This window comes from Pongo abelii, chromosome 13 (genome assembly GCF_028885655.2).
Source record: "Pongo abelii isolate AG06213 chromosome 13, NHGRI_mPonAbe1-v2.0_pri, whole genome shotgun sequence".
Classification (NCBI taxonomy): Eukaryota; Metazoa; Chordata; class Mammalia; order Primates; family Hominidae; genus Pongo; species Pongo abelii.
This window is the reverse complement of record NC_071998.2, coordinates 53,789,045-53,933,223: the sequence shown is the minus strand read 5'-3', so window position 1 is coordinate 53,933,223 and position 144,179 is coordinate 53,789,045. Positions and strand designations below refer to the sequence as shown.

Here is a 144,179-nt window from a genome sequence, read left to right as displayed (position 1 = left end):
GGATCCTCCTAGCCTTTACTCAAGCCGCATGGTAAGCTCTTATTGATTTTTCAACACACATCCTAAAAGGTCCTTCATGGTCAAGTGTCCCTCAACCTCCTAGGGAACTGGAAGCTCCCCCTCTGGACTTCCAAATGTCACAGACTTGTCTCTATTGTGACACATACCACTCCAATGACTATGTGTTTACATGTTGTTATAGACGGAATTATGTCTCCCCTAAATCTGTCTGTTGGAACCTAACCCCCAGGGTGACTATATTTGGAAATAGGGCTTTAAAGGAGGTAACTAAGATTAAACGAGGTCATAAGGGGAGGGCACTAATCCAATAAGCCTGGTGTCTTTATAAGAGGAGGAGGAGACATCAGGGTTGCCTGCTTACAGAGGAAAGGCCATGTGAGAACAAAGTGAGAAGGCAACTAGACAGGCCAGGAAGAAGGGCCTCACCAGAAACCAACTCTGCTAGTGCCTTGGTCTTGTACTTCTAGCCTCCAGAACTATAAGAAAATAAATTATGTGGCTTAAGCCCCCCTAGTGTGTGGTATTGTGTTATGGCAGCCTGAGCTGACTAATACACATGTCCATCTGCCCACCTGCCCCATGCCCACACTCTGTGAGCACCTAGTGAAATCAGTTGCTCTCTGTGTCTCCACTACCTAGCACATATCTGATGCTTAAAGGATCCACAGATAGTTGCCTGAATGAATGGTTAGATGGACAGATGGATGAAGAGATGGATAGACGGAGAGACAAGCTCCCTGGATTCTACTAGATTCCAGCCATGGAATTTTAAAAGGCCTAACTTATTTTGTTAAAAAATACCAATCTAGCAAAAGCCTACTTTCTTTGAGACAGTATTCATGACCAGGCTTACCTTTTAAAAATTGTTCTTTAAGTTATTTAAACAAACTATGGTACACCCATAAGATAACAGAAAAAGAGAAAACAACCCAAATGTTCACCAACTTATGAATGGATAAATAAAACATGGCCCATCCATAAAATGGAATTGTATTCAGCGATAAAAAAGAATGAAGTACTAAACATGCTATAGTGTGGATGATCCTTGAAAACACTAAGCTAAATGAAAGAAGCCAGTCAGAAAAGACTGCATATTGTATGACTGCATTTGTACGAAATGTCCAGTGTAGAAAACTCAAAAGAGACAGGAGGTGAGTTGGTGTTGCCAGAGGCTCAGGTGGAGGGGTGTGGGGTAGCAACAGAAGTGACTGCTAATAGGTATGAAGTTTCTTTTATGCGGTGATGGGTATGTTCTAAAATTGATTATTAAAGAAAAAATATTAATTTTTTAAAAGGTTGGGCATTGTGGCTCATGCCTGTAATCCCAACACCTTGAGAGGCTAAGGAGGGGAGGATTACTTGAGGCTAGGAGTTCATGACAAGCCTGGACCAACATGGTGAGACCCCTTATATATATATATATATATAAAAATATAAATATATACATATATGTGTGTGTATATATATATAAATATATATAAAAATATATATAAATATATTAAAAAATATATAAATATATATATATAAATAAATATATATATATATAAATATATATATATATTTTTTGGAAACAGAGTCTCGCTGTGTTGCCCAGGCTGGAGTGCAGTGGCACGATCTTGGCTCAATGCAACCTCCGCCTCCTGGGCTTAAGCCATTCTCCTGCCTCAGCTTCCCAACAGGTGCCCGCCACCATACCCAACTAATTTTATTTTGTATTGTTAGTAGAGACGGGGGTGTCACCATGTTGACCAGGCTGATCTCAAACCCCTGACCTCAAATGATCCACCTTCCTCGGCCTCCCAAAGTGCTGAGATTACAGGTGTGAGCCACCACGCCTGGCCAAAAAAATATTTTAAAAAGAAAAAAGAAAAAAATTTTTAAAAGAAAAAATATATTAATTTAAAATTGATGAAGGCCAGGTGCAGTAGCTCACGCCTGTAATCCCAGAACTTTGAGAAGCCGAGGTGGGTGGATCGCTTGAGGTAGGAAGTTCGAGACCAGCCCGGCTAACATGGTGAAACCCCATCTCTAATAAAAATACAAAAATTAGCTGGGTATGCTGGCTCACGGCTGTAATCCCAGCTACTCAGGAGGCTGAGGCAGGAGAATCACTTGAACGTGGGAGGCGGAAGTTGCAGTGAGCTGAGATCGTGCCACTGCACTCCAGCCTAGGCAACAGAGCGAGACTCCATCTCAAAAAAAAAAAAAAAAAAAAGTGATTTTGGTGATGTCTGCTCAACTCTGTGAATATATTAAAGTCCACTGAGTTTTATACTTTAAATGGATACATTATATGGTACGTTAATTATATCTCAATAAAGCTATTAGAAAAAAATGAAATGGGGCACTCCATATGCAAACAGTATTGTTAAAGGTATAAAACAGTATATACAGCATGCTATAATTTGTGTTTTAAGAAACACATACACAAAGAGAAGCATAGGTAAACATTTGATTGTATAAGCATAAAATATCTTGGAAGAATCTTATCATGAAATATCCTTTTATATTTTTGGAATTGCCTATTATAAATTAAATGTTTTACCATTCCAAAAAAAAAAAAAATCTCCGCTCTGCCATCAGTATCATTCTAATTATGCATGCCTATGTGCCACAGGTGTACATAATAATGTTTTGTTAGAAATATAGAATCCAGGGACTGACAGAAGTCTTGAAGATTATCTACTACATTCATCTCCCCCATCATATAGATGAGAATAAATGAGATTCATAAGGGTTGGCCGCCTAGTCTAGGGTTATGTCTCCTTTTTTTTTTTTTTGAGACAGGGTCTCACTCTGTCACTGTGAGTACTGTGGTGCTATCACAGCCCACTGCAGCCTCGAACTCCTGGGTTCAAGCAATCCTCTCGCCTCAGCCTCTCAGAGAGCTGAGACTTCAGGCACGTGCCACCACATCCAGCTAATGTTTTTATTTTTTGTAGAGGCGGGTTCTCACCATGTTACCCAGGCTAGTCTCAATCTCCTGGGCTCAAATGACCCTCCCGCCTTGGCCTCCCAAAGTGTTGAGATTACAGGCATAAGCCACCACACCTAGCCATGTTATGTCTCTGAGAAGCACTATGCTACAGTGCAGTTTCTCAGACTAAGCAATCACACATCAACCTCACGATTTCTACCATAGTTGAACTATTATTCACTATATAGTTTTTCTTTACTATATAGTTCTTTACTATATAGTTTTCTTTAAAGTGACTTAGCTTTAAAAATAAATAGCTATAATTTTCATGAAATACAGCTTTGATGTGCTAGATTTGTGTGTTTCAATTCTGCTTTGAAATAAAAAGTTTTTGTCTATCTGAAATGTCTATCTCATGAATCTCATTGTCTAATTCATGTCTATCTCATGAATCTCAATGTGGGAAATACTGCATAGAGAAAAGAGTATTTAACGTAGAGAAATCTACGTTTTCACCCTAATCCCCCAATAAATACTGTTTACTATCAAGCAAGTTCTCCTGAACTCAGTCTCCTCATCTCTAAAAGAGAGGCCTGACTCTGGGAGGCCGAGGCGGTTGGATCACCTGAGGTCAGGAGTTCGAGACCAGCCTGGAATATGGCAAAACCATCTCTATTGAAAATAAATTAGCCAGCCACAGTGGTGCAACCCTGTAGTCCCAGCTACCTGAGTTGGGAGGCTGAAGCAGGAGAATTGCTTGAACCCAGGAGTCGGAGGTCGCAGTAAGCCAAGATCGTGCCACTGCACTCCAGCCTGGGCAACAGAATGGGACTCTGTCTCAAAAAAATAAAATACAATAAAAGAGAGGACTGGACTAAATGTGTTAAGGTCAGATTCAAGTTCCCTGACTCCAAGTTTCAGTGATGACCTACAGTTATTCCAGCTTTGCTACTGTCAATGAGTTGCCTAAAGTTTCCAGTGTCCTTATCATATCTCCTGGCATGATTTTAAACCTTAGCTATAAAATACAGCCATGGGTTATAAAAATAGAGCACCCTCATGAAACAATGACTGGAAAGTAAATTGGCACAATCCTTCTGTTGTATTATTTGATAGTACCATATTTGTAGAAATTCCATACTAGGAATTTATTTGAAGGAAATAAGCAAAGATTTGCCAAATGTTTATGTGCAGGGATAGTCATAACAGTATTTATTACAACAAACAATGGTTAACAACATATATGTCCAATAAAAATGTTTAATAACTATACAACTTTGATAAAATTAAACATCTTTTTTTTTTGAGACAGAGTTCCGCTCTTTTCACCTATGCTGGAGTGCAACGGCACCATCTCGGCTCACTGCAACCTGCGCCTCCTAGGTTCAACTGATTCTCCTGCCTCAGCCTCCCAAGTAGTTGGGATTACAAGCGCCCACCACCATGCCTGGCTAATTTTTGTATTTTTAGTAGAGACAGGGTTTTGCCATGTTGGCCAGGCTGGTCTCAAACTCCTGACCTCTGGTGATTCACCCACCTCAGCCTCCCACAGTGCTGGGATTACAGGTGTGAGCCACCCCGCCCAGCTTAAACATCATTTTTAAGACTGCTTAATGATGTGTGAACATGCTCACTATAAATGAGAATAAAAAAGTAACCTATCATTTAGAATATGACAATTTGTTTTTAGAATATAACCATTTTGCAAATACAAATGCAACAGAAATGAAAAAGAAAAAAAAAGAATAAAAGAAAATGTACCCAAGGGTTAACTATAATCATCTCTGTGTGGCAAGGCAGAATTATGAGGGATCTTAATTTACCTTTTTTACATTTGCATGAAATAGATATAGTTTCCTTCTTTTATAATAAATATGTTTTACTTTTTTTTTTTTTTTTTTTTTCGAGACAGGGTATCACTCTGTCACCCAGCTTGGAGTGCAGTAGCACAATCTCGGCTCACGACAACCTCTGCATCCCGGGCTCAAGTGATACTCCCACCTCAGCCTCCTGAGAAGCTGGGACCACAGGCACGAGCCACCATGCCCAGCTAATTTTTTGTATTTTTGGTAGAGACGGGGGTTTCGTCATGTTGCCTAGGCTGGTCTTGAATTCCTGACCTCAAGTGACCTGCCCGACTCAGCCCCCAAAGTGCTAGGATTACAGGCATGAGCCATTGCGCCAGGCCTACTCTCCTAGACTTTGGTTAACCTGACCCCAACCAGTAGCAGTATCTGGGACTGTTTAATGTTACCTAACTACTTCAATATGTTACATTAACAACACTTAGCAAGCAAGTCAAACAACCTTTGTTCTTTCTTTCTTTTTTTTTTTTGAGATGGGGTCTTGCTCACCCTGGAGTGCAGCGTTGCAATCTCGGCTCACAGCAACCTCCGCCTCCCAGGTTCAAGCGATTCTCTCTCCTCAGCCTCCCGAGTAGCTAGGACCACAGGTGCCCGCCACTGCGCCCCGCTAATTGTTTTTGAATTTTTTTATAGAGACGGAGTTTCACCATGTAGCCCAGGCTGGTCTAGAACTGCTGAGCTCAAGTGATCCGCCCGCCTTGACCTCCCAAAGTGCTGGGATTACAGGTGTGAACTGGTTAAATAAATCATACTAGATTCAGAAAATACACACCTACAAAAACAGAATGAAATGGATTTGTCCGTTTTCATGTGAAATATATCCCAGACACAAAGTGAAACCACACTAGTGCAGAGTATATACACATAGTATGATCACATATTACATACAAGAAAAGATACACGTTGGCCGGGCACGGTGGCTCACACCTGTAATCCCAGCACTTTGGAAGGCCAAGCCGGGTGGATCACGAGGTCAGGAGATGGAGACCAGCCTGGCTAACACAGTGAAACCCCATCTCTACTAAAAATACAAAAAATTAGCCCGGCGTGGTGGCATGCGCCTGTAGTCCCAGCTACTAGGGAGGCTGAGACACGAGAATTGCTTGAACCCAGGAGGCAGACAGAGCAAGACTCCGTCTCAAAAATCAAACCAAAAAGAAAAAAAGAAAAAAGATACACGTATCTGAGCTTAAAAAGTAAACCTTTCTAGAAGGAAACTCTGTTCCCCTCCGAAGAATGGGACTGAGGTAGGGAACCAAAGAGGGCGTTGTTTTTTATGCTATGCACGTCTATCCTGCTTGCTATCCTTACAAAAAAAAAAAAAAAGGAAAAAAAAAAAGAAAGAAAAAGGCCTTGTGTAAGCATTATTTCTATGTAAATGGGTTTCAAAATGAGTTTCAAAACGGGTTCTATCTTGAAAAGTAAGGTCAACATTTTTTGAGAAAAAAACTCCTGCTATTGGCTTTTCAAAAACAACCTTCTTAAGAGAGAATTTACATACCACAAATTCATCCATTGTATAGTGTAGATTGTTAACTGGCTTTCGTGCTGAGCTGTAAGAATTTATTTGGCATGAGAAACAAAATATTTTATATAACCATGCACAAGAATAGCCTTCGTGTCCACGAAATCTAAGGATATCAAAATGAGATAATTTTATGACTGCAACAAGGGTAAATAATACTTGGCATTCGGAATATGGGGGAAAGGTCAGAACTACAAGATCTCATAGAGCTTAACCACGCCAAAAAAGAAAGAAAAAGGAAAGAAAGAAAGAGAGAGAGAAAGAGAAAGAAAGAAAGAAAGAAAAACAAAACAAAACAACAGAACGAGCAAACTCTAGCAGGGCTAATGCCAGTCTTCTAAATTCACCAGCACGTTGAATAAGGTGCAGCTCAGCTCGATGGACCCCCAAGAGTGGCTGCCACTGGGAAGACTTGGGCCTCTGAAACAAAGCCCGGTGGTTTCCCTTCATCTCTGAACTTCGAGCTTGACCTAACTTTCCAGTCCCTTCCCCCACCGCCACCCCAGAACCCGCCCGAAGCGGCACACAGAGGCCGGAGGTTTCGGGGCGCAGTCGCTCAGCAGCCCGAGGTCTCTGTCCCGGGCGGCGGGAGGGAAATGCCGCGCTCGCAGCCAGGGACCCGCGTGCCCAGCTTCGGCCCCTCGCCCGCAAAGTCCGACCCGGGTGACAGCGCACGGCCGGCCCTGGGCCCAGAGCTCCCACCTGTGCCCCGCAGCATGTTGTCCCGGAGCAGGTCCCCGCTGGAGAGGTGCTTCAGCTCGAAGTGTGTAGTGATGCGCGACGACACGGTGCCCTTGCCCGAGCCCGGGGCCCCCATGATCACCGCTCGCAGCAGCCGCGCGGACGCCCCCATGGCCGCAGACTGAGGCCAGCACCGCGCGGGCACCAGGGCTTTGGCCTGGGCTGCGCGCTCATCCGCTCCGCAGCCTGCGCCGGCCGGCTGGCAGCGCCGCTAGCAGGCGGCTACTGCGGTTCCCAGGCGTTCCCGGAAGTGAGCCGACAGCCACTGGGGCCGCCCAAACAGCGCCGGACCCCGCTGTTGCGCCCGCCTCTCGGCGACCCCGGCGCACCCCCCGCCCCCGACCCAGCGCCTGGCCCCGCCCAGCCGCGCAAGCCGCGCCCCCTCTGCGCTCGCTCGGCCGCGCAGCTCCCACCTGAGCGTCTCCGCGGCCCCTCACCACCGGCCGCTGGGCCCGGATCCCTTCGGCGCCCCTCTGCACCCACCCCCACGCGCCCTCCACTCAGCTCAGATCTACCTCCGCGCCTCTCCGCGATCCCGGAACTCCGCGCCCTGTCCGGCCCATTCCCAGCCGGATAGACCGCGCTCCCCTCTGTCCGACCTTGGCAACACCTGCGCGCCCCCTCCTCACCTCTAGTCGCCCCTCGGAGCCGCTTGGTTTCGGAATCCACCGGCATCCATCCCTCCAACAACCCTTTCGTAGCCCTCGCCCCTAGTCCACAGCAGGCGCTGCCCTACCCAGTCCTTGCGGGACACACCGCGCCCCTTTTCGTGCTCCCTTGACAACCCTTGTCCCCGCTCCACCTGGCGCCCACTCGAATCCCCCCCTCCCCTCTACTCCCCTGGACCGCCAGACCCCCTGCTTCTGCACCCACTCCCGCCTTCGCCCTTCCCTCCTTCCTCCTCTCTGCTGCCGAGCGCCCTCTCTTCCCACTCCCTCTCTGTGTAGAATCACAGGGAGTGACCTTGAGCCGAGAGGGCCTACCTCATTTTACAGGAGAGGAAATCCAGCTTCCATTGAGTGAGATTCTTTTATAAATAACATAAGAGAGTGTGTGAAACTGTGGAGTTGTAGATAGGCGGTCGGAAAAGCTTTGAAGAGATGGCATGTGTGCTGAGTGCTTAATTAGAATATGGAAGAGAGAGGCATGGGCCCTTCCTATGTCCAGTTTTAGGGCCTTTCCCTAAAACTGGAGGTTTGGCATGTTTCAAGAATGGAAACAGAGGACAAACATTCGAGTGAGTATCATTTTGCCTGTAAAATGGGCATAGAGGATTAGAATGGAGGAGTTAAAATAATGTAGTACTTGGTGCAATGCCAGCTACAGGGTCAATGTTCAATAATGGTTGTTCATTTATTATCATTGCTTTGTGCTGGGACACTATGCTAAGGCAGAAAGAAGGCTCTGAAAATAAAACACAGTTACCATTCTCCTTGGAGGTCCAGAACTGATTTCAAAGAAGATAGAAATGACCTCATGGCGAGACAGTGAGTGAATCTTAGCTGAGTGAATGGATGGGGGATTTCAATAGATAGACAGCCTGGTACTTAAAAAAGACATTAGCCTTTATACTTTCTGATGTGGAAAAGAAAGAAAGAAAACACATAGCTTGTACATTTTTTTTTCTTTGAGACAGAGTTTTGCTCTTATTGCCCAGGCTGGAGTGCAATCGGCTCAACGGCAACCACCGCCTCCCGGGTTCAAGTGATTCTCCTGCCTCAGCCTCCCGAGTAGCTGGGATTACAGGCACGCGCTACCGCACCCGGCTAATTTTATATTTTTAGTAGAGACAGGGTTTCTTCATGTTGGTTAGGCTGGTCTGAAACTCCCGACCTCAGGTAATCCACCTGCCTTGGCCTTCCAAAGTGCTGGGATTACACATGTGAGCCACCGCGCCTGGCCTCGTTTTGTTTGTTTGAGACAGGGTCTTGTTTTGTCGCCCAGGCTGAAGTGCTGTGCTGCGATCTCAGCTCACTGCAACCTCTACTTCCCAGGTTCAAGTGATTCTTATACCTCAGCTTCCCGAGTAGCTGGAATTACAGGCACCCGCCACCATGCCCAGCTAATTTTTATATTTTTCATAGAGATGGGGTTTCACCATGTTGGCCAGGCTGATCTCAAACTCCTGACCTCAAATGATCTGCCCACCTTGACCTCTCCAAGTGCTGGGATTACAGGCTTGAGCCACCCCACTGTGCCCAGCAGGGCTCATACGTACTCATTACTAAGCAAGAAAGAATGAAAATAAATGAATTAAACATTGAATTCATGTAATTGGGAAAAGGACATCAAAATAACCCATGGAAAGCAGAGGAAGGGATGAAGTAAACAACGTAAATGAAAGGATGAGAAAACTTAAACAGAACTAACTAAAGAATGAGCAAGTCTGGACAAGTACAACTTATGCAATACTAGAAAATCTGAAGGTGTGGAGAAAGTACTTCTAATCTCCAAAGCTGGGAACATAGGAGGTTCCAGCTCCAAAAGAAACCGGAAAGAAAATCCTGGGGAAATTTGGTTTAGAAAAAAAAATGTTCAAACAAAAATAGCTGAGGAATCATCCTGTCATTGCGGGGGTGAAAAGTTGAGTGTCGTGGTCACATTAACAGGCCCACAAAACACCAATCAACTTTGGCTTTGCAAAAGGTTGTTGATTACAAATGAGTAACTGCCAGTCTGTGAAATCTCCTGGCCACTGTGCCTAGCATAGTCTTTTCGCCATTCACAGGCCTTCGTATGGATCTGTTCCTCACTGCCTACCTTGTTCCAACTGAAAAACACTGAGGTCAAATTCATTCCAATTCTAATTTAATGACCAAGTGTTTATACAGATTAGTTTGAAGCAAATAAAGCCCAGATGAGTGCTTTGCACATAGTAGGCACTCAATAGGTTTTTGTTGATTAAATACTAAGAATTACTGTTTTGTCACTTTTGTTTGTTTGTTTTTGAGACGGAGTCTCTCTGTCACCCAGGCTGGTGCAGTGGCGAGATCTTGGCTCACTGCAACCTCCGCCTCCTGGATTCAAGAGATTCTCTTGCTTCAGCCTCCCAAGTAACTGGGACTACAGGCCTGCACCACCATGCCCAGCTAATTTTTGTATTTTTAGTAGCGGTTTTGCCATTTTGGCCAGGCTGGTCTCGAACTCCTGACATCAAATGATCCTCCTGCTTTGGCCTCCCAAAGTTCTGGGATTACAGGCGTGAGCCACCATGCCCGGCCTTTGTCACATTGAAGACTGAAATGTTTAAGGGCTCTACAATATACAACTGAGGGGGAAATGATAGGTATGTGTCATGGGTTGAATTGCATTCCCCCAGGAGATATATTGAAGTCCTAATCCCCAGTACCTCAGAACATGACCTTACTTGCACATAGGGTCTTTGCAGACATAATTAGTTAAGATGAGGTCATAGTGGAAGATGGTCAGCTCTTAATCCAATATGACCTGAAAATATAGCGGGAGAATGCCACGTGACGATGGAAGCAGATATTGGGCTTATACAGCTACAAGCCAAGAAACACCAAAGATTGCTGGGGATACTAGAAGCCAAGAGAAATACACAAAGCTGATTCTCCCCTAGGATCCTTGGGAGAGAATAACCCTGCCCTTACCTTGGCTATGAATTGTAGTCACTAGAACTGTGAGAGAATAACTTTCTATTGTTTCAAGCCCCCTAGTTTGTGGTAATTTGTTACTGTAGCCCTAGGGAACTAACACAGCTTGTTTCCAAGAAACTTGTATATGTGTTTGTATGTTGCTTCATACTATGTGTTACCTAGGTGAGAACAAAAGAATAGGAGGGTTCATGTTTGAGAAATAATTACTAGGATTGTAGTGATTGTAGTGAGACAAAGAGAAGGAAGGTGCATCAGTTATCCACTACTATAAAAATCCACTCCAGGCCAGGTGTGGTGGCTCACACCTGTAATCCCAGCACTTTGGGAGGCCAAGACAGGAGGATCACTAGAGTCCAGGAGTTTGAGACCAGCCTAGGCAACATAGTGACACCCCTTCTCTACAAAAAAAAACAAAAAAAGAACATTAGCCAGTGTGGTGGTGTGCACCTGTGGTCCCAACTATTTGGGAAGCTGAGGTGGGAGGATTGTTTGAGCCTGGAAGGTTGAGGCTGTAGTGAGCTGTGATCACACCACTGTACTCCAGCCTGGGCAACAGAGCAAGACCCTGTCTCAATAAATAAATAAATATCCTGGCCGGATGTGTTGGCTCACACCTGTAATCCCAGCACTTTGGGAAGCCAAGATGAGCGGATCACTTAAGGTCAGGAATTTGAGACCAGCCTGGCCAACATGGTGAAACCCCCGTCTCTACTGAAAATACAAAAATTAGCTGGGCGGGATGGCATGTGCCTGTAGTCCCAGCTACTCGGGAAGCTGAGGCATGAGAATCACTTGAACACTTAAACCCGGGAGGCAGAGGCTGCAGTGAGCCAAGATCACGCCATTGTACTGCAGCCTGGGTGACAGAGTGAGACTCTGTCTCAATAAATAAATAAATAAACAAACAAAAATTAGCTAGGCGTGCTGGTGCACACCTGTAATCCCAACTACTCAAGAAGCTGTGGCAGGAAAATCGCTTGAACCCGGGAAATGGAGGTTGCAGTGAGCCGAGACTGCACCATTGCACTCCAGCCTGGGCAACAGAGTGAGACTCTGTCTCGAAAATAAATAAATAAATAAATAAATAAATAAATAAATAAATAAAATATCTGGGGGAAGAATGTTCTAGAGAGAAAAAGAACAAACGCAAAGGCCCTGAGGGAGGAGTGTGCTTGAGTTTCCAAAGAAGCCATTCTGCCTGGAACAGAGAGAGCAAGAAATGAAAGTTATTCCACAAGAAAGCTCAGGGAGGTAGTGAGGGTCCAGACCTTACAGGGTCTAACAAACCACTGTGGCAAATGGTATTGTCCGAAGACGGCCACGACGCCCACTCACAGTCCATGAGCTTATCTTCGACACTTCTCCCATCAAGAGGTGAGGTCCCTGTCCCCTCCACCTTTAACTGAATAGGCTTCTGTGACTGTTTTGACCAATTGAGCATGGTGGAAGTGATATTATGTGACTTCCAAGGCTAAGTCATAAAAGACAAAGCAGGTTCTGATTTGTTCACCAGGACACTCATTTTGGAAGCCTATAGCTGCCACATGGGGAATCTGACTGCCCCGAGGCCAACAGGCTGTAAGGAAGTCCAGATTAGCCCACATGGAGAAACCACTTAGGGATGTCCTGAGATGACATGGAGAGAGTAGTGCTTTATTCCCTGGGTGTCCCAGCTCTAGCCATCTAACTGCACTTGCGTGAGACACCTCAAACCAAAACTATCCAGCTGAGCCCTTCCTAAGTTCCTGAACCACAGAAGCCATGGGAGAAAATAAAGTGATCATGGTGGTTTTAAGTAATAATGCAAGTGAGAGAGGATGATGACTTGGGCTTGCATGGTATAGGTGATGAGAGCTAGTTGGATTCTGAATACAAATATTCGTTTCCTAGAAATAATCTCAAACTTATAGAAAAGTTGCAAATACAGTACAAAGATTCTTTTTTTCTGAGCCATTTGAGATGCCCCATCATTCTTGAATACTTTCATGTATGTTTCCTACAATGACATTTTTGCATAACCACAATATAACTTTTAAAATAAGAAAAAAATCACATGACTAACATTTAATCAGACCTTATTCAGTTTTCCCCAAATGTTCCACTAATGTTCTTTATAACAGAAGTTATGAAATCATACAGTAAATTTTAGTTGTGTGATTTTCAAAATCACACATTGCATTCAGTTTCCATGTCTTTATTCTCTTTCAGTTCTCTTTCAATCTGGAGTAATTCCTTAGTCTTTCCTGCACTTTTGTGACCTTCACACTCTTTGTTCATTGTTTTGTTTTCTTTTTAACTTCCCATACTATGCCAATGTAATGACCTTGACACTCTTGAAGATTATGGGAAGGTTATGTTGTAGAACACCCTCTCTTTGAATTTATCTGATGTTTTCTCATGATTCTATTCAGCTTATTCATCTTTGGTAGAGAATATTACAGAAATAGTGCTGTGATTTTGTTATGTTCTATCAGATGGCATATGATTTTAATGTGTTGCATTATTGATGATGCTAACTTTGATCACCTAGTTAAGGTGGTGTCTGCAGGATCTCTCCACTATGAAACTACTCTTTTTCCATTTGTAATTAACAAGTATTCTAGGCCCGGCATGGTGGCTCACGCCTGTAATCCCAGCACTTTGGGAGGCTGAGGAGGGAGGATTGCTTGAGCTCAGGAGTTTAAGACCAGCTGGGCAACAATTCAAAAAAAATTAGCTGGGCATGGTGGCCCAGCCTATATTCTTAGCCTCTCAGGGAGTGGGTTGAGCGGGGTGCTGAGGTGGGAAGATCGCTTGAGCCCAGGAGGTGGAGGCTGCAGGGAGCTATGATCGTACCACTGCATTAGAGCCTGGGCAACAGAGTGAGACCCTGTCTTTAAAAAAAAAAAAAAAAGAAAAGTATTCTGTGAGAGGGTAGTTGAAGTTCAGACTTTGTAAATACCTTATCTTTCATCAAACTTTTAATTTACTCACTATCTTACATTTATTTATATGGTTTCTTATTTTATTAAATTGGTTGTAAGCCATTGTCATTATTATTTATTTTGATGTTCAAATCACTTAAGATTTGGCTAATGGAATCTCCTTCATGTTAGCTAGCATCTGTGTCCTTTTGGTATGTCCCCATTACTCTTTGTGCACTTCTTTACTTTCTGGCATAAGAAGGTCCAGGTTCATCTTGGACTTCCTAGACCCAGCAACACATTGAAATGGCTGAGATCAACCATTTCTCCAAGAATCCCTGGTTTCCTTTAGTGGAATATGGAATTTAGAAACTCAGGTCGGTGCATTCAGTGTGCTCATTACTATTAATGTGTTGCTGCTTTAAGGCCCTCTGAGAGGACAGAGCTAAGGAATATGTAAATATGTTTGTATTCATTTAGACACACGTTTACATCTACATTTATTTCTATGTTTATCTATGTATTATTGAAGCCATGAGTTTACACCGATACCTTCATTTCTGATCTGATATTCTAGGATTTATTTTCATTTTTTCCCTTCCATCCTTCACTACAATCCTAGTCTTGTCTTCTCCTCATACATTGAAGCCACCAATTTTTATTTTATTTTATTTTATTTTTTTAGAGACAGAGTCTTACTCTGTCACCCAGGCCGGAGAGCAGTGGCATGATCATACCTCACTGCAGCCTCAACCTCCTGGGCTCAATTGATCCTACTGCTTCAGCCTCCCAAGTAGCTGGAACTACAGGCACATGCCATCACTGCAAACTAATTTTTATTTATTTATTTATTTTTAATTTTTTTTAGTAGAGACAAAGTCTTGCTATGTTGGCCAGGTTGGTCTCAAATACCTGGGCTCAAGGCATCCTCCCACCTCAGCCTCTAAAATATTGGGATTACAGGTGTGAACCACTACATTCAGTCTTCATTTATTGTTATCTGCCTAACACACAGTAATACATTGCTTCTGGATTTTGAGTTAGTGTCTCTAACAGACTCTCATGTCCTTCATGTATCCACATTTATGATCCGTCACCCCGTGTATACCCAACCTTCCATCACCACTGCCTACCCTTTCTCCATGCAGATGTCCTCCTCACCCCACTTGGGTTACAGAATTCCATGCTGATCACTCACGCCCGATATATGGATGCTCTTATCTGGCTGGGGCTCTGACATTCTATGCTGGACCAGACCACCCCCTCCAAAGACATCCTTCTCACCACTTCTGGGCTCTGACATCACAGGCCAGGCTGCTTATGACTATGAGCATTCTACTCACTCTGTGCAGACTCCAAAACCCTGAGCCACACCGTACTGCCCTCTACATGGAGACATCTTCCTCACTCCACTCAGACTCTGGCACTTGTGCTGGGCAGCTCTCCTCTGCAGGTGCCCTCTTCTTGCATATATTTTAAATGTAGACCCAACATGAGTCCCTGGTGGATTCTGTGCTGCTATAACAAAATATTGAGACTGGATAATTTATAATGAAGAAGAAACATATTGGCTCACAGTTCTGGAGGCTGAGAAGTCCAAGATCAGGTGCTAGCATCTGGCGGGAGAGAGAGAGAGAGGGAGAGAGAGACAGACAAAGAGACCATGCCCGAAAGCCCCTTTATTAAGGCACTAAACCCACTCAGGAGGGTGGAGCCCCATGGCCCAAATACTTCCCAAAGATCCCACCTCCCAACACTGTCTCAATGGCATAAATTTCAACGTTAAGTTTTGATGGGGACAGATGTTCAAACCCATGGCAGCACATGAATAAAACAGAATAGAAAAGCCAAAAATTTAAAAAAATAAGAAAACCCAAAAAAAACTTAATGGCATCTGGAAGTCTAATAAGTGGTAAAGATGCCATCTCAAATCAACAGAGAAAAAGAAGACCTTCTTAATAAATAGTCCTATGATAAATGGGTAGCCAGTGGAAGAAGATACAATCTGTCTTAGTCTGTTTTCCGTTGCTATAACAGAATACCTCAGACTGAGTAATTTATAAAGAAAATAAGTTTATTTAGCTCGTAATTCTGGGGGCTGGGAAGTCCAAGAGCAGGGTGCCAGCATCTGGTAAGGGCCTTCCTACTACATCATAATATGACAGAGTGCATCACATGGCAAGAGAGCAAGAGCATGTCAACCTCTCAGGTCTCTGTTCTTCTTATAAAGCCACCAGTCCCATTATGGAGGCCCTACCCTGATGACTTTATCTAATCCTAATTATCTCCCAAAGGCCCCACATCCAAATGCCACCAATCTATAAATTTGGGAGTTACATTTCCAACACATGAAATTAGGAGGACATGTTCAAACAAGAGCACCATCATATCTGTTTTTCCACTTAAGATAAATTCCAATGGATCAAATATCTAATTTTTTGAAAGAAGTAAAACTATATAAATAGCAGAAGAAAATATGATGAAATTTTTCTATAATCAAGAAATTGGAAAAACTTTTCTAACTCTAACTCAAAATCCAGATGCAATAAAGGAAAAGACCAAAATTTGAAGTATACAAAACAACAACAACATTTTTGCATAGCAGAAGACATCATAAGCAAAATTAAAAGATAAATGACAAACTGGGAATATGATTTCCAATTTATGTCATAGACAATGGGTTAATGTCCAGTAATGTGTTCTTCCCGGGAGTGGGGGTCAGGAGGATGTTATCACATTTGCCAATTTCCATAGAGTAAATACTCCCACCATAGCCAGTGTTAACTTGCCAATGTAATATCAGCTGCACTAATGCTACATCAGCAGGACTGCAAAATTCCTAAAAATTTAACAGTCAGCACTTGCAAGCTGGCACTAGCCAGCTTTAGCACACTGCTTTAAATATTCCTAATATATGATGGGCTTCTAAAGATGGAGAAGGGAAGGAAGCCCATCCTATGGAAGATAGGCAAGAGATACAAACACTTTGCAGTTCACACACACACACAAAATGAAAATAAAGGACCTTTAAATATATGAAAATGTTGAATCGTACTACCCATAAAATAAATGCAAATTTAAACTAAAGTGAGATACCATTTTTCAACTATCAGATTGGGAAAAAATCTCAAAGTTTGACAATATAATGTGTTTACAAGGCGGTGAGGAAAGAGGCATTCATATTTTGCTGGTGGGAATGCAAAAAATGGTACCATCCATGCGGAGGGTGTCAGCCTTAAGAATGAAACTGAGGTAAAATTAGTATAAATCAAAAGTTTATTTGGGCCAAATTTGAGTACTTTAATTTTGGAAATATATGTTCAAGTTACCCTGAAATATATGCTCCAATTAGCAGCAGTTACAAGTGGGTTTCCAAAGGAAAAAATGGGGTGGTTCCTAAATTGAACATGAGCTATTGGTTGGCTATACATTGTTCTTTATATCACTAATCCCAAGAACATGAATAAAATGGGTGAAGGCCACATAGTGCAATTTATGATAGCATTTTAGGTAATTTATCAGCTAGTCTGGAAACTACAAGGAAGGAAAGAAAAAACTAAATGCCTTTAAGCAGGCTGGGTGCAGTGGCTCATGCCTGTAATCCCAGCACTTTGGGAGTCTGAGGCGGGTGGATCACTTGAAGCCAGGACTTTGAGACCAGCCTGGCCAACAAGGTGAAACCCCATCTCTACTAAAAAATACAAAAATTAGCCAGGTGTGGTGGTATGCACCTGTAATTACAGCTCCTTGGGAGTCTGAGGCACAAGAATTGCTTAAACCCAGAAGGCAGAGATTACAGTGAGCTGAGATGTCGTCACTGCACTCCAATCTGTGTGACAGAGCAAGACTCTGCATCAAAAAAAAAAAAAAAAAGAGAGAGAGGGAAGGAAAGAAAGAGAAAGAAAGAAAGAAAAGAAAAGAAAAGAAAAGAAATTGCCTTTAAGCAGCTGCCCTGGTGAGGGAGAGGATGACACCTGGGAAGGGGGGCAGGCTGTGATTGAATACTCATTCTTTTTTTTTTTTTTTTTTTCTTTTCAAGACAGTCTCACTGTGTCACCCAGTCTGGAGTGCATAGGTGCGATCTTGGCTCAGTGTAACCTCCGCCGCCCGAGTTCAAGCGATTCTCCTACCCCAGCCTCCAGAGTAGCTAGGATTACAGGCACCTGCCACCACGCCCAGCTAATTTTTGTATTTTTAGTGAAGAAGGGGTTTCACCATGTTGGCCAGGCTAGTATTGAACTCCTGACCTCAGGTGATCCACCTGCCTTGGCCTCCCAAAGGGCTGGGATTACAGGCATGAGCCACCATGCCCAGCCTGAAGACTCATTGTCATGTCTCTCTGGTCCTAATAAATTTTACATACGTCACATTCTTCAGACTGCTCTGAGATACTTTTCTTTTTCAAGGGAAATTTGGCAATATCTAGCAAAATTTTATATACCATTTATCAATTCATCCATCTATCTCAAAAATACAAAAAGACATATGCATAAGATTATTCAGTGAGCACTACTTTTAATAGTAAGAGACTAGAAACATCCCCAAAGTTCATTCAGCACAGAATGATTGAATAAACTGAGATTCATTAACATAGTAAAATACTATGCACTTGTAGAACCCATAAGAAGTTTCTGTGGCATGATTGCCAGTGAAAAAATAGGGTGGCCGAAAATAAAGGTAATATCCTACCATTTAACTAAACGGAGAAGAGGTTTTGAATAGATCCTTATACTTACATTTTTTAAAACAGAAGAACAAGCCAGGCAAGGTGGCTCATGCCTGTAATTCCAGCATTTTGGGAGACTGAGGTAGGTGGATCACCTGAGCTCACAAGTTGGAGACCAGCCTGGGTGGCATGGTGAAACCCCGTCTCTACCAAAAATACAAAAATTAGCTGGGCGTGGTGCTGTGCATCTGTAGTCCCAGCTACTCAAGAGGGTGAAGTGGGAGGATGGTTTGAGCCCAGGAGGCAGAGAAATAGAAAAATAAAATGAAAATGAACAACAAAAAACCCTGACTACCAGGCTGGGCGTGGTGGCTCACGCCTGTAATCCCAGCACTTTGGGAGGCCAAGGCAGGCGGATCACCTGAGAGATTAAGACCAGCTTGACCAACATTGAGAAACCCCGTCTCTACTAAAAACACAAAAGTAGCTGGGCATGGTGGCACATGCCTGTAATCCCAGCTACTCAGGAGGCTGAGGCAGGAGAATAGCTTGAACCCAGGAGTTGGAGGTTGCAGTGAGCAGAGATCGCACCATTGCACTCCAGCCTGGGCAACAAGAGCAAAACTCCACTCAAAAAACAAAACAAAACAAACAAAAAAACCCTGATTACCTCTAGGAGGAGAAGGGAATAGAGAGCTGAGGCACAGGGATGGAGGCCATGTGTCTCTGAAGATTTCACTTTGTTAATTGTGCAACAAGGTTTCCTTCCTTCCTTCCTTCCTTCCTTCCTTCCTTCCTTCCTCTCTCTCTCTTTCTTTCTTTATTTCTCTTTCTTTCTTTCCTTTCTTTCTTTCTTTCTCTCTCTCTCTTTCTCTCTTTTTCTCTTTTTCTCTTTCTCTTTCTTTCCCTTCCTCCCTCCCTTCCTTTTTTTTTCTTTTTTTCTTTTTGAGACAGGGTCTCGCTCTGTCATCCAGGCTGGAGTGTGGTAGTGCAATCTTGGCTCACTGCAACCTCCACTTCCTGGGCTCAAGTGATCCCCCCACCTCAGCTTCCCGAGTAGCTGGGACTACAGGTACGCACCATCATGCCCGGCTAATTTTTGTATATTTTGTAGAGAAGGAGTCTCGCTATGTTGCTTAGGCTGGTCCCAAACTCCTGAGCTCAAGCAATCCACCCGCCTTGGCCTCCCAAAGTGCTGCGATTACAGGTATGAGCCACCTCGTCCAGCCCATTTTCTAAAACATTTAAAAAAGCAACTCCTGAAAGTCAAAGGCAAAATAAACAAATGAAACTGGTTGTGTAATGACCGGTTCTATTTTTATAAATTGTGACTGCTCTCTGATTAGCTCATAGAAATCTAAGTACAGGTAGTGGCTTCCTTTGGAATGGAGGTCACCCATGTTCTGAAGTTTTTTCTCTTGGAATTTTCTACAAATCTCACATATCTATTTTTGGCATTCCTGACAGATGTCAGATACTATAACCTTGGCCATAGAGCATACTTCCTTGGTTAGTTTCTCTTAGCCTGAGGCATTGCTTGTCCTCTGATACAAAACATCCCCCACCATAGCACTGACTTCCCTCCAGAAATGAGACATCATGTTATCCTAGTAATGCCCCTTTAATTCACAGGCTGTGGCCCATACAGGGCATTTCTATCCCAGATCCCACGTATAATGTGTTAACAGAAAGAAAACAAGCTGTAAAATGTTTTAAAGAGGTTTAATCTGAACCAATATGAGTGACCATGGGCCCCTGGAAACACAGCCGCAAAGCAGTCCTGAGGAAGTGAGCCCAAGGTAGTCAGTGACAGTTTGGTTTTAGACATTTCAAGGAGACAGGGATTACAGGCAAAGACAAACCAATACATGGAAGATATATATTGGTTTGGCCCGAAAAGTTGAGATATCTTGAAGCAGGAGCTTACAGGTCGTAGGCAGACTCAGATATTCTTTAATTTGCAATTGGGCTGAGTACAGTGGCTCATGCTTATAATCCCAGTACTTTGGGAGGCCAAAGCAGGAGGATGGCTTGAGCCCAGGAGTTCAAGACCAGCCTGGGCAATCTAGTGAGACTCCATCTCTACAAAAAATTAAAAAATTAGATTAGTGTGGTGACATGTGCCTGTAGTCCCAGCTACTCAGGAGGCTGAAATGGGAGGATCACTTGAACCTAGGAGGTCAAGGCTGCAGTGATCACACCACTGCACTCTAGCCTAGGTAAGAAGTGACCCGTCTCAAAAAAAAAAAAAGAAAAAGAAAAATTGGAATTGGTTAAAGGAGTAAAGGTTTGTCTGAAAATTTGAAGTCCACAGAAAGGAACATTTAAGTCAAGATAAGAAAGTCTGGGTCAGAGTGACCTGCAGGGGTTTGTGACTTAACCCTTGTCAGGCATAGCCTCAGGTCCTGTTTATAATTTGGTATCTTATTTTCACAAAGAGTCCCTCTTGTTAAGTCTCATGATCTCTATTTTAACATGAATGCTGCGCATTTGTTGTGTCTAAACTGTGAAAGCGAGGGAGTATAATGAGGCGCGCCTGACCTCCCACCCTGTCATGGCCAGGGACTCAGTTTTTCAGATTTCTCTTGGCCAAGAAAGGGTCCAGTCCGTCAGTTGGGGAGCTTAGGATTTTATTTTTAGTTTACAAAGGTAATAATTTACTCCCATGAGGGTAATCATCCTCCTTGAAATTCAAGAGTTTCCTGGATCACAGGGTCTGCAGTTACACACAGCTGAGTTTGACTTTCACAGGCTGAGTGACCTTGAGCAAAATCATTAACCTCTTTTAGCTTCACCAGCCTGCCTTTATGAAACAGGGGAAGGACAATACCTACCCTATGGGGTTGTTGCAAGATTTAAATAATATTATATATGTGTCAAAGGACAAAATTACAGCAAATTTAAAGATCTCAGCTGGTTTTATTTGTGATTCCAGAGTCGGACAACACTTCATTCTGTAAAACAGAATAAGTGTTCCTAGGAGCTGAGAAGGGGCTGAATTACAGACAGGGAAAGGTGAAGAAAGCAGAGGCAAAAAACGGTGTGTATCAGGCATTGCAAAGCTGCTTTCCTATGAGGTGGAGACAGAACAATAGAAAAATAACTGATTAGCCAACATCAGGTTACTGCAGGCTACTTCTTTTAGGTAGGAATTAAAGCAGAAGGCACTTCATTATCCTGCCAATTGAAGATTGGCCTATTTGGAAAATTGGCTATTATCTCTTTCTTCGGATTTCTAGGAAGGTCAGATAACAATTTAGTTTGGGTTTGGTGACATGGATATGGAACTTCTTTTTAGTCTGGTCTGCTGGAGCCTAGTGCAGAAACTTAGTCTAAAACAATGACCTCTTATAATTTTTATTTGGCATATGTAAAATGCTAGGTATATACTGGTTGCTCCCTCTCTTGTTTTTGCTCTGCTTATCTTTTCTTCTCTCCTTTCTTCCCACCTTCTTTTCAATGTAGTAACAAGTGTTATTTTAAAAAAAAAAGCAAAGGATAATGTAAATCTGCAGACAAAAAAAAATCAGTGTCTCTTTTCAGTCAATATTTGCAACTTCCACCTCATTAAATATTCTCTCACAGCAGAATAAGGTGGCAAAGAAATGAAGTGCAAATTAGCCTAAGGTAGCTGAGTCCTCATCCTGGTTTCATCACTAATTAGCTCAACAGACCCCGGCAAGCACTTGACCTTTCTGATCCACACTTGTCTCAACAGCACAATGAAGATCATGCCTGTCTCAGAGGGAAAGTGCGGCTCCTGTTGTTGGCATGCCCTATCATTATGTAAATGGAGGGCCTTGTCTACAAATAATCTCTTCAGGAAAATTGTGTAATTTGACATTGAAATTATCCTTCTCTTTACCTCTCTCCCCCATCTTTGGCTCCAGGTTTTAAAGACTGCTATTAAAAGACAAATACGTTAGCACATTAAGATATTGTCACCTAGCAATAACTTTTTAAAAGTTAATTAATCAAATTAGTCACAGCGGACAGCAGAGCCACTATGCTTTGGGCACAGGGAGGTTGGGATTTGGATGGGATGGGAAAGGAATCCAGAATAATCTGGCTCTTGGCTCATGATACTCTCAAAGAAAACTCCTGTACAGAAAGTCGGGGAAGGAGCCTCCAGACAAACCCTGCCCTCTTTGCAGTTTTGCTTCAGGCTTGTAATTCACTTTACCTGAGAATGGCATGGAATTTGTGGATAAGCAGGTGAAAAACCATTCTTATCAATTGTGGAGGGAAAAGAAAAGGTTTTGTTTGTTTGTTTTAAGACAGTCTTGCTCTGTCACCCCGGTCAGTGCAAACATGGCTCACTGCAGCCTCATCCTCCTGGGCTCAAGTGATCCTCTCACCTCAGTCTCTCCAGTACCTGGGACCACAGGTGCATGATACCACACCCAGCTAATTTCTAATTTTGTAGCGGTGGGGTCTTGACATGTTGCCCAGGCTGGTCTCAAACTCCTGAGCTCAAACAATCGGCCTGCCTCAGCCTCCCAAAGTGTTGGGATTACAGGCTCAACCCACTGATAAAAGATAAATTTTTTATCTGAGAAATATGAACCCCTTTACATTATCAGGCCCAGAGAGGCATTGGGATGTAACTGCAGTCACATCTCACTCCTCGAGCTGAATAACGATCTCTTGAAGTCTCTTGCTATGCAGACTCTAGACTAACTGATGCCAATTAGCCATAAAATGCCATACACCCTATAGTTCAACAGTCTAGCCAATCACTAATCAGTGTTATTTCTGTAAACCAATGAGAAATCCTAATGATCAACTTTGTAATTGCCCCCTCTCCTGATTCGTCTTATATTCTTTAAAAATTTGAGGCTCTCTTTTTGTTCTTGGGAGCACTCTCCAAGGCAACTTGAAAGTGTGTCCCAGGCTGCAGTTCTCACCTTGACCCCAATAAACTCTCTATATTAATTTTGCCTCAGCTTCTTCCTTTTAGGTCCACACAAGCGTTAATTGGCAGGCAAAAAAAACAAAAAAAAAAAAAGAGAAAAGAAAAAGAAAAGTAATTAACTCTGTTAGAAGCTAGGCTGGGCGCGGTGGCTCACGCCTGTAATCCCAGCACTTTGGGAGGCCGAGGCAGGTGGATCACCTGAGGTTGGAGTTCGAGACGAGCCTGGCCAACATGGTAAAACCCCATCTCTACTAAAAAATACAAAAAATAGCTGGGCGTGGTGGTAGACAGCTGTAATCCCAGCTACTCGGGACGCTGAGGAAGGAGAATCACTCGAACCCAGGAGGTGGAGGTTGTAGTGAGCCGAGATCGTGCCATTGCACTCCAGCCTGGGCGACAAGAGCGAAACTCAAAAAAAAAAAAATCAAAAAAAAAATCATCTGGCCTAAATATCTCGGCTGGAGTCTCCTGCAGAAAAGACCCACTGTGACTAATGGAGTCTCGAAGTGGGGATAGAAGGTCGTGGTTGAGAATTCTAAGCTGCTGTGAAGATGCCAGGCCCAGTTTTATGACTTCCCTCCTGGTTCTATGCCACCCTCCCCCTCAAGGTCCCCTCCCTGAGATGCCTGAGGCCCGGACCCCACCCGGGATGAAGGCTGCCGCCAGCGTGTGTGTGTTGCAGTTCCTGCGCCGCACAGAAGGGGGCGCCATTCCTGCATTATTTCTCCCGACCTAACTCCAGTAATGCAGCTCCTAGTTGTAGGGCCTATCTTATATTCGTTTTACACTGTTTATTTTTTTTTCTTTTTTCTTTTTTCTTTTCTTTTTTTTTTTTGAGACGGAGTCTCTGTCACCCAGGCTGGAGTGCAGTGGCGCGATGTCGGCTCACTGCCTTAGCCTCCCAAGTAGCTGGGATTACAGGTGCGTGCCCTGGCTAACTTTTGTGTTTTTAGTAGGGACGGGGTTTCAACATGTTGACCAGGCTGGTCTCGAAGTCCTGACCTCAAGTGATCCACTCGCCACCACCTCCCAAAGTGGTGGGATTACGGGCATGAGCCACCACGCCTGGCACATTTTACAGTTTTGAGAGCACTGTCTCATTTCATCCTTTAGACCAACCAAGCAATGATTAAGGGCAGGCCCAATTATCCCTGTTCTACAGATAGAAAACTGAGAGACAGCCAGCTTAAGCGACAGTGTCAGACAATTCGGTAATTCGTTTGGTTCCTAACCAGTGTTTTTCCCACTCTGCTGTCCAGCATAAAACAGGGATGTCAAGTTCAACTGGGAAATGAACACAGATCCCAGAACTCCCTGACAAAAGGAGAGAAGACACACTCCCTTATCCACGCCACACGATAGATGGCCTTGGGTACGCTGCTACTTTCTGGAGGTTTGGAAATCAAGTCTGCTCCTAGGTTCCAAACACAATTAAATTTAGCTTTGTTGGGTCATTCTGTGGTCAGGCTGTAAGTTCAGCTTGGTCAAGGGGAAGGAAGGGAATAAGCAGAAGCTGTGGGTTGGGCACCTGTCCTTTTGCCTGCTCAGTGCCTCTCTTCTTGTGGACATAAAGACACCCATGTAACCCTTCATGGCTACAAGCTGGAAAAACTCTAAAATGATTGCTCTTTCAAAATTTTTTAATTGACAAATAAAAATTGTATATATTTATGGTGTCCCACATGATATTTGATATACGTCCACATTGTGGAATGGCAAAATCAATCTAATTAACATATACATTACCTCACATTTCTTTTTTTGTGTGGTGAGAACACTTAAAATCCACTCTCAGCAATTTTCTAGTATACAATACATTGTTACTAAGTACAGTCTCCATGGATCTCTTGAACTTCTTCCTCCTGTGACACAAGCCACCACGCCTGGCCTCCTCTTTCCCTTTGTGTCTCTTGTTTTTTCTTTTTTTGAGACACGGTCTCACCCTGTTGCCCAGGCTGGAGTGCAATGGTGCGATCTCAGCTCACTGCAACCTCCACCTCCCAGGTTCAAGCGATTCTCCTGCCTCAGCCTCCCAAGTAGCTGGGATTAGGGGTGAGCCACCATGCCCAGCCTCCCTTTTGTGTCTCTTTTACTCTTCCTTGACCCACTGCCCCCAACCCTGTCCCTCCCTCTGTGTGCTCTTAGAAAATGACATCTGATTACCCAAGCCGGATGTCCTGCACCCTCAGCATTGCTGCCAAGAGAGATCTTCCAAAAATGCATATCTTCTCAAGTCATTCTCCTGCTTAAAAGTTTCTGCATTCCCTGGATCTTTGAGGAGAAAGATGGCTTGGTATTCCAGGCCATTCGTTTCCCTTTTTTTTTTTTTTTTTAAGACAGAGTCTTGCTCTGTCTCCCAGGCTGGAGTGCAGTGGCGCTATCTTGGCTCACTGCAACCTCTGCCTCCCGGATTCAAGCAATTCTCCTGCCTCAGCCTCCTGAGTAGCTGGGATTCCAGGTGCCCGCCACCACACCTGGCTAATTTTTGTATTTTTAGTAGAGACAGGGTTTCGCCATGTTGGCCAGGCTGGTCTTGAAACTCCTGACCTCAAGGAAATCCTCCTGCCTTGGCCTCCCAAAGTGCTGGGATTACAGATGTGAGCCACTGTCTCTGGCCCCAGGCCCTTCATTTTCTGACACTGCCACATTCTCCTTCCTTCCAGCCTCCCACACTGCTCTCAGGGCCCATGGAGTTTCATGCCCTCTTAACTTCAATATTTTATGCCCTATGTCTAATTCCCCTGCTCCCCTTCTTCATCTCACCAACTTTTATTTATCTAGAGTTTTACCTTCTGGAAAGCCTTCTCTATTCTTTTCCTTAGTCTGATTAGGCATCCCTTCTGTGTGTCCCTAGCAGACCCTGTTCATACTTTGTGGCATTTGCCAGATTACATTGCAATAACAATTCCAGACTGCAAATTCCAGTCTGCTTCTCCATCTTTAGTTCCTCTCAACATGTGATTTGTGAACTCCTTGTTTCAGAATCACCTGAGGAGTTTAAACACAAGCTCCTGGGACATACCCCAGACCCACCAACTCCGAATCTTTGCAGGGCAGAGCCTAGGAGTCTGCATTTTAAAACTTTCTCAGTCATGGGCGATGGCTCATGCCTGTAATCCCAGCACTTTGGGAGGCCGATACGGGCAGATTGCTTGAGCCCAGTGGTTCAACACCAGTATGTGTAACATGATGAAACCCTGTCTCTACAAAACAAAAACAAAACAAAAATTAGCCAGGCATAGTGGCTCCTGCCTGTGGTCCCAGCTACCTGGGAGGCTGAGGCAGGAGGATTACCTGAGCCCACGAGGTCAAGGCTGCAGTGAACCGAGATTGCACCACTGCACTCCAGCCTGAGTGACTGAGCAAGGTCAAGGCACCACACTAGACATGAAGTGGTCATATTTTCTTAGACCTTTAGCATCTACCATAAGCACACAGAGAATGGACTCTGAATGAAAGGGTCTAGAGCTTGAAAGGGAACTGAAATTTAAAAATAAAAAGTGTGAAATGATGGCCGGGCACGATGGCTCACGCTTGTAATCTCAGCATTTTGGGAGGCTGAGGCGGGCGGATCATGAGGTCAGGAGATCGAGACCACCCTGGGTAACACGGTGAAACCCCGTTTCTACTATAAATACAAAAAATTAGCTGGGCGTAGTGGCACGCACCTGTAGTCCCAGATACTCAGGAGGCTGAGGCAGGAGAATAGCTTGAACCCGGGAGGCGGTGGTTGCACTGAGCCGAGATCGTGCCACTGCACTCCAGCCTAGGCGACAGAGCAAGACTCCATCTCAAAAAAAAAAAAAAAAAAAAAAGTGTGAAATGAGCAGCATAACGTTGGAATGACAGGTGAATATTTCCTGCTAAGATTCCAGTTGCCATCAGGCGGCGCTGTGTCAACAACAAATGCATTTACCTGAAGAGAGGAGGAAGAAGTTTGGTTGATTTACTGGAATTCAAGCCTCAAATACTGCATAATTGAATTTATTTTTTCTTACTTAGTTTGTCTGCAATTATCCCACTTGTAAGAATACATTGATTTTTTTTTCTCACCTGGCCCAGAACAAAGCTGAGTAAATTGATTTCTTAAGGCATGAAGCCTTAGACAAGAAAAGCCGTGGAAGGAGGCTGGTGGCAGCAGAGAGCTGGGCAGGTCATGAAGCACAGGGGGAGGAAATTAGCAATTAGCCTTATTTCCATCTTCAGTGAGGAAAAGCTGCTCCCCACCAGCACTGCCTGTAGTGAAATTACCCAAGCGTTCAAATGAATATGTCATTTCAGCGAGGGTGGAGCCATCCTGCAATTTCTGTTAGTCATCCAGTTTCCTTTACGGGTTGTTAAATGCCTACGTGAGTAACCTTTGAATGTTGTTTCTCTCACAAACCAAAGTCTGAAAGCCCGAGTCTTTTTTCTGAGCTGAGTACTTTATTCTTCTGGGGTGTGGGAATTGAGGCACAGCAAAAGCCTGGGGCCCCACAGACAACTCTTTCTCCTCCTCCTCCCTCCCCCTCCGCGCAGGGCATCCCCGTGCACAGAACTGATAGAGCTGGCCTGGCTACTGGGCAGACTATCAGGCCAGGCCAGAGCTGGAGGCTGAGCTGGTTTCCTCTGGGCAGGACAGAGCTTTCAGCCAGAGACCTCCTAGGAGGAAGGCAGGGGGAGGGTTTGCAGCCTTCCCTACTCTGGGCAAACAGAGGAATGTGGTGGACAGGAAAAAGGGGGAGGAGGCAGGACCTCTACTCTCAGCATAGACCCAGTCTCACTGAAGAGGCGCTCTTTAAAGGCATCACATAATTTAAGAACAGTGCATGGTAGAAATAACTCTTAATTTCTGAATGACCAAGTATAAATGAAATGGAAGTGCTTAAAAGTAATGAGAGAAGCTACAGATCCTTTTTTCCTTCCTTGAAAAATCAGGTGCAAAAGTCATCAGGTACAGGGTCAAGCAAGATAGGCAGCTATGAGTGGGGTGGAGGTGAGCTGTGGTGGCCAGAACCTGACCAGAATCAGAAAGCATACATTCAGGGGCAAGTCCAGGCCACAGTGTCAGAACCCAAGTGCGGTGAGGGGTGTCCCGGCAGAGAGGCAGTCTGCCACAGGGTGTTGGAGTCCCAGTGGGGAGAGAAAGGTATCTCCAAGGACGTGTATGTAAATGTATAATGTTAAGGATAATGGGAGCAAAGTTTCTCGCTGTTGGAGAAGACAGTTAACAAATCATTCCTGTAACCCCACTACATTAAGAGGCTGAGGCAGAAGGATTGTTTGAGGCCAGGAGTTTGAGACCAGCCTGGTCAACATAGCGAGATCCTGTTTCTACAGAAACTAAGAAAACATTAGCCAGGTGTGGTGGCATGCACCTGTATGCAATCTCAAGGAAAGAGGCTGAGGTGTGAGGATCACTTGAGCCCAGGAGATTGAGGCTGTACTACAGCCTGGGCAACTGAGCAAGACCCCATCTCAAAAAAATAAATTATGGACAGAAAACTAGAATGAAATCTGTGTTGGGTTGGAATGAGAAGTATTGGTATGAAGTCATGGTTTTCAATAAACAAACTAATAAGATCCATATTTTATTACGTATGTAGAGAAATATAAGGGTAAATGCATGTATGATTTTGTGTATGTGTGTACACACATCCTTATATTCCCTACTTCTGTGCCCTGAGAGGGCCTGAGATCAATGATACCCAATACTGGTTTCTATTTATTTTATTTTTTAAAAATAGAGATGGAGTCAGGCTGGGCATGGTGGCTCATGCCTGTAATCCCCGCACTTTGGGAGGCCAAGGTGGGCAGATCACAAGGTCAGGAGTTCGAGACCAGCCTGGCCAACATGGTGAAACCCTGTCTCTACTAAAAATACAAAAAATTAGCTGGCAGTGCTGGTGCGTGCCTGTAATCCCAGCTACTCGGGAGGCTGAAGCGGGAGAATAACTTGATCCCAGGAGGTGGAAGTTGCGGTGAGTGGAGATCAGGCCATTGCACTCCAGCCTGGGCGACAGAGCAAGAGTCTGTCTCAAAAAAAAAAAAAAAAAAAAAAAAATAGATGGAGTCTTGTTATGTTGGCCAAGCTGGTCTTGAACTCCTGGTGTCAAGCAGTCCTCCCATCTCAGCCTCCCAAAGTGCTGGGATTACAGACATAAGCCACTGTGCCCGGTCCCAAGTCTGTTTTCTCTTTCTGTTTTTGCTTTTTTTTTTTTTTTTTTTGAGACGGAGTCTCACTTTGTTGCCAGGCTGGAGTACAGTGGTACCATCTCAGCTCACTGAAAGCTCCGCCTCCTGGGTTCAAGCGATTCTCCTGCCTTAGCCTCCTGAGTAGCTGGGACTGCAGGCACGCACCACCATGCCCAGCTAATTTTTGTAATTTTAGTAGAGACAGGGTTTTACCATGTTGGCCAGATGGTCTAGATCTCTTGACTTCGTGATCCGCCCTCCTCGGCCTCCCAAAGTGCTAGGATTACAGGCATGAGCCACCGCGCCCAGCCATGGTTTCTGTTTTTGTGTGTGTGTGTGGTTTTATTTTTTTGTTTTTGAGACAGAGTCTCACTTTGTCACCCAGGCTGGAATGCAATGGTGTGATCTTGGCTCACTGCAAACTCCACCTCCCGGGTTCAAGCGATTCTCCTGCCTTAGCCTCCCGAGTAGCTGGGATTACAAGTGCCCACCACCACGCCCAGCTAATTTTTGTATTTTTAGTGGAGACGGTGTTTCACCATGTTGGCCAAGCTGGTCTCAAACTCCTGACCTCAGGTGTTCCACCTGCCTCGGCTTCCCAAAGTGCTGGGATTACAGGCATGAGCCACCATCCCTGGCCCCAATCGTGCTTTCTAAATATCATTCTTCACTTACAGGAACCAAGACCCCTTAAGAGAAATGGTTGATTCTAGGAGTTAATAAATGAAAAGTAAAAGATGAGTCTGGAATAGCTTCTGGTGTCAGAAAGTAAGAAAGTGCTCGAAGAAGGACACTGAAACCAGCCTGAAATTTCCTGCTGGCCAAATCTGAGACAATCTGAACATCAAACTTAATAATGATAGTAATATAACCCATTGATAGTAATATACCCATTGAATAATTTATAATTCATGAGTCCCTATTGATATAAAGTGATATAAAGATTAATTTTGAAGAGGAATGGAAAATTTACATATTCTCAAAGCTCTTCCTTACAAAACATCTATTTGTTACAAAGGAAAAAAGAGTAACTTTACAGCCAAGAAGCACAGTAGATGCCACCTTAATGAAATGATCAAAGTTAACATCATTAGTAATAGGACATATTGAAGTGTGGATCCAATGAGAAGAACACATGACCTCTTTTGTATTGCTGTCAAAGATACATAACCTGAATTTAATCGTTAGAAAACATGAGACAGACCCAAGCTGAGAGATATATTATAAAACAATTAGTCTGTAACTGCAAAAGAGTCAAGAAAGTCACAAGAGTCAAGAAAAAAACTGAGGAAGGTTTCTCAGTTGAAGGAGACTAAAAGAACTATGACAAATAAATGTAACGCATGATTCTGAACTGCACTCATTTGCTATAAAGACACTACTGGGACAGTTAGTGAAACTTGAATGAGTTTGAGAATTATACTGTAACAATGCATCAGTGTTAATTTCCTGATTTCGGTAGGAAGAGTGTCCTTGTTTATAAGAAAATGCTAAAGTATTTAGGGGCCACGGACACCATGTTGGCAACTTATTCTCAAAGAGATGAGGAGAAAAAAGTCTTTTGTTCTATGGTTTCAAATTTTCTATAAATCGGACATTGTTTGGAATAAAAATACACTGTTGAGAAAATAAAGAGAAAGAAAGTGTAGGCCATTAGTTGGTTGAGAATTGAAGAAGCATGGAGAGGTGAGACTTGAGTTTGTCGGAAAGAAGCAGAAGCATTTCTGGTGTGTGGGGAGCACCCTGGGAAGAAGCCCCAAAAGAGGAAGAAGAATGGCAGGAACTGGGAGGAAAGTTACCCCTGCTCACCTGGCACAAATGGCTTGTGTTAGAAAGAGGGTAACCATGTAATTTATCATGCAAACGGATGCACTTTTGATAATGAAAGAGAGCACTACTAATAATTACATTTGGTCTTTGGTGTGACCTCTTAAGAAAAAACAAAAAATATATAAAGAGAAAAATAAAATAAATAAAACTACTTTTAAAAATTACATTTTGACATGAGCACAGCATGACTATTTGGAGAACTGCCCTTAGCAAACTGGGATGTGTGACTCCAGCTAGAATCAACAAGAGATCAGGTCATTTAGGGGAAATGGAACCAAATTGTAGAAGTTTGAAAATGGTCTTGCCTTCTCATCAGTAGTGAATAAATACATAAATAAAATAAAATAAAATAAAAATGGTCAAACCCCATGAGCTTTTGTATGTTCTCCTCTTTACTTGACCTCACAGTGGCATTTGGTACAATCATTTTCAATGTACTCTTTTCTTGTCTTCAGTGACCCCATATTCTAGTTTTCCTCTCCTTACCCCAGCATTTCTCAGTTTGCTTCACCTATCTATATCCATCTTCCCCTATTCCATCTCAGATGGTTTAGTTCTCCAGGGATCCATTCTGGACCCTCTTCTCTTTTGTCTCTATAATCTTTACCTGTTGGTTTAAAAAAATTATTTATTTATTTTTATATTATGTTTACTGGTTTGATTTTTTTAAAATAGAGAACTAGCTCTAATGGTTTGTTTAATTAATTAACTAATTAATTTATAGAGAACAGGTTTCACAATCTTGCTCAGGCTTGTCTTGACTTTTGAGCTCAAGCAATCCCCCTGTCTCGGCCTCCCACAGTGCTGGGATTATAGGTGTGAGCCACCACACTTGACCCTACTACCCTTTGATTTAATTTTCTGTGCTGATTCCCAAATATGTGTCTCCAGCCTCTCTCTCATCTGACCTCCTAGCTCCAACATTTTACTGCCTACTTAACAGTGACATGTGGAGGACTCATAGGTTTCTCAAAGTTAACATATCAAAACTAGAGCTAGTGAGTTATTGGGGTGGTTGGGGTAGGGCATTGCCCACTATCTAATCCCTCTGCGGTTCTGCAGTGGGTCTAATGTATTTCACTGTTAGACTCTTTCCTCTTGGGCCCTAACATACTCGCATCTCAGTTAGAGGGTGTTGAGGTAGTTAGTCTGCATCCTCATGTATGATGGTTAATTTTATGTGTCACCTTGACTGGGCAACAGGGTGCCCAGATATTTGGTCAAATATTATCCTGAATGTTTTGGAGAGGGTGTTTTTGGATGAGGTTAACATTTACATTGGGTATACTGAATAAAACAGATTGCTCATTCTAACATGGGTGGGTCTCATCCAGTCAGTTGAAGGCATGAATAGAACCAAAGGCTGACCTTCTCCCAAGTAAGGGGATTCCTTTTTCTGACTACCTTCAAACTAGAACATTAGCTTTTTCCTGCCTTTGACTCAAACTGAAGCATTAGTTCTTCCTGGCAAGTGAGCCTGCCAGCCTTTGAACAGGCACTACACCATCAGCTCTCCTGGTTCTCAGGTCTTAGGACTCAGACTGGAATTAAACCATTTGCTCTTCTGGATCTCCAGCTTATTGACTCAGCCTCCAGATATCGGGACTTGCCAGCCTCCATAACTGCACGAGCCAATTTCTTATGATATATCTCATATATATATACACACACACACACACACACATATATATATATACTATATAAATAATAATAAATATATGTATTATAATCACTCACACACACACACATCCTGTTGGTTCTTTTTCTGGAGGACCCTGACTGATACACTCAGGTCCCTGGTCATGGCAGGGAGCATGGTCTTGTCAGAGTCTTGCTGGGGACACACAGGTCACTGATGAAGGCTGATTCTCTTTCTCAGTACAGGAGACCTGCTCTGGACGGCGCTGGTCAGGCAGAGGATAGTCAAGTCCCAGATCATGCCAGGAATCATTTTACACTTGGCAATAACTCTTTGATATCCACAGAATTGGCCCATGAGGTTGGGGTGACTCAGAGGAGGTCAAGAAGTAAGCTGTCCTAGTGATGATTGAGGTAAGGAGTCCAAAGGCCAAAGTGTTCATCTTGGGTGGAGTTGGAAGTGTGGTTGCAACATGAGTGGTGTTGGGTCTTGGTGACCTGCTCCAGGTCAGAGTAGCAGTCAAGAGCATTCTCCCAGGTACCTCCTGTGAGCAGCTTGGTTGTCCTCATGATGAAGGGTCAGCCCATAGCTACCTCTGCATGGTGTCAGTGGCTAGGGTGGAAAGCACAAAGTAGGAGCACCTCAGGTGGCAGATGTTTCTGTCTTTGTCCAATGTCCTCAGCCCCAACCCAAGAGAAAGGGCTGCTCTGGGCCTGAGGGAGTCGTCTCTGTAAGCAGGGGAGCTGAGCTATCTCTCCTAGCTGCAGACACCTCTGATGTTCTCTGGCTGGACTGAGCACTTGGCCTCAGAGAAGGAGTTTTGCCTGATCTGGGCAGCCTGAGTAATAATGGCAGCAATGCAGGGAGTAATCTCTCTGTCCAGAAAGTTGAGGGCCTCGCCATGGTGACTGAGGTGAGAGTAGCCAGCCTGGGACAGGTTCTAGGGGCCACACAACACGTCACAGTCAGGGAGGCAGATCTGCTTCAGCTTGTCCAGGGAGGGCCACCTAGGGGGGTGGGAGGAAAGCCATCCAGCCAGAAGCCCTATTCCCATGGGCAGGCCCTGGCCAACAACACTAGACAGGACAGGGTGCCAGGACTCAGCCTCAAGATGACTGTGGACCAGAGAGGGGCTGACTTTGTCTCTCTCTGCTCCTAGCAGGGAGAGCACCTCCTCCAGATGTGAGTCAGACCTACCTCTTCCTGTTCGACAGAGTATTGAATGGAGAGGTGTACGGCAATGCTTCCTTTTGGATGAAATTGCTTCCAAGGGACTTCTTAGAATCCCACCCTTAGAACCATGGAAAATGAGGGCTCTCCTCTTTCTATTCCACAGACAGTCATAAGAGAGGGTGGCCCTGCTAAACTAGGGAGTCTTCAGGAGAAATTCCCTTCTCTCTGTCCCTCCTGCCCAATAATCTGGGGAGGTATTTTGGTCACACCTCTTTCTGCTCTGGAGGATTGGAACTTCCTGTAAAGTAGCAGAAGACAAATTCAATAAGCCAAGGTCAAAGCTGCTCTAAACGGAGTCTCCAGCTAGGATGAGGATCAACCACTGGCTGCTCAGAGGGTTGGGTTCTGTTTGGGAGAGCTGGGTTTAAGGGGAGGGACCGCAGGAACATGCTTCCTTGTGGCTGCTACTATTGTTGTGATGCCAGAGCTGGTTCTGCTCCTTATGTGGTTGGTTACGTTCAAAAATGGAGCCCTTGATTTTATTTTATTTTTTTATTTTTTTGAGATGGAGTCTCACTCTGTTGCCCAGGCTGGAGTGCAATGGCACAATCTTGGCTCACTGCAACGTCTGCCTCCAACCTCTGCCTCCAGCTGAGGCAGGAGAATCACTGAGGTCCGGATTCAAGCGATTCTCCTGCCTCAGCCTCCCAAGTAGCTGGGTCTACAGGCGTGCACCACCACACCTGGCTAATTTTTGTATCTTTAGTAGAGACAGGGTTTCACCATGTTGGCCAGGCTGGTCTCAAACTCCTAACCTCAGGTGATCCACCCACCTTGGCCTCCCAAAGTGCTGGGATTACAGGCATAAGCCACTGCACCCTGTGCAGCCCTTGATTATAATTCCACAATCCCCTCTTCTATTACATTTCTTATCTTGTAACTAGCACCACCATCTACCCAATTGTTCAAACCAGAAAGCTGGACATGATCTTTGATTCAGCTTTTTTCCTTACTACCCTCTTGCATCAGATCCATGAGCCAGTCCTATCACCTCTACTTCTTAACTACATCTCTAACATGACCATTGCCTTCCTCTCCATTGCCATCACCATGATCCAGGCCATTGTCATCTGCTGCTCAGACACAGACAATGGCAGCGTTCTTTTTATTGCTCTCCCCATGTCCTCTTTCAACTCCCTCCAATCTGCACCTCACACAGCAGCCAGAGTAGACAGACTGTCTCTGTGATTCTTGGGCACAGCGCTCTGTTGATGTCCTTCAGAACACTTGTCACAAGTTAAATATTTATTTTGTTGTTTTGTTGTTGTTGTTCAATTTTTTAATCTGTCTCCCCCACTAGATTGTAGCACCACAAGGCAGGGAATCTTGTCTGTTAAGGTCACCATTGTATCCTTCCTGCCCAGCACAACGCCTGGCACAGAGTAGTTAAATCAATAGTTTTTGGCAAATGGCATTAGGCCAAAGAGTTTTGATTTGAGTAAGTAAGCAATTTGGAGCTAACACACATTGTAAAGAAAAAAAGGACTGAAAACATGAGGATGCTTTAGGAAGAATAATGAAGGCAGCTGGATGGAGATTAATTCTGGTTCTCCTTTATTAATAGCTTCCCAGTTGATAGGGCCTAAGGCTGTGGCATGAAATTTCAAAGGGAGGGCTGGAATCCCATAGAGGGTTTAAAGGAAGAATCAACAGAATTGCTATCTTCTTTGGCCGGGTACAGCGGCTCACACCTGTAATCCCAGCACTTTGGGAGGCCGAGGCGGGTGGATCACTTGAGGTCAGGAGTTTGAGACCATCCTGGCTAACTCGATGAAACCCCGTCTCTACTAAAAAAAAAAAAAAAAAAAAAAAAACAAAAAATTAGCTGTGCATAGTGGCGTGCACCTGTAGTCCCAGCTACTCAGGAGGCTGAGGAAAGAGAATGGCGTGAACCCAGGAGGCGGAGCTTGCAGTGAACCGAGATCATGCCACTGCACTCCAGCCTGGGCGACAGAGCAAGACTCCATCTCAAAAAAAAAAATTAGGCATGGTGTCGCACGCCTGTAGCCCCAGCTACTCAGGAGGCTGAGGCAAGAGAATCCCTTGAACCTGGGAGACAGAAGTTGCAGTGAGCCGAGATTGCACCATTGCACTCCAGCCTGGGTGACAGAACGAGACTCTGTCCCCCTCCCAAAAAAAGAATTGCTATCTTCTTTAATATGACTTATTTGTTTATTTATTTATTTAGAGACAAGGTCTTACTCTGCCACCCAGGCTGGAGTGCAATGGCACAATCATAACTTACTACTACCTCCAACTCCTGGGCTCAAGTTATCCTCCTGTCTCAGTCTCTCAAGTTACTGGGACTACAGGTGCACACTGCCATTTCCTGCTAATTTGTATTTTTTTTTTTAGAGATGGGGTCTTGCTATGTTGCCCAGGCTGGTCTCCACTCCTGGCTTCAAGTGATCCTCCTGCCTTGGCCTCCCAAAGTGCTGGGATTACAGGTATAAGCCACCACACCAGGCCCTTGAATATGTTGATAAGAAGAGAGAGAGATGCATTGATGTTTTGAGTCTGGTGGACCAGAAAAATAGCATTACCTATCTCTTCCAAAAAATGGCATGAATGGGAAGAACCTCAAATTTGAGTGGAAGATGAACTCAGTTTTTAAACATGTTGAGTTTGAAATGGCCATAAATATTTTCTATGGGCTGCTGAAAAAAGCCTAGCTGGAAACCTTTTTTGACATTTTGGTCAGTGATGAAACAATCATGGAGTTTATTATTCTTGATTTCCTTGTTTGTAAGGTCAAGAAATTAACATAGATTCTACAATTCTAGCAGGAAGAAAGAGTTAAATTTCTAAGAATTCTAAATTCTGTTCAACAGAATTTAAGAACACAACCAAAGTAATTTTCAACCTAGTTTAAAAAATTTTTATTTTTAGAAATGGGGCCCCACAGTGTTGCCCAGGCTGGAGTGTAGTGGCTACTCACAGGTATGACCATAATGCATTACAGCATTGAATTCCTGGGCTCAAGCAACCCTACTGCCTCTGCCTCCTGAGTAGCTGGTACTATAGGTTTGTGCCACTGCACCTGGCTCCATTATTATTATTTTTTTTACATCAAACATGACCATTAATAAGTATACCATTATCTATTGGATAATACAAAGAATTTATTGTAAGAGCATTTGCCCTGATTTAATTTCTACTTTTGTATATTTTTCTGTGTTTTCTAAACTTTCTATGATAATGTAGTATTTTTATAAATCAGGAAAAAATAGGACACTTTTTTTAAGAAAAAGAAAAGACTCACTGTGTCAATTTCTGAATATCTTTGGGTTAAGCTTTTGCCTTACATACACTAAACATATGTAAGCACCGAAGCTACAAAATGTTCCCAGAAATCCCTGGAAATTTCCCTCTAAGAAGTACACACATGTTGATATTTCCTGGAATTCATTGCAGCTGGTTTCCCTTTTCTGGTTTCAGACTGCTTTGGTCCCAAAACTAATTTGGCTAGAATTAGACAATAAGCCCATTGTTCCAATACTTCTCCCTGAAGGGAAAATTCAGGGAATTTTCCTTTTTTTAATTATTACAGTTCCAGACCTAAATATTAGCCATTCTTCTTGATGTGGCTTTGATTTCTTAGACAACTGTCACAGGAAAGGTGTTTTTTATGGGTTTGCTTTACTGTGCTAGGGCTTCTATTTTACCAGCAACCAGTTTGGGATGTGGTGGAGTTGGGGGCAGGACAAGGAGGGGGAGTAGAGAACAGCGCATGCCAAACGCAGAGAATTTTTTTTTTTTTTTTTTTTTTTTGAGACAGAGTCTCACTCTGTCGCCCAGGCTGGAGTGCAGTGGCACAATCTCGGGCTCACTGCAACCTCCACCTCCCAGGTCCAAGCGATTCTCCTGCCTCAGCTTCCTGAGTAGCTGGGGTTACAGGCACCTGCCACCACGCCCGGCTAATTTTTTTGTATTAGTAGAGGCGGGGTTTCACCGTGTTAGCCAGGATGGTCTCGATCTCCTGACCTCATGATCCACCTGCCTCGGCCTCCCAAAGTGCTGAGATTACAGGCATGAGCCACCGCGATCGGCCTTGCAGAGTCTTTTTGTATTGTATTGAAGAATGGTCTGCCAGACTTACAGGTGGACCCCAGGTCAATGACTGGGAAAGACAATGGTCTGGAATGACATTGAGGAATAGTGTACAAAACCGGGTATATTTCACTGGGATGAGAAGGTGGCATATTAGGGCTTTATAGCATGAGGGGTTAAGTTTGCTCCCATAACCAATGCATTGCAGTATGAGGAAGAAAGAAGTCAACTTGCCATGCAAAAAAGCATGTTTAAACAGAGTTATCAGGAAATGGAGCACACTGCCTCATGTGGCATAAGCTGTCAATCCATGGGGGTTTACAATAAGACCCTAGAAGACCATGCTCTGGTTATGGTGTATAGGGGAGCTGTGTGTTGGATAGAGTATTGGGCTTGGTCATCTCCAAGATCCCTCAAGCCGTGAAAACCTATGATTCCATGAATAATTAACAACTTAATTGACCTGTAAGCTAATATTAATTCCATAGATCATACATGTCTTTCTCTCAGTTACAGAGTAATCGTTTAGTACCTCTGTGCTGTTTCAAAGATAATACCTTTCCAATGTCTTCAATTGCATCAAAACCTGGGGTCTCCATAATATACATCCAAATTAAAGACTCTTTGCTTTATTAGTCAAGATAGGCTGTTATGTTACACTAACAAGCAGCCACCAAATTTCAGTAGCTTGAAACCACCTCGGTTCATTTCTCACTCTGGCCGCTTGTCCTTGGGGAGTTGGTTGTTGCAACATAGTGGTTCCTACTCCAAGACCCAGGCTGATGGAGCAGCTACTGGAAAAATACTGGTTGCCATGACAAAAGAAAAGAGGAGCTTCAGCATGAAAGTGACACAAGTAACTTCTGCTCACATTTCATTGGCCAAAGCAAAACACATAGTCACACCTAAAATCGGATAGGCAACATAGTGCATAGGCCTTATTTTAATGGGCAAATAAAAATATTTATATTGTAAATAGCATATAATTTATAATTTTTAAAAATTTAGATGTGAGCCGGGTGCAGTGGCTCACATCTGTAATCCCAGAACTTTGGGAGGCCGAGGTGGGCAGATCACTTGAGGTTAGGAGTTTGAAACCAGCCTAGCCAACATGGTGACACCCCATCTCTACTAAAAATACAAAAAAATTAGCCAAGCATGGTGGCAGGTGCCTGTAATCCCAGCTACTTGAGAGGCTGAGGCAGGAGAATTACTTAAACCTAGAAGGTGGAGGTTGCAGTGTGCCAAGATCACGCCACTACCCTCTAGCCTGGGCAACAGAGCGACACTGTCTCAAATAAAAAAAAAAAAAAAGAGAAAAACTTAGATGTGAGTAGAACTTTATTTATTTATTTATTTATTTATTTTATTATTATTATACTTTTAAGTTTTAAGGTACATGTGCACAACGTGCAGGTTTGTTACATATGTATACATGTGCCATGTTGGTGTGCTGCACCCATTAACTCGTCATTTAGCATTAGGTATATCTCCTAATGCTATCCCTCCCTGCTCTGTGGCACATATACACCATGGAATACTATGCAGCCATAAAAAATGATGAGTTCATGTCCTTTGTAGGGACGTGGATGAAGCTGGAAACTATCATTCTCAGCAAACTATCGCAAGGACAAAAAACCAAACACTGCATGTTCTCACTCATAGGTGGGAATTGAACAATGAGAACACATGGACACAGGAAGGGGAACATCACACACTGGGGACTGCTGTGAGTAGAACTTTTGAAATGCTTCATGGGGCTTGAAAATGATTTGGTCTTTGTCCTCTTAAGTTGTTTCAGTATTACTGCACTTAGAGGACAAAAGTCCCCAGAGGAAGATGTAGTCCTAACTCAATGTAAGGAAAAGGCATACTTCTGAGATGGACACTAACAAGAATCCATGTATCATGGACTGGGTTGTGTTTCTAATACAGAGATTTGCAACAGGTATAGATTCCAGATGTGTGGAAATATTAAAGGTCTTCTCTTTGGGGTGGCGAGGCACAGTCTTGGGATGGTCAGACTCTTAAGCCTGCTCTTTGGTGATAAGCATCCTCACCCTTCTACTCGAGAGCGCTTACAAATATTATTATATTATCTGTGTGGTTGAGAAGCACTGGCCAGAGCAATGGTTTCTATATTCTTCAGACTGATGCTGATCTGTGAATAAGTCTTCACCAGCCTAGAGAAAAATGATAAAAATGTGAACATGTAGCGAGGTTTGCATAAATCTAAATGTATTCAATTCAAAGGGCTATATTGTATTTTGAAATTATGTCCCTTTTTTGAGAGAAAAAGTTTTTGGTCAATGAAAAATACACAGGTATCTCGTTTATCACCTGTCAGACTGGCAAACATATGAACGTTAAACAATATACTTTTTTAGTGAGATTGTGGAAAAAGAGGTAATTTCCTACGTTGCAGGTGAGAATGCAAAATGATTTGACTTGTATTGTGATGGTTTATTTTATGTGTCAGCTTGACTGGGTTAATGGATGCCCAGATAACATTATTGGCCAGGCATGGTGCCTCATGTCTGTAATCCCAGCACTTTGGGATGCTGAGGCAGGCGGATTGCTTGTGCTCAGGAGCTTGAGACCAGCCTGGACAACATGGTGAAACCTCGTCTCTACAAAAAATACAAAAAAAAAATTATTAATAGCTGGGTATAGTGACACAGGCCTGTAGTCCCAGGTACTTGGGAGACTGAGGTGGGAGAATTGCTTGATCCCAGGAGGTCGAGGCAGCAGTGAGCCAAGGTTGTGCCACTGCACTCCAGCATGGGCAACACAGCAAGACCCTGTCTCAACAACAGCAGCATTATTTATGAGTGTGTCTTTGAGAATGTTTCCAGAAGAGACTAACGTTGGAATTAGTAGACTAAGTAAAGAACACCTCCCTCACCAATGTGGGTGGGCCTCATCCAATGTGCTGAGGACCCAAATAGAACAAAAAGTTACAGGAAAGACAAATTTGATCTTTCACTCCTTGAGCTAGGATAACCATCTTCTCCTGCCCTTGGACCTTGGAGCCTCCGGCTGTCAAACCTTCAGACTTGGACTAAATTACACCATTGGCTTTTCTGGGAATCTAGCTTGCAGATAGCTTATGGTGGAGGAAGGCATCTAACAAGGAAAGGAATGACCTACCTGAATTCAAAGCTCCCAGGCATGCCATGCCAAGCACATGTTTAAAGTTTAAAAAAATCTAAGAAGACATCCTTCTTGTCTCTCACCAGCAGTGCAGTTGTTCAGTCCTCTGAACAGACATTTAATTTACCATGAGGTGGGGTATAGTGGCTCATGCCTGTAATCTCAGCTACTCGGGAGGCTAAGGCAGGAGGACTGCTTGAGGCCAGGAGTTTGAGACCAGCCTGGGCGATATAACAAGATTCATCTTCAAAAAATATAACAAGAATTAGCTATGCATGATGGCATGTGCCTGTAATACAAGCTACTTGGGATCACTTGAGCCCAGGAGTTTGAGGCTGCAGTGAGCTATCATTATGCCACTGCGCTCCAGCCTGGGTGACAGAGCAAGACCCCAGCTCTAAATAAATAAATAGAGCAGTGGTCTTGCTATATCTAGTCTCCCTAGGCAGCAGAGAACAGAAAGGCACTAATAAAATATGCTCGGGACAAAATTTAATCTTATATACTTTATATAAGATTACAGATAATAACTTTTATTATCAGTATAGCTATCAATATGATACTCTTATTTTGAACATAACTTTGTCTTTTGAACATTATTTTGAATTTTATTTTGAACATTCTTTGTCTTTATTTTGAACTCTTTCTTTTGAACTTTCTTTTTTCTTTTTTGAACTTTCTTTTGATCTTTCTTTCTTTGAACATTTTTTCTTTCTTTATTTTGAATTTTCTTTCCTTCTTTTTTTATTTGCCTCAGACTCCCAGGTGGATTACAGGCACCTCCCACCATGCCCGGATAATTTTTGTATTTTTTGTAGAGACAGGGTTTCGCTATGTTGGCCAGGTGGGTCTCGAACTCCTGACCTCAGGTGATCTACCCACCTCGGCCTCCCAAAATGTTGGGAATACAGGTGTGAGCCACCACTCCTGGCCTGGCTTTCTTTAAATAAAGAAATATACCTTAAGCCCAGAGGGTACACAGAAGAGTCTTCAAATCCGAAACAAGAAAAGAAAAACACATAACTTTTGATCAGGCGTGGTGGCTCACTCCTGTAATCCCAGCACTTTGGGAGGCCGAGGTGGGCGGATTACTTGAGGTCAGGAGTTCGAGACTAGCCTTGCCAACATGGAGAAACCCCATCTCTACAAAAACAAAAACAAAAACAAAAATTAGCCAGGCATGGTGGCACATTGCTATAATCCCAACTACTCTGGAGGCTGAGGCAGAAGAATTGCTTGAACCTGGGAAGGTGGAGGTTGCAGTGAGCTGAGATTGCACTGCTATACTCTAGCCTGAGTGACGGAGTGAGACTCTGCCTCAAAAAAAAATGAAAAAAAAAAAAAAAGGAAAGAAAAAGACATACCTTGCAAATCACCATGAACATATGTGACAATGACGGTAGGACTTTTATTCCTAAGGTTGCCAGCTGTGTGGAGGAACTAAAACAATTTCAAACATATGAATGTTAAACAATATACTTTTTTAGTGAGATTGTGGAAAAAGAGGTAATTTCCTATGTTGTAGGTGAGAATACAAAATGATTTGACCCGTATTGTGATGGTTTATTTTTTGTGTCAGCTTGACTGGGTTAATGGATGCTCAGATAACATTATTGGCCACGCATGGTGGCTCATGCCTATAATCCCAGCACTTTGGGAGGCTGAGGCAGGCAGACTGCTTGAGCTCAGGAGTTTGAGACCAGCCTGGACAACATGGAGAAACCTCGTCTCTACAAAAAATACAAAAAAAAAATTATTAATAGCTGGGCATAGCGACACACGCCTGTAGTCCCAGGTACTCGGGAGGCTGAGGTGGGAGAATTGCTTGATCCTTTCTTGAAAAGGTAATCCTTTCTCCTTTCTTGAAAATAGGAACCTCTTGATGTAAAGTGTATCTAGCATTTGTTCTTTCTTTTTTCCATTATTGTCATGATAAAATATGTAACTTAATGCCACATATGTATAAGCCAAATCCAGGATTTCTGTGGCAGTATCAAATGCAGCAACTTTTAAATACGGAAAGCAACCCCATGGTAATGATTTACATCATTTAAGTTTCGTTTACTTATTCAATAAATATTTATGTAGCATTTCTTATATTCCAGTATTAGGCTAGGTATTGCTTTTATTTTATTTTTTAACCTTCAAATCACATTTTTTTTTTATGGAGATAAAATTCACACAACAGGCTAAGTGCGGTGGCTCATGCCTGTAATCCCAGCACTTTGGGAGGCCGAGATGGGTGGATCGCTTGAGGTCAGGAGTTTGAGACCAGCCTAGCCAACATGGCAAAAACCCATCTCTGCTAAAAAAAACCATAAAAATTAGCCAGGCGTGGCGGTGTGTGCCTACAATCCCAGCTACTCAGCAGGGTGAGACAGCAGAATCACTTGAACCCGGGAGGCGGAGGTTGGAGTAAGCCAAGATCCCCCTGCTGTGCTCCAGCTTGGGTGACAAAAGTGAGACTCCATCTCAAAAAAAAAAAAAAATCACACAACATATAATTCACAGTTTTAAACACTTCAAAGTATACAATGGAGTGGAGTTTGTTTTGTTTTTTTCCTAATCTTCAGATGCTGGGATTTTGTTTTTGTTTTTGTTTTTGTATGGTCACAATATTGTGCAACAAGGATTACTTTCTTAATTCCAGAACATTTTTGTTACTCCAAAATGAAACTGCTCCCAATTTCCTCTACACCCATCCCCTGGAATCTTTATAGATTTGCCTATTCTATATAGTTCATATAAATGCAATCATTCAACATGTGGCCTTTTGTGTCTGGCTTCTTTCAATTAGTATAATGTTTTCAAGGTCCATCTGTATTGTAGGTATATTAATACTTTATTGTTTTTTATGACTGATTTCATATATGTATATATTACATTTTATTTATCCATTCTTTAGTTTATGGGTGTTTGGGTTGTTTCTGCTTTTTGAATGTTATGAATAAGGCTGCTATGAACATTATTGTGCAAGATTTTTTGGGAACGTATGTTTTTTTAAGCTTCTTGGTATATACCTTAGGAGCAGAATTGCTGGGTCATTTAAAAATTCTATTTTTTACCTTTTAAGAACTGCCATATTGTTTCCAGAGGGGCTACACCATTTTAGATTTCCTCCAACAATGTATAAAGGTTCCAATTTCTCCATATCTTCACCAATGCTTGTTGTTGTTGTTTTTTCTTTCTTTTTTTGAGATGGAGTATCTCTCTGTCATCCAGGCTAGAATGCAGTGGCAGAATCTCAGCTTACTGAAATCTCCGCCTTCCAGGTTCAAGCAATTCTCCTGTCTCAGACCCCCAAGTAGCTGGGTCTATAGGCATGCACTACTACACCTGGCTAATTTTTGTATTTTTAGTGGAGACAAGGTTTCACCATGTTGACTAGGCTTGTCTTGAACTCCTGACCTCAGGTGATCCATTCCAGGATGATCTCAAACTCCTGAGCTCAGGTGATCCAGCCTCCTAAAGTGCTGGGTTTACAGTGTGAGCCTCCGTGCCTGGCCTTGTTGTTGTTTCTTAAGGTGGGTAGGAGGAGGTGGACCAAGATGGCTGAATAGAAGGCTCTACCAATCTTCTCCCTCCCCGACAAGGACACCAATTTAACAACTATCTACACAAAAGAAGCACCCTAGTAAGAACCAAAAATCAGGTGAGCACTCCCTGGATTTGGTTTTAACTTTATATCGCTGAAAGAGGCACTCAGGAGGGTAACAAAGACAGTCTTGAATTGCTTGATGTCACCTCTCCCCCATCCCCTGGCAGCAGCTGCCTGGAGCAGAGAATCTGTGCATTTGGGAGAGGGAGAGCACAGCACTGTGAGACATTAAATTGAATTCAGTGGTGTCCCGTCATCGCAGAAAACCAAACTAGGCTGAACTCAGCTGACGTCTACTCATGGTGGGAGCAAGAGGGGAACTGTCCTTCTGAGTGGTTGGAATGCAAGTTCCAGCAAGCCTCTCACCATGGGCTAAAGTGCTCTAGGGTTCTACGTAAACCTGATAGGCAGTCTAGACCACAAGGACTGCAACTCCTAGGCAATGCCTAGGGCTGAACTGGGCTCAGAGCCAGTGGACTGGAGTGCTTGTGACCTACTGAGACACCAGCCAGGATGGCTAAGGGACTGATTGTGCCACCCCTCCCCCAACCCCAGGGTGCACAGCTCACAGCTCCAAGACACCCCTTCCTTCTACTTAAGGAGAGGAGACAGAAGAGTAAAGAAGACTTTGTCTTGCACCTTGGATACCAGCCCAGCTATAGGAGAGTAGGGCAACAGTCAGAGTTTTGAGTCCCCTTGGAATTTGATATTTCTAGACATATCCTGGGTCAGAAGAGAACCTACTGCCTTGAAGGGTAGGACCCGGTTTTGGCAGGACTCATCGTATGCTAACTAAAGAGCCCTTGGGCCCTGATAACCAGCGGCAATACTTAGGTAGTACACCATGGGCCTTGGGTGAAACTTTGAGACTTGTTGGTTTCAGGTGAGACTCAGCACATTCCCAGCTGTAGTAGCTATGGGAAGAAACTCCTTCTGCTTGAGAAAAGTAAAGGGGGTTTTTTAATGTACATATTCTTCTTCTTCTTTTCCTTCTTCATCTTCCTCTTTTTTTTTTTTTTTTTTGGTGGGGCCACCCCAAAGGGCAGACAGGTTTTTTGAGCAGCAGCTGGAAATCAGTGGTTGGACTTGGCCACATGCTCTAGCTCATCCTTCTTGATGACATAGGAGTTGAAGGAGCCCCTGGTGGCATTGATGAGCTCATCTTCCAGGCACTCAGCAATGGTCTTGATGTTCTGGAAGGAAGCCTCACAAGTGCCTCTGCACAGCAGCCAGATGGCCTGATTCATGCCATGCAGTGGGTACACATCCACAGCCTTTCATCTCATGGTCTTGGCTCACCCAATGCATGTGGAGTCCTCCCAGGGACCACTGTTGATGATGGCATTCACCAAGACTCGAAGAGTGTTCTCATTCGTGAGCAGGTGGATGATCTCAAAGGCATGCTTGACAATGTGCATGGTCATGGGTTTCTTGCCATTATTGTGGCCATGCATCATCATGGAGTTAGTGAGGTGCTCCAAGATGGGGCACTGTGTTTTGTGGAAATGCTTGGTGGCATACTACCCTGTACTGCGAAGCAGGTACCTGGCATACTTCTCCTTCACTGCAATGTAATCCTTCAGGGAAATGTCATTGATCTGCACATCATCAGTGCTCCACCTCCCAAAGAGCTGGATGTTGGGGGTTTCTGCCATCTCTGGTGCTGCTGTCTCCCACTTGGTCATCCTAAGGGCACAGCCTGAGCATCTCTGTTGCATGGCATGGACCACATGCCACCCTGGCACATACGGGAAGAGCTTTTTAATATACTTCTAATTCACCAAGCACAAAAGGGGACTTTTTCTTACACCTTAGGTACCAGCTCAGTCACAGGGGGGTTATAGCACCAAACTAGCTCTTGAGTTCCCTGATTCCATGACTGGTCTCTTAGAGGGCATTTCTAGGTCTGTCCTGGGCCATAGGGGAGCCCAATGGCCCTGAAGGGTGAGTCCCAGGCCAGGCAGGATCCACCACAAGCTGACTGAAGAGCCCTTGGGCCCTAAGGGAACATGGGTGGTAGCCTGGCAGTACTCCCATGGGCTTGTGGTAGCCACAGGGTGAGGCTGCTCTGCCTGTGGAAAGTAGAGGGAAGAGTGGGAAGCAGTGCATCTTGAGGTTTGAGTGCCAGCTCAGCCACAGTACAATAGAACACCAGGTAGACTGCTAAGGTATTTAATTCTAGTCCCTGGTCCTGGGATGACAACAATGGACCCACCTGGGGCCTGGGGGAACTTACCACCTTGAAGTGAAGGACATAGCCTGGTTGGCTTCACCACCTGCTGACTATAGAGGCCCAAACCCTTGAATGAACATAGGTAGTAGACAGGTAGTGGTTACAGCATGTCTTGGGTAAGACCAGTCTTCAGGTCTGAACCAGCACAGTACCCGTGGTGGTGGCCACAGGGGTGCTTGCATCACTACACCCTCAACTCCAGGTGGCTCAGTACAGAGACTCCACTAGTTTGGGAGAAAGTCAGGGAAGAGAACAAGATTCTCAGCCTGGTAATCCAAAGAATTCTTCCAGATCTTATCCAAATCATCAAAGTGGTACCTCTACAAGTCTGCAAGAACCACAGCATTACTGAGCTTGAGATGCCTTCTAATTCAGAGATGGCTTAGATCACAACCCCCAAGTCCTTTTGATTTTTTTTTTTTGAGACAGAGTCTCGCCTGTCGCCCAGGCTGGAGTGCAATGGTATGATCTCAGCTCACTACAACCTCTGCTTCCTGGGTTCAAGTGATTGAATTCAGTCTCCGGAGTAGCTGGGATTACAAGCATGTGCCACCATGCCCAGCTAATTTTTGTATTTTTAGTAGAGACAAAGTTTCGCCATGTTAGCCAGGCTGGTCTCAAACTCCTGACCTCAGGTGATCCACCCGCCTAGGTCTCCCAAAGTGCTGGGATTACAGGCATGAGCCACCACGCCCAGCCCCAAGTCCTCTTGAATACCTGGTAAGCCTTCCAAAGAAAGACAAGTACAAACAACCCCAGACTGTGAAGACTACACTAAATACTTAACTCCTCAATGTCCAGACACAGACGAACATCCACTAGCAACAAGACCATCCAAGAAAACATGACCTCACTAAGTGAGCTAAATAAGTCACCAGGGGCCAATCCTGGAGAAACAGGATTCCTTTTCAGACAGAGACTTCCAAAATAGCTGTTTTGAGGAAACACAAATAAATTCAAAATAACACAGAGAAGGAATTCAGAATTCTATCAGATGAATTTTAAAAAGAGATCAAAATAATTAAAAAGTATCAAGCAGAAATTCTGGAGTTGACACACTGTAGAATGCATCAGAGTCTTTTTTGTTTGTTTGTTTGGGAGACAGAGCCTTACTCTGTCGCCCAGGCTGGAGTGTAGTGGCTGTGATCTCAGCTCACTGCAACCTCTACCTCCTGGGTTCAAGTGATTCTCCCGCCTCAGCCTCCTGAGTAGCTGGGATTGCAGGCACGTGCCACTACACCTGGCTAATTTTTGTATTTTTGGTAGAGATGGGGTTTCACTGTGTTGGCCAGGGTGGTCTCGAACTCCTGACCTCAGGTGATCCACCCACCTCGGCCTCCCAAAGTCCTGGGACTACAGGTGTGAGCCACTGTGCCCGGCCACATCAGAGTCTTTTAATAGCAGAATAGATCAAGCAGAAAAAAGAATTAGTGAGCTTGAAGACAGGCTATTTGAAAATACAAAGAGGAGACAAAAGAAAAAAGAATAAAAAACAATGAGGCATGTCTACAGGATCTAGGAAATAGCCTCAACAGGGAAAATCTAAGAGTTATTGGCCTTAAAGAGGAGACAGAGAAAGAGATAGGGGTAGAAAGTTTATTCAAAGGGATAATAACAGATAACTTCCCAAACCTACAGAAAGATATCAGTATCGAAGTACAAGAAGGTTATAGAACATCCAGCAGATTTAACCGAAAGAAGACTACCTCAAGGCATTTTATCACACTCCCAAAGGTCAAAGATAAAGAAAGGATCCTAAAAGCAGCAAGAGAAAATAAACAAATAACAAAGAATGGAGCTCCAATACATCTGGTAACAGACTTTTCAATGGAAACTTTACAGGCCAGGAGAGAATGGTATGACATATTTAAAGTGCTGAAGGAAAAAAACTTTCACCCTAGAAGAGTATATATCCAGTGAAAATATTCTTCAAACATGAAAAGGCAATAAAGACTTTCCAAGGAAAACAAAAGCTAAAGATTATATCAACACCAGACCTGTCCTACAGAAATGCTAAAGGGAGTTCTTCAATCTGAAAGAAAGAATGTTAATGACCAAGAAGAAATTATCTGAAGGTACAAAACTCACTAGTAATAGTAAGCACACAGAAAACCACCGATTATAATGCTGTAACTGTGGTGTGTAAACTACTTTTAAGTAGAAAGAACGAATGATGAATGAATCAAAAATTGTAACTATAGCAACTTTTCAAGACATAGACAGCACAATAAAATATAAATAGAAAAAACAAAAAGGTGAAAAACGCAGAGATGAAGTTAAAGTATAGAATTCTTATTAGGTTTTTTTGCTGGTTTATGCAAAGTGTTAAGTTGTAATCAGCTTAAAATAATGGGTTATAAGACAGTATTTGAAAGCCTCATAGTAACCTCTAATCAAAAAACATACAACAAATACGCAAAAAATAAAAAGCAAGAAATTAAATAATACCACCAGAGGAAATCACCTTCACTAAAATGAAGACAGGAAAGAAGGAAAGAAGGAGGAGAAGACCACAAAACAACCAGAAAACAAATAACAAAATGGCAGGAGTAAGTCTACTTATCAATCATAACATTGAATGTAAATGGACTAAACTCTCCAATCAAAAGACATAGATTGGCTGAATGTATTTTTAAGAAAAGACCCAAGGATGTATTGACTATAAGAAACACACTTCCAGTCATAAAAAAGAATGCATTCATGTCCTTTGCAGGGACATGGATGAAGCTGGAAACCATCATTCTCAGGAAACTAACACAGGAACAGAAAACCAAATACTGCATGTTCTCACTCATAAGGGGGAGTTGAACAATGAGAACACATGGACACAGGCAGGGGAACATAACACACTGGGGCCTGTCTCGGGGTGGGGGGCAAGGGGAGGGAGAGCATTAGGACAAATATGGAAAGCATGTGGGGCTTAAAACCCAAATGATGGGTTGATGGATGCAGCGAACCACCACAGCACATGTATACCTATGTAACAAACCTGCACGTTCTGCACATGTATCCCAGAACTTAAAGTTTAATTTAAAAAAAAAAGAAACACACGTCACCTATAAAGACATACATGGACTGAAAATAAAGAGATGGAAAGAAGATATTCCATGCCAATGGAAACCAAAAAAAGAGCAGGAATAGCTATACTTATATCAGACAAAATAATTTCTAAACAAAAACCATAAAAAGAGACACAGAAGGTCACTATATAATGATAAAGGGGTGAATTCAGTAAAAGGGTATAAAAATTGTAAATATATATGCACCCAACACTGGAACACTCATTTATATATATTTATGTAAAATAACATATATAGCTAATAATATATATCTTTATAATATATAATGGTATATATTTTTATGATTATATATATATATCTAATAATATAAAATATTATTAGAGCTAGAGAGATAGACCCTGATATCGTTTGGCTGTTTTCCCCAGCCAAATCTCATTTTGAATTGTAGTTCCCATAATCCCCATGTTTCATGGGGGGGACCCAGTGAGAGGTAATTGAATCATGGTGGGGGCAGGGGATTCCTGTGCTGTTCTTGTGACAGTGAATAAGTCTCACGAGATCTGATGGTTTTATAAAGGGCAGTTCCCCTGCACATGCTCTCTTGCCTGCTACCATGTAAGACATGCCTTTGCTCCTCCTTCACCTTCCTCCATGATCGTGTAAGGCCTCCTCAGCCACATGGAACTGTGAGTCCATTAAAGCTCTTTTTCTTTATTTTTATTTTTTTGAGATGGAGTCTTGCTCTGTCACCCAGGCTGGAGTGCAGTGGTGCAATCTTAGCTTACTGCAACCTGCACCTCCCGGGTTCAAGCGAGTCTCATGCCGCAGCCTCCTGAGTAGCTGGGATTATAGGTGCGCACCACCGTGCCTGGCCAATTTTTGTAGTTTTAGTAGAGACGGGGTTTTTCTGTGTTGGCCAGGCTGGTCTCGAACTCCTGACCTCGTGATCCACCTGCCTTGGACTCCCAAAGTGCTAGGATTACAGGCGTGAGCCACCGCACCTGGCTAGCCTCTTTTTCTTTATAAAGTATCCAATCTCAGGTATGTCTTTATTAGCAGCATGAGAACAGACTAATATAGTAAGAGGTCCAATACAATAAAAGCTGGAGACTTACCCCACTTTCAGCATTGGACAGCTCTTCCAGACATAGAATCAACAAAAAAACATCAAACTGCACTATAGACCCAATGGATGTAATTGGTATTTACACAGTATTTCATACAGTATCTACAGAATATACATTCTTTTCCTCAGCCAATAGACCATTCTCAAAGATAGACCATTTGTTAGGTTACAAAACAAGTCTTAAAACATTCTGAAAAAAACTGATTTAACATCAAGCATTTTCTCTGACCACAATGCCATATAACTAGAAATCAATAATGAGGAATTTTTGAAACACATGGAAATAAAACAGTATGCTTCTGAATGACCAGTGGGTCAGTGAGGAAGTTAAGAAATAGAAAATTTTCTTGAAACAAATGAAAATAGACATGCAACATACCAAAACCTATGGGATACAGCAAACCCAGTACTAAGAGGGAAATTTATAGCTATAAGTGCCTACATCAAAAAAGAAAAAATATTTCAAAGAAACAACCTAATGATGCATATTAAAGAACTAGAAAAGAAAGAGCAAACCAAACCCAAAATTAGTAGAAAAAAAGAAATAATAACGATCAGAGCAGAAATAAATGAATTTGAAATGAAGAAAAAAAACAAAAGATCAAGAAAACAAAAAGTTGGTGTTTTGAAAACATAAACAAAATTGACAAACCTTCATCTAGGCTAACTAAAAAAGAGAGAGAAGACACAAATAAATAAAATTAGAGATGAAAAAAGAGACATTACTACTGACACTGCAGAAATTCAAAGCATCATTAGTGGCTATGATGAGTGAATATATACCAACAAATTGAAAAATCTAAAAGAAAGGGATAAATTCCTGGACACATACACCCTACCAAAATTGAACTATGAAGAAATGCAAAACCTGAACAAATCAATAAGAAGTAGTGATATAGAAGTAATAAAAAGTCTCCCAGCACAGTAAAGCCCAGAACCTGATGGTTTCACTGCTGAACAAATCAATAACAAGTAATGATATAGAAGTAATAAACACTCTCCCAGCAAAGTAAAGCCCAGGACCTGATGGTTTCGCTGCTGAATTCTACCAAACATTTAAAGAAGAACTAATACCAATTCTACTTACACTATTCCAAAAAATAGAGAAGCAGGGAATACTCCCAAACTCATTCTACGAGATCAGTACTACCCTGATACCAAAACCAGACAAAGACACATCAAATAAAGCAAACTTCAGGCCAATGTTTCTGATGAATACCGATGCAAAAATTCTCAATGAAACTGAATTTAACAACACATTAAAAAGATCATTCATCATGACCAAGTGTGATTCATCCCAGGGATGCAAGGGTGGTTCAACATATGCAAATTAATTAATGTAATACATCATAGCAAGAGAACGAAGGACAAAAATGATGAAATGATCATTTCAATTGGTGCTGAAAAAGCATTTGATAAAATCCAGTATCGCTTCCTCATAAAAGCCCTAACAAAACTGAGTATAGAAAGACATTCCTCAATATAATAAAAGCCACATATGATATACCCACAGCTAATATCATACTGAATGGGGAAAAACTGAAAGCCTTTCATCTTTTTTTCTTTTTTTGAGACACAGTCTTGCTCTGTCACCTAGGCTGGAGTACAGTGGCGCGATCTCAGCTCGCTGCAACCTCTGCCTCCAAGGTGCAAACAATTCTCATGTCTCAGCCTCACCAGTAGCTGGGATTACAGGTGCATGCCACCACATCCAAATGGAGTTTCACCATGTTGGCCAGGCTGGTCTCAAACTCCTAGCCTTAGGTGACCTGCCCGCCTTGGCCTCCCAAAGTGCTAGGATTACAAGTGTGAGCCACCACACTGGCCACCTTTCCTCTTAGATCAGAACATGACAAGGATTCCCACTTCCACCACTCTTATTCAACATAGTACTGGAAGTTTGCAGCTAGAGCAATTGGACAAGCGAAAGAAATAAAGGGGATTCAAATAGGAAATGAAGAAATGTAATTACCCTTGGGTGTGGGTGGCTCATGCCTGTAATCTCAGAACTTTGGGAGGCCGAGGCAGGCAGATTGCTTTGAGACAAGCATGGGCAACATAGTGAAATATCATCTTTACAAAAAATTAAAAAATTAGCTGAGCGTGATGGAGCATGCCTGTACATGCCTGTAGTCCCAGCTACCAGGGAGGCTGAAGTGGGAGGATCACTTGAGCCTGGGACGTTGAGGCTTCAGTGAGCCATGATCATGCCACTGCATTCCAGCCTGGGTGACAGAGTGAGTGTCTCAAAAAAAAAAAAAAGGCGGGGGGAAAGAGAAAAGAAAGAAAAGAAGGAAGGAAGGAAGGGAGGGAGGGGAAAGAAAGAAGAAAAAATTGTCCTTGTTTTTAGATGATATAATTTTATATTTAGAAAAACCCAAAGTCCACCAAATAAATATTAGAACTAATAAACAAATTCAGTAAATTTGCAGGATACAAAATTAACATATAAAAATCAGTAGCATTTCTCTATGCCAACAATGAACAATCCAAAAAAGAAATCAAGAAAGTGATCCCATTTACAATAGCTAAAAAAAAAAACCTAGAAATGAACTTAAGAAGTGAAAGATCTCTACAATGATAGCAATAAAATATTGATGTAAGATTTTGAAGAGGCCACAAAAAATAGTAAGATATTTTATGTTCACGGGTTGGAAGAATCAATATTGGTAAAATATCCATACTACCCAAAGCAATCTCTATTAAAATACCAATAATATTCTTCACAGATATAGAAAAAAAATCCTAAAATTTATATAAAACCACAAAAGACCCAGAATAGCCAAAGCTATCCTAAACAAAAAGAACAAAACTGGAGGAATCACATTACCTGATTTCAAATTATACTACAATTAGCTGGATGTGTTGGTGCATGCTTGTAATCTCAGCTACTCAGAAGGCTGAAACATGAGAATCGCTTGAACGTAGGAGGTGGAGGTTGCAGTGAGCTGAGATCATGCCACTGCACTCCAGCCTGGGTGACAGAGTAAGATTCTGTCTCAAAAAAAAAAAAAAAAAAAAGAAAGAAAATTTGAAAAAAAAAATAATACTATAGTAACCAAAATGGCATGGTACTTGCATAAAAACAGACAAAATGGACCAGTGGAACAGAATAGAGAACCCAAAAACAAATCTATAACCCTACAGTGAACTCATTTTCAATAAAGGTGCCAATAACATACACTGGGGAGAAAACAATCTCTTCAATAAATGGTGCTGGGAAACCTGGATATCCATATGCAGAAGAGTAAAACTAGACCGCTTTCTCTAGCCATGTACAAAAACCAAATCAAAATGGATTAAAAACTTAAATCTAAGACCTCAAACTATGAAATGGCTACAGAAAATATTGGGGAAAATCTCTAGGATGTTAGTTGGGCAAAAATATCTTGATTAATAACCCACAAGCACAGGCAACCAAAGCAAAAATGGGATCATATCAAGTTAAAAAGCTTCTGCACAGCAAAGGAAACAATCAACAAACTGAAGAGACAACCGAAAGAGTGAGATAAAATATTTGCAAACTACTCATTTTGAGATATCATCTCATCCCAGTTAAAATGGCTTATATTCAGAAGACAGGCAATAACAAATGCTGGTGAGGATGTGGAGAAAACGGAACCCTTGTATACTGTTGGTGGGAATGTAAATTCGTGTAACCACTATGGAGAACAGTTTGGAGGTGCCTCAAAAAACTAAAAATAGAGCTACCATATGATCCAGCAATCCCACTGCTGCATGTATACCCAAAAGAAAGGAAATCAGCATATCAAAGAAATATCTGCACTCCCATGTTTGTTGCAGCACTCTTCACAATAGCTAAAATTTGAAAACAATCAGTGTCCATCAACAGATGAATGGATAAAGAAAATGTGATACATATACACAATATAGTATTATTCAGCCATAAAAAAGAATGAAATCCTGTCATTTGCAACAACATGGATGAAACTGGAGATCATTATGTTAAGTGAAATAAGCCAGGCACAGAAAGACGAACATCACATGTTCTCACCTATTTGTGGGATCTAATAATCAAAACAATTTAACTCATGGAAATAGAAAGTAGAAGGATGGTTACTAGAGACTGGAAAACATAGAGGGGGTGGGGACGATGGGGGGCAGGTGGGGATAATAAACGTGTACAAAAATTAGAAAGAATAAGATCTACTATTTGATAGCACAACAAGGTGACTGTAGTCAACAATAATTTAATTTTACATTTTAAAATAACTAAAACAGTATAATTGTTTTGTTTGTATAATAACACAAAGAATAAAATGCATGAGGGGATGAGTACCCTATCCTTCAGGATGTGATTATTACACATTGCATGCCTGTATCAAAACTTCTCCTGTACCTCATATATACATGTACTATCTACCTACAAAAATTAAAAATTAAAAAAATTATATGGAACCACAAAAGACCCAGAATAGCCAAACCTGTCCTAAGCGAAAAGAACAAAACTGGAGGAATCACATTACCTGACTTCAAATTATACTACAGAGCTAGAGTAAACAAAATGGCATGGTACTGGCATAAAAACAGACACATAGATCAGTAGAACAGAGCAGACAACCCAGAGATAAGTCCACACATCTACGGTAAACTCATTTTCGACAAAGTTGCCAAGAGCATACACTGGGGAAAGGACAGTCTCTTCAATAAATGATGCTGAGAAAACTGGATATCCACATGCAAAAGAATGAAACTAGATCTCTTATCTCTTGCCATTTACAAAAATCAAAGAAAAATGGATTAAAGGCTGGGAGTGGTGGCTCACACTTGTGAGGCCAAGGTGGCCAGTCGCTTGAGCTTAGGAGTTTGAGACCAGCCTGGGTAACATGGCAAAAACCCATCTCTATAAAAAATACAAAAATTAGCTGAGCATAGTGGTGCATACCTGTAGATCCAGCTAATGGGGAGGCTGAGGTTGGAGGATTGCTAGAACTCAGGAAGTTGAGGCTGCAGTGAGTCATGAGCATGCCACTCCACTCCACTTTATGACACACTGTTGTCTACATAAGGCTAGCTACATCCCTTAATCTTATTTAAACTCCCACCGCTTTCAGACACTATCGTACCCCGCCCCCCTTCCCCCCGCGGACCCCCATGCATTCTGGAACTCATGGTTTGGTGAGTGTTGTCCAGGAATGGCTACAAACCCACATTACTATGATACTGGACTTCTACTTGTGTAGTCATTTGTTAGTTAACTGTAAATTTTGGACGGTTTTTGAGTAAAGAAGTGAAATAATCCAACGTTTGGGAAGATTTTCTTGTGCAGGATTGGAGGAGGACGGGAAACAGGGAAAAAGCATTGCGTGTGTGCGTGTGTGTGAAGTTATTACAACTATCTATCTTGAAGCATGCGAGGTAGGAGGGCCTGAATAGCCATGAAACGCAGTGACGATAAACGAAGGGACTCGTGAGAAAGGGGCAAAGAGGTGTCTCAATAAAATAAGCAACGGCCTGCTGTGGGAGGATTCGGGTCTCAGTATAGGCTGCCACTGTCAGCTTTGCAATATTCCTCGAGCCTTTTTCCATGAGTAAGACAGGATGGCTCTACCTTGCAGGGTTACAGCATGGAGCTGGGGGACTGCGCCGGCAGTGCGCTGAGCAGCATCCCTGCGACAGGGTGAGTGCGCCAACCCTTGTTTTCTCTCTTAGTAAGAAAGAGGAGGAGTAGATAATAGCATCTTCACCCCAGTAGTTGCCGTAAGTAGTAATGCTAAGAATCCGGCACGTCGTAGGCATCAATCTCAGTCCGCCATCTGCCCTTCCTACCACGCCAGGAGGTACCCAGAGGAGACTGCCCCGACTGGCAACTGCCGTGCCGGGGTTCCCTAGCCATCCTCACGCGTTCCCTCCAGCCGCGCGCTGTTGCCAGGGCCCGGGCACCGCCCAGCTCCACTACGGACCAATGGCAGCGCGGCTTGGGCACCGCCCAGCTTCAGCGCGAGCCAATGGAGGCGCGGCGCGGGCACCACCCTGATCTGGCGCGGGCCAATAGCGGCGTGGCCCGGCGCGGGAGCCGCCCCGGTCGGGCGGGGAGGCGGGGAGGTGGCCACTGGCTCCGCCCCACTCCCCTCTGACCCGGTGTCTAGTCTCTCCGTCTTCCTGTTCCAAACCACGTGGACGCGTCTGGGCTGCGGGAGGCAGCCCGAGCCGCCGCCGTCGGTGTCGCCGCCACCACCACCGCCGGAGTCACCAGTCCCGCGTCTGTCCAAAGTCGCTGCTCTCGGGCTGCTCACGTCTCTTCGGAGAGCGCGCACATGGCGACTCAGGCGCACTCCCTCAGCTACGCAGGGTGCAACTTCTTGCGCCAACGTCTGGTTCTGTCTACCCTGAGCGGGCGCCCCGTCAAAATCCGAAAGATTCGGGCCAGAGACGACAACCCGGGCCTCCGAGGTAACTTGGTGTGGGCGGCGCGCGGCGTGGGCGCGGGGGCTGAGGGGAGACTGAGCTGATGCCCTGGGGGCCCGCGCGGTGTTTCTTGGGGGACTCGGCGTCCGGCGAGCGCGTCGGGGAGGGCAGGTGTCGCGTGGCTTCCAAAGCCGAAGGCGCACGCACGGTGGGGGAGGCGGGGTCGGGGCCAGAGGGGAGCGCTCAGCTGCAAGCTGCGCCCGGCGTCTCCGGGGCGCTGGTAGTAAACAGCTGCACGTTTTCTAGCTTTACGTGTAGCAGCAAATCCCTGGCGTCGCCCCTTCGCTTCCCTTCAGTCCCTCTTGCCCTCGCCATAAACCTCTCAAAGGAGAAAAACAGTTTGTTGGACCGAAATATGGTGAATGAGCCGGGGGAGAGACATTGGGAGAGAAAAGTACCTCGGGTTGGTTCTCTGCCCTGTCTCAAAGCAGGTCTCAGAAGCAGCTGCCCCCTTGGACACCGGCTGTTTCTGTCGCCATGATTTCCCGGCGGCCCTCACACTTGTCCTTGGGTGTGGATAAAGAAATTTTTAAAATTCTGTGTTTGTTTTCAGCCGTGACTGTGATTGATGTGCGCAGGACAAGAGCTTTGAGATAGATTTTTAACAGGCATGGGCCTAATTGCCTTGACTTTAGAAAAGGGGTTGGTGACAAGCGCTAAACTGCAGGCTTCCAAGCTCACTTCTTGCTCTACAATGGTAGGTTAAAAAAAAATAGGCCCATTTAAACCCACATCTCATTAAATGGCGCCGGTTTTCAACTGGCCTTGGTTTACACCTGGGCCCCTGGAATGAGATACATGCATTTAAAAGTTTCTGACTGGTGGTTATCCCAAGTTGGGCGAGTCAGTAGTCAGGTGAAAAAGGAAAAAACCTGTGGTAAATTGAAAAAGAATGTTTGTGGTTGGTCCTGGAAGCTTCCTGGGCGGTGCTGATGTGTTTCATTTTGCACTGGCTCTTGTTTTATCTGTCTGAATGCATTTTTTGGATAGTTAGATCTCTGCCTCTCTTGCGTGGTAATTGGTTGCACATAAAGGGCAGAAGATGCCATGCTATTGACGGAGATAGGTTAGGAAGGGAAGAAGCAGAATATCCCAGGTACAGTGGTGAGAAACCTAGTGATGGTAGGAAAAACTTGTGTTGGTGGTTCCTGTCCTCTCTCTACTGCTCAAAAACACTGAGAAAGTTAAGGAGAGACCACAAATGGTTTATGCCGCGACTTTCCGTCAACAACTGTTCCACTTAGTTTGACCCTTGGGCAAAGTGTTTGCTTGATTGCTGTGTGGCATTCTCAGCCAGCTCTCCATCCACTTTACCCTCAGGTTAGCTCAGAGAACTTGCCACTAGCTGGATATGGTAAGAAGATGGGCTTCTACTTTGTATAAAAGTAGGCATAACTTTTTTTTTTTTTCAGAGAAATGTAAGTATAGCCTGGAAACCTGGGTTCTCTAAAATGAATCTAGTTCTATTTAGAGTTTTTCTCTTGACAGGTGGCCTCCAATTTAATATTTAATGTTCCAAAGTATGCTTCTCCTTCTCCCCCTCCACTGTATGTGAGTATCTCTTCAAAGCATCTCACACATATGAGCTCCCATTTCTTCCAAGAACAGGGCTTGGCCACTTGGCACTTTCTTGAAAGGGTGTCAGACGCTGATACCTGAGGGAGGTAGAACTGGTTGGCAGGTGTGCTGGTATTTTATGGGGAGCATTACTGTAGAGCATTATTTGCCTTACCCTGTTCATATACCAGGGGAAGAAAGAGACTCCTAATTATTTGTACATCCTTGTGCTGGCTTCAAGGCCTCAGAAACTTTGTAGATGTTTGTTTGCTTAATTTCTTTCTTTTTTTTTTTTTTTTTGAGACAGTGTCTTACTCTGTCTCCCAGGCTGGAGTGCCGTGGTGCGATCTCAGCTCACTGCAACCTCCGCCTCCAGGGTTCATGCAATTCTCCTGCCTCAGCCTCCTGTGTAGCTGGGATTACAGATGCCTGCCACCATGCCCAGCTAAGTTTTAGTAGAGTATTTTTAGTAGAGATGGGGTTTCACCATGTTGGCCAGGCTGGTATCAAACTGCTGACCTCAGGTGATCCGCCTGCCTTGGCCTCCCAAAGTGCTGGGAGTACAGGTGTGAGCCACTGCGCCCAGCCTGTCTGCTTAATTTCTTACAGAGGGAACGGAGAGATAGATATGCATTTGCAGATGTACATGTATATGTGTATATGTATACATGTACCTGTAAGTGTATACACATATACATACACACATAAATAGATGTAGTCCCTGACACATGATTTCTGGTCATAGTCAAGGGAGTCCTTGGTAGCTTGATTGAAGATGTAGCCGGAAGGCTATGTTGCCTGTCATCTGTCCCTTTCTGCCTTTTCCTGGCTCAGATTCTCAGAGTTGGAAAAAACTCAGAGCATATCCAATAAAATCTTCAGCTCTAATGCAAGAATCACATCTCTTAAAGGTACTTGCTTAAACATCCTGCATGGTGTGGACTTTGGAGGGTAGGGGTAGTATGGGAGGCTTTCGGCCTCAGGAACATTTATTTAGAAAGTGTTTATTGAGCCCCATTATGTGCAAGGCTTTGTATGGTGGTGGGTGTAATATATATGAGAAGCTGGTTGCCCTGCTCTCGTGGAGCTTGTCATCTAAGTAGGATGTTACTAAGTTTGAGTAACTTGAAGTAGGAAGGATTGAGTATTGTACAGGGGCTCAGTGGAGTTCAGAGCAGACACTTCCCTGAAAGTTATGAAGGAAGGCAGGTTTTCTGGATCTGATCTGAACAGACAGGATTGAAATAGTGGCTGCAGAAATCATTGTTTGCAAAATAAACAGTTCTTTTTTTAAAGAAATTTTATTTTAGAATCGGGGGTACATGTGCATGTTTGTTGCATGGATATATTGCCTACTGGTGGGGATTGGGCTTCTAGTGTACCCATTATCCAAATAGTGAACGTTGTACCCGATAGGTAATTTTTCAACCTCCCTCAATCTTCCTCCTTTTCGAGTCCCCAGGGTTTGTTATTTCCATGTTTATGTCCATGTGTATCCATTGTTCAGCTCCCGCTTATAAGTAAGAACATGCAGTATTTGATTTTCTGTTTCTGAATTAGTTCTCTTAGGATAATGGCCTCTAGCTCCATGTTGCTGCAAAGGACATTATTTCATTCTTTTTTTTTTTTTTTTTTTTTTTTTTATTGAGACAGAGTCTCACTCTGTCATGAGTGCAGTGGTGTGATCATGGCTCACTGTAGCCTCAACCTCTTGGGCTCAGGTGATCCTCTCATGTTAGCTTCCTGAGTAGCTGGGACTACAGATGTGTACCACAGCATCTAGTTGAGTTTTACAATTTTTTTCATAGAGATGGGGTCTTGTCTATGTTGCTGAGGCTGGTCTTGAACTTCTGGACTCAAGCAGTCCACCTCCCTCAGCCTCCCAAAGCGCTGGGATTACAGGCATGAATCACCATGCCCAGCCTGATTTCATTCTTTCTTATGGCTGTGTAGTATTCCATAGTGTATGTATACCACATTTTCTTTATCAAGTCAACCATTGGTGGACACTTAGGTTAATTCCATCACTTTGGTATTGTGAATAGTGCTGCAATAAACATACAAGTACAGGTGTCTTTTTTGTATAATGATGTCTTTTCCTCTGGGTAGATACCCAGTAGTGGATGCTGGGTCATATGGTAGTTCTATTTTTAGTTCTTTGAGAAATCTCCCTATGAAAGAAACAGTTTTTAAGTCAAAAAGTTTTTTATTTTCTTTCTTTTACTGAGGTAAAATCCTTAATTTGTCCTGGTCATAATACTTGGCAATTAAGAGCTTGGGGTCAGTATTGGACCTTGGTTTGTGTATGAGTTCTGCCTTTCGCTATTAGCTCTTGGTCCTTGGGCAAATTCTTTTAACTATTCTCTTCTGAGCCTCAACTTTTTCACCTGTAAAGTGGGGCCAATACTACTGACCTCACAGGGTTATTGTGAGGACTAAATGAAATAATACTTCAGAGTGTACTGAACAGTGCCTGGCACATAGGAAGAATAAATGTTAGCTCATTTTATTATTATGTAGCTTGAACCCACTGGGTATAAGTCTGCTCCCTGGCATGCCAAATCCATTCTTGCTTCTATATGGAAATTTTTCAGATATTTGAAGAGAATTATGCCTTCTGTAGAGTTCTTCTCTTAGGTGGTTGTTTCCATGTATTTGTATATGTAAAGCACAGTAGTTTTCAACCAGGGGCACTTTTGTTCAGTGGGGACATCTGGGAGCATTTGGAGACATTTTTGGTTGTCACAGCTTGGCAGAGGGGAATGCTACTGGCCTCTAGTGGTTAGAATCCAAGGATGCTGCTAAATATCCTACAGGACAGCCTCCTACAACAAAGAATTATTCCATTCAAAATGTCAGTAGTGCTGATGTAGAAAAACCCTGGCCTACTTGACAGTAGTAATTAAACCTTTTCTTTTCCCTGTATCCCTAATGATTAGGAATAGCAGCATGTGACCCAAGAAGACTACACAAGGATTTAGAAACAAATGAGACACAGGTCAAACTCTGTGACTTCAGGCAAATCATTGAATCTCTTAAAACTGTCCCCTTCCATTGCAAAGGGGTTGTAAATACTGAAAAGAATCTGAACCCCAAAGAAGGATGGTCCCGGGCTGGTGATTATAATTGTCCAGCCACATGTATAATTTATGCTTCAGTTTTGAGGAACATGAACAATTAAGTTTATCTCATTGTACTCTTCCTTTCGTTGAAGAGGAAGTAAATATTTTTTCTTGTTGCTGCTGTTTTACTCAAGGTAAAAAAGCCAACCCGTAGTTAGGTAAGATAGTTGGTGAAGACAAACGTGTACTGAGGGACAGAGCTGAAAAGAGAATGTGGCCAGCTCCTGCCTGAAGGACCTGTTCTCTCTCATTTCACAGCGTGATGGACCTGGGTGTTCCTCATCAGTATTATAAAGCAGCTGTCCAAAGTGCCTCTATCTCTGGATTTCATGAGGACTGTGTCCTGCAGGGTTCAGTTTAACAGTCTCTGTATAATGTGAGGTCTAAATGGAAGAGAATCCCACCAGAATAATTGTTTAAAGTTGGAATAGCAGAAATAATGGACTTGAACAAGATCAGTGATATAGAAGTTAGAAGACAGGACTGCTACTACCCAGGATCCTGAGCAGGTCACGTAACTAAGCCTTAGTGTCTTCCCCTGTGAAATTGAGAGGAGTTACTTGGTCCCATGGGGGAGTGCTGCATATGGCTTAAGCAGATAAGATTCTGAAAAAGAAGAGCTAAGTGGAGTTTTAATCAAAAGGGTCCTTTAAAATGTGCTGAGGAAGCATGCCACAAAGAGGTCCTTTGAAAGGTAAAACATGTTTTGGTAAACCAGTGCATTGTTTTGGGAATAAATCTGGCTGTTCCTAACTTGGATCTTTTAAAAGGAGGATGTGCCTATATTTTATTTCAGCCTGGTTTGGGACCCAGAATTCTTCATGGACAACTGGTTTTGGGGCGTGACAGGTAACTGTACTACTAACTGTAGATTGAATATGTCCTGTTAATAAGGAACATACCCTTTTGTGCCTCTGATGAGAAAGTATGCTTCCAAGTGATGATTTTTGGCTGCCCAAAATAAGACTTCTTTTTTTTTTTTAAAGACAAATGCCAAGAATCCTAATGACCAGTTTTCAGATACAGTGTTGTTTGGAAGCTGTTGTATAAATGCCTTCCCTTTTCTTTTCTTTTCTTTTCTTTTCCTCTCTCTCTCCCCTTCCCTCCCTCCCTCTCTTCCTTCTCCCCTCTCTCCCTCCCCCATCCCTCTCCCCCTCCTTCTCTCCCTCCCTCCCTCCCTCCCCTTCCTCTCCTTCCTCTTTTTCTCCCTTCCTCCCTTCCTTCCTCTCTTTCTCTTTTTTTCTTTTTCTTAGAGATGGGATCTCACTATGTTGATCAGACTGATCTCAAACTGCTGGCATCCAGTGAGCCTTCTGCCTCCCTGTCCCAAAGTGCTGAGATTACAGGCAAGAGCCACAGTGCCTGGCTGTAAGTGCTACTTCAGATGGAACTATCTACCATCTTTTTTTTAAAAACCAAACTTTTTATTTTGAGATAATTGTAGATTCACATGCAGTTGTAATAAATAATGCAGAAAGAACCTGTCTGTACTTTATCCAGTTTCCCCCAATGGTGATATATGGAAAAACTATAGTACAATGTTAGAACTAGGATATTGACATTGATACAGTGAGATACAGAACATTTCTATCACTCCAAGGATTCTTCATGTTTGTTGCTCTTTTGTAGCCACACTCAGTTTCCTCCTTCCCCCACTTCTTCCTTAACCCTTGTCAATCTCTAATCTGTTCTTTAATTTCTTTAATTTTGTCATTTGAAGACTGCTTCATAAATTGAATCATATAGTATGTAACCTTTGGATTGGCTTTTTTCTGTTTTCTTAAATTTTATATTATAAATTAAAAAAATTTTTAAAAAGAAAAAACTTGAAGGGCCTTGAATGAGTCCTGTATTTTTATTTTTTGTCACTACCTCCCTGGGTTGGGAGTGGGTAATTTGCATGCTTGCTGCCTTCCTTGGATGTGGTAGCCATTTCTCAGACTCTCACTCTGGAATCAAACCCTGATTCCCTGTTACCCATGGTCACCGTGGTAGGCATGGTGACTATCATCAAAAGTTGATGTGGCAGACGTTCAAATGGGTTGTTGCTGCCACATGGGGGTGTGTGATTAGCCTGAGGTTATCTAGAGTCAGTATAAGGACTGACTTTTTTTCAGTCAGCATGATTCTCTGGAGATTTATCTTAGATGTTTTTATCAAGTTTGTTCCCTTTTGTTGCTGAGTAGTATTTCATGGTATGAAAATATCACACGTCTTTTTATTTACCTGTTGAAAAACATCTGGGTTGTTTCCAGTTTTTGGCTATCTTGAATAAGGCTGCTATAAAAATTTGTGGACAGGTTTTTCTTTTTTTTATTTTTTATTTTTATGGTGTCTAGCTCTGTTGCCCAGGCTGGAGTGCAGTGGCACGATCTTGGCTCACTGCACCCTCCCATTTCTGGGTTCAGGCAATTCTCCCACCTCAGCCTCCCGAGTAGCTGGGATTACAGGCACCCACCACCATGCCCGGCTAATTTTTGTGTTTTTAGTAGAGACGGGGTTTCGGCATGTTGGCCAGGCTGGTCTCGAACTCCTGACCTCAGGTGATCCACCCACCTCAGCCTCCCAAACTGCTGGGATTACAGGTGTGCACCACCATGCCCAGCCAGGTTTTTTTATTTTTTTATGTGAACATAGTCTTCCTTTCTCTGGAATAAATGCCCAGGAGTGCTCTTGCAGGGTTGTATGGTAGTTGCATGTTTAGTTTTCTAAGATACTGGTGCCCTGTTTTCCAGTGCGGATGTATTTTTTTTTTTTTTTTTTTTTTTTGAGATGGAATCTCGCTCTGACTTCCAGGCTGGAATGCAGTGATGTGATCTTGGCTCACTGCAACCTCCGCCTCCCAGGTTCAAGTGATTCTCCTGCCTCAGCCTCCTGAGCAGCTGTGATTACGGGTGTGCACCACCACACCCGGCTAATTTTTTATATTTTTGGTAGAGACGGGGTTTCACTGTATTGGCCAGGCTGGTCTCAAACTCCTGACTTCAAGTGATCCTCCTGGCTCGGCCTCCTAGAGTGCTGGGATTACAGGCGTGAGCCACCACACTGGCCTGGATGTACCATTTTATATTCCTGTCTGTAGTGTATGAGGGATTCAGTTTCTCTGCATCTTTACTAGCATTTGGTGTTGTCACTGCTTTTATTCTGATAGGTATGTAGTGATGCCCCAGGGTGGTCTTAATTTGCGTATTACAAATGACTAATGATGTCTTCAGTGAAACATCTTTCCAAGTCTTTTGTCCATTTCTAATAGGATTGTTTGTATTAACTGTTTGTTTTGTTTTGTTTTTTTGAGATAGGGTCTTGCTTTTTCATCCAGGCTTGAGTACAGTGACACGATCATGGCTCACTTCTGCCTCAGCTTCCTGGGTGTAAGCAATTCTTTCATCTTAGCCTCCCAAGTAGCTGGGACTACAGGCACATACCATCATGCCTGGCTAATTTTTTAATTTTTTGTAGAGATGGAGTCTCGCTGTGTTGTCCAGGCTGGTGTTGAATTTGTGGCCTCAAGCCATCTTTCTGCCTTGCCTTTCCAAAGTGTAATTCCTAAGGTTATTACAGGTGTGAACCACTGTGCCTGGCCTCTGCTGTTGCTTTTGAGACTACTTTATATATGCTAGTCTTTTGGCAGATTTGTAGTTTGTTAATATTTTCTCCCACTGTGCAGCTTGTCTTTTTATTATCTTAATATGGTTTGCAGAGGAAAATATTTTAATTTTAATGATGTAGAATTTATGACTTTTTTCTTTTGTGGCAGTGCTTTTAGTGTTAAGTCTAAGAACTCTTTGCCTAGCTTTAGGTCTGAGACTTGGGTTGCGATTCTTTTTTTTTTTTTTGCCTATGGAAAGCCAGTTGCCCAAGCATCATTTGTTGAAACGGCATCTTTTTTCCATTTAATTGCTTTTGTGGCTTTGTACAAAATCAGTTCAGCATTTTTGTGTGGATCTCTTTCTGGGTTCTCCGTTCTGTTCCATTGATTTATATGTCTGTCTCTTGCCAATACCACACAGTCTTTTTTTTTTTTTTGAGATCTCGCTCTGTTGCCGCTGGAGTGTGGTGGTGCAATCTTGGCTCGCTGCCACCTCCGCCTCCCAGGTTCAAGTGATTCTCCTGTCTCAGTCTCCGGAGCATCTGGGATTATAGGCGTGCGCCACCATACCTGGCTATTTTTTTTTTTTTTTTGTATTTTTGTAGAGGCGGGGTTTCACCATGTTGGCCAGGCTGGTTTCGAACTTCTGAGCCCAAGTAATCCACCTGCCTTGGGCTCTCAAAGTGCTGGGATTACAGGTGTGAGCCACAGCTCCTGGCCAGTATATCACACAGTCTTGATTACTTACTGTAGCCATATAATGAGTCTTGAAGTTGGTTAGACTGATTCATCCCAGTTTGTTTTTCAAAATCATTTTAGTTTTTCCAGTTCCTTTGCCTTTCAATATAAAACTTTAGAATAGTCTTGTCTAATATACGAAAAAGCTTTCCAATATTTTGACAAGAATTATATTACACCCATATGTCCATTTGGGGATAATTGTTGTCTTTATTATGTTGAGGTTTTAATCCGTGAACATGATCTGTCTCTCTACTTACTTAAATCTGTTTCTTTTCCCCAGATGAAATATTATAGATTTATTTAAAACATAATTCTCATCTTGAGATGAGAAATGTTCATTTGTTTACAAAATGTTCATTTTTCAATGTTTACAAAATGTTCATTTTTTTTACTTTGTTTTACAAATATACCGGAAGTAGTTTACTTAAATTTTTATTACATATTTATTAAGGCAGGTAACTACATAGAAAAATATTTTGTTCTGTCTTAAGCATACTTGGGAATAAACCATTTGACAAATTATTGCACATCTGAAACCACAGTGCATAACAAACTACAAAAAATGGTAAGTTTTGTTTTGTTTTGTTTTTTTAAGACAGGGTCTTGCTCTGTCGCACAGGCTGGGGTGCAGAGGTGCGACCTTAGCCCACTGCAACCTTGAATTCCTGGGCTCAAGCAATCCTCTTGCCTCAGCCTCTTGAGTAGTTGGGACTACAGGTGTGTACCACCACACTTGGGTAATTTTTTTCTTTTTCTTTTTCCTTTTTCCTTTTTTTTTTTTTTTTTTTTTTTTAGAGGCAGGGTTCACTGTTTTGTCCAGGCTGGTCTAGGAACTCCTGGGCTCAAGCAGTTCTCCTGTCTTGGCCTCCCAAAGTGACAGAATTATAGGTGTTGAGCCACTGCATCTGACCAAAATGTTAAAGACATAAACAAGGCTTATTTATCTTACTTAGGTCATAAATGTAGATCAGAAGACAAAAGTAGATTTTCCTTGTCAAAGTATGCAGCAGTTTCAGAACTTTGGCTTCCTTGTTTAGTGCTTTTAGAACCAAGACTCACCAAGCACCATTATTTAGGATATTAACACACGTTTTTTTGTATCTGAATTTCTTCTTCTAACATCATAATAATGATTTTTAGAAGGCAAAGAGCATGCAAGGTGATCTTCATGCTTATATCGTATTAAAACACAATTCAAGGGAATTCTAGTTTTCCCTCCCTTCAACTTAGGGATTTCATTTATACCCTTATATCCACAACTTCCAGTCACCTGCTTGGTGTTTTCTAAGTCCAGGAATATTCAAGTGGGATTTAGAATTGGAGTGATAGTAGATCCAATCACAGATCCCACCTGTTCTTTGTTTTTTATATTTTGGATTCCTAATTTTTCTTGATTATTCACTCACAAGTTGACTCAGTTCAGCACTTGACCATGATTGTAGTGCTTCCCAGGTGGACTCCTCTTCTCACTGGGGAGACAGTGTGAAAGGTGAAAAAAAAGCTGCTGAATTCTCTTCTGGTGGTGTGGGTCATATCCACTGTTTGTGATTTAAAAGTGCTTCATGTGGAAGGCAAGGCAGTCTGACCTGGAAAATGCAGGGTTGCACTTCTGGCACTGGAACGGGCTGTTCCTTCTGTGTTGGCAATAGTGCCTGGTCAGTTCATCTGAGAGGACAGATTTCCACTCATGGCCATCTCAGGCCCAGTGGTAAGGTTTCTCATCTGTGTAGGTTTGCAGGTGTTTCTTGAGGCGAGAGCTGTCTGTGTAGGTTTTGCCGCTGCCTATGTAATCCCAAGTGTGGGTAGTGATCTTTTTTGGCTGTGCTCCTCCAGGATGCAGGAACAGGGTGCCATGAGCTCTTGGTAATGGAGCAGCGAGACCTGCAGCTACATCTGGTCGGGCAGGAAGAGTGGGAAGTTGGGCTGGGTGGCACAGAAGCCCAGGGGAGCAGCAGCACAGGGTGACAGTCCCTGCTGCTCAGCAGTTCCTTGGGACCCAGGGTCGGAATAGTCTTGGTAAAGGAGCTGCTATCTGGGGGGAAGTCGCCTTTCGGCATTGCTGAAAGCGGGGCCTGTGCCCAAGTGGTCCTCTATGGGCCAGACGTTGGGGGCCTGCGGCTGTAGGGTGCCCCCACTGCTGGGTGGGTGCCGGCACAGCTGCCTTTGCTAACACTGAGGACCAAGGAGCTACCGAACTCGTTCCCGGGGGCGCTCCTTGACGCTGTACACATGGAACTTGCCTGTCAGCCTGCCGGCTGCGGTGGAGCTTACACGGGTTAAATTCTGGGCACGGGAGCCCTGCCATGCAGTCACCCACGGGTCTCACGCTGTTGAAGTCCTCCAGGTTGAAGGGAGCTGTGGGAGGGGCCCAAACTCCCGGCTGTAGAGGAGGCCTTGGCTGGTGTTGCCCGGTCCCACACCCAGATGCCCCTGGCCTGCATGGCTAGTCAAAGCGGCTGGTGGCCGGTGCGCTGGTGGGGTGCTGCTCGGTGGGGAGGATGATTGGCTAACGCCAGCGAGGACACAGTGGCGGCCACTGACTCCTGCCGGGACAGCGAATTGGAAGGGATGAAGTCCTGGTCCGTGAGGTCATGGAACTCCTCCCATGGAATGTGGGATTGCTACCACTGAAAGCTACGCCAACTCAGCCGCTCTCCCAAGTCTGTCATCAGGTCATGGGGTGGCTGGGAAGCACCAGGGGAAGTCGCTTTATGTGGAGAGCACCTCTGACTGCCGGACAGTGTCTTCTGCTTCCCGTTAGGTGGAATGCAACATGGAGAGAGACTGGAACAGTGGGTCACTGACAGCCATGTCAGACTTGCTAGGTGGCTGCCTCATTAATGTGGGGCCTTGAAGGCCCTCGGGAGCCCGAAGCAGCAGGGGTATCTCAAAGCCAATGAAGAGGGGATAGAAAGATTAGAAATGAAGCCTCCAGCCTGGGCAACGTGGCAAGACCCCTTCTCTACAAAAAACAAACAAAACAATAAGCAAAACAAAACAAAACAAATAAGCAAACAAACAAACCCAAAAACCTTGCCGGTGAGGTGGCCTGCACCTGTAGTCCCAGCTACTTGAGGAGGCTGAGGCAGGAGGATCACTTGAGCCTAGGAGTTCCAGGTTACAGTGAGCCGTGATCATGCTTCTGCATTCTAGCCTGGGTCTTCCAGCCTGTCTCTAAAAAGAAGAAGAAGAAGAAAAAAAAAAGCCAAAACCAAAAAACCCCAAATTTCCAGAGATCCTTCTTTGGATCAAATATTAATTGGAGACAGCTTTAAAAAAAAGTTTTATATACAAAAGTTTTTAGAAAAGTAAATTCTTATAGAAATAGACAGTCAGCAGGGTAAGTAGGTCAAGTGGCCAGGCTGTACTCTGTTTGACTCATCAGTTCCCCCATGCTATGGGCACAGGGACAGTAGGCTGGTAGCTGGTCAGGTGACTGGCAGTGGTGGGTGTAGCTGAGGGCTTGCAGGTGGTGCAGGGCATGCTGGTGGATGGAGGAGGGGTGAGAAGAGCATTTGGCCATTCTTGGTGCTGCAACTGCCTGCCACTATCTACCACTGCCTTTGTTCCCCAGAGGCCAGCAGCTGTGCTTGCCTTCTCAGTCTGGGGAACTCAGAGTCTTTATTTCTTTTGTTGCTGTTATATAGTTTTCAGCATACAAGTACAGTACATGTTTTGTTAGAATTGTTTGTAAATATGTTGTTTTTTTGGAGCAATTGTAAATGGGGTATCATATTTTAAATTTTAGTTTCTGTGTTATTAGTATATAGAAATACCATTGGGGTGTGTGTGTGTGTGTGTGTGTGTGTGTGTGTGTGTGTGTGTGTGTGTGTGTGTATGTTTATCTGGTATCTTCCAGCATTGCTGAATTTATTTAGGAGGTTTTTTTTTTCCCTTGTCATTTCCTTGGAATTTATTTTCTATGTAGCTGGTCATGTTGTCTACAAATAGTAACAGTTTGATTTCTTCATTTTTGATATGTACGCCTTTTATTTCCTTCTGCCTTATTGCACTGGCTAGAATTTCTAGCACCATGTTAAGTAAAATGAGTGGGAGGGAACATCCTTGCCTTGTTCCCTATCTTAGGGGGAAAGCATCCCCCTAAGTATGTTAGCTATATATTTTATGTAGATTTTAAAAAGTCAAGTTGAGAAAGTAATCTTTTATTACAATTTTTCTAAGTGTCTTTTTAAACAATGAATGAGTGTTGTATTTTGTCCAATGCTTTTTCTGCACCAGTTGATGTGACCATGTGATTTTTCTTCTTCAGCCTATAAATATGGTGTATTGCCTTGATTGATATTTAAATATTGAACCAGCCTTGCATTCCTGGAATAGATTCTACTTGATCTACACACACACACACACACACACACACACACACACACACACACACGTGTATATATATATATATTTATATATATGTACATATATATTGCTGAATTTTATTTGCTAATATTTTGTTAAGGATTTTTGCTTGTATGTTCATGAGCAATATTGGTCTGTATTTTTTTTTTTGTGCTGCTTTGGTCTGGTTTTGGTATCAGGGTAGCGCTAGTTAAATCAATTGGAAAGTTAACTGTTTTCTGAAAGAGATTGTGTAGAATCGTTTTTAATTATTTAAATGTTTGGCAGAATATCATATGGGCCAAGAGATTTCTTTTTTGGGAGTTTTTAGATTATGCATTTCATTTTCTGAATGTTTGTAGGGCTATTCAAGTGATGTATTTTGTATGTGTAAGTTGTGGTAGTTTGTGTTTTTTGAAGAAGTGGTCCGTTTCATCTAACTTGTTGAATTAATGTGTGTAGAGTTTACAGTGTTTCCTTATTATCCTTTTGATGTCTGCAGGATCTGTAGTGATATCTCCTGTTTTATTCCCGATGTTGCTAATTGTGTGTGTCTGTGGGGGTGTGGGGGTGTCTTGTCTGTGTCCCCACCTTTTTGTTCAGTCTTGCTGGACGTTGTCAATTTTATTGATCTCTTTAAAGACCCGGTTCTTTGTTTCTCTGATTTTTCTATCTTGCTTTTCTGTTTTCAATTTTATTTATTTCTGTTCTTTATTATTTCCTTCCTTCAGTTGCTTTGAGTTTATTTTGCTCTTTTTCTAAGTGTTTGAGGTGGAGCTTAGGTTATTGGGAACTTTTTCTGTTTCCTAGTGTATGCATTTAAAGCAATTACATTTTTGTCTCAACATTGCCTTAGTTGTATCCCATAAATTTTGGTATATTTCATTTTAATTTTCATTTAGGTCAACGTAATTTTTATTTTCTTTGAAACTCCTACTCTTTGACCTATGGGTTTTTTTTTGTTTGTTTGTTTGTTTGTTTGTTTGTTTTTGCTTTTTTTTGAGACGGAGTTTCACTCTTGTTGTCCAGGCTGGAGTGCAATGGCGTGATCTCAGCTCACCGCAACCTTCGCCTCCTGGGTTCAAGTGATTCTCTTGCCTCAGCCTCCCGAGTAGCTGGGATTACAGGCATGAACCACCACACCTGGCTAATTTTGTATTTTTCGTAGAGACAGGGTTTCTCCATGTTGGTCAGGTTGGCCTCGAACTCCTGACCTCAGGTGATCCGCCTGCCTCAGCCTCCCAAAGTGCTGGGATTACAGGCGTGAACCACCGCGCCTGGCAGCTATGGGTCATTTATAAGTCTCTTGTTTAGTTTCCATGTGTTTGGATATTTTCTGCTATTGATTTTAATTTCATTCCATTATGGTCAGAAAACATTCTCTGTATGATTTCAGTTCTTTTAAATTTATTGAGTTTTTTTTACTGGTCCAAGATATAGTCTATCTTGGTGTATATTCTGTGGACACTTAGAACAAATATATATTCTTCTCGTTGGGTGGAGTGCTCTATAAATGTTGATTAGATCCTATTGGTTCGTGGTGGTGCTGAGTTCTTCTTTGTCCTTGCTGATTTTTCTGTCTAGTTTTATTGATTATTGAGAGAGGGGTCTCTGACAATAATTGTGGATTTGTCTCTTGTTCATTTCTATCAACTTTTCTTTGCATATTTTACAGCTTTGTTTGATAATTTAGGATTGTTACATCCTCTTAGTGCTACATTGACTCTTTTATTATATAATGTATCACTCTGTCTCTAGTATTTTTAAATTTTTTATTTTTTTTTTAAGACAGGGTCTCCTTCTTTCATCTAGGCTGGAGTGCAATGGTGTGATCTCGCCTCATTGCCACCTCCCCCTCCTGGGCTCAAGTGATCCTCCTATTTCAGCCTCCCAAGTAGCTGGGACTATAGGTGTGCGCCACTACGCCTGGCTAATTTTTGTATTTTTTGTAGAGACAGGGTTTCGCCATGTTGACCAGGCTGGTCTCGGAACTCCTGAGCTCAAGTGATCCACCTGCCTCGGCCTCCCCGTGTGCTGGGATTATAGGCGTGAGCCACTGTCTAGTAGTTTTTTAGGGTGAAAGAAATGCTCTAGTAAAATAGGGATAGAGAGGGATTACTTTCTTCCATTGTGTTCATGAGGACTAGTATTGAAGAGTTCAGATATAAATAAGAAACTTGAAAGGCAGTAAAAACAGCATAAATCAGAGAATTGGGTTGCCCTTGATTGTGAAAATTATCACAATCAAGGGCAATGTAGATTTTCATATAAGCAAAGCATGATATCTAGAAAAATTTGAACATACAGGGCAAAGAAGTTTTTGGTTTCATTTTTATATTATAAAAGTAGTACATGTTTGTTTGGGGGAACAACTCTTAATGATTTAAAACTGAAAGTAATCTGTGCAGGTTACATCCTTTATTGCCTCTGGCTACTTAACTCTTGCTGTGTTGCTCACCAATCATGTTCCCAAGAAGCAGTCTTCCAGACTTTTTCTGTATGTGCACTTTTTTTTTTTAAAGCACAAGAATATTATCATTATTCCATTGCAGTATATGAGCTTCCTAAGGTTTTTTTTTTTTTTTTAATGGCTACAGACTGTTCCATAATACAGATATACCAATTTATTTAGCCATTCCCTTAGCTATAGATACTCAGTAATCTTCAGTGTTTGTCATTAAATAAAGCAGAAGTAACATTTTCTTACGTATATCCTAGCATTCTTCTATTTCCATAGGTAGAGTCATAGATGTGAAATTGCTTGGCTAGAGACTATGCTTTTTTTCTTTCTTTCTTTTTTTTTAAATGGAGTCTTGCTCTGTTGCCAGGCTGGAGTGCAGTGGCAAGATCTTGGCTTACTGCAACCTCCGCCTCCTGGATTCAAGCGATTCCCCTGCCTCGGCCTCCCAAGTAGCTGGGGCTACAGGCATGTGCCACCACACCCGGCTAATTTTTTGTTTTAGTAGAGATGGGGTTTCACCAAGTTGGCCAGGCTGGTCTTGATCTACTGACCTTGTGATTCGCCCGCCTCGGCCTCCCAGAGTGCTGGGATTACAGGCGTGAGCCACTGCGCCCGGCTGAGACTGTGCTTTTTAAAAAAGAAAAAGAAAAAATGGAATGCGAGATCAAATCAAAATATATGAAATTCTCTTCATTAACTGGCAAGATAGCCTTTCCCTTAATTGGTATTTCTTCCCTGTATTGATATCTTCTTTTACTTTTTTTCTTGAGACACCTTTAATGGCATTTCTGTGTCGTGAAGTTAGAGACGTGATTGGGTTTTTTCTTTGCTTTTCGTTTTTTTGTTTGTTTTCAAGATGGAGTCTCACTCTGTCGCCCAGGCTGGAATGCAGTGGCGTGATCTTGGCTCACTGCAACTTCCACCTCCTGGGTTCAAGCGATTCTTGTGCGTCAGCCTCCCAAGTGGCTGGGATTACAGATGTGCACCACTATGCCCAGCTAATTTTTGTATTTTTGGTAGAGATGAGGTTTCACCACGTTGGCCAGGCTGGTCTCGAACTCCTGGCCTCAGGTGATCCTCAAGTGATCTGCCTGCTTTGGCCTCCCAAAGTGCTAGGATTACAGGCCTGAGCCACCGCATCGTGCCACTTTTCGTATTTTTAAAGGTATTTTTTCTTTCAACTTTGTTTTTCATTTTTTAAAGTAAATTTTTACTAAAGCGTACCATATATTAAGAAAAGTGTGTAACCAGTAAATGTACAGTTTGATGAATTATTACTGTGGACATACCCATGTAGCTGTTACCCATGAAAAGAAACAGTGTGCGCCAGCATCCTCCCATGCTTGTGCCCAGCCACACCATTCCCTCCCACTGCCAAGGTAAGCATTAAACTTTTAACACCATGGATTAGGTTTCTAAAATATTAACTGTAATTTTTGTAAATGGAATCATATAGTATGTAATTGTTTGTGTGCCTGGCCTCTTTAGCTCTGTTGTGTTTGTGACAGATCTCTGTGTTGTGGCAGCAGTAGTTTGTTGACTTTCTTTACAACGTCATGTTATTCTGTTTTTTTAATGTGCCACAATTTAGTTTTGATGAAAATTCGGCTTGTTTCCATTTTTAACTATTAAAAACAGTGATACGAAGAATATTCTTATACAGTCTTTTGGTGCACATATATATGTACTTCTCTTGCCTGAATGCTGGATCACAGGGTGTGCCTATATTTAGTTTTCCCAAGTGGTTGTACAAAGTGACTGTAAATATATCTGAGGTCTAGTTACTCTACATCCTATTCAGCACTTGGTATTGCCAGTCTGTTTAATTTTAACCAATTTTGTAGGTGTATTGTAGTCATTCATTGTGGTTTTAGTTTATATTACCCTGTGACTAATGAGACTGAGCATCCTTTCTTTTGCTTTCATTGTTTTTAATGATCACAAATAATTGTAGGTATTTAGTATTTATTGGGCACAGTGTGATATTTTGATACATATATACAGTATATAATCATAAAATCAGGGTAGTTAGCATATCCATCACCTCAAACATTTCTTTGTGCTGAAAACATTCAAAATCTGTTCTAGCTATTTGAAAATGTACACCAGCCTGGGCAACATAGCAGACCCCATCTCCACAAAAATAAAAATAAAAAATTAGCCAGGTGTGGTGGTGCACACCTATTGTCCCAGCTACTCAGGAGGCTGAGGTGGGAGGATCACTTGAGCCCAGGAGTTGGAGGTTGCAGTGAGTCATGATCACACCACTGTACTGGGTGATAGAACAAAACCCTGTATCTTTGAAAAAAAAAAAAAAAGGAAAAGAGAAAGTATACAGTAAATTATTGTTAATTATAGTCACTCTATAGTGCTATAGAACATTAGAACTTATTTCTCTTATCTACCTGTACTTTTATATTTGTTAACCAGCCTTTGGCTATCCTTCCTTCTCCCCTCCCTTTCCCCGCCTCTAGTAACCACTATTCTATCCCCTACTTGCTATGGGATCAACTTTTTTAGCTTCCACAAGATATGTGGTATTTATCTTTCTGTGTCTGGCTTATCTTACTTAACATAATGTCCTACAAAAGCCTCTTCATGTTGCTGCCAGTGACAGAATTTCATTCTTTTTTATGGCTAAATAGTATTCTGTTATGTATGTGTTTGTGAATAGTGGTTTAATAAACCTGAGAGTGCAGATATCTCATTGACATTGATTTCTTTCCTTTTGGTATATACCTAGTAATGGGATTGCTGGATCATATGGTAGTTCAGTTTTAGTTTTTGAGGAATATCCATACTGTTTCCCATAATGGCTATACTAATTTACATTTCCACCAACAGTGTATTTTAAGTTCCTTCTTTTTGTATCTTTGCCATCATTTGTTATTTTTTGTCTTTTTAATAATTGCCATTCTAACTGGGGTGAGATGATATCTCATTGTGGTTTTGATTTGCATTTCCCTGATAATTAGTGATGCTGAGCACTTTTTCATATACCTGTTGGCCATTTGTATGTCTTTTGAGGGATGTCTATTCAGTTTTTTTGCTGACTTTTAAAATTGGATTATTTGTATTTTTGTGTGTGTACTGTTGAGTTCCTTGTATATTCTGGTTATTAAAGCCTTGTTGGATGGATAGTTTATATTTTTCTTTCATAGCTTCACTCCAGTGGTTTCTTTTGCTGTGCAGAAACTTTTTAGTTTGTTGTAATCCTTTTTGCTTTTGCCTAGTTTTTCTTTTGTTGCCTATGCTTTTGAGGTCTTCTCCAGAAAATATTTGCCCAGAATAAACATCCTGTAATGTTTCCCTAATGTTTTCTTCTAGTAGTTGCATAGTATTGGATCTTACATTTAAGTCTTTAAGTTCATTTTTTTTTAATATGATGAGAGTAGGCATCTAGTTCCTTTCTTCTGCATATGGCTATAGTTTTCCCAGCACCATTATGTATATTTTTAAGTTTTAGAAATAGAGACGAGGTTTCACTATATTGTGCAGGTTGGTCTCAATCTCCTGGGCTCAAACGATCCTCCTGCCTTGGCCTCCTAAAAGGCTGGGATTACAAAGTTTGTAGTATATTTCAAAGTCACGTAGTGTAATGCCTCTTGCTTTGTTCCTTTTTCTCAGAATTGCTTTGGCTGTTAAAAGTCTTTTGCGGGTCCATATGAATATTAGGATTTTTTTTTCTGTTTCCTTAAATAATGTCATTGGTATTTTGATAGGGATTGCATTGAATCTGTAGATAAAGATGGAATGTGTTCCCATTTTTTTGTGTGTGTGTGTGTCCTCAATTTTTAAAGTTTTCCTTTTAGAGAACTTTCACCTCCTTGGTTAAATTTATTTCTAGGTATTTTATGGTTTTTTTTAGTTCTTGTAAATGCAATTGCTTATTGATTTCTTTTTCTGCTAATTCATTGTTAGTATATAAAAATGTTACTGATTTTTGTGTATTGATTTTATATCTTAGAACTACTGAATTTGTTTATCAGTTCTAGGAGTTTATGGCAGTACTTTAAGAGTTTTCTATATATAAGATCATGTTGTCCGCAAACGGGAACAGTTTAATTTCCTCCTTCCCGATTTGGATGTCCTTTATTTCTTTGTCTTGCCTAATTTCTTTGGCTAGGATAGGACTTCCAGTACTATGTTCAGTAGGAGTGGTGATAGTAGGCATCCTTGAGTTGTTCCAGATCTTAGAGGAAAAGCTTTAAAATTTCCCCCATTTGATCTAATTAAACTAAAGAGCTTCTGCACAGCAAAAGAAACTACCATCAGAGTGAACAGGCAACTTACAGAATGGGAGAAAATTTTTGCAATCTACCCATCTGACAAAGGGCTAATATCCAGAATCTACAAAGAACTTAAACAAATTTACAAGAAAAAATCAAACAACCCCATCAAAAAGTGGGTAAAGGATATGAACAGACACTTCTCAAAAGAAGACATTTATGCAGCCAACAGACACATGAAAAAATGTTCATTATCACTGGCCATCAGAGAAATGCAAATCAAAACCACAGTGAGATACCATCTCACACCAGTTAGAATGGCGATCCTTAAAAAGTCAGGAAACAACAGGTGCTGGAGAAGATGTGGAGATATAGGAACACTTTTACACTGTTGGTGGGAGTGTAAACTAGTTCAGCCATTGTGGAAGACAGTGTGGCGATTCTTCAAGGCTCTAGAACTAGAAATAGCATTTGACCCAGCCATCCCATTGCTGGGTATATACCCAAAGGATTATAAATCATGCTACTACAAAGACACATGCACACGTATGTTTATTGCGGCACTGTTCACAATAGCGAAGACTTGGAACCAACCCAAATGTCCATCAATGATAGACTGGATTAAGAAAATGTGGCACATATACACCATGGAATACTATGCAGCCATAAAAAATGATGAGTTCATGTCCTTTGTAGGGACATGGATGAAGCTGGAAACCATCATTCTGAGCAAACTTTCACAAGGACAGAAAACCAAACACCACATGTTCTCACTCATAGGTGGGAATTGAACAATGAGAACACTTGGACACAGAGTGGGGAACATCACACACCGGGGCCTGTCATGGGGTGGGGGGAATGACGAGTTAATGGGTGTAGCACACCAATATGGCACATGTATACATATATAACCAGCACGTTGTGCACATGTACCCTAGAACTTAAAGTATAATAAAAAGAATAAATACAATACAATAAAGTTTCCCCCATTCAGTATGTTAGCTGTGAGTTTGTCATATACAGCCTTTATTGTGTTGAGGTGTGTTCTTTCTATACCTAACGTAAGAGTTTTTATCATGAGGGAGTTTTGAAATTAAAAAAAATTTTATTTAGAGATAGGGTCTGACTTTGTTGCCCACGCTGAAGTGCAGTGATACAAGCATAGTTTACTGCAACCTTGAACTCCTGGGCTCAAGCAATCTTTCCGTCCTGGTCTCCCTATGGGTGTGTGCCACCATGCCCGGGTTTTGTATTTTTTGTAGAGATCGGGGTCTCGTTTTGTTGCCCAGGCTGGTCGCCAACTCCTGGGCATGATCATCCTCCTGCCTTGGCTTCCCAAAGTGTTGGGATTCTAGGCATGAGCCACAGTGCTTAGCCTCCTATCCTTTTAAAAATTGTTTTCTGGTTGATTAGTGTCTCCTTTTTTTCTTCCTGTCTTACTGTTTATCATTGCAGTTTGATGGTTTTCTATAGTGATAAGGTTTGATTTTTTTCTCTTTGTCCTTTGTGTATTTGTTCTACCAGTGAGTTTTATACTTTCGTGTTTTTTCGTGATAGTGATTATCATTTTTTCATTTCTAGATGTAGGACCTTCTTGAGCATTTCTTGTAAGGCCTGGCTAATAGTAATGAATTTCCTCAGTTTTTGCTTGTCTGGGAAAGACTTCATTTCTGAAGGATAGCTTTTTTGGGTATAGTGTTCTTGGTTGACATTTTTTTTTTTCCTTTCAGCATTTTGAATATATCATCTTATTTTCTCATGGTCTGTAAGATTTCTCTGGAGAAATCTGTTTTTAGTGTAATGGGGATTTCCTTGTATTAACTTGATGCCTTTTTCTCTTGCTGTTTTTAGAATTCTCTTTTTATCTTTCACTTTTGACAGTTTAACTATAATATGCCTTGGGAAGACCCTTTTAGGTTGAATCTATTTTGGAACCTTTGAGCTTCCTAGATCTGTATGTTCATACCTCTTATCAGACTTGGGAGCTTTTCAGCTATTTCATTTGGCAGGCTTTCTGTGCTTCCTTTTTTCTCCTTCTGGAAGTTTCATAACACGAACATTTGTTTGCTTAATGATTTCCTGTAAGTCTTGTAGGTGTTCTCATTTCATTTTCATTCTTATTTCTTATTTCTTTGAGTAGGTAATTTCAAAAGACTTATCTTCAAGTTCAGAGATTTGTGTCTTATGCTTGATCATGTCTGCTATTTTAGTTCTATTATATTTATTTCATTCATTGAAGTCTTAAGCTGCAGTATTTTTTTTTTTTTTTTTACATATTGCAAATTTTAAAATTTACCGAGGAAGCATCAGATCTGGCCCAGTGGGGTGGGGTAGGGGTAGGTGGAGTGGCTCCATCTTCATTTGGCACCATGCTGAAAGGTACAGTAGCTGCTTAAAGCTCGGCTCGAGGATGTTGGGCCACTGGTCTAGGGTGTATCCTCAGGGGAAAAGGGGAGTTTTTGCTGCTTGCTCCTGGAGCAAGACACACTCCAGCCATAGTTCTAATTCCAAGATGGTGTAGCGCAGGCCACCGGGAGCTGGGCACGGTGTTGACTCCTTCTCTGTGGGGAGCACAGCTACGTATGTATACTCCAGGCAACTTAGGCCTATGAGGACTGCAGGGTTCCTCAGTGGTGAGGTCTGTAAGTGTCCAAGGTATTGATAGGGATCTCTAGGATCCTCTTCCTTACCTCCTTGCAGCAGGGAGAAGTCCTTTTGGTTCCCAGCTGATCCTGATTGGGGATTGGGGTGATAGAAGCTTGGCATTTCCTTCTGCTCTCTCTGTGGTCATCTCGAGTTTCTTTTATAAACTCTTCTGATGCACTCTGGCACCCTTCCTCAATTATTTGTTTTAAAGTCTAGTTGTTTAATTGTTGTTTTGGCCGTCCTTGTGAAGGATTTCCAGCTGGCCATCTTGATCTGAGCACCTTTTCTTTGAGGTATTGGTCAGTTGGATATCCTCTTTTATGAAGTCTCCATTCAGATATTTTGCTCATTTTTCTGTGTTTTTCTTATTTAATTGTTGATTCATTGGTATATTCTGGATATGTTAAAGGGTTGCACATATCTTATTCCACTCTGACTTGTCTTTTGACACTTTAAGTGTAGTCTTTTGATAAACAATACTTCATAGTTTTAATATCCAATTTATAAATCTTGCCTATCCTTTTACCATGGAGACACATTCTCTGTGAACTTTAAAGTCTTCTGTTTTAAAATATAAACTCTGTGTTACATTTAGCAAACTCATTTGCCATTGTTTTTAAAATAGAATTTGACTGAGAAATAGATACCAAATTTTATCAGGTGCTTTTTCTGGAATAATTAAGCCAGTTAGTTGAATTTTTCCCCCTGTTCATATCATATTATATTTAATTAATGTTGTAGTTTTCTTTGTGCTTTATCCGCTGCCCTTTTTGGGATGCACCTTTCTTAATCACAGTAGTAATTTTAAAAATGTGTAATTTAAGAATAACATACTTTCTGAGATGTTATTTAAGATTTTTCATCTGTTCTCATTAAATGAGATTTGCTTGTAATTCGGATGTTTTTTAGTGATGTTCTTAACTATACTACAATAGCCATCTTTACACATTCTTTTTTGTACTTTGAGTAATATAATAATAATAATAATTATTATTTTTTTGAGACGGAGTCTCGCTCTGTCATCCAGGCTGGAGTGCCGTGGCACGATCTCAGCTCACTGCAAGCTCCGCCTCCCGGGTTCACGCCATTCTCCTGCCTCAGCCTCCCGAGTAGCTGGGACTACAGGCACTTGCCACCATGCCCGGCTAATTTTTTTGTATTTTTAGTAGAGACGGGGTTTCACCGTGTTAGCCAGGATGGTCTCAATCTCCTGACCTCGTAGTCCGCCTGCCTCGGCCTCCCAAAGTGCTGGGATTACAGGCATGAGCCACTGTTCCCGGCCAATAATTATTTTTTTCTTTGAATATTAGGGAAAAAAACTTCTAGTGACTTCATCAGCACCCTTTTCTGTTTATTAGTTGAAAAAAATTCTCGTCTTCTTTTTAGGTCCTTTTGTGTCCTTTTCATTTATTTGTTTTGGTTTGTCATTTTTTACATAGCTTCCTATCTTAATTCCAAATATATTGGTAACTAATGGAGAATCATTTACCATAAAGCTCTTAATCTTTTTAATTAATTACATATTTTTTATTTTTTATTTTATTGAGTCCCATCTTATTTCCTTTTACAAATAAGTGGTTGATTTGTGTTGTATGTTCTCAGTTAATTAGCTTGATTTTTTTTTTTAACCTTTTTTTTTTTCTTTTTTGAGACAGAGTCTTGCTCTGTCATCCAGGCCGTGGTGCAGTGGCTCCATCATGGCTCACTTCAGCCTCAACCTCTTGGGCTCAAGGGATCCTCCTGCCTCACCTCAACCTCTTGGGCTCGAGGGATCCTCCTGCCTCAGCTCTCCCCCAACCCTGTCCCCCTGAGTAGCTGGGACTGGGGCTACAGGTGTGTGCCACCATGCCTGGCTAATTTTTGTAATTTTTGTAGGGACAGGATTTTGTCATGTTGCCCATGCTGGTCTTGAACACCTGGGCTCAAGTGATTTGCCCGTCTCAGCCTTCCAAAGTGCTGGGATTATAGGTGTGAGCCACCACACCCAGCTTTATTTTTTATTTTCTTTTTCTCTTCTTTTGAGATTATCATTTTTCTTTACTGTTTGGCTTGTAATTTTGTTTCATTTCTAAACTCTCAGTTCATTTTGCTCTTACTTTTCTAAGTTTTTTTTTTTTTTTTTTTTTTTGAGGCCGAATTTGGCTTTTGTTGCCTGGGCTGGAGTGTAGTGGTGCAATCTCGTCTCACTGCAACCTCTGCCTCCTAGGTTCAAGCTATTCTCCTGACTCAGCCTCCCAAGTAGCTGAGATTACAGTCACCTACCACCATGCCCAGCTAATTTTTGTATTTTTAGTAGAGACAGGGTGTCACCATGTTGGCCAGGCTGGTCTTGAACTCCTGACCTCAGGTGATCCACCTGCCTCGGCCTCCCATAGCGCTGGGATTACAGGCATGAGCCACTGCGCTCGGCCCAGTTGCTAAGATTTTTAAAGTGATAAATTTTTCTTTGGTAGAGTCTCATCTGTTTTGATGAAATTTTTATTTCTATACAATACATTTTATTATGGTCTGCATTTTTTTTTTCTTGACCTCAGTATAATTTAAGAAAGCTATTTGGTTCTTTACATTAAAATATTTTTTATTTATCACATTGTATATAATAATGCACATATAGAAATAAATAAACATACATATTTGCAAGTGAGTGGATGTCTTAATTTAGTCCGAGAACTGAGTATGTGTTTGCAATGTCTACCTCTTTGGATTTAATGAGGAAAGGAATGACTCCTAATTTTGCATTTTAACAGCTCACTGTCTTGTCTTCTGGTTATTCGCTAAAGAAATTAAAATCGGGCCGGGCTAGGTGGCTCACGCCTGTAATCCCAGCACTTTGGGAGGCTGAGGCGGGCGGATCACGAGGTCAGGAGATCAAGACCATCCTGTCCAACATGGTGAAAACCTGTCTCTACTAAAAATACAGAAATTAGCTGGGCATGGTGGCACGTGCCTGTAGTCCTAGCTACTCGGGAGGGTGAGGCAGGAAAATTGCTTGAACCCTGGAGGCGGAGGTTGCAGTGAGCTGAGGTCTTGCCAGTGCACTCCAGCCTGGGCAACGCAGCAAGACTCTGTCTCAAAAAAAAAGAAAAAGAAAAAGAAATTGAAATCACATTATATATATAACTTTTAAACTTTTCCTCACATAAATAATTCTTTTAAAAGCATTTCTTAGGGATACATAGTATTATAAAGATCTGTCATAGGCCATTTAATGAAAACAGTTTTGTTGGCTATTTAAATCATGTTGCAGTACCTTTGTTTTGTTTATAATTTAAATTTTGTGTATTTTAAGAAATATGCACATGGCACAAAATTCAAAGGGAATAAAAAGGTTTATAGAGCAGGGGTCCTCAACCCCAGACAGGGCAGGGTTGGCAGAATGGTTGAAGGATGAAACTGTTCCACCTCATATCATCAGGCATTAGAGTCTCACAAGGAGCCAGCAGCCTCGATCCCTCGCATGTGCAGTTCACAATAGGGTTCATGGTCCTATGAGAATCCAATGCCATCACTGATCTGATCTATGAAACTGGTCCCTGGTGCCAAAAGGTTGGAGACTGCTGGTTTAGAGAATCTTTGAATTAAGCAGTGTTACTAGTTTGTTGTTTTTTTCCCCAGGCTTTTTCTTTTTCATAAATAAGCAAATATATGTACATATATGTACACTTGTTCTTTATCCACAGAAATGGTCACTATCAATGTACACTATCTGGTGATGGTACATTAAAAACAGAATTTGCTCACGCCTGTAATCCCACCACTTTGGGAGGTTGAGGCGGGGAGATCATGAGGTCAGGAGATCGAGGCCATCCTGGCCAACATGGTGAAACCCCGTCTCTACTAAAAATACAAAAATTAGCTGGGCGTGGTGGTGTGCGCCTGTAGTCCCAGCTACTCGGGAGGCTGAGGCAGAAGAATCGCTTGAACCTGGGAGGCGGAGGTTGCAGTGAGCCAAGATCATGCCACTGCACTCCAGCCTGGGCAACAGAGCGAGACTCCGTCTCAAAAAACAAAACAAAACAAAACACAGACTTTATCAACTTTACCACTACTCAATATATCCATGTAATACAACCGCACTTGTGCCCACTAAATTTGTACAAATAAAAAAATGCATAAGATATAAAAGTAGTGCATAAGAGATTGTAAAATGAACATCTGTGTGACCCCCATCCACAGAAAGAAATATAACTTTGCTAACATTTCTACATCTTTTAGCTGTTTACAGCTCCTTGCCATGCCTCTACTGGTAGCCACTATCCTCACCATTATAGCATTGACTTTGATTCTCTTTATAGTTTTATAACCTAATTATGTATTCATAAACAGTGTAGTAAAATTGTGCTTGTTTTTGGAGCTTTTCCCTGAACGTTTTTAGGTACCTGAAATCTTGTAGCCCCAGGAGCAGTCTTGAAGAAGAGGAGTCAGCAGGGTGTGTGGGAGGTGAATGGGCAAGGAATTCTACACAGGTTGGCCTAGTAAAGTTTGGAGACTTTGATCCTACCATTATTAGGTGGACTTGAGATTTTTTCTTGTACCAGGTGATGGAGTCATATCTTCACTGTTACCAGGGCTCCGGAACTAGCTCTGAGTCTGCTTCTTTGGAGTGCTGCTTCTGAAGCACCTGTTGGCCGTGATCAGCGATGGTCCTGCCTGGAGTTCTCTTTATGCCCGTTCTCTTTCTACTTTTGTTCTGCTGGACACTTCTGGTTTTGTTTGTGTGTAAGAGTCCCTGTGGATTGCAAAAAACAAAATCTAGAAAGTAAAGTCATGGTTTCTTCCTTTTTTCTTTTCTAATTTGTAAAATCTATGGGGTTTAATCTTACGCTTTATTTGTAGATGCTTGTTCCTCTATCCCATTTAGACACTTAGAAAGTTTGAACAAATCAAGGGCTTTCCTTTTTTCTGCAGAGCACATTAGATTTTCTGTAAACCTAAGTAGAAAGTGGCATTGTGGTAGAGATTGTGCCTGATTTGTAAAGAATGTTAAAAAGGTCGTAGAAATAATTTCTAATTCAATTCCATTGTTCAGATACTTTCAAACTCCTGTGATGCTACTTACATCACAACCTATTACACATACACATATGTGTAAAACAGACTGAAGTTTCATGAACAGCATCCTTAGTATATACAGTTATTCCAATGAAGTTTATTCTGTTCTAATTTTATTTTTTTTAATGTTGATTAGAGATCCATTAAATTAATTATGAGATCCTTCAAGAGATCAGTGCCTATAGTTGAAGGTACCGTGATTTTCTAGAGGAAGAGGTTAGCTCCAAGGAATTAAACTGAACAGAGGCAAACTAGTGTCGTGGTGTGGCTAAGAGTGTGGAACCTTTAGGTTGTGTGTAGTAGCTTACGCCTGTAATCCCAGTGTTTGTGAGGCTGAAGCAGGAGGATCACTTGAGGCCAGGAGTTTGAAATTAACCTGGGCAACATAGTGAGATCCTATTTCTTAAAAGAGAGAGAGAGCATGGACTTTGGAGAAGGACAGACTTGGGCTCAGATCCTGGTTTTGCCACTTTCTGGTCATATGATCAGGGCAGTCTGTTTGGCATTCTTGGGTCTCAGTGTCATTTGACCAGGGCAATCTAGTTGGCATTCTTGGATCCTAGCCTTCTGTAAAATGGCATCTGAATCCATTTCGTGTTGCTATAACAATGTCACAGGCACAGACTGGGTAGGTAATTTATAAAAGAAATTTATCACAGTTCTGGAAGCCAGGAAATCCAATATCAAGGTGCTAGTATCTGGCAAGGGCATTCTTGCCACAGCTTCCCATGGCAGAAAGTGGGAGAGCAAGAGAGGGAGAGCGAGAGTAACAGAGAGCTGGACTCTTTTTTTTTTTTTTTCCCCCCCAGAGATGGGCATCTCGCTGTGTTGTCCAGTCTGGCTTTCAACTCGTGGTCACAAGTGATCCTCCCACCTCAGCCTCCTGAGTGGCTGGGACTACAGATACACACCACTGTACCCCCGGCTGGACTCATTTTTCTAACAGCCCACTCTTGTGATATAATAATAAATCCACTCCTGTGATAATGGCATTCATCTATTCATGAGGCCAGAGCCCTTGTGGCTTAATCACCTTTTAATGGTCCCATCTCTTAATATAGTCACAATGACAACTCAGTTTCAACATGAATTTTGGAGAGAACATTCAAACCATAGCAAATGGGAATGACACTCCGTGCCTCAGGGATATGAGTATTAAATGAAAGAATAGCTAGTGGAAAGTAAGCATGCAACACACAGCAGCTTTATTAACCATTGTTATTTGTTTCAGGATTTAATAGTGTTTCTCTGATTTCTAGCCCAATGCTCTTTGTACAAATTGCAGAATCCATTATGACAAGAGTTATGGGGCAGTGTTAAGTAACAGACTAGGTAGATGGGAATTGCTTAGTTGATTCACTCACCCTTTGGGATCAGTTTAGGTGACTACTGGACTGTGTGTCCATAAACTCTGCTGGTTTATTACAGGAGTGAGAATTGTCTAAAAGTGTCAGGCAGTCACAATGCCTTCAGTGGCAGAAGAGTTAGTCTTTCTGTCCTTGTTCATGGGCAGGAAGTTAAAACTAAGGGGTGTGTTTGTGTGTAAGATTAGCTCAGGGGAAGGAAGGCTGGAGGAGTCTTCACTTCTCCTCCCATAATCTTACATTTAAAATCTGTTCTCTTCCTTTCCCCTTCTTTTTTCCTCTCCTCCTGTCTTTCTCTTTTAAAGAATGACCAGCTTTTGCCCATGCTTGGTGGCTCACGACTGTAATCCCAGCACTTTGGGAGGCTGAGGTGGGAGGATTGTTTGAGGCCAGGAGTTCAAGACCAGCCTGGTAAATATAATGAGACCCTATCTCTACAAAAATAAAGTAAGAAATTAGCTGGGTGTAGTGGTGCACAGCTGTGGTCCCAGCTACTTGGGAGGCTGAGGCAGGAGGATCCTTTGAGGCCAGGAGTTCCAGGTTACAGTGAGACGTGATCATGCCACTATACTCCAGTTTGGGCAACAAACCCTGTCTCTTAAAAATGAATAAATAAACTTTTAATATAAAATTAAATTTATATAAAATCCAATCATTAAGATAAAAACATTTATTAACATTTCTCCTTTTTTCTTCCAGTATTTTCTCATGCATTAAAAAAAGATGGCAGTAATACTGTACATTCAAACACCCTTTTAATAAAATAAAAAACTGAACTGGTTAGATAGTTTAAATCAGTAGGATGGTAGAGGAGGGGAAAAGGGAGGGTTACTTTGCTGAAAGGCAGAGATAGTGATCTCTTACTGTCTCTGAGACTGAAGGGTGGTCCTCAATTTAATCTTTCCTTCCAGGCATTCTGGAGCAGGGAAGAATCTGACTTTAAAATTGTTCCCTACTTTCTACTGTTTCTCCGTTATTTGGCATGCCCTCCTGAGTTCAGAAGAATAGGTCTTAAGGGTTTTATGCTGCTGAAAGTAATATCCCATTAGATTGCTGGTGGAGCTGCTTTTTTTTTTTTTTGTACAATGTGAAAGCTGAATTGTTTCTAAGTTCTACTAAACATATATGTACCAGTCAGTGCTTTTCAACTGCGTCAGGTTCCTCAACCTGTGAACCTACCCAGTCCTTTAGGAAAGCCCAGGTGTGATGCAGGAAGTAAGTTGCCCTCTACCACAGTACCTGAATCAAGCGTGTGCTCTGGAAATGTTGACCTGACATGAGGACAGTCTGTCTTCTCTTTTCTTCACAGATTTTTTTTTTCTTCACAGATTTTGAAGCCAGCTTCATAAGGCTATTGGACAAAATAACGAATGGTTCTCGAATTGAAATAAACCAAACAGGTAAACTCCTTTTAGATTCCTAAAAGCACCTCCATGCACTAAAGCATTTCTCACTCTTTTTTTTCTTTTCTTTTTTTTTTTCTAGTCAGTCTCTGCTTATCCAAATCACTCTTTTTAATGGTATAAATATTATGTTTAAAACTTTACTAATCACTTTGTATTATATAAATCACCATTAAATTAGAATTTTGGGGGGACTTATATGAGGAACTCACCATATAACTTTGGAGTTATATGAGGAAGCTGTGAGTGTAGATCATAATAAAGGCATATCATTCTAGATCATTTTAAAAAATACCATGTTCAGATGGAAAGACCCAGTTACCTCTCTGTGATATGATTTTCCAGAGACATACATGAAGTCTCCCAATTTGAAGGGCATACATTTGATTTAAGGAAGTTAGAAGACTGAAAATTTCAGATCCATAAGCAAGTCTCTCCTCTTTTTTTAACAATAAATATTTTATACATAATGTTTACATGAAACTTTCCAAAGTCCATTTACTTATATTATCACATTAAATTATTTCAACCAACTCTGTGAGGTAGTTTATGGGCTGAATTCTATTTATTTTAAAATTTTGTTTGTTAAAATAAGTTTACACAAGTATATGCAAAAGATGTGAACATTCCTTCACTTCTTTCCTCTTCCATTCCCCTCTCCAGGGGTAGCCACTGTCACAGCATTTGCTTACATGGACATTTGCATAATTCAGACCATCAGCAACATCATGCTCTTCATATTGTTCTTCAGCCAGCTTTTTTTTTTTTTTTTGCTAGTACAAATGTCTCAGAGAACTTTCCCTGCCAGCACATGCAGGTCTTCCTCAATATTTCTGTGGGTTGTAGTATAGTATTCCAATGTATGGATGCATGATAATTTATTTAACTCCTCCCCATTGATAAACATTTAGGTTGTTTCTGGCTTTTATTTTTTCTATTAGAAACTTGTGTCTACATTGTGTGGAAAACTGTGGCAAACATGCTTTGGCTGACTCTATTAACTCTGTACCTTTCCACACGCATTCCACAAATAAATCTCTGACCTTTTCCCTATCTTGGCTCTCTTAAGGCAAGCTTGGGTTCATATGTGGTCCTACACCACATGAGATATTCTGATCTATAGCTGCATTCAACCATATCTTATGGAGAACAGGTTTTGGGAATGAGATACTCACATGTCTTTTGCCAGCTATGAGTCCCTTAATTTCCTTTAGCTTGTTTGCTTTGAAATTGCTGGAGGTTTTTTCAGTAACTTTCATTGGTGATCAAGAAGACAGATAATTCTGTTCTTTTTTGTGTCTGTGTGAGATGGAGTCTCGTTCTTCCACCTAGGCTGGAGTGCAGTGGTGCGATCTTGGCACATGGCAACTTCTGCCTCCCGGGTTCAAACGATTCTCCTGCCTCAGCCTCCGCAGTAGCTGGGATTACAGTTGCCTGCTGCCATACCTGGCCGAATTTTTTTTTTTTTTTTTTTTTTTTTTTTAGTAGAGACAGGGTTTCACCACTTTGGCCAGGCTGGTCTCAAACCCCTGATGTCAGGTGATCATCCACGTCAGCCTTCCAAAGTGTTGGGATTATAGGCATGAGCCACAGCGCGTGTCCCAATTCTGTTCTTTTCTAGTCATATCTGCAATGTAGATTGAGGAGTAAGACATTTACATGATTCTGCTCCCACTACATGTCCTTTTAATTTTCCCATCAGAGTAGTAAAAGCCTTCATTCTGATGGTCTGGCCAGTTTCTCATTTGGCTAATTTGTATAAATAAACATATGGATTTGAAGCATTTAGTGAATATGTAGTCTTTTTATGGTTTTTTAATCTAAAGGATGGTTTTGTGGCCTTTACAACTATTTCAGATAACTGACCCAGAGTCCATTTGAGAAGTGTTCATTACTTTGATCAGAATATGGTCCTGATTGTGATTGTTTGCATTCTAGTGTTTAATATAGTAAAACCTAAATTTGTTTTATGAAAGTCCCAAGAACTTTTTTCCATTTGCGTGACTGAACATGCCTCCTTCCTCTTATGTTAAATATATTTTTGGTAAATTGTGCCAGAGGGCATTGCAAAAGATTTTGTGCAGCAGAAATACCTTGTTCAACCATTTATGTCCCCCTATTATCATTTACAGTTTTTTACATTGATATGTAAATCTAGTAAGAAGCTTTTTGGATAGCCAGGCATGGTGGTTCATGCCTGTAATCCCAGCACTTTGGGAAGCTGAGATGGGAGTAAGAGCTTTTTGGATAGCCAGGCATGGGGTGGTTCATGTCTGTAATCCCAGCACTTTGGAAAGCTGAGCCTGGGAGTTCCAGACTAGCCTGGGCAATATAGTGAGACCCTTTCTCAAAAAAAAAAAAAAATGATTAGCTGAGTGTGGTAGCATGTGCCTAGGGTCTCAGCACTTTGGGAGGCTGAGGTGGGAGGATCACTTGAGCCCAAGAGTTCAAGACTATCCTGGGCAACATAGTGGACCCTTTCTCTAAAAAATAAATAAATAAATAAATAAATAAATACATACATACATACATACATAAAAAAGAAAAAAAAATTAGCTGGGCGTGGCCCCAGCTACTCTGGTGGCTGGGGTGGGAGGATTGCTTGGCTCTGGAGGTTGAGCTGCAGCAAGCTGCGATCATGCCGCTGTACTCCAGCTTGGCGGACAGAGCAAGACCCTGTCTCAAAACAAAACAAAGCTTTTTGAATTATACAATTATGTGAGAAGTGAATAAAGATAGTAGTTTCCACTAAAGCCATAAAATAATATTAGGCATTTCCATGTATCAGTGTTAAATTAAAAGACCTATTATTAATGGCGTTGAATGCCATAAAGTACTTGCCTTTTCTTGGCATCATGTTTGGTGAATGAGGTATATGAGAAATCTCATTTCAGGGACCCTAGAGGATGCTGGTTGCTGGTGTGATGATTTAAGCACATCATTTGTAATTCCCCTCTGTGGTCAGCCTAGTCTGAGAATGTGCTGTTGGGAGACTAGGGTGCTTATTAGGATCTCTCTTCTGTGCCCTGCCATGACTCTGGCAACTCAGATGGCTTAGGGAGGACTTTAATTTATTACTGATTATTAAATTACATTCACAGTTTATTATTGTTACAGGGGCTTGACAGTAGTGAGTCAGCTTTTGGAGTAAAGTGTGTGTGGGCTCTTAGCGATGGCATTTCGAGCACTCTTGGATGCCCTTGTCAGACTTTCCCCTTGGAACTCACTGCCTTCATTACCTTTGTGACATTTTAGTTTTTTTTCTGCTGAATGTGGCTCTTTTTCTTCTGGTTTAAGGAACAACCTTATATTATCAGCCTGGCCTCCTGTATGGTGGATCTGTGGAACATGACTGTAGTGTCCTTCGTGGCATTGGGTATTACCTGGAGAGTCTTCTTTGCTTGGCTCCATTTATGAAGCACCCGTTAAAAATAGTTCTACGAGGAGTGACCAATGATCAGGTTGACCCTTCAGTGAGTATTGAGAACAAACCGTGGTGTGGTTTTTGTTTCGTCTCTTGTCACAACCCAACTTGTGAGAAAAAAGTTCCTTATAAAGCATGGTTTTATTTCAAATGTATATTGCTTTTGTTATTTACCTTGAGATTTAGAGGTTAATCACTCCAGGAGGCAGATGAACCAAAACTTAGGATCATCAAATTCAGGACTATTGTTAACAGTTACCAAGGTGCCTTTTGTTGTTATCTAAGAACCTTCAAAACAGATGCTCACAGTCTCATCATAGTTGACATGAACTATAGTTCTGTTGGCTGTAGTATGTGAGAGTGGAGTTTTTGTAAGACTGTGGTAGCTGAGGCTGGAGGGCAGCTGACCAAAATTTTGGGCAGGAGATCATAGCTCCTTGGCATTGCTACAGCATAATCTTGACTTACCCAGGCTTCAATCATAAACTCAAGGGCTTTCTTCTTCTGAGAAGAGTTTGCAGATTTAGAAAAAAGGCATAAAGTCAGGAAAGGAATGTGTGAGCTTTGGTAGTTTGTGGGTGTCAGCAAGCTTTTTATTTTTATTTTATTTTTTTTCACCAAGGGTCATGCCAGAGCAAGCTTTTTATTAAACATGCTAATTTTTCTGCAGATATGGGGAGAATGGTTTAATATCAAGCAAAACTTTTTATTGTGATCACAACTGTCTTAATGCCATTCTAGGATGAAGTGTGTGTGTGTGTGTGTGTGTGTGTGAGAGAGAGAGATTAGAGAAGTCTAGAGAAGTCCTGTCCAGGCCTCCCTCCCTTGTAGGAAGGGGTGGATTCCCTGCTTTTGGATACTCTGCTGTCAGAGAAGATATCTTAAAGCTGATGGCCGGCCGGGCGCAGTGGCTCACGCCTGTAATCCCAGCACTTTGGGAGGCCGAGGCAGGCGGATCACGAGGTCAGCAGATTGAGACCAGCCTGGCTAAGACAGTGAAACCCCGTCTCTACTAAAAATACAAAAAATTAGCCGTGCATGGTGGCGGGTGCCTGTAGTCCCAGCTACTCGGGAGGCTGAGGCAGGAGAATGGCGTGAACCTGGGAGGCGGAGCTTGCAGTGAGCCAAGATTGGGCGACAGAGTGAGACTCCGTCTCAAAAAAAAAAAAAAAGTTGATGGCCATGATGCAAAGTCCTGGCTGAGGTGGTATGCTTGTCTTTTACCATTACAGGCCAAGACCAATGAATGGGTAGATTCTGAGGCAGAATGTGAATTATGTAGCTTTTCTACTCAGGGAGGACCAGTGAGGTGATGCTGTGAGCCCCAAAGTAGAGATTGCTGATATTCATCAAGATACCTACTAGGGTATAAACATTGTTAATATGTTCTTAGGCAATAAAAACTTATTCTTCATTTCTTGGAAATTCAGCTGCATAAACTCTTTTCCCTGGGATACTGAGTATAGTACAAGATCTGAAATTCTTAAGCTGTAAAGGAATGTTGCGTAAACTGTTGAGAATATTTAATTGGTTTTTTTTTTTTTGCATTTTCTAGAAGACTATAGGAAATGAGTTCTTTGGATAAAAGAATGAGAAGAGGTATAAATACATTTAGGTTGGAAGAGGGGAAGGTGCCTCAAACAGTGGGAAAAGGACCTGAAGTGTATAGCAGTGTGTGTATCCGTTTTATGCTTTTTTTCCTATACTTGCTAGTTATCTTAAAAGCTTTTCTCACTGGCAATATTTAAAAAATTTTATATGCTAACAGTGACAAAAGATCAGTTGATGAATTTCTCAGAAATGGGACCCAAAAATCTGTTTTCATATGTTGTAGGAGTATCTGCTTTTGCCAGCTGCATGACTAAAATGACCTTGGTTGGTATCTGGCTCCAGGCCAGGGTAAAATAAATATACTTAATCCTGAATAAAGAGTGACTTCTTCAGCTCATTCCATGGCTCCTTCATTTCTAGCTTCTTCTTTTCTGTGTGGTTTCTTCATTAGTTCATGTCTGCATCTACTCTCTGCGTACAAGGATGAAATGAGTGATTCTGTCCTTAACAAACTCCTAGTCTCATGGGGTGGACAGCTGGGAACTCATTTAGGGAGATTACAAGGATGAATACCCTTGGGCTCTGATAGAGGTAGAAGCAAAGTGCTGAGTGTTAGTGTTTCTTGAGGAGGGAAAATCAGAGTCGGTCTGGGTTTTAGGAAGATAATTCTGGAGGTTGAGTGAAAGATGAATGGAGAGGTGATAGACTAGCTTGGGCATTATGGAGATGGAAGGAGAAAGGAAGGGGCAGATAGGACAACTAATTGGAGGCGGAGTGAGAGGAAGGGGCCATAGATGACTTCATGATTTCTGTCCTGGTTGCAATAAAGGATCATGAGCGTAAAGATCATTCCCATTTGACAAAGGGAAGAGGAAAATTGCAGTAGGATAATGAGTGATGCTTTTTATTTTGGTCCTGTTCCCTGGGATGTTGGCAGCATAACCATATAAGGATTTCCAGTTGGCAGTTAGAAATTATTGTCTGGAGCCTCAGAGACAGTTCATCACGATCTTACCTGCTGATACTTAAGCGTCTAGGAGTATGAGATTGATTAGGCTGAGGTTGAACACTGGTGGGTTTGGCTGAAGTCATCTTTCACGTGTTTTTCCTTTGACATGTACGGTGTGGCAGTGGTGGCAGTGGTGGTGGTTGTTGGTGGTGGTGTGTGTGTGCATCTGAATTGGTTGTTCATTTGAAACTCCAGATTTTACATTATAATAGGGCAGTGTGACAATACTGAATGGTGGTTCCTCCATGACAGCCATCAGTTGGAGGTGAGTAGCAGCTGCCTTTTTTGGATAAGGTGTGAGCTTTCAGCTGGACACTGGTCACAGCTGACCTCATCATTCATTTAAGCTTCCTCTCTGCCCTCTGTGGGCATTAGGGTTTCTGCCCCATGGTCCAAGGGACTGAGAATGGAAGAAGGAGAAATGGGTGTTTAAGGTGTGAGTGGGAGAAGAGGAGCTAGAGACAGAGTGACTGTGGAGATAGAAGTATTTGGAGAAGCCAAGCAGGAATCAAGTTCTAAGAAGTCAGGGATAATCCACAGAATCACTCTTTGCCAGAGTTGAGTCAGATTGAGCAGTGAGACATTTTTATTGACCTTTGAGAGAACAATGTCATTGGAGTATAAGGACAGGAACAGACTGAGGAACGAGTAGGAACTAGAGCTATTGGAAAGTTAAGAGATTCTTCCAGAAGTTTTTAAGAGCTGAGGTTGGGATTTTTTTTAGACTAGGGGAAATTTGAGCTTGCTTGTAGGCTGAGGAGAAGCTGTAATGGAGAAGAAAATAATTAAAAGAGCTGAGGGTCCTTGCCGAAGTCCAGAGGGGATAAGGATTGAAAAGAGAGGTGATGGAATGAGCCTTATGAAGAGGAAGAAGACATTTTCTCCTTAGAGGCAAGAGAATAGAAAGTGGGGAGAAATTTTAAAGAGAAGTTTTAGGAGGTCTCCTGACTGTTAGTAGTGTGGCACCAGAGCTCCCAGTAATTATTTGTTGGTGCCAACAAGCTGCTCCAATGGTGGATGAAGATTCCATTCTTTTCCAGTTCCCTCTTAGAGAAGGAAAAGAAGTATTATAATGTCTCCCATGTACTGGGCATTATTCTAGGTGTACATATGTATGTATGTGTGTATCCATATTTGTTTAATTCTTCTACCAACCCAGTGAGGTGGGTGTTTCAGACAAGGTAACTGGAGAGCAGGTTTCTTCCTCTCCTTTTTTTTTCTTTTTCTTTTTTTTTTTTTAGCGTAGATTGATTACATTTTTACCTTTTGATTGATTGACTGCACTGTAATGGTAATGCCTTTGCCCTGAGCTGCCAGTTAGGTTTGATCTTTGCCTTTTCTCTCTGACCGCAGAGTGGACCGATCAGTTTCCCTTAAGCAGAACTTACAGGCCACCATCACTCTGCTAAAACTAGAATGTGCAAAGCTGCAGGAGACTGTAGAGTGTTCGGCCCAGCCTCTCATTTTACAAAGGAGGAAACTGAGGCCCAGGAGACAGGGAAGTGTCTAGGGTCTCACAACCAGTGAGAGGCAGAGTAGGTCCCAAGCCCTCATCTGCTTTTCCTGCCCTTGTCCCACCGCACCAAGTTTCCTGTCCTCCATGTCATATGGAGAGTGATAAGGGGACAGGACTACACCTGAAATTACCCTTGGGCTTCTTGCTGAACTAAGTAAATTTGGCTTCACCCTTTGTGACTCAAGGTATAGGAAGGATAAACCAGAAGGAATGCTGTGTTTTTTCACCTTTTTTTCCCTCGAGAGAGCCGGTGGCTGCCCAGAGTAACTGCAGCATTGCATCCCCTACTTTTTCAGAATCTGACTTGGCCTTCTCCCCAGCTGCTCTTAAGCCTCGACTGTATTCTTCTTTATCTGGCAACGCCAAATGCACATATTAAGTTTTTGAGTGTGCTTTATTTTTTTATTTTTAGAGAGAGGGTCTCACTCTGTCTCCCGGGCTGGAGTGCAGTGGCATGATCATGGCTCACCAAAGCCTTGAAGTCCTGGGCTCAAGTGATCCTCCCACCTCAGCCTCTCAAGTAGCTAGGACCACAGGCGTGCACCATGCCCAGCTTATTTTTTTTTAGTAGAGATGAGGTCTCACTATGTTGCTCAGGCTGTAGCTTTAATATTTAAAATTAGCTAATCTTTAATGGTTTTCCTAGTTTCCCCTGCCCCACCTGATCCATTCTAAGCATGTTCTTAGGCCTCACAGGTCATTCCTAAGTCTGGTAATTTTCTGATATCACAATATTTAGTTGGCGTTTCTTAGCCTGTTAGAGTTAGTTGCAACTTGGAGATAGCTGGGATTGAGCCCCTTGCCTTAGAGATAAGGAAATTCAGATAGTTGTGATTTTCTTGTCTGAGGCAACATAGCTAATTAGAAGCAGAGCTGGGACCAGGACTAGGGCTTTTCCTATGCCTTCTGTGTGGTGCCTGCCCTCCCTGCCAACTGACAGGTCCAAGAAGGGAAGAAGTAATGGAGTAATTTTCTTTCCCATGTAGCAGTTGAGGCAACATTTGCCGACACGTTAGATAACAGTACGTGATTTGAATGTCATCTTTATACTCTTATCAGGAATCCACAAATGGATCAGAAAGACCCCAGACTTCCTGGGAGCTCTGAATGCGGGAGGAGATAACAGTAACACGTGGCAAAGTCTTGCCATTAACTGTGGATGTTGTAATTGTAGTTTTGAGTTTGTGCTGCCTCCTGTAGTTTGAGGCTGTCATCACCCCCACTCCCCAACTCCATGTAAAATCATCACCTTCCCTTTAGCTGCCTGTGTGGTACTCATCATTGGCATTCTTAGGTGAGCTGTTGAATAGTTCATTTGGTTTGCTTTGACTAGAAATGCTACCGGCTCTAAACATTAAATAACCCTACTGGACAAATATTAATGAAAAAGATGATTTTCTTCTGTAGTGTTTATACCTATAAGAATGAGTAGGGTTCTCCAGGCTGGGTGTGGTGGCTCACACCTGTAATCCCAGTACTTTGGGAGGTTGAGGTGGGCAGATCACAAGGTCAAGAGATCGAGAACATCCTGGCCAACATGGTGAAACCCCGTCTCTACTAAAAATACAAAAATTAGCTGGGTGTGGTGGCACGTGCCTGTAGTCCCAGCTACTCGGGAGGCTGAGGCAGGAGAATTGCTTGAACCCGGGAGGCAGAGGTTGCAGTGAGCCGAGATCGCACCACTGCACTCCAGCCTGTTGACAGAGCGAGACTCCATCTCAAAAAAAAAAAAAAAAGTAGGGTTCTCCATTTGTTTTCTACAGCAGTCCAGTCTCTCCATGCTTTTTGCATGATGCCTCTGATGCTCACGATGACTGTAAGGTAGGTGTAGGTCTCCATGTCATGAATGAGGAAAGTGCGGCTCAGAGAAGCCCAGTGGCCTGTGAAATTACAATGTTCCTCAGGCAGAGCCAGCCCACTCACTCAGTTATATGCCAGCATCCTTTCTGTTTACCACACTGCATCATCTACCTGGTTGCTAAGCTTTACTTGTTTTTTTTGACTCTTGTATTCTGCTGAAGGTTTAATTAAACTTTTCTTTTCTGAAATAATTTCATAGGTTGATGTTCTTAAGGCAACAGCACTCCCTTTGTTGAAACAATTTGGGATTGATGGTGAATCATTTGAACTGAAGGTAAGAATGTTTGAACTGTTGACCATATGTTCCTGTGGAAAACATTTTCCCACTGACTCACTGGAAGAGCTGTGTGACTCAGTGTATGTGTGTCACATTTGAAGTCACCAGTTATCAGAAGACTCACAGGGCTCAGGAAATAAACACTACAGACTTTGAACTGAAAGGGACCCTTTAGTAATAACAATAGTAGCTGACAGTGATGTTGCACTTATTTTGCTGTGGGGGCCGTTCTAAGCAGTTTACAAATACTAACTCCTTTTCTCCTCATGACAGCTCCACCCATGTCCCTCAGCTAGCAAGCAGTGGAGAATAGATTTGGGCCATATTGGCTCTCTGATCTAAATGATCTGGATATAATTTATGTTCGGGGGCTCCCAACCTGGATGTCCCTGAGAATTTTCAGTATTTCCAAAATCTAGTAGAAGTAGTTTAAGCATTTGTATTTTGTTGAATTATATCATTCCAATGTGGTAAACCGTTTAGCATCTCTGCCTTTTACATTCATGTTTTAAACAGGGGAAATGACTTCATTTTTATTTAATAATGTTTTGGTAGATCAGTTATTTGCATGGGAGGAGAAAAAGGGTTTTCTGATTATTAAGAAATGGGCTCAGATGATGGACTAGGTCAGCTCCATATTTTAAGGATAAAGAAGTGACCTGTTCAGGGTTAAAGAGATGAATGGCAGAGCCACTTGGGTAATCGACTTGGACTTCGACACATGCTGAGCATGTACTCTCTAGGAGCCAACATAAGGTGCTGTTGGTCTTCAAAGGAATGACAGATTGAATATGGAAGAGCTATCTGTGCCTTGTAAGGAAGCATCTGCTGGTGTAAACCTTCCTGGGCGAGGCGTCAGGGTAATCCATTGCTTTGCTGCATCCTCGCCTCATCTTTCTCACTCTCTGTGTAGATTGTACGACGGGGAATGCCCCCTGGAGGAGGAGGCGAAGTGGTTTTCTCGTGTCCTGTGAGGAAGGTCTTGAAGCCCATTCAACTCACAGATCCAGGAAAAATCAAACGTATTAGAGGAATGGCGTATCCTTTCCATTTATTTGGGTTTCTTATTTTTTTTTTTTTTTGCCTCACTAAGATAAGAATGACTAACAGCTTTACTTCTTCCCGAGTTTATTTACATTTTAGACTACAACTTTGAAAAGTCTTAACAGTGAAATCGTAATTGCTGGCTGAGTTAGGATGTTCTGTTATCTGCCTCACCATGACTAGATTGATTGAGTCATTCTTTTTTTTTTTTTTTTTTTAAATTTTTCAGTTAACATTTAAGCAAATGGCTCTGATGTATGTGATCCTCTCCCAACGGCTTTGGTTTGGGGGCCATGAATATACTGCAGTTCCTCCCTCAGAAGACGTCATCATTCGGTGAAGGAACCAAATATGAAAACACAGTTCTGATATAACATGCAAAATGATATGTGCAGTGGGGTGGGGGCCTGGAGTAGACAGTGGTCAATTTTGTCTGGACCTAGGGAGGCTGGAGTAATCATAATGAACGATATCTACTATTAAGTATTTACTCTGCATCTACTTCAGTAGTCACTTTACATGCTTTTAAGCCTCAGATTGACCGTTGAGTTCACTTACATCCTTTTCTGCAGATGGGGAAACTGAGGCTTCAAAAGCTTAAGGAATTTCTTAATAATGTCACACTGCTACTAATAACAGAGCTAGGATTTGAACCTGGTCTGTGTGACTCTAAAGTACAGGCATTGAATTTTTACTTTTGCCTATAGAAAGGAGCCTTGAAGAACAGAGGATTGCAAAGTAGAGCAAGAAAGGAGGAGGGCTTCAGGCAGAAAAGTGGGCCTGAGCAGAGGTGGCAGTGCACAGTGGTTCTAGGGAGTGGCGAGTAATGAAGTGTGGCCAGATTTCAGGTTGGTCTATGGCATTTGATGGTAGAATGGGGCATGGAGACAGGCAGGAGCCAGTGAAGAGCTGAAGGTGGCTGGAATCAGATACTATGCAGAACGCAAAGAAAGGAGGGTGGAACCCTGTGAGGCCACCAAAACTTGAAAGCAAGAGTTAAGTAAGGAGGGAAGTAAGAGTGGGGAAGAGAATAAACAAAACATAGCTTCCTGGAAGTTCAGGTCAGCACCTTAAAAGGCCCTGAGGAGTTAGCATTGGGGTGGGGGAAAAGCTGAGGGACTCAGCAGCAGGCTGTCACTGATGCCCTGGGGAAGAGTGCTGGATCCCGATCCCAAGGGACTAATTCCAGGTTGTGGAGTGAAGGGGAGGGAAACAGCAGCTTGTGGGGACCACTCTTTACAGAATCTTGACAGGAAAGAGAAGTAGAAGGAAGGATGAGGCAGTAACTTGATGAAGCGAGAGTGGGGGAGACTCCCTCCCTTTTACAAAAAGATTGGTAAGGATTTGAGTGTTTTTGTAAGTTGTTAATGTAGATGAAGCAAAGTAATGAGCTGATTAAAAGCCCAGGTGCTGGAGTCAGAAAGACGTGGGTGCTGACGCTGGCTGCGCCACTTATCAGTGGAAGCATTTGGCCCTAAGCCTTGGTTGCCCGTATATCTTTGGTCCTGTTATAACTGCTGTGCGAGACTGTCATGAAGGTAAAATGAGATCGTAGTTGCACAGTAGGAGGCACTGGTGTGTAAGTAGCATTGGGTAAATGGTTTCTACTATTCTTTTTATTCTTTCTTGAGAGGGGATGGATTCAAGGCCACAGGCATACGGTAAGGGTGGCTCCAGGTGGAGCTGTGTGGAGGTGAGTGGAAGGGGGTTGGGATGAGTTTTCAGTTGTTACCGAGTTAGGATGGGATTGAGGGTAAGTGGATGGGCAGGGTAGGATAAGAGAGTGTGACGAGGATGGTAAAGATGTGCCTTCACAGTGGAGCATCATAACTGAAGATAAGAAAAAGGTTGTGTTCCAGCAGTAAGGTCCTTGCTGAAGGTGTAATGTTAACACAGTGCCAGCTGCATGGCCATGTGGCTATGTCCAGTGGCAGTTGGCAGCCTAGAGGGAGGAGTAGAGAATGTGGGAGGACCAATTTCATCCAAGGATGGATGCAGGTTGGCAAGGTGGGTGGGTCCTACAGGAGGACAGTTGGAGGATGGGTGCTGGAGCATCGGGAAATACATTCCTCGCTGAGGATTGTCACGGGGCTCACCAGCCTGGACAAAGCAGGTCAAGGGATGAGAAACTTTAACAGGCTTAAAGATCAGGTCTAGTGGAAATAGATACATGTACTGTGTAGGACAAGAGATTGTGTTTAGGGAGTTTTGTTTTGGGATTCCAGATATTAAAAGTGGTAAAATTCTAGATGCTGACAGGATCTGGGTGGGAACAGGTGTTGGAGGCCATAGAGCAAGATAGGCTGTGGGATGACTTTCCTGGCGGGAGTGTGACAAGGAGGGGCAGACCAGAAAGCCTGCTTCTCAGGGCTGGGGTGGATGCTTAAGGTCAGGTTTTGTATTTCTCAGGAGGTTTGGGGATGGTATTACTTGGAGGAAGAGAGGTGTAGCATGGACTTTCTTTTCAGAGGCCTCGAATAGCTTGAACAGTAAGCGGTGAAGGGCAGGGAGTAGGGTGGGCTGCAGAGCCATGTGTAGAGAGAGTGCTGGTTAAGATAGAAGCTCAAACTTGGGTTGCTGCCTGAAGTTCTTTTTAAGGATCATCAAAACCACAGGAATACATAATAACAAAGCCTTCCTGGATTATAGTCTGTTCTCTGCATGGCTGTCCCCCACCCCATGTAAGCGCCAAGCCTTGTGTGTACCAGGAGAGAATAGGCAAAAGGAGAAATGGTTCCTTTCCTAGGAGCCCCCAGGTTGATGCATGGTTAAATTGCCCAGGTGACTTTCTAAGGTGATATTTAACTCTAATATTCAAATCCGAGGAGGTGGAATAAGGTTAATTAGGTTACAAAGAAATGGAAATGCAATGTAACTAGGTGTGTGTTTTTGAAACCAAATGTGCCTTTTCTACTTGAATTCATTCTTATTAACAGATGCATTGTATTCCACCATATATAGAACCCAAAATCAAACCTTGTTGATGGCCATTGAGTTGTTTTTTGCTTTTCACCATTGCCAAATACACTGCGGTTAATGGCTTTAACCACAACATTTTTGGCAAAGGTGAAAAAAAGTGTAATAAGTGTATAGGAATACACTTTCCAATACATTCCAATAAGTGTACAGGAATACGCTTTCAGTACTATTTTGGGTTTGTCTCGGGGGTGGTTGTTTTTTTTCCTCCTTATTTGAGATGTGTTTCCTTAATGCTGTATTGGCGGCATCGAACTTTCTTTGGAATCCAGTCTCTGTAGTCTGGAAATGTGATTTCTGGCAGTGTGCTCTGTTTTGACACAATCTTGTCATAACAACATGGGTTTCATCACAGTGGGGTCCCCCTTGTTCTCTCTGGGTGTGCAGATGGTCATGTCCTTTGATGATGATGCTGGGAAATGGGGAAGGGTTTTCCAAGGGAGAACATAAAAGTTAAAAGAGCTGCGGTGCCAGGCACCTTGGGTGTAACTATGTTCCTCCCTGGCTTCTCCCTCTAATGTTCTTGGAACCTCCCCTGTGTAGAACCTGAGCCAGGAAGAGACTTGTGAGGTCCCAAGTTCCTCCCTCCCTGGAGGCAGGGGATAGGACATGGAAATCATCCCCAATATATCTCTGACTGGTTGAGGCTTCCTCCCGGCTCCCCAAGAGAGTTGACACAGTGCCCTTTCTCAGATCCCTGTCTGTAAACCAAACGTTTCAGCCACTGCTCTGCAGAGCTGCCCATTTCACAAACACCTCAAAGGAATGTTGGTTTGAATGGAGATCACCCTCTTCTCCAGTTTTGGAGCCTGGGAAAAAGGAGCTGCCTTTGGAAAAAGCTTGAGTTGGTTTTGTGGTTTTTTTCCTTGCAAGGCTGATTGACTACTGGACTAAGCTTGGAGGTTGTATTTCCCGTAGGAGGGCTCAGACTGGGAGAACGAGGCCCACTCTCTTGTGTGCATTTGTGGTTTTAACTGAATTACTTCCAAAGTGCATCTTTTCCCTCTTGCATTCTACAAGATGACCTACCAGCCAGGGCCCAGAGGGAGCTGGTGTTGGTTTCTGCCAGCAGCTGTGACTAGACAGTAGTTACCTTTTATTAAATGCCACCCACTCTTTCTCACCCCTGCCTTATGTGGGGCGTAAGAGAAAAGAACATTCTGTTTTAGTTTTGCAGTGCTGTCCTAGGAGCTCATGATTTGGTACATGAGAATTAAGTGAAAAAGCTGGCAGTAAAGGGGGGTAAGTTGGAATTCGTGGGATAATCTAGTTGGACTTGTACATTGGTATTGGTTCTTAATATGGTTTTCATAAATGGGCTTTAGGAGGTTCATAAACCTGAAAAATTTTCTGCAAAATTGTGAGTATATATGTTTCTCAGGAGAGGGTCCATAGCTTTCATCAGATTCTCAGAGAGTTCTCTGATTCCTGAAAGAATAAGAACCTCTGCTTGGGATTTGAATCTTGGATGAGTAGTAAAGAAAAGCAATAGCTGACATTTGTTGGACTCCTGCTACACACTAGGCATTAAGAGCTTTACATGCATTTTATTTCATTTGTGCCTCCAAACTCTGTGAGGAAAGTGTTATGATTATCCTTCTTTTACTGATTAGGAAATGACAGCACAGAGAAGTTAGCACAATTAACCTAGAGTGATGCAGCTTGCTGGAGCTTGGACTTGAACAGAGATAATCTGATTCTAGAACTTTGGGGCTGTTAGCCATTCCTTAGTAGGACATCCATGCCAAGCCATATGGTTCTAAGCAACTCGATGTATCTGGCTTTAAAGTTCCTTTGCCTTCTTCATTTCACTGCCTGAGTTCTAATATAGGATTCTGTAGGCCCTGAATTCGTACTGTTTGTTACCCTTTGTGTTTTCATATTGGGATGGGTGAGAGGAGGAAGATGCTTTTTGGGAGTCAGATCTGTTTAATTTTGAGCAAGTGTCTTAGTTTTTTTTGTCTTATTTGTCTTTAATGTAAGTCCTAGAACTCGGAACCATGGCTCTCAACACAGGGTTACTGTGAGCATAAAGTAAGGTGATAATATATGTGAAAGAACTTTGGGAGCCATGAGCTCTGTGGGATTATGTGTTAGGATGGTGACATCTCTTGTGCTTTCCTGGGGAGAGTGGGCAGCCTCAGACCTCAGAAGGACAGCACCCACTTGGTCCAAAGGGTATGAGACCCAGGACTGTTTGTCTAAGCTGTCTGTGGTCAAAAGTACATTCTGGACTGAAGAGATGGTGATGTAACTGGGCTGTGTGTGTATTGAAAAATCCCTCTTTGCTCTTTCCTCATTTCAAGTTTGTCCTTTGAGTCAAGTTAAATATTTATTGATCATTTCTGAGTACAAAAGTAGTGTATTGGAGAGTTGGGAGGGATTACAGAGGTAAAGCCCTTGCCCTTATAGAGTGTGTGGTCTCGTTGAAGAGCAAGAACAAAATGTGTGTATGTGAAGAGAGATGTATGGTAAGTTCAAGTGGAGCCAACACTTGGGTGCCGGCTGGAGGGCTTCAGGAGAGAGATTGGGACCTCGGGCTGGGAGAATGGGGCAAAGCAGCTCAGGTTGAGGAATTTGGTCGATTTGGATGGGTGGAAGGAGTTGATGGTGCAGAGCTGAAGATGGACACACCGAGCAGGCTGAGGGCTCTAACAACAAGATATGGGAGGATCAGGAGCCACCGAGAGACTGTCACCAGCATGAGGAAGATTGGTCTTTTAGTATGAAGTTCAGGATGGGTCAAAAAAGGGAGCTAGATACCAGATCAGGTCATGTATCGTCTCTGAGCACTTTGTTTCTGCAGTTCAGATGAAAATTAAATATGTTATTGTCAGCAGTTCTTGAACATTGGGCTGGACTGGGCAGATCATATACCTCGTTCTACCTGTTGGACTTGTCACATGGGGTTTGTATCAGGGTAGTGGGAAGGTCACATGTTATTTCTTCATTTTTTTAGTTCCAAATATACAGCCGTCTCTTGACCATACATTGCACATTGACATGCTCAATACATACTTACTTTTTCTTTGACATGTGTGGTTGGGGAATGCCAGCTTCTGTTATAAAGTCTAGTTTTAGGCAATAATTTCCATTTCCTCAAGCACCAGTCTTTTCATTTGAGTTACAAATATCTTCCTCCTTTCTTTTCTGGGGTGCCCTGTTGTAGGAGTGCTAATTATCAATATTTTAACCATAAGATAGCAGGTGTGAGGAGGCTATGTTATCCACAAGTGGAGTAATTAATTCTTAAATAGTAGAAAATAGGCCCTGTAAATTAGAAAAACCTTTTTATATATCTATAAATAGCAGCAACCATGTTCTTTTACTGAACTTTTTCTGCTTCTCCCGTCAGCATACCAGGAGTCGGATTGGGATCGCCCAGGTCCTGTGTGGTGTCTGTTCTGGGCTTAGGTTCTTAAGAGAGAGACTCATTGGCTACAGCAGTGGGAATGGACAGAGAATAGAAAGTGTTCTTAGGTGTCGTACTTCAAAGGGAGCCTGGATCATGACCCCCAGAGAGGCAGGTGTCTTTACGCCTTCCAAAATTGACTTGAACAATTTCTAGGGGAGGTGTGTGGGTAGGAAGTCAGGGGGTGGGGTTGAGGACCTCCAGCTTTGTACTTTCCACTCTCTCTATTGTTTGGATGTTTTCGCCATGACCTTTTATAATAATGAAAAAAATTTAATTATGGTACTAATTCAGTAAATTCAGTTGGAAAACAATATATTTGGAAGTCCCGGTTTGTTACTACAGTTCCACAAATACTTGCCAGCTTTGTAACTGATTTTCCTCTGTCCTGGAGTTCAAGCAGAATGACATCCTTAATTCCAGGCTGCAGGTACTCTGTACGTGTGTCACCTCAGATGGCGAACCGGATTGTGGATTCTGCAAGGAGCATCCTCAACAAGTTCCTACCTGATATCTATATTTACACAGATCACATGAAAGGAGTCAACTCTGGGAAGTAAGTATCTGTGTTTTTGAAGTCTGTTCCTGTAGCTTTTTCACATGCCTGTTCTAGTTGAAGTTAAAACTGCCAGCTCTGAGGTTGCGCAGCCAGAGGAAAAACAATTTCAGAATTAATTTCCTTCTGACTTCTTGCCGTTGTCACCAACAGGCATTTCTTGAGTGCCTGTCACATGGAAAGCATCGCAGTGGCTAGAGCTGGAAGCTAAGGGTCTGGTTCCTAGCCTTGGGGAATTAAAAACTTTATCTATTAATACCCAATGCTTTAGGCTTTAAATTCCATCTGCACTCTGTTCCAACAAAAAAATTAAACTGAACAGGTTCTTCCACCCTGAGTAAATAACAGTATAGGGTTAAAATCTTTTGTTATCTAAGTGTAAGTCAGCATCTCTCTTCATCAGTGGAAACAACATATTTACATCCAGAGAAAGTTGTTATTGCAGATGTGAATTTGGTTTAGTGAAAGCCTTTGCTTTGCTAAAAAATAAAAATTTTAAAAATTAGAAAAAAATTCTAAATAAGGAAAATAAGTTCTTAAAAAATGATGCTCTATGTAATGAAGATACCTGTTTTAAGCTTTGCTTGTGTATTTAGCAACTAGGAAGTTAGAGAAGCAATTAAAGCCACTTTCTTGAAATAGGAAAGTGTTAAACATACAGAAAAGATCAAAGAATAGTACAGTGAACACGGAGATATACTCCTGCTGCCTATAGTTAATGATAAATATTTTGCCAAATTTGCTTTACTTGTTTGTGGGTTTTGTTTGTTTTTGTTTTTTACTGTATCATTTCAGTGTGAATGATGGAATCATTTCACTTAAAATCTGAGGCTTGCAGGTTGTGTCTCCTAAAAATAAGAATATTAGAGTCTGGGGTTAACTGTTGTAGGTTAAGAAGTCAACTTCTTCTTAAGTGATGCCACAGCTGATCCTTTTTCGCAGCTGTTTCACCTGTGGTTTCTTTTAATTTCAGCAAAAAGAAGAAAAGAGAGTAAAGGAGGGGGGTGAGTGTTTTATACAACCTTTGACCTTTTTAAGGCCCAACGGAAAGATGAAGGTGGTTTTAGAAATACAGTGGAGGCTCATAGTCCAAAGCAACAAAGCTGGTGGCGTCATAACGCTGGGGTTGGGAAAGGATTTGTGAGCAGAGCTGGACTTTCTGGCTTGGAAAAGTCAATGATGTTCCTAAACCTTTGGTTTATATTCTAGTAACAACAGTATTTTCCTCATTTATACATTGAGGGTGATGATGCCTATGTTTTGGGATTATTGTAAAGATCACATATATAAGCCATTAATACCTTGCTTGTTACATGGTAGGTCCTACAGAAATGGTGGCTCCTGATGCTATTCTTTCCTTTACTCTCCCTTGTTGGTCACAGGTCTGGAATTATATGTCAGCTATTTTCTGGAGAAAGGGGATTTCCGAGGGATGGGGGAGGACAGATAGCAGCAGAAGCTGTCTAAATGGCTTCATCTCGATAGTCCCTTCTCTGCTTTGCCTCTCGCTTTATCAGAAAGTGTCCTGGAATGAAGCAGAGCAGGCCTGACAGCCATCTTGCCACCAGCTTATAGTGTGGCTTTTTGTTATACCACTGACTCAGCTGACCCTAGAGTGTGGTCAAGTCCATACTTACTAATGGTGAGTAGAAGCCTTACACGTAGATAAAGACATGGACATGATGTAGACTGTGGGCCATCAACTCCAAGCCCCATTTAGAAAATTACTTGTAAAACCAACGTGGGATTTAAATTTGTGTTTGGTTTTTATAAATCTCCAGTTACAGATGACTAATAGTGCTCTTCCTTCTGTGTTATTAAAATTATAAAGTCATGGATGGGTATTTCTCTCTTCTGATTCAGTGAAGTATGCAGTAAGTCAGGCTTGTTCAGATGTAAGAGTTTATGTTGTGGCCATGGCCTAGAACCTTAGGGGACAGCAGTTCTTGGTGGCCTATGTCAGCGCTTTGGCCAGAATGCACATCAGTCCAGTGTGGTCCCATTTTAACTCTCACAGTAATTATTTTTTTTCTTAATTGGGTCCTTTACCAAGGAAAGCTGTGGAGGCTGGCCTTTGCAAACTATACCAGTGCAGATCTCTAATGAGGTCACCTGATGACCAGCAGCTTGGTCAGCCTAACTTGAAATAGGCCTGATAACACATATTTCCCACAAGTTGGGAAGAAAAATTAGAGTAATTTACATAGAACCTAATATATGTTCTTTGTCTTTTCTAAAGTTACTTAAATTGTATTAAATGGAATAATCCTGATTAAATATAAAGTTTATCGTAGTGACAAATACACCTTAGAAAACTCACACAGATGGAAGTTCTTGGGAAATGCAGGTAAATGGGGTGAAGCAGCAGTGGCACCTTGTCTTGCTTTCTCTCCCCTTCATCTTCTACTCTTCACTTTTGTATGCCACCGCCTGCAGCCACTGCTGGACACCCTCTCACTTGTGCTGCTCAGGTGACTCAAAGGCAACTTGGGATTATGCTAAAATTCTCTAGGTGTCCCATGATGATAGGTGGATAGCACAGTGTTAGATTGTTAAGCATAACTCAGAGTGCCTCCCAGAACCTTTGATGAAATGGGTAACTCACTGCACCCCCTTTCCTTGGCTGGTGTTGTTAACCTTCGACTGCATAGACAAGTAAATTTTTTTTTTTCCTTAAGAATCTAAAGACTGACTAATATAGTTCTTCCATATGGTGAGCTCATATAGTGCATTTGAAACATCATTAATTTTATACATAGTTTTAGTGAAACAAGTATTTTGGCTAGTCTCCTGCCAGACACATAGAAAGTATTGTGTGAGCGTGTGTTGAGTTGTGTTAAACGGGGCAGGTCTGTGTTGTGGTTGCATACGGATTATACTGCTGGGAAGGCCACCACACCTTTCCTGATGATGTGTCTACTTAATAGGCATTGGAGAAGTAGAATTGAGCTGTCAAATCTTAAAATTTTGTGGAGAGATGCTTGTTTTTGGACTGATTTTCTTTTCTGGTCAGCTAGTAAACTAGTAGCAACTCTATGAGATTAATGCAGCCAGAAAGAAGCCTTTGAACACAGTGCCGTCAAAAAAAATGTTTGTCTTCTCTTTCTGTTTGCTGGTGAGTGGAAACCTCACTTGGTTAACCCTACTCAGTGTTTGTGCCTTTGTATCTCCAGGTCTCCGGGCTTTGGGTTGTCACTGGTTGCTGAGACCACCAGTGGCACCTTCCTCAGTGCTGAACTGGCCTCCAACCCCCAGGGCCAGGGAGCAGCAGTGCTTCCAGAGGACCTTGGCAGAAACTGTGCCCGGCTGCTGCTGGAGGAAATCTACAGGGTATGTCCACAGCTTCCTCTGATAGAGGAGTGACCAGGAAGCAGTTTGTTTTCTCATTCTCATCTCTTGGCAGCTTTCATCCTCTTCCAAGGGCTCAAGCCAAGGAGGTAACCTGTTCATGTGCATTAAGCAGTTCAGCATTAACTAGTTTAATTGATTAGTTGAACTAGTCAGTGAGTAGAGATCTAGCCCCACTGGGTTGAGACACAGGGCAGGTAAGTTTTAACAGTGAGCCAAGGAAAGAACTGGAACAGTCATAAAGGAAAGGGAAGGTTAAAAAAAGGAAGCAGATAAGGTAAGGTGGTGGCTGACACACTGAGCTAACCAAAGAGAGTACCATCCTGGCACCCCCCGATTGCTGCCATGTGGAAAGATGGACTCATTCTTTTTAGATCTTTTAAGAGAAGCTAGAAATCTGGATTTGTATGTGACAGTTGATTCATATATAAAACGATAGCAACAGGCTAGATTTTGCAATGCATTCTAGAAGACAGAATCTCAGTTAACAGATAAGTATCAGAAAAGAAGAAAAAATTAAAAAAAAAAAGCACAGAATAACTAGGGAAGGCAGGCCTGTGGCACAGCATAGTAGAAGCTTTGGGAAACCTAAGAACATGGAACAGAGAAGGGGTAAACTGATGTTGAAGACAGACTCAACCAGTTGTCATTTTGCTTCTGCAGCGCTGCTGGTGGGACACAGCTGAGACCAACCTGCCCTCTCAGTTGCCACAGTCTTTCTCTGTTGATCCTTTCATTGCAACGGGCACATATGCATGCACACACTTTTACTGTTTCCTCAAAATAGGTGAGGTGACCTAAAGTAAGGGAGAAATTTGGAAAGATGATGGCAGAAAGAATAAGATACAGTTGCCTAAAAAATATATTCCCTGAGATCCCCTATACTTGGTTAGAAGAGGGTCACAAATCTGGGTCCAAGATTTCTGTTAGTCTGCACTGTCTTTTGCCTTGGTCCCACATCAAGAAGGTGAAACCTTTTCTCTGACATGCAGAGTCCAGGAAAGGCTCTGAAGGGTGGTTGTCTCTCTGCTCTGTGTGTTAGGTCCCAGATTCTTGAACTGAGCATCAGCAAGAACTATACTCTAGGTGATTTGCTGTTGTATGGTGTATAATGTTTGTAAATCGTCTCTCTTCTTCCCCTAAGGAGCTGAAGAGACTTCTGTCTTTGTATTGTTCTGTGTATTTCTTCTCAGTTGTCAGGCATCTCTCTGGTCTCCAAGTAAGTTTTCCAGTTTAAGGTAACAAAAATCACATCTGAGCCAAATTATAAAATCAGTAAAACAGGTAAAGTGGCAATTTAGTTTTTCTTTTAATTCTTCCTTTTGCCACTGGTTCAGTTTATTAATCAGGGTGGTAGGGTAAAGCCTGACTATCCATAGGTACTGATCCTCAGACCGGCCTCACAGTGGAAAACAGCTTATATTTATAGTCTACTCCCTTGATCCAAGTCAGTGTTCTTGAAAATGTCTCATTGGTCCAAGATGGAACATGTGAGAATAAGCTGTTTCAGAATTAACTAAAATTTCCAGGTCCTAAATGGCTCTCTATTTAATGACCATCTAATTAAAAATGGAAGACAGTGGACCTATAATTTTCAGGAGAGTAGCTCCAGCCCCTCTACTCGGCATTCGCCTGGGAAATAGTAGAAGAAGGAGATGAAATCTTCCTGAAGGAGGAGGTATTCTTTGACAAGTCTTGTGCAGTCACGATCTGGCCTCAGATTTTTTGGTGCTAAATCAGTTTGCTTTTTTATGCTAAATTTAATAATTTTGTGAAAAATGGGTAGTAACTAAAAGTTTAGGGTAGTTGATCAAGAGGTTGCCCTGCCAGTTACTTAATTCACGAGGCTTGTGGTCTACTTATTTGTAGGGGGTTGGGCAACAGTGCGTGTGATGTGTTTCCCTGGGTCCCTTGTTGTGCAGGATTTCTTTTCCTGGTCCTGTAGTGTCTGGCAGTGGCTGGTCCTGTAGTGGCCCTCTCTCTAACTATGGGGACACTTCCATCTCTTTCTAATAGACCTTGGGAGAATTAGAAGCATCACATTACACAGTAGTCCAGTAGGAGCCTATGGGCACAGCTAGAGTGTGGGGTTTATATCCCTATAAATAGCAGGCTATAAGCCTCAGGGTAAAAGCACCTACCAGTCCACAAGAGGAAAAACATGCAGTTTAAATTAGGTTCTTTAATATTTTTCTTTTTCTTTTTCTTTTTTTTTTTTTTTTTTTTTTGAGGAAGAGTCTTACTCTGTTTCCCAGGCTGGAGTGCAGTGACGTGATCTTGGCTCACTGCAACCTCCGCCTCCTGGGTTCAAGTGATCCTCCTGTCTTAGCCTCCCATGTAGCTGGAGGCGTGCGCCACCACGCCTGGCTAATTTTGTATTTTTAGTAGAGACAGAGTTTCTCCATGTTGGTCAGGCTGGTCTCGAACTCCTGACCACAGGTGTTCCACCCGCCTCGGCCTCCCAAAGTGCTGGGATTACAGGCGTGAGCCACCGTACCTGGCAATTTTTTTTCTTTAGTTGAGATCTACTTTCAGTCTTCCATTGTGCCTGGACCAAGTTTCTTTCGTTTTCTTTTAGTTATTCAGAAAACTTCCTTTGTGTGTCTATGATCTTTAATTATTAAAAGGATGGAAATACTTCGTGTTTTTCTGAATAATTTTCTGTAGAGTTGTGATGTGACATGAATTGAATGAGTGGTAAAAAATCCATCCCTTTTGAAGGTGCTGTTTATCAAGTTTTAAGCCTCTGATCTAATCCCCCCTGTTCCATTTATGCCTCATTGGTTACCAAGCCTTCTTGATTCTGTCCCAGGCTTTCTGGAACTGCCTTTTCTTTCCATCCTTTTCACTGCTCTAATCACTGCCTGCCTCTCTGCTCCACTCCACAACTGGATTATGGCTACTGGCTCTCTGCATTTCCAGCAGAGAAGTTCTTTCCAAATCCTAACATCCTTTTCAGTCTAAAATACTGATCTGATCTCTTCGCTCATGTGCACAGAGACCTTCACTGGCTTCTCACTTTCCTGGGACAAAGTCAGAATTCTAGACCCATTTCGGAAAGCCTTGCCTTAATTGGGCTACCCACCTTCTCTGTGCTGTATGTGCTTCTCCACAGGCAGCAGCGGTGCCTTCCAGGCTGGTCGCCTGGCCGTTCCTTGCTGGCCCTGGCATTTTATTTTTCCCCATCATTCTGTTCTTCTTCCTCCCCAAACCCTGCTCATCCTTCAAGGGCTGGCTCAAGTAGTCCTGACTCCTAAAGCCCCCCTCTGGTATCTGGCAGGTGACACCTCCCCACCCTGACATAGGTAGGGTGATAGCCCCTACCACTTCCTCCATGATGTCTTGTACAGGGACCTTAGCTATCTATTGCATTAAAATATTGGTCCAGTGAATGGTGAAATAACAACAGTGATAGGAAGCAGAGACTGAAGAGAACACTTTAATTTTAGGCTGTCTTATAAAAGGGAGCAAGATCTGTAAAACAGTTTTGTTGGTCGTCATATTTTCCATGGATCAGGTTTTTCTTTTTGGGTAGAAAAGGAAAAGGAACTCTCCTTGTCCTAGAATTTGCTATGTGATATAAATGTTGTTTTCTGTCCTTTGTTAACTAAGGTAGTTTAGGGACGTGCAATAGATTTTCATAAAGGCTACCGGTAAGATCAGTCCTTATTTCCTTCACCATTATTAGGGCTACTAAATGATTTCTGACAGCCAGAGAATTTCAGAGTGTCTGCATCTGAAAATGGATTTATTTCCTATCCTACATGCCTTAAAAAGGAGGCAGGGGCAGTTGTAGCCACATGAACCGCACTGCTGGCCACCTATCCTGTTCAGTCTAGCCTTGGATAGTAACGTGCCTTGGTCAGACTGGATTTCTAATTGTGAGCTGTGCAAAATATGTAGAAATTCAAGGTCATCCTTCTTTGACTATGTACAATATGTTTTAAAGTTATTCCAGAAAGAATGATCAGAACGTGTGTTTGTATGCTTATGTATGCGTCTAGTGGAAGCAAAACAGTTAAAATGGCTGAGAAAATGAAAAACAAAAGAAGAAAGCCAACCTAAGCAGTTGTACCTCAGGAGAAAGTGTTTGAAGAGAAGTCTGTTCTGCTTGTTAATTTGGAAGAAAGGGAAGGAAAAGGGGGTGGAAAGCATAATTTTATACATAAGTAGTAAGAATGAAGGGATCTAACCTTAACAATTCTTCAGTTTTAAGGAACTCAGGAAGAGATAAAGGAGAGAAATTAATAGAGTATGGCAAGCAGTTTCCTGAATGTATTTGAATAAGTGTAAAAGTAAGGCCATGAAAAGGCCATTTCATGTCAGATAGACTGTTGTTCTGTGACAGATTAAATAAATATGAGCGTCATCCACTTAACCCTTGCAATTAACTCTACATCTTCTAGAACTGATTAAGATTTTTTTTATTTGCATATACTCAATAAAGATGGTGTCCTCCTGCTGCTGCTTTAATTATAAAGGGAAAGTTTCTTTTTTTTTACTAGATTCACTTAAGAAGATTTGAATCTGATAGTCTCATTCTGATAGTCTCAACTATTACAGTTGCTCTAATTAACTGTTAGTTTAACCCTCTACAGTTAGTTGATATAATGATTACTCTTCTAAGACCTGTATTCTGTTTTTATTGTAGCTTGAACTTTGGGTTTTGATATTATGAGTGTATGTTTCTGGTTTTTTTTTTTTCCTCCTCTCTTTTGTTGGCTTTCCATTTTCTGGTTTGTACAATTATTAATTTGTGTTTACAGGGTGGATGCGTAGACTCGACCAACCAAAGCCTGGCGCTACTACTCATGACCCTTGGACAGCAGGATGTTTCCAAAGTCCTGCTAGGCCCTCTCTCTCCCTACACGTAAGTTATTCTTTTTCAACCTCGTTATTCTGTCCAGTTTAATTTTTTCATTGCCCAAAATGACAAAGGGTGTTGTGCTGCACAGAGCCTGCACTATGAACACCTGCTTGTGTTTATCCTCAAATCAGCCAGCAGTTGTCACTCTTAACCTGGTGTTTATTTTTACATACAAGGATTTTTGCGTTTCTTTCCTTCCTCAATCCCATGTAACTGAAGTTGCATGATCTCTATCGGGCAGTTATTTTGTTCGTGCTTTAGATTTTGTTTCCAGGTTAGAGGTAAACTCCTGGTTTGGTGTAGCTTGGATTTTGTTACTAGTTTTTTTTTTAATCATTCTTTTCCTTAGCTGTCTAACTTGCATGGGAAAACAGGCTTTTTGTCTAAGATGATAGGGTATGAGCTCACTGGAAAAGATGACAAAAGATAGAGTTTGTATTAATGCTACTGGACTAGTAGGGAATTGTAGAAGTGAGTTTGGACCATTGAATGTTAGCAGAAGTTGACTGCTGTGGTGTAAAAGCAAGCACTCTTCAAAAAGAACAGGGTGTCAGAAGACTTGAATTATAAATGACACCGTGAAAGAAGCATTTCCTATTGATAGTAAATGAGGTTGCGGAAAACAGCCTATTTGAGTACTGACATTGTGTGTGTGTGTGTGTGTTTTCACGTGCTTGCATACTTAGAGATCATCATATGGGCCATCTGAGGTTGGTGAGCTGGGTGGCAGGGAATATTCAGGTAGATATGAGACTGAACTGTCCTTTTTCGGTTATCATGGTACCGATGCTGTATATCTGAAAGGTACAGTACTGTGATAACTGAAGAATGGTGGTGCCATCACATTGAGAAAGGGTTGAGGACTGCGGTGGGGCTGTGCAGCCTTGGGCCATGGCTTTGGGGGCATGAAAACCAGGAGCTTGAAATAAATTCTTTTGGAGGCTTTTTTTTTTTTTTGGAATTCGTGGTGGGAGGTTTTTTTAGAAGAGGAAAATGGAAGAGAATACATTTTGTTAGCAGAGAGGGAAGACTGATAAGCAGGAAACTGGTGAGGACCACATTATCTCCTGATAGCTTGTGTTGAAGTATTTCGTAGGACAGGATACCTAAAATTGATACCTAAAATGGCATGGTAACATCAGTAGTAAACAATGCTAAAATAGACTTGGTAGTTAAGTACTTGGAGAGGAGATGAGGGCTGGAAGAATGGCACCCTACGTACAGAGACTCGCTTCCTGTAAAGAGCTCACTGGAGGCGGCTGCCAGCTGTGTGACCACCATGGCCCTGCCAGCTTTATAGCTAGGCTCGTAGCTGCTGTTTCCCAGCCCTTGCTTCAGGCCTGGGGAAGTCCTGCTTGCACACACGGTATGAGGTATGGGGTGTTGTCTTGAATGTGTGTGGTCCTGGGGCATGGGGTTTGGCAGAACATTCTGTGAAAATGGAATACATATATGTTTTTTTCTTGACGCTTTTTTTCTTTTGCTTTTGGAGATTTTTCAGTTTGGCTCCAGGACCTGTATAATGTTTTCAAGCTTTGCAGAGATGCTCAAGATATGACTGGACGTTTTTGAAAGTTCCTGTGTTCTCTTCAACACATCTTCTCACCAAACATTAATTGTAGTGTCTTTTCTTCCAGAAAACTTGCATAAAATGACTTCCTCTCTTGTGAAAACAGTGTCCTGCTCTGAATGGAGCTTTAAAGGAGTAGCACAAATTGTAAGATGATGTATCTTGAGGCTGGGGCTTGGAGATATTCTGCTGCCTCCCAGAGCTTTGTGCAGACGCGTCTGCCAGGGTGGGAAAGGGAAGCCTCCTTTCTTTTTGGTAAGCTAGCATAAGGACAGGTAAGGGAGTCTATTTTCAAGAAAGCTGGATCTGTTTAGTACTCTTTCTGCCCCTAATCACTGTGGACAGCTCCAGCAGCACAAAGAGATGAAGGGCAAAGGCAGGATGCAGCAGGCAAAGTTAACATTGTATTTGTGAGTACAGTTGAGGATAAAAAAGGGATGAAATCCACGGTGAGGACCATCATGGTAGGGGAATAGTTTATTCTAGATGGATTCAAGAGCTTTGGAGACCAAACTAACACATTGATTTTTATGTGCAGTTAAAGTCATAGAAACCTGTTTTGTGAAACCTCAGATTTCTAAAGAAAACCAGAAGCAAGACCTTCCTTGGTTTAAAAAAAAAAAAGCATTTCTTCAAGCAGTTTGGACCTGTTTTCATTTGTATAAAACAGCTTTTTAAATGTCTATGTAAAGAGCATTGGCATTGCTGTTGGTGGTTTTCTGTGCTACTTGAGAAAGTAAGTCTGTATGTGTGAAACTCTTTTTTTTTTTTTTTTTTTTTTTTTGAGACAGAGTTTCGCTCTGTCACCCAGGCTAGAGTGCAGTGGCGCGATCTCCGCTCACTGCAAGCTCTGCCTCCCGGGTTCACGCCATTTTCCTACCTCAGCTTCCCGAGTAGCTGGGACTACAGGCGTCCGCCACCGTGCCCGGCTAATTTTTTGTATTTTTAGTAGAGACGGGGTTTCACCATGTTAGCCAGGATGGTCTCGATCTCCTGACCTCATGATCCACCCGCCTTGGCATCCCAAAGTGCTGGGATTACAGGCGTGAGCCACCGAGTCCGGCCAATGTGAAACTCTTTTAGAAAGGCCCAAGAGATTTTTATTCAGTAGAATAAAATGTTATTGGATAATCACTGGTATATGAAGATTCTATTTCTGTTAAATTTGTTGAGTTTTAGGTGGCTTACAGTTAGTGACAGTAGTTGCACCCTCCATTCAGCAAGCTTAATTTTACAGTTTAGGGAGGGAGGATTTATACTTTTGGATTAACAGCAAGAAAAATAGCAAAAATTAAGATGCATCTTAATTAGCACTTTCAGAAATTGTTTGTGGAATGAGACTGCAGTTACCAGAGCTCTCTGCGTTCTGCCAGTGCACAAGCCTTGGAGTCCAGCCTATCTGGACTTGAGGCTCTACCACGCGCCACCAGGAGACCGTGGAAATGGTATTTAGCATCTTGGAGCCTTGGTGTCATTTGTAGATAAGGTGCGTGGTCCTGAAGTCCTGGACTTGTGGAGATGGAACGAAGCTTAGATTAAGTCAGATGCTTAGTGCTCCTGGCAACGTGCCTGAGGAGCTGTCAGTGCTGGGTGCTGTGGTTCTGCCTGGACACCCCTTCACCCTGCTGCAGTCCAGTCCCTTGGTCAGGTCACTTTTTTTTTTTTTTTTAAACTGCTCCTTGAGGAGCAGGACTACTCCAGAGGCAGTGTGGCCAGAGTAGCCCGGTCAGGTCACTTTGAACCCCAGGAGGCCTAGTAAACTTGCTTTGGGTGATTTTGGGGTTTAAGTCATCCGTGAGTGGTCTGCCCAGCTATCTATAAATCTGTATCCATTAATTTTAAATTATGGATTAAAAAATTTTAATTTCTAGTTATTATTTTTATGACTGACTTCCCCTAGTCACATTACTGAGCAAACTACACACATCTTACTGATCCTAAGAATTCTGTAAGGTAGATGTTTATTTAAAAAACACCATGTTTACTGTGTGCAAGATGTTGTTTTAAGCGCTCACACATAACTTATTTGATTTTCATCATAATTTTATAAGGGCAAAAAAGGCAAGTACTATCATGTGCACCATCTTATAGGTGATGGGATTGAGGCACAGCGAGGTCAAGTTACGTGCCCAGGGTCACACAGACAGTAAGTGGGGTTCAGACCTGGACAGTCTCCTCCAGTCACTGCTTCCCTTACCCACTGTGCTCTTTTTTTTTTTTTTTTTTTTTTGAGACGGAGTCTCGCTCTGTTGCCCAGGCTGGAGGGCAGTGGTGCGATCTCGGCTCACTGCAAGCTCTGCCTCCCGGGTTCGTGCCATTCTCCTGCCTCAGCCTCCTGAGTAGCTGGGACTACAGGCGCCCGCCACCATGCCCGGCTAATTTTTTGTATTTTTAGTAGAGACGGGGTTTCACCGTGTTAGCCAGGATGGTCTCAATCTCCTGACCTCGCGATCCACACGCCTCGGCCTCCCAAAGTGCTGGGATTACAGGCATAAGCCACTGCGCCCGGCCAACCCACTGTGCTCTTATGTAAGAGCTGGGATTCCATCCATATCGCTGGACTCCAAGCACCTTGCCTGAGGCAGAATGCCATGCTACATCTTTTCAGCAAAGTCCTCGTTTCAAATTCTGCTGTAAAATGATCTCTTTCTATCTTTAGTTAGAAATCTAAAATAAACCGTGACTTTTTTTTTTTCTAACTTTAATTAATGACCTTTTTCCATGACTGTGGAAGTGCTGAGGAGGTAGAAGACACTGTCCTTGTTAAACACCAACTGACTGAGGCTTCCTGGCCCACTCAGCCTAAAGCTCAGCCCTCTGAAGAACCAATGAGGAAACCAGTGGGGAAACTGGGAACTGCCGGCCCAACCTGCCTCTCTTTGGGGTCAGTGGCCTCACTGCATTCCATGAGCTTGCACAGTACCACTGTGTCTTAGGTTTGTGAAGCGTTTAAATACTGTAAAGCCCTGTCACCTGATGTTTGAGCCCCAGAACATATTTGGTGTATGGTAAAAGCAAGTGATAGCCTTCCTTCTCAGATAAAAAAGAGGTCACTGACCTGCTTATGGTGAGATCCTGTCTGAACTGGGCCTGGGACCCCATCTCCTGACAGTGCAGCTAGCGTAGTTCTCTGTTTCCTGCTGCCTCAGTAACTGAATGTAGTAATTTCATTTGGAGCAGAGGTCAGCTGGTCTTTGGAAAAGCCTGTATTCAGCAGAAAAAGCATCAGCAGTATATTTAAAAGCTGCCATGTAATGACTATAGGGACACCATTGAGCAGATCCTTTTCTTATCTCCAGATCTTTCCCCTCAACTTCCAGAGCATCTCCTTACACCTGAGATGTAGGTACCCCCAGCTCTGTCCCATATCCAGTGGCATAGAAACCAGGTGGCTTAGTGGAGCAGGACGCAGGACCCTCTGTTGTGGTTTGTGCCTGTGGGAGCTGCCAGAGAGAGGGCTCACCCCATGATTGCCTTCACCCCATTCTCTCACATGCTTCAAAAGAGGGGTCTGGTGGGAGGGGCTGTGTTTAAAGGTGGGATCTGGCAGCCTGTCAAATCCTGGTCAGTTGGGATTCAACGGACCCATGACCACAAGCCTCATGGCCTTTCCTGTTGACTAGCAGTGGCAGTGGGAACAACTCACCTTTTGAAAATACATAGGAAGCCCGGGTGCGGTGGCTCACACCTGTAATCCCAGCACTTTGGGAGGCCGAGGCGGGTAGATCATGAGGTCAGGAGTTCAAGACCAGCCTGGCCAACATGGTGAAACCCCGTCTCTACTAAAAATACAAAATTAGCCAGGCGTGGTGGCACATGCTTCTAATCCCAGCTACTCGGGAGGCTGAGGCAGGAGAATCACTTGAACCCGGGAGGCAGAGGTTGCAGTTAGCTGAGATCGCACCATTGCACCCCAGCCTGGGTGACAGAGCAAGACTCCGTCTCAAAAAAAAAGAAAATACACAGGAAAAGTTATCTCTGTGCTCCAGAATTCTCTGAAACCTGCTTGTCAGATGGACTAGAGGCTTTCATGGAAAAGTCAGTTGCTTTTTGTTTTCTGAAAATCATTTTGTCCTGGGGAAAAAAAAACCCCTCACTTCAGATAATCATTCTCTATGTCAGGTGTTAAAATCCTTTACACAGGAGTTGCATAGAGCCCCTACTGCCTAGAATGGTTCTTCTGAAAAGCTGCTATTTGCGCTGTGTGGGTGGTTACTCATTGAGGGGCAGAGCTGCTCTCGGTGAGCGGTGGGTCTCTCTTTGCCCTGGCTTTGTGGCTGTGTGGTTGTGTCTAGGAAGTGTGCATCTCCAGTGTAGTGCTGTGGAAGAGAGGGGCAGGGAAATATGAACTCAAGAGGCGGTGCCTCAGTGCAGCTGCAGCTGTGGAGAGCTGTTGGGCTGGGCTGTGGAGAAGGACGTGGATCAGCACTGGACGAGACTTTGTTCAAGTGCATGTAGATACAGGACGAGCTTACTCTTCATTTGCTTTTCGTTTTCTTAAGGAGGCTGTTTGCTGGGATTTAATATTGTCTGTGGTTATTTTTCAGGTTCTGAGCATTTTTGCTCTTCAGTATCCCAGCTACCAGAGACATAGGGAGAATGGGGCTAGAGGTGGGGGAAAGATTCTGAAATGTACCTTAATCTAGTCTCTTACGCAGTCTTCCTTGGACAGGCTGAGGAGTTGGCAGAACATAATGTAAAAAGTGGAACTAACTTTGCTTTTTCTAACTGTTCCAAAGGCTACAAGTACCCCAAACTTGCAAATACACAGGCCTGCACACTCGAGCCTGTGTTCTTCCCATCCTTCTCCAAGAGATCAGAAGCAAGCTGAGGCCCCATAGGAATTCTGCCAGCTGGGGAGGGTGTCTGGTTTTTCGAGCACAGTTGAGTGATTCAGAGTGAAGTAGGCTGGGTGAGATCCTGGGAGCAGAGCATGCCCCAGGCCTGTGTTAGTTTGAGGCAGCAGCAAAGGAGAGACCAATCTGTTTTCTCCTTCAGATGCAGATGAGTGGGTGAGATGGCTGGCCTTTTCCGGGTTGCCGCCAGCTGGAAGCTTTGCCCACAGATGTGGACTGTTTATCTGTGGTTTGATGTGTTTTCTTTTTTCCCTAGGACAGGATGGGGGAGATGGTGGGATGGATAGAAAGCAACAACGACAACAGAAATTTAATTGGTTAGTGAGACAGGAAAGCCAGCAGGGAAAGCTGACTTCCCTTAATTGCCAAGAATGTTGAAAATTGTTTCTCAAAATTACCCCAACTCCTAAATTCTATCCAGTGCCTCTTTACTGAGAACCTTTACAGTGCCTTGTTTCAATAATGGGGTCAGTGACGGAGAAGAGCCTCTTTACTGAGGCTAAATTCTATTCAGTGCCTCTTTACTGAGAACCTTATACAGTACCTTGTTTGAATAACGGGTTCAGTGTTGGAGAAGAGCATTGCCGTTGAGGTACTTAAATAATTTAATGAGGGGGAAGGGGACAGTGATACATAAGCATTTAATTAGACACCATGAGCAGAGAATGCTATGGAAACCTGGAGGGGTGGTAAAGATCGTTTGGGGTAGGGTTTATGGGCTAGGAAAGGCTTCATAGAAAAGTTGACAAATGGGATGTTATTTTAAAGGTCGAGATGAAGTTGCACATTCCTAGGTGGAAGGAAAGCAAGGAATTGGGAGATTTTTCTATGAGCATCCAGCACTGACCAGAACTCCTGCCCTCTAGGGTTGTTAATATTTCACCTCTTAGCCCCTGATGCACTGGTCACTTCAGCCACAGGGTCAGGAATTGTTCAGGCCCCCTTTTCTCCATGTAGCTGTTTCCTTCCTTTAACTAGATCAGTGCTCTTAGCACAGAGGGATGGGGATGGGAGAGAAATTCATCAAGGCAGGCTTTATATGTAGTTTGGTATACACCGAGTAGGGATGAGAACCAGGATCAGTTGTTTTATAGCATGGCAAATATGTATTGATTTCTTTATTTTAAAAAGCTTTATTGAGAACCAATTCACATATGACACAATTTACCCATTTTAAGTACACAGTTTAAAGGTTTTTTAGTGTATTCACAGACTTGGGTAACCACTGCCACAATCTAATTTTAGAACATTTTTACCACCCCTAGAAAGAAACCCTGTGCCAGCTCACAGTCCCTCCCATTCTTCCCACTCTCCCCAGCCCCAGGCAACCACCAATCTCCTTTCTGCCTCTGTGATAGATTTGCCTATTGTGGCTTTTTCATATTCTGTAGATAGAATCATACACTATCTGGTCCTTTGTGACTGGATTCTTTCACTTAGCATAATGTTTTCAGGGTTCATCGATGTAGCATGTATCAGTGCTTTGTTTCTTTTTTATGGCACACACACAAAAAAATCTTCCATTGAATGGATATACCACATTTTATGCATTCATCAGTTGGTAGACATTTGGGTTGCTTCTACGTTTTGACTCTTGTGAATAATGCCATTATGAACATTTGCATGCAAGTTTTTGTGTGGGTGTATGTTTTCATTTCTCTTGTACATATTCCTAAGAGTAGAATTACTGTATCCTATGGTAACTCCCTGGTTAACATTTTGAGGAACTGCCAGATTGTTTTCCACAGCGGCTGTACCGTTTTACATTCCCACCAGCAGTGTATGAGGGTTCTAGTGATTCTGCCTTCTCACCCACACTTTTGTTATTGTATGTCTTTTTATTATAGCCATCCTATTGGATATGAAGTGATATTTCATAGTGGTTTTGATTTTCACTTCCCTAATAACCAATGATGTTGAGCATCTTTTCATGTGCTTATTGGATATTTGTGAGGAAATGCCTGTTTAGCTCTCCCATTTTTTTTTTTTTTTAGTGAGTCTTACTCTGTTGCCCAGGTGGGAGTGCAGTGGTGCAATCATAGCTCGAGTAGCTGGGACTACAGGCTCCTGTCATCATACCTGGCTAATTTTAAAACAATTTTTTGTAGAGATGGGGGTCGTAATAGACTGGTCTTAAATTCCAGGCCCCAAGCGATTTGCCTGCCTTGGCCTCCCAAAGTGTTGGGATTACAGGTATGAGGTACCACGCCTGTACTCTCCCATTGTTTAATTAAGTTATTTGTCTTTTTATTATTGAGTTGTAAGAGCTGTTTATATAGTTGAGTTGCCTGACCTTTATCAGATATATGACTTGCAGATCTTTTCTCCAATCCTGTAGGTTGTCTTTTTACTTTCTTGATGGTGCGCTTTGATGCACAAAGTATTTTAATTTTGATGAAGTCCAATTTATTTATTTTGTCTCTTATTACCATCCTTTTGGTGTTGTATTTAAGAAATGGTTAAGAAACCGTTGCCTAGCCCAAGGTAATGAATATTTACTCCTATATTTTCTTTAGTGAACTTTATAGTTTTAGCTCTTACAGCTATGACTTTGATCTCTTTTGGGTTAAGTTTTGTGTGTGATGTGAGGAAGGGGCCCAACTTCGTTCTTTCACCTGTGGATATCCAGTTGTTCCAGCATCATTTGTTGCAATGATTATGCTTTCCTCATTGAGGAAATTAGCCATAACTGTGTGGTTTATTTCTTGACTCTCAATTCTCTTCCATTGATCTATGAGTTTAGCGTCAGTGTTTTTAAAGCTCCTTAGGTTATTCTATGTGCAGTCGAGATTGAGAACCATCTGGCCAGAGTGGAGAGTTTGGCTGGTTTGATTGGGAGACAGTACAGTGCGAGATTTTTGTAATACTTCACTATAGATGTGCAAACCATCATTCTTCACTAAGCCAGTGTTCCCTGACCTTGCCCAATGAGACTTGCCAGGGATTCTTGTTAACAACATAGATTTCTGGCCTCTGTGAACTGGGGAGTACAGGGCCTGGTGGAGGGTAGGGAGGGATCAGCTTTGTGTGTGGCCTATGATTCTGGGCTCTTCCATATGGACACTTCCTACCAGTTGCAGGTTCACCATAACCTTCAGGAATCTGTGTATTTAATGAACTGTTCAGGTGAGTCTTATGGTTAGGCTAGCTGGGGTGATGCTAGGTCTGCCAGGCGAGACCATTAGAAGCCTGTGTACCTGCACTGCAGTTCATCCACAGAATTGCTCTTCCCAAGGTACTCTTGGAGTGAGGCCATCACCCTGTGATGCCATTGTCCTTGTCGTGTTTACTGTGCACACTTCCCCGGCCACCTTGTTTAATATTGCCTTCTGCCAAATATGTACAGATACTGTCGTACCCACAGTTCTTCCCCGTCTGTGTTGTTTGCTTTGTTTACATTACATAGCACTTTTCAGGAATAATTAATTTATTTATCTAGTCTCTATCTATACCACTAGATTGAAATCCTCCTGAGGGAAGGATTTTTATTTTTATTTTTTTTCATTTGAGTGCAATATTCCCAGCACCAAGAACAGTGCCTAGCATACAGTAGGCACTTGATAAGTATTAAGTAAATGTAAGGGTATTATTGGAGAATGAAGGGAGGGACTTGTCTGTTTCAGCATCAGTAGTCATTGTGCTCGTTTTGAATGTCATGGTGCTGTGAATCATGGAAATAGGTGTTTCTGTCTTTGTATAGGCCACTCAAAAATCATTGCCTAAGCCAGGTACGTTGGGACACCTGTAGTCCCAGGTACTCAGGAGACTGAGGTGGAGGATTGCTTGAGCCCAGGAGCTTGAGGCCAGCTTGGGCAACATAGTGAGACCCCGTCTCTTATTAAAAAAAAAAAGTCATCACCATATTTATGTCCTTTTTCTGCTAGGTCTGAACTAAATGACTTATGTGTCATGTACTAACTTCTAACCTTTTTCCTCCCAGTTTAATTTATCTTGCTGTATTGTATGTATCTCTGCAAACTATCTAAATCTTCTTTGGAAACTGGCTGGCTGAAAGGAAGTACTATTTAATCAGATTTGATGAGAAGGTCTTAACTTCAGCCCTCTAGGTCTGGGAAATTAAAACCTTGGATTCTAGGTGGTAGAGGATAATTTTTTTTTTAATGAATTTCTTTTTATTTATTTATTTTTTTCCTTTTTAGGATAGAATTTTTGCGGCATTTGAAGAGCTTTTTCCAGATTATGTTTAAAATTGAAACCAAGCCATGTGGTGAAGAACTCAAGGGCGGGGATAAAGTGCTGATGACCTGTGTTGGCATTGGTTTCTCCAACCTTAGCAAGACCCTCAAGTGATAACCATCACAAGATAAGGCCCCAATGCCTACAGACAAAGCAGAAGCTGCCACAGACACCAATGGGACCAAGTCCAAATGGATTAATCCAGGACAGGATAGCCACTTGCTTAATTTTCTGTGAAGAAATATCAATATACAAATAAAAGACATACCTGTAGCATGTGGTTTCCAGCTGTTTCTCCAGTGGCATTGCCATTGCCCAGGAGGGGCCCAGTCACCATGAGAGCTCCCTTGCCTTACCTGGTGGAAGAATGTGCCTTCAGGCCACAGTTGTGCTGCTAGAACAGTCTCATAGCTGCAGTTCAGCTGTGCTTCCTCAGCCTACTATCATAGGCTTCCTTGGCCGTCTGTCGTATGGCTGTTTTCCAAACCTGTGGAGTCTGTTACTGTTCTTTCTGCAAGGACTCACCTACTTGAGCCTCGGTTTTTGTTGTAGAGATTAAATGAGATAATATGAGTGGCAGCTCTTCATGAGTCCTGCAGTGCTAAGCAAATGTCAGAAATTGGTATATTAGACTATTTATCTTTTGTCTTCTGAATGGATTGCTGTCGTGGACACAGACACTGATCTTCATCTGGTTCATTGTATTTATATGTGAGGGATGGGTGGCTGCAGGGGTCCAAGTAAGTTATTGGGATTTTTTTTATATTCCAGGTGTGCTATACATTCTTATTTTATTTTCACAATAGCTCTGTGATGTAAATGCTATCTCCATGAGAAAATTCACAAAGGGTGTTTTGTTCCTTTAAAATGTATAATGTAAAGACATTAAATCTCCTCACTTAAGGATCTAAGTGTAATAGTCAGGGTCTGGGATTTTACCCTTGCAAGCTAATAAGTTAGATTATTACTTTTTTGTTGATGCTACCAGAAGACATGAGGATCCTGGGTCAGAGATAAAGAACTTTACTCAGCATAGCAAGCAGCATGAACTTCATGTTTATATTGATTTCCCCTGTTCCCCAGGTCTCACAGTGGACATGGAGGGGCCCAGGTAGATGCTATGCATGTTACAAGTTTGCATCATAGCCAAAGAACTTGTTATATTTGGGGACTCCACCTCTTTCATGGCAAGCCTGTTGTTTCACGTGCAGACATTACTTCATCCCTTAAGACTGCCTCCTGCAAACACAGTTTTGAGAAAGAACCCAGGTAAGAGCCTGCCCAGCAAGAATATGCAGGAATACCAGGATCCATGGCAGATTTCCCCTGCCAACTAATAGAGTCTGCATTTGATATGTGCATAGGCTTGAAGTTTGTAGAAGGGGAAAGATGTACTTCTTTCTACTAGAATTCCAAATGGTGTCCTCCCCCGGTGGTGAACTTTGCCTCACCACTCCCTCTCAGTACCTTTTTCTTTTTAAGTGAAAAGGGGCTAGAGAAAGGCTATGCTTTGATGTCTAGGGGTGTGGGAGGATGTGGAGGTAGAGAGTTAACCTTGAGGAAGGCCAGGACATTCTGGACTATGACATTCTACTGAGAGCTTTACATACTGTATTGGTAATGTGCTCTTGGTATATAACAAATGCTCACAAACTTAGTAGCTTAAAACAATACCTCTTTATCATTTCACAGTTCTGAAGGTCAGATATCCAGACAGGGCTTGGTTGAATTCTCTGCTTAGAGTCTCATAAGGCTGATATCAGGGTGTCTGTCACCTGGGCTGGGCTCAGCTCTCATCTGAAGGCTCTGGGAAAGAATGTGCTTCCAGCTCATTCAGGTTGTTGGCAGAATTCAGGGTTGTAGGACTGAAGTCACCTGTTTTCTTCCCATTTTTCTTGCTGGCTGTGAGCTGTGGACAACTCTTAGCATATAGACAGGCACTGCCCATATTTCTGTCACCTTCAAGCTGGCAGTAGTGCATGGAATCCTGGTACTTTGGATTCACCTTCCTTTTGATACCAGCTGGAGAAAACATTGCTTAAAAATGACTCATAGCACAATAGTCCTACCTGGATTATCTCCCTATCTTAAGGTCAACTGACAACAGCAATACTAGATTTGTGTTTAAATAACCAGGGGCTGGGAATCGTGGATTACCATCTAAGAATTTTGCCTGCCACACATACTGCAGTCTTACCTAGTGCCGCTGACGTTCGAACTCAGATCTGCCCATATAGAGCTCAAATCCAGAACTAAGGGGCACATTGCTTTTGGAATACCACATACCTGCCGTTCCTTGTACAAGCTCTGGAAATGGTGCTGTTGGTCAATGTAGGGTGGCACATAGAGGCCAGGCAGATTACTATAAGCAGTAGAGGGGATATGTGCTACTGTCCACTGCAAACCTGGAAGTGTCTGGTGTGGTTCCAGCCCTGCATCTGGCAAAGCTGCTTCTGGAGTTGGAACATCTGGCAGGAATGGTGATCGTATTGCCAAAAAGAGGACAAATTTAATATTTATTTAAACAGCTCACTCCCAGCCCCTTCTCAATTCCCAAGAGAAGCAATGTACCATTCCTTCGGGCAGAAGTCATCCTTTGCTGTTTGCTGGGACATCTTAGAGACTATTCAAATCCTGCATTCTCTTCCTTTTTTCTAGCTTAGCTCCTGGTTGGTCCACTTCCTTGCTGGGGTAGCTTGAAGCGAGAGATTCCAGCGTTTGGGGGCTTGGTTTTCTATCTTGGTCTTTCTGTTCCTTTCTGCTGATAGAGATAGACCATTCTGAGTTAACGGCAGCAGTTGTTCAATGGGACTGTGAGTTTTTTAGGCAGATAAACCTGTGAACTTGTTAGGGGTCATGGTAGAATCATTCTTTGCCTTCTTGTCATCTACAAGGCCCTGCTTCTGTCTTTCAACATCCTTTAACTACATTCCATGCAGACTCCAGCCAGCCTCCATCATGATGATTTTACCATAGTGGTCAAAACAATTGCTAAGGGGTGGGAGGAAGCCAGTGTATTGCAACATGACATGTTGATTGGGAAAGAGCAACAGGGAGGACCTGATGAATTCCACTAGGCAGCTAAGCCTCAGGGGTTTTGTTCTTTTAAAAAAAATTAAATTCTTTTTTGAGTCAGGGTCTCACCCAGGCTAGAGTGCAGTGGTGCAATCCTAACTCACTGTAACCTCAAACTCCTGTGCTCAAGTGATCCTCCTGCCTCAGCCCCCCAAGTAGCTGGGACTATAGGCATGAGCCACTGTACCCAGCTAATTAAAAAAAATTTTTTTAGAGATGTTGTCCAGGCTGGAGTTTTTGTGTTTTTGTTTTTGTTTTTCCGATTTAATTTTAAGTTCTGGGATACCTGTGCAGGACGTGCAGGTTTGTTACATAGATAAACATGTGCCATGGTGGTTTGCTGCACCTATCAACCCATCACCTAGGTATTAAGCCCAGGGTGCATTAGCTATTTATCCTGATGCTGTCCCTTCTGGGTTTTCTTTATTTTAAAAAATCATTTCCAAAAAAGTGGTAAGATAGCTAATCACAGACCCAAATTATAAAAACAAAAATTCAAGTTGTACCATGGTGCCTGTCCTCACACCAAACAGCAGAAGACAATGAGGTGGCCATTTTCTGTTAGGTCTTCGTGTTGGGAGGCTGCTAGGTGAGACCAATCCTGGCACTTAGTTTTATGGCCCCTGAGTAGAAGAGTTGAAGGTGGTAGAGAGAGGCAAAGGAAGTAGGCAGGATGGTGTACAGAAGGCTGGAAGCAGTTGATGAAATCAAAGGTAGTTGGGGACACTGGAGCATCAGTGAAACAGAATTTCCAAAGTTTTGTCAGTGCCTGAGGTGAGGGTGGAGTTCAGCTGGGGGAGGCAGAATCAGAGTGAGCTAAATAAGTGGATTTACTGGGCTTTCGTTCCAGGGTCCGAGGAGTAGAATGTGGGGTTCCGTTGACCTTCCCAGTTGGTAGTGTCAGACCTGGGGTGTACAGGTGGCAATTTTAGTCTGTGATGAGTGGGAATGCAGCACTGCAGGGCCTGTGCCCACCCAGGATCTCCATTGTCCCTTACTCCAGAGCGCACGAGAAGTAGCTCGCACTTGGTTTTCCATGTTCAGATGGTGCTGGCCTGTTCTTTAGAAGTGACTGAAAGTTAATGGGATTGTCAACAGGCAAGCTGGACCTTTTTGTACTTTTCTTGGCCACATCTAAGAGGCCATTTGAGTGGAACAGTTTATCAGTGTTTGGCATCTAACGAAGGCCGAGCCACGTCACTCCAGCAAATGAAAGCTGCCCGGTTGTCAGGGGTTGCCCAGGTGTGGGGCTGCCCTCCTTCCTGGTCGCATTTGGCCCGTACCTGTCAGGTAGTCCGACCCCCAACCCTGAGCACAGGCCTGGGGTCAGCACCTGTTTTGAAACATCCTAGATGTTTCAGGTATTCAAGTGTCTCTGAGGGCTCGGGACATTCTTTATTCCTGTTTCCTCCTCATTCCCAGCCCTCTAAAGAGCCTTGTGTCCAAAAATCCTCAGATTGCTTAATTTGTTAATTTATTTCTGCCACAATTTGGGACATTACATATTTCAACTGATATAGAAATCAGAGGCCAACTTAAAGACAAAAGATAATGAACGCGCCTGGCTAAAAGATATGTGCCTCCGTGTGTCTGTTCCCTGAATACCCTGTTACCACAGCTGCGATAGAGTGCTTGGGCTGCTGCCGGACTCCCTGGGGGCCATCTGGGCAACTGGTCTCCGTCTTGGGAGAAAATGATGCCCCAAAGGTAAGGCCAGCTGCTGTTTCCTGCTACATCTGGGATGGTGAACCATCCTGAAGTTCTTTGTAATCTTCAAGGAAGTCTGTTAGTGTTTGAAATGGTACCTGGCTTCAGTTGTGGCAACCCAACCTCAGGCTGTTTTAGGTGCTGTGTGCAAGCACTTGTTTCCCGGACCCTCCCACATGCTCCCCTCTTGGTCCGAAGCTCTGTTTTGACCACCCTGCTATTTTACCCATTATTAGACAATGAAAGTCATCGTGCCTAAGATCTATAAGCTTTGAAGGACCTATGAAATGCTTGCAAGAAACCAAGAAAAATAATCCTGGCTGCAAATCATGCAAAGAAAAGAGCAAGAAAAATATCTACAAAATAAAACACTGTACAGCTTAATTTTTTCAGCTTAATTGTTAAAATATTGAGAATAATATAGGTGAGAATTTCTTTTTTCACAAGAATTTATAGTTTTAGTATCTGTTCTGCCAAAGTGAGCATGTCACAAGAATTTCTAAGTGCACGCAGTGATTGCCAAGGAATCATAGCTAAGCACATTGAGTTGCTGATCACCAAACCATTTAAAAGGCAAAATTATAAATAGCTTTTCAGAGATTTGGGATAGGGCTATATTTTTTTTCTTTCTTTCCTTTCTTAAGTTTTTAAAAAATAGAGACAGGGTTTTGCTGTGTTCTCAAATTCCTGGGCTCAAATAATCTGCCCACTTCAGCTGCCCAAAGTGTTAGGATTACCGGCATGAGCTATCACACCCGGCTGAGCTACATTTTAATATGTGTGGTTCGATAATGCTCTCATAACACACCCAGAAAGTAAAACCATCTAAGCCTGCCCCTCCTCTTATGGAGCCACCTCCTCAGTCTTAAAGCCTCAGCTTTTCGTGAAGAAACCCTCTATCCCCACAATACACCCACTGCTACATGTTCTCATAGATGCCTCTCCCCGTCCTTATCTTAGTACTCACTGCACCCTGTCGTTGCTTAATTTTCCTCTCTCTTCATCTATGGTGGTAGGGGCCATCTTTTAAGATTTGGTGTGTCCATGATCTTAAAGTTTTTAAGTTTCTATTAATCAATTATATTATTTGTGAGAGAAGTTTTTGGTTTCTTTTTTAAATAAGTAAAAGAAAGCTGGCTGGCTTCTTGAATTTTAGTAGTGCATTGTGGAAATAACACAGGCTTAGCAATTAGACCTATGTTTGAATCCCAGCTGTGTTAGTAGCATTGTGCTAGCCCTCTGTCCTTCTGACCCTTAGTTTGCTCATCTGAAAATGGGAATTACCTTGTGTCCACCCTGGGATTGAGAAGATTTATTAAACATGTGTTTGTGATTAGGATTCTTTTTAGTTGTTTGATCCTTGGTGAAGATTCAAAGCAGATTTCTGCATAACAGGTTAATGTCAGAATGAGTCACAGCGTTTATCTTTAACATCTAGTACTTGGGTGTACTCAGCTAGAAGACCAGAGACAAGCTGTAGCACCTACATGTGGGTTGAGGTCAAACTGTCCCATGACATATGTTATAAGAGTTAAAGAGAGAGCCTACAGGCATCTCAGTGAGTTCACCGTGTTCTAACACAGAGTGCCAGGATCCATCTAGTTGGCACAGAGGAGAAAGCCTGGCTGACCTGGCAGGTCCTGAAGCCACTGTGTACACCAAACCAAGCTGAGTCGTAAGGAACTCCATCCTTTCCTCTCCCACCAAGAAAGGAAAAGAATCGTAATCTCTAGTTGCCAATTCTGGAATTTTATGTGTTAGCCTATGCTTCCTGTAGCCAGCCTGGGGCTGCATGAAACATCATGTAATAGAAAAGGTCAAACAAGCCTAAGGCTCTGGTCTTGGGTCTTCTGCCTAAGGCATACCTTTGAGCAAATCATTCAGCTTTTTGAACCTCAGTTTCCTCATTAGGATATGAACAAAACCTACTGCAAAAGACTATGAAGACTAAGCATGTGTACCGTACAGGCCCTGGCAATACTAGGCATTAAAAAACTGTGAGTTGCCTCCTTGATTGACGGTAGAGCGAAAGTCCAGAGATACAACGGGAATGTGGAAGTCAGTTTAACTTGGGTGAGTCCTAAGGCTTTGAATTGAATAGAACATAGTTGCAAATAAGAAATTGACTCAAACAGCAGAATTTATAGGCTTTTTAAACTAAGAAGTTTAGTAGTGCATTTAGCTTCAGGTAAAGCTGGATCCAGGGTTCAAACAATGTCATCAGAATTCAACTCTCAGGCTGAGGTGGGAGGATCACTTCAGGCCAGGAGTTCGAGAATTCAACTCTCTCCCGTCTCTGCTTTCTGTTGTGTTGTCTTCCTTCTCCAGCAGGCATTATTTTTCATATGCTGTTTTTTTTTTGGCAACCCTTAAGTACTGGATAGAGATTCTCTACCCAATACTGAATCCTAGCTGTGTCAGTAGCATCGGGCTGGGCCTCCATCCTTCTGACCCTTAGTACCCTCATTTGAAAATGGGAAATATCTTACCCACCCTGGGATTTATTGGGTAGTGATTCTCTCTATTCAATACTTAAAAAAAAAAAAACAAAAAAAAAAACTTCTATAAAGGCTGTCAGAATTGTGTCTCCCTCTGTTGAACACAGAGCACCCCAATTGACCAGATCTGGGTCCTGTTCTTGTCCCTAGAGTGGTAATGATGTCAGCCTCACCTAAATTGTATGGACTGAGAGGAGAGGAAGAGTTGATTCTCAAAGGGAAGTCTGAATGCTTTTATAGAAGAGACAATTGATACTGGATAGGCAGAAGGAGCAGTTGTTTGCTGTAGACTACATTGCCTAATTCCTTGAATATTCTCAGAAAGATGCTCCACAATACTGCCTGCCCACCACCATCTTTCACCATCCAGAATCTTCCAGCATTGTGGTATAGAATTGAGTGAACAAGGATGAATTCACCTTAACAAATGATGCCCAACAAAGGCAAGATCATTGGACTCAGAAGGCCAAAGTTATCATGGTTGCTTGGCAAAGATTTGTTATATTAGCCAGTGGCATTCTTGGGCTAGAAGGGGGAGCAGTACTCTGGATGGTAACCCAGAGGGAGGAAAAGTGGCAATGACCAATTCCAGGTGTGGGAGCAGCATGGGTGTTGTGGGCCAAGAGGAGGGGTTGGGGCACAGCGTAAAGAAAAATGTCAGTTGATGCTCTTGCTCTCTATCATGGTCCTGCCTTTTCTTTTTTCCTTTTTTTTTTTTTTTTTCCTAAGACAGAGTTTCACCAGAGACAAGCTGTGGCACCTGCATGTGGGTTGAGGTCAAACTGTCCCATGACATATGTTACAAGAGTTAAAGAGAGGGCCTACAGGCATCTCGGTGAGTTCACTGTGTACACATGTTGCCCAGGCTGGAGTGCAGTGGCGTGATCTTGGCTCACTGCAACCTCTGCCTCCTGGGTTCAAGTGATTCTCCTGCCTCAGCCTCCTGAGTAGCTGGGATTATAGGTGCCCACCATGATGCCTGGCTAATTTTTGTATTTTTAGTAGAGATGGGGTTTTATCATGTTGGCCAGGCTGGTCTCAAACTCCTAACCTCAGGTGATCTGCCTGCCTTTCAGCCTCCCAAAGTGCTGGGATTACAGGTGTGAGCCACTGCATGGTTGCTTTTTCTAACCTCTGAAAACAGATTCAGGAGCTGGGGAGGAAGACCAGGATTTTTTGCCCATTGCCAAGATTGTGAATTGATGGCAACAATGTCAGGAGCTACCAGCGGAAGACCAATGAAGACATATCAAACCTGTGACTCCTCCAGTGGGCGGGAGTGTGAGAGGTGCTTCTCATTTTCAAATAATTTGCAATTTTTTTTTTTTTTTTTTTTTGGAGATGGAGTCTCACTGTCACCCAGGCTGGAGTGCAGTGGCACGATCTCAGCTTACTGCAACCTCTGCCTCCTGGGTTCCAGCAATTCTCTGCCTCAGCCTCCTGAGTAGCTGGGATTACAGGTGCCCACCACCATGCCTGGCTAACGTTTTGTATTTTTAGTAGAGTCGGGGTTTCACCATATTGGCCAGGCTGATCTTGAACTCCTGATCTTGTGATCCACCCTCCTCAGCCTCCCAAAGTGCTGAGATTATAGGCGTGAGCCACTGCGCCTGGCCCGCACTATTTTTTACAGTTATATGTACACACATATATATTTGTATATGTATATATGTTAGTTTATATTAAGAATCCCAGATAGAACTCCAGCAATTTTCCATCAGCCTCAAGGGAAATAAGGATTAGGAATCCTGGCCGGGTGTGGTGGCTCATGCCTGTAATCCAAGCACTTTAGGAGGCCAAGGCAAGTGGATCACTTGAGGTCAGGAGTTCAAGACCAGCCTGGCCAATATGGTGAAACCCTGTCTCTACTAAACAGACAAAAATTAGCCAGGCATGGTGGTGGGTGCCTGTAATCCCAGCTACTCAGGAGGCTGAAGCAGGAGAGCCACTTGAACCTGGGAGGTGGAGAGGTTACAGTGAGCTGAGATCGTGCCACTGCACTCCGGCCTGGGCGACAGTGAGACTCTGTCTCAAGAAAAAATATTAGGAATCCTCTTTGTCTGACTCCTCTGTACCCTCAAAAATCAACAACAACCAAAAACTACATACACAACTTACATGTGGCAGAGGCCCCAGAAGAGGCCACAAAAGATGCCTCAGGAGACCTGCTGCAATGCTGGGCAAGTGGCTTAGGCCCCTGCACATTACCCATTTTCCAGGGCTGGCTCCAGGATTCTGGGTCAGAGCACTGTGCTCAGCCTCCAAATTAGGGTCTCTTCAGGGCCAGTGTAGTGCTTCCCAGAGGAGGTTCCATAATACACTAGCATCATGGGGTGCTTTCCCTGAAAAGAGCTTAATAGAGGTTTTGAAAATGCAGCAGTCTCCATCACAGTGTATATTAACAGAGCAAACACTACAAGAAGCCTTGCACCTGAAGCTTTGTTTTATCTGCACTGTTCAAACTCACCTAACCATGGAACTTTGCCTACCCTGGAAAAAGGGAGAGAGAGAAAGAGACTATTTGTATTATGTAGTGCTCTTATTCTGCAGATCACACTTTGGGTGTTCCTGGTCTGATAGGATTTATTGATGAATACAGAAAATATCAGCTCTTGCATTCTTTTTTTTGAGACACTGTCTTGCTCTGTCAGGTTGGAGTACAGCGGCACGACCATAGCTCACTGCAGCCTCAACCTCTCCTAGGCTTAAGCGATCTTCCCACCTTAGCCTCCTGAGTAGTAGCTGGGACCACAGGTGTGTACCACCACACCTGGCTAGTTTTTTAAAATCTTTTGTAGAGATGAGGTCTTGCTCTGTTGCCCAGGCTGGTCTCGAACTCCTGAGCTCAAGCGATCCTCCTGCCTTGGCCTCCCAAAGTGCTGAAATTACAGGTGTAAGCCACTGCACCCGGCCAGCTCTTGCATTCTTGATTGGGGTATTTGTGAGAAGCCAAGTAGTTGTCAAGAATCTAGGTGGAAAATCCAGACTCATGTCTAACCCTGGCCCCAGCCCTACAGCATTGAACACCCCCACACATGAGCTTCGGATCAGTGGCCATCAGCCCAACTGACTCTGTGCCATCTTCCCTTATTGTCTGGGCTTCTAGAAATTAGAGGGGCCAGGTATGTGGATAGGGTTGGATTTTGTGGTGTTTATATGATTATTACAATGTCCTCATTTTCTTGAGAGTTACACAGACTGTTGTTCTTTTCCTCTTAGCTCAGAGGCTCAATATGGCAGGAAAGCTCACTTTAGGTTCTCAGCAAGAAGTTGGAAGAGGTCAGGGAGAAGTCCTTGGGGAGGAGGAACCAAGGAGATATGAAAGGTTTCTTGAAGTCCTATGGTTACTCTTAGGCCAAGCCTGAACCTTGAAACACCTAGATTTTTAGAGGATTCAGACCAGGACACCACCTGCTATCACTGAGATGCAAAGACATGGTCCTTGAAGCAAAGGACCTTGTTGCTCGGAATGGGGAGAGAGCTTGAGCTTTTTAAGTTGGCTTTTGAAAAGATACTCTTGTACTTAAGCCCCTCCTTGACCTGCTTCTCTGTTAATGGGCTCTCCAGAAAAGAGCTTGGCTAATACTCTCTGAGTGTCTTCTTCAAGATGTAGAATTAATGTCAGTGCTTTTAAAATCTGTTGAACCTGTGTGCCCAGGATAAACTTTTGCAGCTCTTGACAATCTGAGTGAGTTCATTTGTAGTCCTGAGTTTTGTCTTTGGGAGTGCAGAAGGTGAAAGAAACCTTGAATCACCTGGACACCGACCTGAGAAGAAGAGTGAGAAAGGAAGTGGATAACACCCTCAGTTGGAAGTAGTGTGCTCTGAGTACCTTTGTTAACAATGCTAAGAAAACAGCTTTGGCAAAGTAAGGGGTCCTGTAGGGAGAACAGGAGTGGGTTAGCTGCTCCAGTCCCTCGAGGACTGTCCTACTTGTCTGATCTGTTTGCTGGGGATCTGCATGCCCCAAGAGGACTGTTTGAATGCTTAGCACGTAATATGCTTTGTACATCTTGTGAGACTATCTTCCCAAATTTTAAGAACCATGCTTAACACATAATATGCTTTGTACATCTTGTGAGACTATCTTCCCAAATTTTAAGAACCATTGTTATGAATAATATACAAATGCATTTTAAAGCATTATTGAATTCATACTTATTTAATTGTGTACTTTTTGTTTGTTTGAGACAAGGTTGCACTCTGTTGCCCAGGCTGGAGTGCAGTGGCATGATCGCTGCTCACTGCATACTTGAATTGCTGGGCTCAGGCGATCCTCCTGCCTCAGCCTCCCGAGTGGCTAGGACTATAGGCATGTGCCACCACACCTGGCTAATTTTTCAATGTTTTGTAGAGACAGGGTCTCACTATGCTTCCCAGGCTGGTCTTGAATGCCTCACCTCAAGCAGTCCTCCCTCTTCTGCTTCCCAAGGTGATAAGATTACAGGAATGAGCTACCATGCCTGGCCTGTATTTTCTCCATCAACAGATTCTATTATTTCCTCCTCCTCCTCCTCCTCCTCCCCCGCCTCCGCCTCCGCCTCCGCCTCCGCCTCCGCCTCCGCCTCCGCCTCCGCCTCCTCCTCCTCCGCCGCCTCCTCCTCCGCCGCCTCCGCCTCCGCCTCCGCCTCCGCCGCCTCCGCCTCCGCCTCCTCCTCCTCCGCCTCCTCCTCCTCCGCCTCCGCCGCCTCCTCCTCCGCCGCCTCCTCCGCCGCCGCCGCCGCCGCCGCCGCCTCCGCCTCCGCCTCCGCCGCCGCCGCCGCCGCCGCCGCCGCCGCCGCCTCCGCCGCCGCCGCCTCCTCCTCCTCCTCCTCCTCCTCCTCCCCCCGCCCCCCCCCACCCCACCCCACCCCACCCTTTACAGAAACAAGTCTGAAAATTTTAGATGCTTCAAAGAGGTCCTTGTGCTTTCTTCAAAAGGCTGTAATATATTATAAAATTGCTTGCCCCCCAGTAGTCATCTCTGGTTGGTTACCTATCTTGGTTATGTAATTATTCTGAAAGGTTCTGGAAAGTTTGAACTTCTTGCCACAAACCTTGACTGTTTGCCTGCATTGGAGGGGAGGGTTAGAAGAGAGAAGAGGGGTAAGATTGGAGGACAGTTCACTCATCACTCAGAGGGCTGAAGTTCCATTTAGCATCACTGATCTCCTGATACTAAAATGTCCAAGCAGAGCCTCCCTGCTTCGATATAAAGTGCTGCCTCCTTCCCTCAGGATGTTTCCTCCACAAAGCAGCTGACTTCCAATGTGGCAAGAGCTCCTATTTTTCTTGACTCAAAATTGCCACTGCCTTATGGATTTCAGAACACTTCCATAAACATCATCCCATTTCATCTTCACAGACACTTCTCAGTTTAGGCTTAGAGAAACTATCAGACTTACTTAAGGTCACACAATTAGTGGAGAAATTGCAGCAAGAACACAAAACTTTGGGTTTCAGTAGCTCTGAACCATGACATATGAGTGTCTTTAGTAGGTCATACCTTAGTGCCCTTTCAAATGGGCATTATTTAAATGTTTGCTCAATATCTGTTTAGAGATGAGAAGATGAACACCTGTGAAAGAAGAGTAGAAAAGGAAGGTGTGGAGGCAGCACCCAGTTTTTCATGTTTTCCTCAGAAAGACCAAAGCCCAGCAGCTAACCATGGATGAATTAATTATCTTTTGTTACTCAAGCATTCCCCTTAGAAATCATATTAGGACTTTTTTCTTGAGTGTAAGTGACTAAAAACAACTCAAACAGGCTTAAGCAAATGTATTGACTCATTCAAAGGAAAAGTCCAGGGATGTACCTCACTTCAGGCATAAACTGGGTCCAGGGGCTTGAATGATGTCACCAAAACTCGTCACTTTTGATCCATCCTCTAGTAGGGTCACCCCACTGAGGGCAGCAAGAAGTCATCAGAAGTTCTTGGCGCGTATCCTATCCTCAGCAGCTGCAATAAAAAGAATCTTTCTGACAGTTCCCAAAAATGTCCCCAAGGGTTGACTGTCATGGGATTGATTTAGTTATTTGCCCAACTCTAAATCAATCACTATAACCAGTAGTGGTTGGTCAGATAGATTGGCCACATCTGGGTGCATGCTAGCTCCAAGAGCCCAGCGCACTTGGACCTCCCGTACTGCATGAGTTAAGAATAGGAGAGGTGGTCACCAAGGAAAATATGGATTCTAGTGCCAGACGACAAAGAAATGGATGCTGGGCAGGCCAAAGCAATGAATTTGTACTGAAGAAATGTTCCTCTAGCCCCGAACACCCGGCAGCTTACCAAAATACTGCTTTAAACAACATTCCAGACACTCCCTCAGCAGAATTCCAGTCAATACAATTTTCTGTATTCTACTGCATTATAGTTTGGTACCCTGGGCAGCTTCTCAGCTAGATCCCCTTTATTCCAACTCTGTCTTTGCCAGGTGAGGAAGTTGCAGAGTAGAGGGACATGGCCCAAGTTACACAGCCAGGATAAAGAGGAGTTCAGACCAGATCCTGTTCCCAGACCATTGGCTACTGAAACCAGGAAGCACTGCTGACCCTGGCACTTGGGCCAGCCCAGCAGCACAGCCTTGCTTGTCCCATGACCCAGCCAAGTTCTGTTAGGACCCACGATTGGTATAGATTATAGCACCAAAAGATCTCCAGGTTCTGGAATTGGTCCATTTTGGCCAGTGCTATGGTCTGAATATTCGTATCCTCTTCAGATTCGTATGGTGAAATCCTAACCCCCAAGGTGATGGAATTAAGAAGTGTGGCTTTTGAGACGTGATTAAGTCTGAAGAGCAGAATCTTCATGAATGAGATTAGTGTCCTTATAAGAGACTCTTCCCCACTTTCTTTTCCACCTGGAGGACGCAGCAAGAAAGCACTACCTGCAAACTAGGAAATGGGTCCTCCCTAGATACTAAATCTGCTGGCACCTTGATCTTGAACTTCCCATCCTCTAGAACTGTGAGAAATACGTTTCTGTTGTTTAGAAACCATCCAGTCTATGGTATTTTGTTATAGCAGCCTGAACAGACTAAAACCTTCCAAGGTAATCATACCCTATTTTAGGCTCTGCAGAGGGTGCACCAGTGTGGGCACTGCTGTGGACTGTGTCTAGTATTCAGAATATGTGCATTGATTTAGGTAAAAAATGTTCTTAAGAGTCCCCAAAGAGTGATCATCTGGAAGGATACACATTGTGTCATTAATAGAAGTAGTACAGGCCTGTGAGATTGGGAAGGGTACTTTCACTTTTGGCTTTATGTATTCTCTGTTGCTGGAATTATTTAGAGGCAGGTGCTGAGCCACAGTGGGATATCTGGAAGAATCACACTTGTACCTGAACACAGAGTTTGAGATAGACGGGCAAAGTGTCTCTGATGAGGAGCTCAGAGGCAGGGTCGTTAGGGAGAAGACTCTGGACCCAAGCATAAGGCTACCACATACCCAGAAAAATTAAGATCTTTATTTTTATTTTTATTTTTTGGAGAAAAGGTCTCACTCTGTCACCAAGGCTGGAGTGTAGTGGTGTGATCTCAACTGGCTGCAGCCTTGACCTCCTGGGGTCAAGTGATCCTCCCACCTCAGCCTCTTGAGTAGCTGGGACCACAGGCATGAGCCATCACACTTGGCTAATATATATATATATATATATATATATATATATTTTTTTTTTTTTTTTGAGACAGAGTCTCACTCTGGTCATCCAAGCTGGAGTGCAGTGGCATGATCTTGGCTCACTGCAACCCTGGCTAATTTTTTAAAAATTATTTTTTATAGAGACAGGGTCTCAGTATGTTGCCCAAGCTGGTCTTGTACTCCCGGACTCAAGTGATCCTCCTGACTCAGCCTCCCAAAGTGCTGGGATTACAGGCATGAATCACTGTGCCCGGCCGAAAGTTCTTTAAAGGATGAGGACCTTTTCTTTCAGTGGCACTGACCCTAATAGGGAATGTCACTTGCTACACTGGTCCTCACACCATCAAGACTGTCGACCAGTGGGCACGATAGTTACTGGCCTGGCCACTTCCCTTCTGGGCAATCTTACAAGGCATAGGAGAAAAACAATCACTCAACTGGCCACACTTAGATTTTTTTTTTTTCATCTACACCTCCTCAAAGGAACACACCTAGATTTTGACCTAAAAGGGAAATGACCAGCTTATTGTCGAGGCTTCACTCCAAATGACTTTAAACTTATTTCAATTATCAAATCTGTCCTGAAATGATAATTTGTCATTTTGAGGACATCTAGAAGAATAAAGTTATGTCCTAAAGTCAACAGAGGGTTTCCTAAATTTTTATAAAAAAGGTCTCCTTTGTTAAAATGAGGATTTTGGCAGGGTGCAGTGGCTCACGCCTATAATCCCAGCACTTTGGGAGGCTGAGGCAGGTGGATTGCTTGAGGTCAGGAGTTCAAGACCAGCCTGGCTAACATGGTAAAACCCCGTCTCTACTAAAAATACAAAAATTAGCCAGGTGTGGTGGCAGGTGCTTGTAATCCCATCTACTTGGGAGGCCGAGACAGGAGAATCGCTTCAGCCCAGGAGGCGGAGGTTGCAGTGAGCTGAGATTGTGCCACTGCATCCAGCCTGGGTGACAGAGCAAGACTCTGTTTAAAAATAATAAATAAATAAATAATAGTAAATAAAAAATAATAAAATAATATTTTATTTTAAATAAAATAAATAATAAAATAATAATAAAATAAAATAAAATAAAATGGATTTCACTTTTCCGGGTGGTTACTTTGAGGAGAATGTTGTTCCTTTGCATGAGACTCCCTTTACACCATTGACCTGAGAATACCTGGTGGCTCCAACTGTGCTTGGAACTCACCTTCTTGCTCCACTCTCCCACTGCTGATTCCTTCCCAGAAAGGGCCTGGATCCATCCCCACCTTGACTTCATCCTTTCTTTTCTTACACTAAGTGAAATCTCCAGTGGCTGGACTGGTAGTGGCCATGGATGTGTCTTTTTAATCATTAGTAAATCTAAGGACCCTGGTAGTTCTGGGCCCCTAAGTTTTTTCTTATGGAGTCTACAAGAAAGAGAAAGAGGTGGTGATGGGACATAAAATAGACTCATCTTTTCTTTCCTATTTCCCCTTATCCGCATAAGCAAAACCTTTTAGAAAACTGAAAATGAGATGTACCTGGAATAAGATGGAATGGAACTCTAAACCTTCAAGAGATGGGCACTGGAAGGAGATGTCCAGAGGGGCAGGAGTGGGGCACAGGAGTGTGGAGGCCAGCTGCAGACAGGACAGTGCAGCTGGCCAGGAATATACTGTGTGTCCCCTTGGGGGCCTTTTGATTGCATTTCTAGTACTCCCTCCCTCTGGCCCTCCAGTTCCCTCCTTACTCCCCTTTAATGCTCTGCCCCAGCCTGGTTTCAAAATGAAGGACTGGGAACAGGATGACCTTTTTCTCTTCTGCATTAAATTGATAGAAATGATAGCAAATATATTTTGTAAATCAATTAATGAATTGCAAACATGAAAACACAACAGGGAACTGTCTTGCTGGAGCAGAAATAGCAAAGCATTCCTAAAAGAAGGATGCAGACAGGAAACCTAAAGTAAATCATACTTGAAACCATAAGCAAGGCTGCTCCTGTGTCAAGAAACTGTCTAAGCCCAAGACTTAGAAGAGCGCCAATCAAGAATTATGAAACATCTGAGACAAAATACCATGAAAGAAAGACAAACAACTCAGCAAATGAAAGTCCTTCCTAAGGAGGCAGTGTAGATGGGAGGTAGAGGGCTGAGCCATACCCTCCCTTAAAGAATCCCTTGCAACCTGGGCATGCCCACTTCCCAGTAGACTGGCTCTTCCCAGCATGGTAACCAGTGGTGGTTGTGCTGAGCAAATGCTTCTGTGATGGGGGAGATGCTGGCAGGGATGTATGCACACAAAAATGCTGTGGATAGTCTGGATTTCTTGCTAATGTGGGCTGGGGTGTTGGAGTCTTGGGTCCAGGATGCTCCTGGAAGAAGGGTCAGTCTTTGCAGCCCGAACTGTGAAGTTGAACTCCCAAGTTAACACTTGCAAATTCATTCATTGCCTACTAAGCAGTGGGCAGGTTGGCTATCCACTCTTTCTCATCTCTGTGTCTTTAAAGTCGTGATTCTCGAGGGAGGGGAGGGAGGGGGGAGCATGCCTTCCTGAGTAAGAGTATCAGGGTCATTTATTCTCTCCCTCTGATCCCAGCAGCTATAAACTCCATCCTGCTCCCTCCTCAATTCTGATATGCTTTCTCTAGGGTGTATGTGGCGTCCACCCCGACTGAAGAGACATGTTTTGATATTCAGCAGGGCTGAGGTAGTTAAAAATTTAGAGAACCACCATTTTTAGGTAATTGTGATTCTTTCCAATTTGTATAAATCACCTATCTGGTAAAAACTATCTTCCTTATTCTGATGACCCAAATGCATCTCTCTCACCAGAGCTCTTAAACTGTTTCAGAATTACAGCCCAGCTTTCTGCCCTTGAAGACCTCACAGGAATGAGAAACCTAAATGTCCAAAGCAGAGCTCATTTTATCTTGCTTCCAGAGCTGCTCCTCGGCCTACATTTGTTTTCTTGGTGGATGATAGCCCAATCCAGAAATCTTGGACTATTTATTTTATTATTTATTTATATAGAAGATGCAAGGTGAGCTCTTGGAGTCCTCTTTTGCTCTACCCTCTCTTATTTCCCATATTCTACACCCCCCTAGCCCCTCCCTTCACACACATGTTTTTTTCAGAGACAGGGTCTTGCTTGGTTGCCCAGGCTGGAGTGCGGTAATGCAATCATGGCTCCTTGCAACCTCAACCTCCAGGGCTCAAGCAATTCTCCCGCCTCAGCCCCCGAGTAGCTGGCACTATAGATGCATGCCACCATGCCTGGCTAATTTTTAAATTTCTTAAGAAATGGGGTCTCACTGTATTGCTTAGGCTGGTCTCAAACTCCTGGCCTCAAGAAGTCTTCCCACTTCAGCCTCCCAAAATGCTGGGTTTACAGATGTGAGCCACCATGCCTGGCTCCTACACCCTTTTCATCAGCCTCCAGTCCTTAATTCTACCTCCTTAGTAGTTCTCATCATTATCCCTTTTCTCCACATCCATGGACACTTGTTTAACCATTTCATTAATTTAGGCATCCACAGTCTCCTGATTGGTTTCTCTGACTCTAATCTTGCTCCCTCCCATTCATTTTCCTCTCTGCTCTCCAGATCTATCTCAGTAAAACAAATCTTACCAGGCCACTTCCCTGTTAAAGTCTTCACTGTAAAGGGGAATAGGGAGTTTGTATCAGAAGTTCTAAAAATCTTCATTGCCTTTGATGGGTATGATTTCCTTGCTAGAAGTTTATCCTAAGGAAATAATCAGATGTTTGGACAAAGGTTTGAGTACAAAGATGGTCACAGGAAAAATCTAACCATTTGATATTAGGAAATTTGTCAAACCAAAGGACATTTATAAGATGAAATCTTATATAGCCATTCTATGTTGTGAGCTACAGAGAATTTAAAAATATGCTGGGGACAGCTTGGACCAGGTGGTGTCTTTGCTGATCCTCATGGTACCCTTGGCATATCTCCCTCAGAGCATCGGAGGACTTATCCCACTGTGTCTGCCTGTTCTTGGTTCTTCCCCACTGGGTTATAAGGTTCTGGAAGGGACTGTGTTATATTTGTCTCTTTACCCCCATGTTCTGTAGCAATGCTGCCATATAGTATGGTGTGGGAGTGGAATGTCCTTAAGGATAATTCCGCTTCAAGATCTGACACACCCTTAAGTGGTATATCCAAAACTGAAATCAATGCTCCTCCCAACCCCTACCCCAAAAAATCTCAGACCCAGAATTTTATTCCTCCCCTCCATGGCAATCTCCATGAAAGAATCATCTTTGGTGGCCTTGGAGGTACCAACCTTTCTCAGACTGGTGAAGAACATGGTGTGGTGTGATCCTATCCCGTAGCTCCTTAATCTTCCCTATATCCCAGTACCCAGATTTAAAAAAAATAGGGCTCAGGCTGGGCTCTGAGGTGAGGGAAGAGGAAAGTTGGGGCTAGCCAGGGCCCTGAGGCATGGGCAGGGCATGGTGTGATATGGTAAGGGGTGGGAGTGGGCAGGAGAGACTGCCTGGGTGAGGCTTGCCTCAGATGGAGAAGCCTGACCTGGATCCACTTGCTGCCTGTAGGAGCTCAGTCGCCAAAACCTGTCTGGCCTAAAGACAGGCACAGTTTGATTTAATAGTTGGTGCTGACCTCACTTGAACATTAAATCAATAAATG

The 144,179-nt window shown here is 42.8% G+C and overlaps 2 protein-coding genes and 1 pseudogene across 5 annotated transcripts in view; 1 reads left to right on the top strand and 2 right to left on the bottom strand.

The window, feature by feature from the left end:
- Positions 1–7,316, bottom strand: part of AK3 (adenylate kinase 3) — a 29,678-nt gene extending 22,362 nt beyond the window's left edge. The window contains exon 1 of one of the 2 annotated variants that reach the window (XM_054519531.2): positions 7,031–7,316. In XM_054519531.2, the coding sequence (XP_054375506.1) occupies positions 7,031–7,181 (151 nt within the window). In that variant the 5' untranslated portion in view covers positions 7,182–7,316. 2 annotated transcript variants of the gene reach the window in all.
- A 38,196-nt stretch (positions 7,317–45,512) lies between these two features.
- LOC100451485 (small ribosomal subunit protein uS7-like) lies at positions 45,513–46,585 on the bottom strand (annotated as a pseudogene).
- Positions 46,586–57,268: 10,683 nt separating this feature from the next.
- On the top strand, positions 57,269–127,925 carry RCL1 (RNA terminal phosphate cyclase like 1). 3 transcript variants are annotated; one of them, XM_002819818.6, is made up of 9 exons: positions 57,269–57,643; positions 88,095–88,166; positions 91,467–91,642; positions 97,729–97,803; positions 98,720–98,844; positions 105,669–105,794; positions 108,968–109,124; positions 113,909–114,012; positions 124,596–127,925. In XM_002819818.6, the coding sequence occupies exons 1-9, from the start codon at positions 57,508–57,510 to the stop codon at positions 124,744–124,746; spliced, it is 1,122 nt and encodes a 373-aa protein (XP_002819864.1). In that variant the 5' UTR covers positions 57,269–57,507; the 3' UTR covers positions 124,747–127,925. The 3 variants fall into 3 exon arrangements, with proteins under 3 accessions (XP_002819864.1, XP_054375950.2, XP_054375951.1); XM_054519975.2 differs by lacking the exon at positions 57,269–57,643 and adding an exon at positions 63,595–63,705 and having other exon boundaries at positions 124,596–125,543; XM_054519976.2 differs by lacking the exon at positions 57,269–57,643 and adding an exon at positions 87,077–87,177 and having other exon boundaries at positions 124,596–125,543.
- The last annotated feature ends 16,254 nt before the right edge of the window (positions 127,926–144,179 follow it).

Bases quoted from the DNA above. Each gene is read 5' to 3' on its own strand.
- RCL1 (XM_002819818.6), top strand. From the start codon at position 57,508: ATGGCGACTCAGGCGCACTCCCTCAGCTACGCAGGGTGCAACTTCTTG. The intron at 105,795-108,967 runs GTAAGTATCTGT...TTGTATCTCCAG, and splicing joins AAAGGAGTCAACTCTGGGAA to GTCTCCGGGCTTTGGGTTGT. The intron at 114,013-124,595 runs GTAAGTTATTCT...TTTCCTTTTTAG, and splicing joins GGCCCTCTCTCTCCCTACAC to GATAGAATTTTTGCGGCATT.